This window comes from Pseudophryne corroboree, chromosome 6, assembly GCF_028390025.1.
Source record: "Pseudophryne corroboree isolate aPseCor3 chromosome 6, aPseCor3.hap2, whole genome shotgun sequence".
Lineage (NCBI taxonomy): Eukaryota > Metazoa > Chordata > Amphibia > Anura > Myobatrachidae > Pseudophryne > Pseudophryne corroboree.
The window spans coordinates 211,445,033-211,589,211 of record NC_086449.1 but is presented as its reverse complement, the minus strand read 5'-3'; positions in this window follow the sequence as shown (position 1 = coordinate 211,589,211).

Below are 144,179 nucleotides of genomic sequence, written 5' to 3'. Positions count from 1 at the left end.
CTTATCCGTTGTCTCTGCCTGAGACGCATTCAATGGAGGAATATATTAAAGAGAACCTAGCAAAGGGGTTCATTCGACCTTCTTCTTCTCCAGCCGGCGCAGGCTTCTTTTTTGTAAAAAAGAAAGATGGTGGTCTGCGGCCGTGCATCGACTACAGAGGTTTGAACGACATTACCATCAAGAACCGTTATCCTTTACCCCTGATTACTGAGCTCTTTGACAGAGTTAGCGGAGCTACCATCTTTACAAAGCTGGACTTGAGAGGTGCATACAATCTCATCCGGATACGTGAGGGTGACGAGTGGAAGACCGCCTTTAACACCCGTGACGGACATTACGAGTACCTCGTCATGCCCTTCGGATTGAGCAATGCTCCAGCTGTCTTCCAGCATTTTGTCAATGAGATCTTCAGAGACATTCTATACCGTCATGTCGTGGTCTATCTAGACGATATCCTCATTTTTGCCAACGATTTAGAGGAACATCGTTTTTGGGTTAAAGAGGTTCTGTCCCGTCTCCGTGTCAATCATCTCTATTGCAAATTAGAAAAATGCGTCTTTGAAGTCAAGTCCATTCCGTTTCTAGGGTACATTGTGTCCGGTTCCGGACTAGAGATGGATCCTGAGAAACTACAAGCAATCCAAAATTGGCCGGTACCCTTAACCCTCAAAGGGGTCCAGAGGTTCTTAGGGTTCGCCAACTATTACCGAAAGTTTATACGAGACTTTTCCACCATTGTGGCGCCTATTACTGCTTTCACTAAGAAGGGTGCTAACCCGTCCAAGTGGTCTGAAGAAGCCATGCAAGCATTTCATCTTTTAAAACAAAGGTTCATCTCTGCGCCTGTTCTGAAACAGCCTGACATCGACTCTCCTTTCATCTTAGAGGTGGATGCCTCCTCCGTTGGAGTAGGAGCGGTGTTATCTCAGAGGGCTAAAGATGGCCATTTACACCCTTGCAGTTTCTTCTCCCGGAAGTTCTCCCCAGCTGAGCGCAACTATGCCATTGGCGACCAGGAGTTGCTAGCCATCAAGCTCGCTTTAGAAGAGTGGAGGTATCTGTTGGAGGGAGCTTCTCATTCAATCACCATACTTACTGACCACAAGAACCTTTTATATCTGAAAGGCGCACAATGTCTCAACCCTCGTCAGGCCAGATGGGCACTTTTCTTTTCCAGGTTCGACTTTAAACTCCAGTTCTGTCCGGGCTCTCAGAATCGCAAGGCCGATGCCCTTTCCCGCTCATGGGAGCAAGAAAATGAGTCAGAGTCTTCAGACAAGCATCCTATTATAAATCCGTTGGCATTCTCCACGGTAGGGATGGACTCTACGCCCCCATCAGGGAAAAGTTTTGTGAAACCGATGCTAAGGAAGAAGCTCATGCATTGGGCCCATGCTTCCCGTTTTGCCGGACATACAGGTATCCAAAAAACCCTGGAGTTTATCTCTAGGTCCTATTGGTGGCCAACTCTGAAAAAGGACGTCTTGGAGTTTATTGCATCTTGCCCAAAGTGTGCTCAACATAAGGTATCCCGCCAGTCGCCTGCGGGGCAACTGGTTCCACTATCTGTTCCCCGTCGACCTTGGACCCATTTGTCGATGGATTTTATTACAGATTTACCCATGTGCAACAAGTTCAATACCATCTGGGTGGTAGTTGACCGGTTCACCAAGATGGCACACTTCATTCCTCTCACCGGTCTTCCGTCAGCTTCCAAGTTGGCTCAAGTATTCATACAAGAGATCTTCCGACTCCACGGTCTTCCTGAAGAAATTATCTCAGATCGAGGAGTTCAATTCACAGCCAAATTCTGGCGAAGTTTATGTCAAGTCCTCCAAGTCAAGCTAAAGTTTTCCACGGCTTACCATCCTCAGACCAATGGTCAAACCGAGAGGGTGAATCAGGACTTGGAGGCCTTCCTCCGCATCTATGTGTCCTCCTCTCAAGATGACTGGGTTCAATTACTTCCCTGGGCCGAGTTCTGTCATAACAACCAGTATCATTCTTCATCTGCTTCAACACCATTCTTCACTAACTTTGGATTCCACCCTAAAGTCCCTGAGTTCCAACCGCTTCCAGCAACTTCTGTTCCCGCAGTGGATATCACCTTGCATCAGTTTGCCAATATCTGGAAGAGCGTACGATCAGCTCTGCTCAAGGCATCGTTCAGGTACAAGAAGTTTGCGGATAAGAAGCGTCGAGCAGTTCCTGCTCTCAAGGTGGGTGATCGGGTATGGTTATCCACGAAGAATTTGAGGTTAAGAGTTCCCAGTATGAAGTTTGCACCTCGCTATATCGGTCCTTTCAAGATTGAACAAGTCATCAATCCTGTTGCTTACAGACTCCAGTTGCCTCCCTTCTTAAAAATACCCAGGACATTCCATGTTTCCCTGTTGAAACCGCTGATCTTGAATCGGTTTCATTCCTCACTTCCTCCAACTCCGAAAGTCCAAACTCAACGAGGCGTTGAGTATGAGGAGGCCAAGATCCTGGACTCACGTCACCGTTACGGTCAACTACAATATCTTATTGACTGGAAGGGTTATGGTCCTGAGGAACGTTCATGGACCAATGCTTCTGATGTCCATGCTCCTGCCTTGGTCCGGAGATTCCATTCCAAGTTTCCTCAAAAGCCAAAGAAGTGTCCTGGGGCCACTCCTAAAGGGGGGGGTGCTGTCACGATCCGGGTATCTGGACGCCATTTCTTACCCATCAGATGCCTCCTAAGGCTGGCTCAGCGCTCCAGGACCGGATCCCATCTGTTATCCTGATGTGTACATTTCTGTATCCTCTCCTGTCACTCTGGGACGCTGTCACAGTAAACGCCATATTACACCTGGCATGGCGTCTCCCGCGGCCTCCGCCGCCGTCCCTGCTCTTCTGCATGCAGAGTGTCTGAGTGGCGATTACGTCAGCCGCGGCCTCCGCTGTGTCCGCGTGGTTGGATGTGCATCTGTCAGCCTGGCGCCTCCTGTCTCCGGTGGCCGGCGCCGCCATTACTGTTTTCATTACCACATGGATTACAAACCAAACTTCCCTCCAAGTGTCTGCATGGGCGCAGCCATCTTGGATTCTGTCAGCTGATCATTTCCACCAATCTGTTCTCAGTATTGATAATCTGCATAATTGCCTAGCCAATCTCTTCCTTGCTGCAGGTATAAATACACTGTGCCTGAGCAAGGAAGGCGTCAGTGCTTTGGTTGTCAAACCTAGTTCCTGTTTGTCTCTCTCCTGTGATTGTCTTCCAGGTTCCAGCTCCTGTCTCAAGACTTCCACCATAGAAACCCGCACCAGCATTCCACCTGCGGTGTAGCCTGACTCTCCAATCCATTGTGGATTCATCTGTTTCCAGCTACAACATTACCTGCTTCCAGCTCAGCTTCCAGCAGAGTACAGCTTCTCTTAAAGGGCCGGTGTCCTTTCTACACTTTACCACTCTCCACCGGTATTATTATTTCTCCGCTCTCAAGTTCTACATTTCAGTTCATATTTCATCGCTCCCAAGTTCATTTATTATTTAACTGGTTCCAGCCAGTATCCACTCCGTGCTAACAACAGTCTGGTTCCAGCCAGTATCCACAGCAGCCGTTTTATCTTCAGCAACCCAGCTTTTCCTGGAACACCAGCTGGCACAATCCTGGGTTATCTCCATTGCTACAGTCGGGCCTGGTAAGGACTTTCCATCTAGAAGATTATAAGAACTATCTCACACTACCAGTGCCCTGTGGCTCCTGCCATCCTGTAGTACCCAGGAACTGTATTTATTCTTTGCTGACTTTTACGTTTTCTTTTACTGCTGCTGTGTTGCGGAGTTGTCATAATAAACATCATTGACTTTTATCCAAGTTGTCGTGGTCACGCCTTCGGGCAGTTATTATTCATGTTACTTACATGTCCAGGGGTCTGATACAACCTCCCAGGTTCCGGTACATCTCAGCCCCTACAACTGAGGCTGCCTCCCGTCAGCTCAGGCCCTCAGTTGTGACACTCCCCCTATGAGTGTTGCTGCATTTGCAATGCAAGTAAGACACACAATGTAAAGAATACTATAGTACGCTACACCTTTCAGAGCGGATCACCAGGCATCTTGTGCCATATGGCGTATCGATGCTAGGTGTATGAGAGCACATCCGCACTTTCAAAATAAGCCAACTGATATTAGCTTAACAAAGATAGACGTATCCAAGACATAATATACAAAATGATGGCCTACAAACCATGAAGCTGCCTGTAACACGTAAAGAAAACAGACATGGGTACTGTAGTGAAAATAATACAGACAGAAAACTACACTTAACTAATGAGGTTGGGGAAGGGAATGTTGGGGGGGGGGGGGGGGGGGGGTTGGAAGAATAACTTGACCTGAGGTCAAAACTAGAAAAAAAAAGTTGATGATCTTTTATCTATATATTTTATTATTCCTTTTTTTTTAAATACAGTAAATAGCCAATTTGTGTCCTGTAGTGGGGGGGAAACAAGGCAAAATCCTTTGAGACTCCCACTAGGGACAGTGCTGATGTTACCACTAAAAAATAAACATGTATTGTTTATACATAGGACTTCCATCTCCCAAGAACCATGACCTCAAGAAATTGAAAATCTGGCTGCCGGAGTTGCAGGACCAGTCTTAAAAGCATGAATACTGTACTTTGCCAAGGGCAGACCAAGGTACAGGATACAGTGTTCAAAAACGTAAAGAAATTTAAATTTTTTAAGAGGGGAGCTGTGAACATGTATTAACCACGCACCACAAAAAAGAAGGAAAATGAGCTACTGTATATAAAGATTTGTCAACTGAACCAGAATATCTGGAAATCAGAACAGGCCCTTACGTAAGTGATCAGTCTTTGAGCATTTAATACTGCACAACATAGCATCACATAACAAAACATGGGAACACAGCAAAGGACGGAAAGGACGTTTGGAATAAGCAACTAATTCACTGATGTGAAACACCCTGTGAAAGGCGATTGCAAATGTCAGACTAAACAACAAAATTTCAAACTTAGAAAACAGTAAAACAAATTAATTAGTAGCAATACTGAGGCATGACAACCAGAAAGAAGCACCTTCTGTTTTTTACTACAGCGACAGGAACTCTGGAAAAAGAGCTTGCAAAGAAAAGAGCAAACTGCACAGCAGGAAGAGATAGCCGACCCCATAGAGTGTTATGTGGACTACTCTTTATCTGGGTTATCAGGTGGGACCAGGTGATGCTCACGCAATACCCTTTGCCCAGCAGTCTTTTAGCCTCCTGCGATGCTAAGCTCCTATAGCAGCCGCCTTTCCAGGGTGAATTAGGTCCAACCCATACTCAGATGCCCCCATGTTTTATGTATGGACAAGATGATTATTGGAGGCTGGACAAGAGTAAATTCAGTACTGTGAGACATCACAGCAACTTTGATAACCCTGCCCATTACTCAGACAGGAATAATAAACAAATTGTATACAGGTGCAACAATTCACAGGGTGATAGTATAACAAACACTCAAAGAATTTGAAGAGCAACAATGCACAGAGTGGTACAATAATAAATGCTAATGATACATAAATGCAACAATCCACAGGATGATATCAGCAAATTAGCTAAATACAGTATAAATGCAATAATGCACAGGGTGGTATAATAATACAACACAGATGGTATGTAAACGCAACAATGCACAGGATGATATTATAATCAAATACAAGAGGTAACTCAAACTCTGAAAATAACCATTGCAAAATCCCAGGACTTAGCTTAAACTGTCTGATGTGGATTCTGAAGAAGCCCGGAATTTGGAACTGGAACAGAACCCCCTGAAGGGGAGCAGAGATCCAGAGACACTGAGACTGAGACCGGCTTCAGAGCAGGATTACAGTGATGGCAGGCTTGGCAACTGGAACAGACAGCACTACTGCACAGATTCTAGATTCCACCAAGGAACAGGGACCAGGTGCAAACAGGAACTTGAATTTATAACCAGCCTCAGGTGAGGGGCAGGCTGGGTAATAAAGGAAGCAAGCATCAATCAGGATGGCTGGACACCAGACACAAGGTAATGGCCTAATTATCTGACAGGCGAGACTGCACAGGCCACACATACAGGAGACAGGCTGCTGTTACACAGACTCACCAAAGGCGGCCCGCAACAGTACCCCAAACAAATACATAAGAAAACCTGGAATGCTAATAGAAATACAACTGCATTCGCAGCTTGTAACATAGAGGTAATGAGCTACCCCATACTCATTCAAACCTGCACATACACATCAATGAAGAAAGGTGCTAAAACATTAAAAAATAGACTGGAAACTGAGCAACCCTTGGGAATTCACTTATCTAAATAAAATCCATCATCTAACCTACAATCCATAAAGAATCCTGATGTACAGTATAGGACATACTGCACAGTAGGTGAAATGTAGATTCAGCATCACCTATAGCCATTATTGTACTAAATAAAAAGGAATGTACTATAGCCAGTGCAGAAACAAAAGATTAACAGCACACCTGACAAACGGCCTCTGGAATTGTATCTTTGACAGATTCACCAGATGGATAAGAATGCTCAATCTATAACTGTCAGGTGTCTTTTTGGGAAGCATACCACTCAGAGAAATGACAAGGTCAGACAAAGGCAACGCAAAAGCATCTCTGTCATGACTTTGTCCTTTACGATGGGCAAATCAATAGCCAAACAAAATTTCCAGGCACAGGCCAGGAGCAGAAACACCTCAGAAAAACGCAATGCAAAAATATATGCTCCTCCCGCAAAAGATACCAAGTCTAAACATTTGGACAAAGCATCTACTGTACATTAACAGGAGACTGTGGCTTACATGTTCCCAGCTCATCTAGGGGCTGGACTAACTGCAGAGAATATGGTTCTACTGGAACCCAGGGGGAAATACACAGCTGGGCAAAAAAGAACAGAGTGCCTCTAACTCACACATGCTGCTATTGAAAGCATAATGGTCCTAAGGCATATTAGCCATAAAAGAGTGCTGCGGAAAAAAGGCGGATGCCTGGAGCGGACAAGGAAAATGGGTTCCAACGATGAACATCCAGTTGGAGCAGCATCGAGCCAAATCTCTTACATCTTTACAGCCTAAAACCATGTTCTTCATCATACTGATGCCGCGAAGAACCCTTCAAAGATCTAAACAGGATCTGGACAGGGCATGCACTAGATGAATATATTGAATCATATTAAGTGACTCAGCAGATCACATTTCTAAATATACAGATGGAGCACTGCTCATCTATCCCTTTAATAGGATTAGCAGAGCCAGTGCTGTCGGACTTAATCCCCTGCTGCAATGACTTAATCTCCTGCTTTATTGTTCTTTCCGTATTGTATTGCAGCTGAGAACAATAGATGAGAGGTTTATGCTAATAAACCTTGGTGCAGCTAGGCACACGAGAGAAGGCTAGATGAGCGATGCTCCATCTGTAAGTATTATGAAAAACATAAAAACTATTCATCAATAGGTGTCCTCTACTATGCTGCATCTGGCCCTAGGAGCTTCCAATGCCTTTTTAGGCTTAGATGTAAAACCAAAGACATCTATGATTTGGCCCTTATGAATTATGTACCACACACAGTCCATGCAGCACATAGTCTGCACAACACTACTGTATTTGCATAATAATACATCTGTGGGCCTAGCCCCAACTTCTGCACTGCTATTACTGCTATAATAGTGATGGAGATCCTGACTAGTCCAACTTAAACACTAGCATCTGGCCCTCTTAGCATGTTTGCACCTATCGTTCCTAGAACTATCACTATAAATTGTGTGGAAACAGACACAGATAAAAGAAACTCCTCAAGACCAGAACTCACTTGCAGTATCACCAGCAGAGGAAGCAGTTGTAGCATCACATGACGGCCATTCAGAAGCACTATTTTATGAATGATATGGTCAAGAAGAGACAGGAACTGACAAAGATTGCTGCACTTACCCACAAAGTAAAAGCCTGAAAGGAGGCAGAATGAGGAGAACAGCAGGAGACAAAGGGCCTGATACAGAGTAGTACCCAATCCCAATAGATTGAATACTACTACTATGATGTTCGAAGACTGGCGCAGGTCTTCTAATGTGCGATATCTCACAGTTCCCCAAAGCTGCAACCTGATGAACAAGTTGGCCAGCGTTCCTGGAAATGGGGGAATGCTGCTCCATTTTCTGGAAGTGCTGAGGCCAGGGTCTGTGTCTTCCGAAGCCCGTGTTACTATCTAATTCTGCATCAGAGGAGCTGGCACGAGGACTAAGGGGGTGATTCAGACCTGATCGCACGCAGGAGGGTTTTGCAGTGCTGCGATCAGGTAGTTGCCGCCTACAGGGGGAGGGGGTAAACGCTGTGCAGGGGTGTGATCGCTTGTGCAGAGAGCTGCACAAACAAAAGTTTGTGCAGTCTCTACACATCTCAGGACTTACTCAGCCACTGCAATGATCCAGCCTGTATCTGACGTCAGGAACCCTCCCTCCAAACGGATGGGCACGCCTGCGTTTTTCCGGACACTCCCAAGAAATGGTCAGTTGACACCCACAAACAGCCTCTTCCTGTCAATCTACTTGCGATCGCCGGTGCAATCACTTTCTTCATAGATTCCGTCGCTGTCCGGCGATCCCCATTGCCGCTGGCCGACGTGCATATGCATTGTGGAGCATGCGCAGTTCAGACTCGATCGCACTGCTGCAAAAAATGCTAGCGTGCAATCGTGTCTGATGGACCCCCTAGGCCAGCAGTTAAGCCATGGAGATGTAGTTATGTGACCGGCGGTCAGGAGACCACCGGTCACACTACTGATGGCTACATCCCGCCTCCCTCACAATCCCGACAGTCAGCATGCCAACTAACAGGGACTATTCCCACCCGTGGGTGTCCACGACACCCATAGAGTGGGAATAGAACCTGTGGCGAGTGCAGCTCACCATCAAGCCTGCAAGTGGCTTTGTTGCACTCAGCCCCCTCCCGCTGGCCATCTCACATCCAGGATCCCGCCGCCGGTCACACATACCCAAGCCATGACTGTACTAACATTGCCCAGGGTTGCAGCCCCACAGCAACAATTCATCACCCATAGAAGGCCAGAGCTATTACAGGCTGTGGCATAGTATGCCTATCCACGCAGCCATGGCTTCCCAACCCTCTCTTAACTAAAGTTGTGAAAGAGAAGCAGCAACAGTATGAGGAGGGAGCTCGATCCTATTGAAGTAAGCACTATTGCAAGCCAGGCAATAGGAGCATGATGTCATAAACCCAGCTGCCAAAGAGACTGCTGGGACTGATGGCGGCGGCACATCAGCGGAGACCTTGCAAAGGACTGAGAGCCTGGAGCATTGGCTCTGCTAGTCATCAGAACTAAAAGGGGACCATAGGTGATGACCTGTGAGAGCCCTGAAGCCAGTTACATGAGCACGGGTGTGAGATGGCTCAGATGTGAACAAAGCATTGCTCAGGACTATTCTCACTGTTACAACTAGTATTGAAAATAACAGTGAGAGATCCTTACTATGCCTCTCCACCCTACCCGGGTACTGGAGTGCAGTGGGTACTCAATTTTTTCTCCACAGTGTTTTTTTTTTACCCCGACAGTACTTGCAGTACATTTGATGGCTGGTCCCTTCTTCTCCTCTGTGTGGGAGACCACTGAATTGTTGCAGCATTGCTTCTATCACAATTTGCCTTGTGATGGTATGTAGCCATTGTCTGTTAACCATTTGATGTTTTTACCACTGATGATATGCTAGTATGCAGTCACAGTGGACAACTGATGTTTGTGCATTCGCAAAGGAGCTCTGCTATGGACACAGAGTTTCTCCTTCCTGGTGTATGCAGCAAGAGTAGAGTGAGCAGTCATCAGAAAGGAGCTATTCTGGCTTTGAACGGCAAACTATTTTGGCTTTGAATGAAAAATCATCTCCACTTGATTGAAAACCGATGGTTGACAACCATCGGTTGCCGATGGCCATCCCTTTTTCTCCCCTCTATCTTCCCTATCACCTTTCACTTTGCCATTGCTTTTCACCTCTTTCCCTCCCACATCACCAGTGATTTTCAAAAATTTTCAATTCGCGGCACACCGAACATGATTTGAAAATTGCTAAGACACACCATCAGTACCGCACAGGGAAAAAAAACACATCGGGTAACTAGAATAAACATATATTGGCCCCAAAGGGTAAAAAACACACACACACACACACACACACACATTGGCCCCCACAGTGATTAAATTAATGCACTGACCCCCACAGTAATTCCACACAATGCCCCCCATAGTAATGCCACCACACATTGCCCCCCATAGTATTGCCACCACATATTGCCCCCCATAGTAATGCCACCACACATCGCTCCCCATAGTAATGCCACCACACATTGTCCACCATAGTAATGCCGCCATCCATAATGACATCACCCCCCATAGTAATGCCACACTAACCTGTGACTGTAAAAATCTTTCACTCTCAGTGGTGGGAGCAGTAAGGAGCGCTGACAATGATTGAAGGCAGCACAGATCAGCAGTGGCAGGTGGGCACTCCAGGTGGGAAGGCGACATGGTGTTTGCGCGACCTATGTCATGTCACATCTGCATAGGTCACGGGCTGGGCCGCAGAAGTGCCCAACGCTGACCAATCTTGTTAGTGAGTACTGCGGCAGCGGGCATCTCTGGCAGCTTTGCGGCACACTTGAGAACCGCGGCACAGCAGTTGGGAATCACTGTCATAGACTAAGGCGTTTATTCTAGCTCTCTCTGGTGATGGATGTGTACAGCAAAGGACTCATTTTTAACACACATAGAAACAGTATGTAGTGCACATGGGGTGCCGCTATTTACTTATATTAAAGTCTTTTGTTCACAGACAATAAAATGTTTAATGAAGTTGGTCTCAATTTAGCACAGTATTTCAGTTATAGCCTTATGTATCAAGTACACGTCAGCCCCAGCATATATTTGCCAACGTTGGCCCTAAAGGAATCTTCAGTGCCTTAATACCCTGTGTACAGATGGAGCCACGCTAATCGTGGCTCCATCTGTGCCTGAGCATCTCTGTGCACTCCAATAGCGGGGCTAGGTTCCGGACCGCCTAGTCCCGCTGGGAGTGCACGCCTGCGATGGAGCCGCACTAGATGAGTGCGGCTCCAACTGTACATGAGCAAATTTTAGAAACTAGTTACAAGCCCATCAAAATAACAGAATAACATAACAGTAATGTCAGCGCCGGTGGCTGTATGTGCCTGAATGAAGCAACACTTGAATTGCTCCATCGGGCGCCATCTAGTGGCCACTGGCGCACAAAACATTTGAATTTCCCCCATACAGATGAGGAGCAGCATAAGCCTTTTATTATATAGGATGATATTGCAAAGTAGAAAACAGTACGGCTTTTGTACATGACCACCAGCATTGTGTGAGCTGTATTGTGCTTAGAATATATATATCAATAACCTGAATAACCCAAATCATTTTAAAAAAGTGAAAAGTTTTGAACTATTTTACTGAGCTGGGCAAAAGCACTATGTTAGGTTGGCTACGCCAACTCCATTGAGGAGTACTATCCCTCCTACCAGTATTGGGAGGGTTGTGCCAGTTCTCTGTCTCACCCAGGGGAGCAGAGTATTGTGTAGTTATTGACCAACTTATTGGAGATGGACACTTCAAGTAGTAAAATAGGAATACATATGTAGGATGCCAGCTGTCAAAATAATGACAGCAGCTTCCCGGTGATTAAAATTCCGTCACTTACTAATTAAGGGCCTAATTCAGAACTGATCGCTGTGCTGCAAATTACACTGTCCTGTGATCAGATAGTCGCTGCCCAGGGGAAGTGAAAATTCGCCCCGTGCAAGTGTGCGATTGCATGTGTACGCTGTGCAAAAATTCCCCTCAGTCACCGGACAGCTGCAAAACCGTTCGCATCACACGCACCATCGAATGTTTTTCCCATTCTGTGTAGTGTGTGCAGTCTGTGCGTAACTCAATACTTACTCCTCCAGTGTGAAGAAATCGGGCTGATCGGGGCTGGAGCTGACATCACACACCCGTCCTGAAGATGCTTAGGAACTCCTGCGTTTTTCCAGAAACTTCCTAAAAACGTCCAGTTACCACCCACAAACTGCCTCTTTCTGTCAATGACCTTACGAACAGCGGTGCGATCAAAATTTTCACACCATCCTGTTGCTGTTTGGCAACGTCTGTGCACATTGCGGTGCATTGCATGTGCTGTAGTTCAATAATCACATGCTGTGCGAAAACGGGTCCTAAGTAAGCTAACCCTAATCCCTAACCTCCCTAATCCCAACCCACCTTTCCCGCAGCCTGACCCTAACCCTCTCCCCACCCCGCAGCCTAACCCTAAACCTTGCCGGGCATGCCTAACCATAACCCCCCCTACTTGCAGCCAAACCCTAACCCTCCCACCCCCACAGCCTAACCTTAACCCTACCAGGGATGCCTAATCCTAACACTTCCTACCGGCAGCCTAACCCTAAACCTCGCCGGTCATGCCTAACCCTAACCCCCCCTACCTGCAGCCAAACCCTAACCCTCCCACCCCCACAGCCTAACCTTAACCCTACCGGGGATGCCTAACCCTAACACTTCCTACCGGCAGCCTAACCCTAAACCTCACCGGTCATGCCTAACCCTAACCCCCCTCCCCCCCCCCCTACCTGCAGCCAAACCCTAACCCTCCCACCCCCACAACCTAACCTTAACCCTACCGGGGATGCCTAACCCTAACACTTCCTACCGGCAGCCTAACCCTAAACCTCGCCGGTCATGCCTAACCCCCCTACCTGCAGTCAAACCCTAACCCTCCCACCCCCACAGCCTAACCTTAACCCTACCGGGGATGTCTAACCCTAACACTTCCTACCCGCAGCGTAACCCTAAACCTCCCAACCCCGCAGCATAACCCTCCCTACCTGCGGCATAACCCTAACCTTCCCACCCCGCAACCTAACCCTCCCCAGGGGTGCCTAACCCTAACCCCCCCTACCCGCAGCCTAACCCTAACGCTCCTACCCCCACAGTCTAACCCTCCTCCCGCGGACTAAACCTAACACACACACACCCTCCCATCGGCTTACCTCTTCCGTCAGTCCTTGGTTTGGCGCCGGCATTTCAATCCATGTCGGGATCCCAGCGTCGGTGTTCTGAGCAGTGTCGGGATTTCGGCATCGGGAATCCCAATAAAATTGCCACACTCCCAGTGTACAATGCAATCTGAAAGGATATCAGCCTCTTCTTGTACCCCTCGATTTGATGGCCACTGACGTCAGTGAGAGCAATCCTTAAAATTACAGATTATACACGACACCATGTAATTAAGAATCACTCTGCGTTTATTGTTCATAACAATGGTATATAAGGCATCATTGTCTAGGGAGGGATTGGAATGTCCAGGGAGGGGTAGGCAAAAGTAAATATTTTATTGGTTTAACTTTACTGCATAGGAGGGATAAAACAGGCTACATGGGGGGGGGGATGTAGGATACAGCCTAGTACTTCATCTAGGGGTGGGGATTTCACACAGTTCCCAACAAACTATGGGTGGAACTATATTTATTTTATGCAATGCAAGCTAAATCCAAGGCAAAAGAAAAAGAAACAATATTTACACAATGCACAATGACAGAGGAGATTTAACCCTTCAATCCCCTCTTAGAATCATGATTGTTATATGACATGATTCTTAAGTGAGGCTCCTTTCTTGTTCCTCCAGTTCTTGAGATATTGGGCATAATCGTCGGGTCCCTTACTATCAGAGGAGGTGACAGGACTGGTGGTTATATCATAGTACATCAGGGCCTTATCAATGCCTTTGGAGGTAAGTTTCTTTCCACAGGGAATTACACAATAAACTATAATGCCTAAAAGAATTAAAGTTACAAGTATGAATATGCTTATTTGCACAAGAGCCTGTTTCCAATTTTCAAACCACCCAAAATATTGGCTCCATGGGTTATCAATACCTGAATTTTTTTTGAGTTCTATGGATAAGGTTTCTAACTTGTTTATGGCTAAAGTAACCTTACCATTGGGACCAGTGTTGTCAGGAATATATGTACAACAGCCTTCCACCTTACTAATGTAAACACATGTACCGCCTTTTTCTGCTAGAATCATGTCAAGGGCCATTCTATTTTGAAATGTCATTTGGGAAGTGGCTTCTAGCTGTTCAGCTATACCTTTAAGAGCATCTTTGGTATCATTAACAAATCTTTGTTGATTATAATATATATAATTAATCCAGGCTACGTTTTTATTTACAGTTACTATAGGGAACAATGATTCAAAACCCGCAGCCACCTCATCTCTAGCTTTGAACTCATTTGGAACACCTCTTGGGACCCCTATAGCATCAATGTATACGTGGGGGTCAAAGCTACCTCCTGGGAGTGCTCTTTTCTTTCGATTAGCAGGAGTATTAGAGGGAGGAGTGGGGTCATCGGTGATCATTAGGAGTGGCATTATGACTTTGGCCAGGGCACACTCACCATACCATGGTGTGTCTAATTTACTTCTAAGTTTCATATCCCCACATATGTAATAAATGTCGCCTAATGATCTAGTTTGGTTGACTAAAACAGTTGTTCTTTTATTTGCACAATACCCTGGTGGGAAGGTTTTTAAATTTCTACCTGTGGTAGTGTTAGATGTATAACAGGTATAGTTTCCAGGATATATGGTTATGGTGCTTCCTGGGTTGGGATTTTTTGACAATATGGGATATTCCCTTTTCCACATTTCGCACTGACTGTCATTTGTTTTGGTGTCATTAAAAAGGCTGAAAAAACAATTTTCCTGTTCTAGGGGTATATTAAGGGGCACTGTACCTAGGTGGGGCCTAGATTTGCCACAGACATAACAGTTACTTTTATTATGTTTGCTAGCACTATACTTCATCCATTCTAACCAGAAATTGATGTCAGAGAAACCAGTTTCAATAGCTAGGGTGTCTTTAAAGGTGGGATTGTTAACGGCCATCATATCCTTGAAGGTGGTTATATGAGGTTTCAAGAGGTTGGGGCGTGGTTTAGGGGGCTTGAGCTGGGCATACTTTTCATTGTTAAACATATCCTGTAACAAGAATGGTGTAAGGGATGGGTTTAAAAAAAAGGATTCACCTAGGACATAGGTGCCTGCATCAGTAGACTGGGGATGTTTTATGCTTAATATGAATTTACTATCACATCTGTTTTGTCTATGAAGGGTAAGACGGGTAAGCAGGGACTCACCATATTTGTCTTTTCTTGAGAGAGCCTCTTTGGGCTGGTATCCATAACTATGGCCAGAATTCCATCCCACTGATCCCCAATACGCACATTTATTTCCCCAATATTTACTAGTAACACAAATATAGGCTTCAGTGGGGGTATTACGTGTACCATACTGATCACACTGCCAGGCATAATGTTTGTTAAGACAGGGAGCAATGGTACAGAAATCTATTTTATAGGCGGCAACCTCAGTATTGGAGGAGTTATACCAAAATGTGTAGGTGCCGGATTTTTGTGTAATGTCTACTTCAGCTGTAGCTTGGCAAGTGAGGACCATTAGGATTATCAACATAGTCCCCAGGATAGAGGTAGGGGACAGGTTCCTCATCCTCCTCTGTTCTTCTGTCTTCGCTAGGTGGGAGGTCAGGGCTGTCTGCCCCTGTTTGTACCTCGCTGGAATCACTTGCTTCCCTCTCTAGGTCTGGTCTAGGAACCTTTTTCACTCGGGATGCATGGATCCAGGTGGGGCTTTCCTCTGTCAGGACTGCTGTTCTGGTTACTGCTACGACCTCTGTCTCTGGACCGTAGGTAAAGTCTCCTGGGCTCTTGTTCCTGGGGAGCACCTTCACCACGACTCTGTCTCCGACTTTAAAGGGGTGTGTAGGTTCCTGTGGATTCAAAGGGTTTTTACAAACAACCTCATGTTCAATTTCATTCAGTTTTATTATCAGGGACCTGACATACTCTTCTCTGATAAGTTCTAGATCTCCCTCCTGTATTACTAATGGTTTCTTAGCCCAAGGTGTAGGGAAGGGCCTACCCATTAATATTTCAAAGGGGGAGTAACCCAAAGTCTTTTGTGGTGTCATTCTAATTTCTGCCAAGATAATGGGAAGGACTTGCTTCCATTTGTGGAAGGTGCCTCCTGTGGCCTTCCTAAGCTTGTCTTTGAGGGTCCTATTTATGCGTTCTACGACCCCTGAACTCTGCGGGTGATACGGGATGTGGAACTTCCATTCCACCTGCAGGGCCTTTACCAAGGCCTGTGTAATTTTTGCTGTAAAGGCGGAGCCTTTATCACTATTGATTTGCAATGGGCACCCCCATCTGGGGATGATTTCCTGAGTTAGGATCCTAGCAACTGTCTTTGCATCCTCAGATTTAGTGGGGAATACCTCTGGCCATCGAGAGAACATGTCTACAATGACCAGGGCATACTCCTGTTTACCAGTACCTGGGATATGGGTGAAGTCAATTTGCAGGTGTGTAAAGGGTGTGGTGGGGTATTCAAGATGCTGATGTTTTGCCTTGTCAGGGTTGTTGGGGTTGTTTCGCAGGCAAGTGATGCATCTACTGACATACTGATCTACTAATGACTTGGCATCCGTGACATAGAAATCATTACGTAAGAGTGAGGTAGTTGTTGCCTTACTGTGGTGTCCTATGCCATGGTAGTGAGCAATAAACAAGGGTGCACTGGACTGGGGTATACAAGGTTTCCCCTCTTTGCAGATTAATCCTGTTTTAGGATTCTTCTGCAAAACTGGGTAAGTCCAGTCAGCTAGGTCGGCAGTGGAGGCTGAGGCCTGTAACTGGGTGATCAGGTAATGGTTGTCGAGAGCTGGGGGGGTCATGATGGACATGTGGGCCTGAGTGATGGGCTGTGAGGCTACATGTTTGGCAGCAGAGTCAGCAAGGGCATTTCCAAGGGAGACTGCATCCTTCCCCCCGGTGTGTGCCCTGCAATGGAGGATTGCAATGTCAGAGGGTAAGGTTATGGCATGCAGAAGGTCAGAGATGAGTTGGGCATGTGATATGCCTTTTCCATCAGCTCCAAGGAAACCACGGCGTTGCCAAATGACCCCATGGTCATGCACGACGCCGTACCCGTATTTGGAGTCAGTGTAGATGGTGACTGGTTTATTCCGGTAAAGGTGACAAGCCCTTGTGAGAGCAATGAGCTCTGCAGCCTGTGCTGACTGGTAAGGAATAGGCTGCGCTTCCAGAATAATGTCAGGGAGAGTGACAATAGCATAACCCGCTTGGTACGTGGTGTCATTGGGTCTGCTACAGGAACCATCTACAAAAATGACATCCGCGTCGGGGACAGGGACAGGGGACATGTCCAGTCTGGGGGATGTTTCTGACTCAATGGAGGCTGAGCAGTCATGGGGTTCAGGAGGGTGGTCTTCAGGACCTTTGAGCCCCAGTAGAGCGTTGAGAACGGGTGCAGGACCTGAAGAGTTGGTGGCATACTTAATGGTGAGTGAGGGGTTGTTTAAAAGGAGAACCTCATATCCACTAAGGCGCTGAGCTGACATGTGTTGTGTGTGTAACCCTTTTAAAATGGTTAGAACATCATGAGTGGTGTGAAGTATTGTTGTGTGGCCTAGGGTGAGTGTGGTGGCCATTTCAGTTACCATTGCACAGGCTGCAAGTGCCCTGAGGCAAGCAGGCATACCTTGCACAGTGACAGGCATTACTTTGGAAAAAAATGCCACTGGGCGCAACTTTCCTCCATGAAACTGTGTGAGCACCCCCGCCATGGTTTTACAATTGTCCCTTGCAAACAAATGAAAAGGTAGTACATAGTTGGGGAGGCCAAGTGCCGGACTTTTCATTAACATACACTTTAAGCTTTCATATGCAGTTAACATTTCTTGTGACCATTGTACAATATTAGGTTTGTCTTTCAGTGTGGCTTGTCTCAAAATGTTATCATAATAGGAACAATCAGATATCCACTGTCTGCAGTAATTTACCATACCCAGAAAAGACAGCAGTTCTCTCTGGGTAGTTGGGGTGACCAGGCCCAATACAGACTGAATGCGCTGTGGACTGACTTTCCTTTCCCCCTGAGTGAGCACAAAACCTAAGTAATCCACATGCTTCTTACACCATTGCATTTTTGTTTTGGACACCTTGTGTCCACATTCACAGAGCCAGTTTAACAGTGATATACCATCCTCCCGGCAGGCCTCCTCAGTTTGACTACAGAGCAGCAGATCATCTGCATACTGTAGCAGGACTGAACCATGGTGAGGTTGCCAGGGCCCCAATGTGGCCTGGAGTACAATGCTATAGACAACGGGTGCGTCAATATAGCCCTGGGGTAAACGACACCAGGTGAGTTGCTTGCCCTCAAAAGAAAATGCAAAAAGTAACTGTGTCTGTGCATCCACTGGAATGCTAAAAAATGCATTTTTTAAATCAATTACAGAAAAAATTGCAGCATCTGCAGGGATAGCTGAAATGAGTGAGTTAATGTCAGGTACAATGGGTGCTATGGGCACAATGAGTTGGTTAATTGCCCTGAGGTCTTGTACAAACCTTACACTACCATCTGACTTAGCAACAGGGTTGACTGGTGTGCAGTAAGGTGAGATTATGTGTCTGAGAATGCCTTGTTGGAGAAACTGTTGTATCATTGGTCTAAGACCTTCAACCTTCTCTTGTGACAAGGGGTATTGCTTTTGATAGACAGGTTGTGTGTCAGGTTTCAGGGTTGCTCTATATGGTGTGCAAGGAATGAGGCCAGTGTCATAGGGACCCTCCGACCATAGAGCAGGGTTCACTTTGTCAAAATCAGGTGTAATGTCTGTTGCCTCCCACACCGGTAGGTGTGGGGACTCGACCTCCAGGCCACTGCTAGTGGGTGAAGGGAGAATGGAGATTTCGAGTTTGCTAAGAAGATCCCTTCCCAGAAGATTAATTGGACATTCAGGTATTACAGTGAAATTGTGTTTACCCATATACGTGCCTCCCGTGGTTCTGACACTAAGGGCATCTGTCAGGTAAGCATCTGTGGGTATCCCATTGATTCCCATTGAAGGAGCAGTCTTTTCCAAATGACCATCGTACAGGTCGACACACAAAACACTAGTAGTTGCCCCGCTATCTACCAGGAAAGGGATTGCTCTCTTTCCTATAATCAAGGTTAGTAGCGGTGGGTCCTTCCAGTGTCTGGTGAGTTGGGCAAAGGCTGGGATACCCTCCTCCGGGCCCCGTCAGTGGGAGGGATCCTGCCAGTCAACCCGGAATCGGACATGATCCTGAAAGGGGTTGTTGTGTGACTGTCGGGGATGATCCCGGGAGGGAGCCGGAGCTTGGGGCTGTCGGTGGTTTTGTGGGGGACAAGGGCAATCCCTTGCCCAGTGATCGTCCCTTCCACAGTTGAAGCAGGAGGTTTGTTTCCTGCTGGCAGAGTCAGGGGGGTGGGGTGGCCTGGCTTGTGGGTTTTGATATCGGGCTGGATTGCGGGGTGGGCCAGTGGAGTGCTGCTGGCGTCTATCTCCCCGACCTCTCTGATTTTGGTAATTATGAGTTGGGGCATTCTGCAAGGGTTTTTTTAACATCAAAGCATCCTGCAGCTTCCTTTTCATATAAGTGCTTTTCAAATTCCTTAATATTATCAGAGGTCCAGGAAGAAACACCTTGCTTAACTGGGACCATAACAGATGGCAACAAGTTATTTACAAAGGTAGAAATTAGTAAATGGTCTGTATCTACAAGAGTAAGACCTGCATCTTCAGACCAACACTTTTTAAACCTCTTCCAAAACTCAGTGACAGTTTCAGTGGGCTTTTGTTTACATGCTACGGCAATAGGAAGAGAAGCCCGGGTTTTAAAAATCTCTTTCATATGGGTCTCAGTAGCAATAGTTAAGTCAGCGTTGCGGCGGGAGACGGTTTGTCTGTTAGGAGTAGGGGCACTAGGGGCGGGGGTGGTTACGTCTATGTGGAGGGTACTGTCAGGGGGGGCTATTCCTCCTGAGCCTCCTTCTCCTTCCCCTTCCCCTCCTCCCCCTCCCCTTTGCATCGGCATTCGTGACAAAGCAACTGAGCCTCCTTCTCCTTCCCCTTCCCCTCCTCCCCCTCCCCTTTGCATCGGAATTCGTGACAAAGCAACTGCAGCTAACAGATCTGTGTCTTTTAAGGAGGGGTATAGGGGACTGTAGGGCGGAGGAGAAGAGTTTTTTAGAAACTTGTTGCTTCTAAATTCCTCAGCTTTGTGTAGTCGGGAAGTTACAGATTTTATTCTACGCTGTTTCTGCTTGATATTTTTGTCATACCAATGAGGTGCTATCGTGAGCCATTGCTCTCCTCCAGCGCGCATATATGTCATGTCCCATTGTGGGTCATGATCATACCACGGCCAGGCTTCCTTGTCTCCCAGACAAAGCCCTTTGATCATGTCCATATAAAATGGATAATTAATACCATCACGGGGGAATGGGCTGGGGCTGCCAACTTTCTCTGTCCACCCCGCTAAGTTATCTACCCAAGGGTTAACTAAATAATAATCTGTGGTGGAGTTACGGGCAACATATTCCTTACATGTTTCTCCTGGTAAAGGTGGAGGATAAATGACTGTCTTACTCTGACCCCCTCCCATAGTAAAGAATACAATCTACACCAGCTTTCTACGCAATTTCTACAACAACTTATAACAACTGTCTATGCAATATCACAACAAAAATGCAGTTTAAAAAAAAACCTTCTATACAATTTCACAACAAAAAGACTTTCTATGCATGCATTAGCTAACACCAGTTAATTAGTCATTGACAATATCACAATATTATCTGTATAATGAGAACATGAAATCTTTTGACGGGTACGCTTACCTTCGTACAAGATGTCAGAAAAAATACAGCGTTTTAAACAGGAAGCAAGAAAAGTGTTTGAGTAAGATATCTGGCAGACGAAAACTTACCAGCCGTCTGGACCAAATATAAGAACTTATCACACTACAAACATACAAGAATATATAGGCGATCAAATCGGGGTATTTTCTACGTTACGTATAGACCCCAGGTCTATTTTTTTTAAGTATCCCAGATACTAACGTCTTTGGAGAATTGCGCTTTTCTCAGACGTATCTTTAAGTCCCAGACATTAAAGATTATATGGTATCCCTGATACCTGTTTTATGGCTTTACATAAAACTACGTAATATTAAGTCCCGGACTTAAATATTACCTTGTCACGTGTTCCCGGAACACGGAGCGAGTTCAAATTCAGTGTTTGAACGCAATCCCTTACGGAAAAGACAGACAATGAATTCTCTATCTTACCGATTCGGGGGCGATCAACTGAATCCCGGACTGAGCCCCCACTTGAAAGGATATCAGCCTCTTCTTGTACCCCTCGATTTGATGGCCACTGACGTCAGTGAGAGCAATCCTTAAAATTACAGATTATACACGACACCATGTAATTAAGAATCACTCTGCGTTTATTGTTCATAACAATGGTATATAAGGCATCATTGTCTAGGGAGGGATTGGAATGTCCAGGGAGGGGTAGGCAAAAGTAAATATTTTATTGGTTTAACTTTACTGCATAGGAGGGATAAAACAGGCTACATGGGGGGGGGGATGTAGGATACAGCCTAGTACTTCATCTAGGGGTGGGGATTTCACACAGTTCCCAACAAACTATGGGTGGAACTATATTTATTTTATGCAATGCAAGCTAAATCCAAGGCAAAAGAAAAAGAAACAATATTTACACAATGCACAATGACAGAGGAGATTTAACCCTTCACAATCCAAACTCAAATCTATATTGCAGTGCAAAAATAACACTGTCCAGCATTTCCGGACTACATGGAAAAGCAGCCAGTATTTTCCCTGCAAGCAAAAAAAACCCCTAACAAACTATATATACTGTATTTGCAGCTCTTGCATTGTAATATGGTTTGTTCCTTATACAGGTTGAGTATCCCTTATCCAAAATGCTTGGGACCAGAGGTATTTTGGATATCAGATTTTTCCGTATTTTGGAATAATTGCATACCATAATGAGATATCATGGTGATGGGACCTAAATCTAAGCACAGAATGCATTTATGTTACATATACACCTTATACACACAGCCTGAAGGTAATTTTAGCCAATATTTTTTATAACTTTGTGCATTAAACAAAGTGTGTCTACATTCACACAATTCATTTATGTGTCATATACACCTTATACACACAGCCTGAAGGTCATTTAATACAATATTTTTAATAACTTTGTGTATTAAACAAAGTTTGTGTACATTGAGCCATCAAAAAACAAAGATTTCACTATCTCACTCTCACTCAAAAAATTCCGTATTTCGGAATATTCCGTATTTCGGAATATTTGGATATGGGATACTCAACCTGTACAAAGTTACATTTCTTGTTTTGTGCTCTACTCAGAATCAACCCTGTACTATTTTTTGAAATGATATTTACTTGTACTTTAACATACTGTATATGAGTTAGAACTTCAGTACACTGCACAAAAGAGAAAGTATTCATCACTCACAATATTAATACCATATCAGACTGACCTGTACAATGGAGTGAAACTATGTTGTGGTTTGGTTTATTTATAGTACAAGCTATCTTACAAGGAAAGGATTAAAAGGGCAGGAAGCACATAGAGCATAAATACATACAAATAGGAAAATAAATTTGGCATGTTGCCTGGTGCAGACGTTCTAATGCCACTTTATGTACAGTACAGCTTTTAAAATTAAAACTAAAAGTAGACGGCGCTTGGCAACTGTTATTGTTGGAAATAATGGGTGTAGAGGCTTCAGAAAGTAGCGGAGCTTCTGTACACACCAGCGGATGCCTTACAACTACAGCCAAATTACTTAACTAGTGGAGTGTTTTTATGGAAGATAAAGCAGGTACAGCCGTACTCACTGTTATACACACTGGCACAAGGAGCGTAAATTGAGCAGAGCAGGGTGTCATACAGCTCACCAGCGTCTGTATCGCACATAAATGCTGGTCTCACTGGAACAAAGGGGTCTATTTACTAAGCCTTGGACGGAGATAAAGTGGACGGAGATAAAGTCCCAGCCAATCAACACCTAACTGCCATGTTACAGGCTGTGTTTGAAAAATGACAGTTAGGAGCTGATTGGCTGATACTTTATCTTCGTCTACTTTATCTCCGTCCAAGGCTTAGTAAATAGACCCCTAAGTGTCTTCAACTGTGGCACTCTAACACAGTCTCAAGATGGCATCCACACATGCTCAGTAGTAGACTTATGGTACTGGTAATGGAGCTTCCCTTGAGCCGTAGCACCATGAAGTCTGTGCAGTAGTGCAATCCACTTACAGCAGTTATGACCTCTTCTCAATAAGATTCCAGAGAGGAGGGACAAGTACAGCAGCACCATGTTGTGGGGGACTATGATGACGCAATTTCAGCAAATCACATTATCAACCCCTCTCCAGATTATTAAGGCAGTGGGATGAATCCAAGAAGGTCTCCTGCTCTCCTTGGAGTCAGGAAAGCTCCAAGAAATTACAGTAGAACAGGCAAGAATACAGTAGACACATGAATCTTCAAGTGGGTAACCATAGCAATAGCAGTCCACGCATGTGCTAACACAATCAGTATTATGGGAATAGAGTAGATGTTGCAGTATCTAACCTGGGGAGCCTTACCACAATTTGCAAACACTTCTAGTTACACCCAGGGTCGGACTAGCTCCCGGGGGAAACCCCCAGTGGGCCCCCCTCCTCCTCTATGGTTCAGGTTCCAGTGCACTTGATTTATACATTATACATATGTTACATTATTCTGCACAAGACCAGAGGCGTCACTTACCTCCTGGACCCCAATGTGCGGCGATGAAAAGGGGGTTGAGTTTCACTTGAAGGGGCGGAGCTTCACATGAGGGGCAGGACTTCACGAACCAGCACCCATTTTTGTCATTTGTCGGTCTGAAAAAGGGGAGGGGTTTTGTGGGAAGGGGCGGGGCTTTGCATCCGGACTGACACCCGTTTCTTAGTCACTGGTGGGGTTCGGGAGGTGCGCTCTTCCTCCCGGGGAGTGCTGTGCCTGCAGTGCTGGCTCCTACACAGTGACAGGAGCCGAGTGCTGCACTTAATGCAACAGTGCAGCACTCGGCTCCTGCCACTGAGCAGGAGCCGGCATTTTGGTGTCACCCCTCGCCCCCCCCGCACCCCCCTTTTGACGCCGTTGCACAGGACTATGATGCATTTTCTGCAATGCATTGCTGTTATTAGTGTGATACATTTTCATGCATGCACTAGCAGTGTTTACTATATACTGTATATATTTATCAAGAAGCCCAGACCATGCACACTCTAATGGTTAGCCAAACCTCTGTGGTAGTTGGACACACCCCCACTGGTGCCTGACCACACCCTCAGGGCCCCTAACAATGCATTCCCCCAGTGGGCACTTCATTGTTACACCCCTGTGAATCTGTACACACAAAGGGCATAGTGAAGAGGAGTGATGGAGGGTAATGTTTCTAGAATATTTACAAAACTTTGACCGTAGACATTGGTTTAAGCATGATGGATCAGAGAACATCATTATTACAATTCCATAGTTTGGTGTCAGCACACTGCACCTAGAGCCAGACTTCAATGCTCCAGATTAAGGGGGGATTCAATTGTCTACAAAAATGCTGTAATTTATCGCAGCTACTTTCGTATATATCGCACAAAAAATGCCACATAAATGTTTTTTCGTCAGTATGCATGCTCCCCTTTTTCGACTTATCCAATTGCAAATGTCTAAAAACAGGATTTGCGCAATAATTCTTCCTGGCAAAACCAAAGAAAAGTGCAAGTGAAAATGAGGGAATCTGCCTCCACCCCCAAAAAGCCAAAATAATATAGGATAAAGGTACAGAAGTGTATTAATGGTCATAATAAAAAGTATTTGGGGGTACTTAAATTAGGTTAAATGGCTGTTATGTGCATTTTTCTAAAAAAGGGAAAAAATGATAGAACGCAAGTGTTTTTCAGCATAATAAGTGCTCAAAATAAATTAGGGGTGCATAAAAATGGGTATACAGTATATTTGGGTTAGGGTTCTTATTATGAGAAGCCATCAAACAGTTTAAGGCTGTGAGAACACGGTTAAGTGCATTTATTGATATCAGGAATTGGTTGCTGTACTAGATAAAAGGAGAGGTTGGATGGAAGATGTACTTAATCTATAGCATTAATTATGTCTCAAACTTCTAGTCAGAAAGTCATTATCTTGGAGAAGAACTACTAGATGTGAGACAGAACGTCGGCATACTGCGTTTTTATTCTGATTTCTTGTGTGATCCATATACCATCCGAATAGAGGCTTATACGTGTGGCCCCCACTGCCTTATGTAGACAGGTGCTGAATAACTTAGAACTGGTCTGTGGCATGAGTCCGATGGAGGGCCTTCATTTGAGAATATACAAGAAGATCTACAGTACCACAAGAACAAGTTAATGTGATGTGGTAATTGGATGAAACACATGAAACTGTGTTAAAACTTTCCGTTAGTCAGCACCTGCAGCGGGACCAGATGTGCATAGGTTGTGTCCCAGTTTGTATAAAGAGATCCATCTGAGATTACATTTCCAAGCCAGTATGGGGATTATGAAGGCATGATAACTGTCATGGGTGGTCATTGTAGGGCAGAGGCCATGGGTCAAAACTCTTATATTGAGGACTCGCTAAGCATGAGGTAATGGAACAATTCACACTTATTCCCCTTATATTGTACTCCACAAGTACAAGCTCAGGGCCTTGTCACACCTGAAGACCTGCTGCACAGTGCAACAGAAACAGACATTACAGTATTGCAGATAGCAATAGAGTCTGATAGCAGACTCAAAGTGCAGTATATGCGGAAGAGCACAGCACAGTAGTCATAAACTATAGTGTAGAAAAAAGGATATTATTTGAGGTAATACTAGAGCCTTATAGCAGACATGCAGTACACCACACTTATCTGCCCTTGGTCCGCCTCCACGTAACCCTCCTCATCAAACATGTCGACACAGCCGTACCGACACACCGCACACACACAGGGAATGCTCAGACTGAGGACAGGACCCAACAAAGTCCTTTGGGGAGACAGAGAGAGAGTATGCCAGCACACACCACAGCGCTATATAACACAGGGATTTTCACTGATAATAAGTGATTTACCCAATAGCTGCTTATATATGTCTTATTTGCGCCTAAATGTATGTGCCCCCCCCCTCTCTTTTTAACCCGTCTTGTACCTGGATACTGCAGGGGAGAGCCTGGGGAGCTGCTTCCAGCTGAGCTGTGAAGAGAAAATGGCGCTGGTGTGCTGAGGAAGAAGGCCCCGCCCCCTCAGTGGCGGGCTTCTGTCCCACTTTCTGTGTAAAAAAATGGCGGGGGTTTTTACATATATACAGTGCCAGACTGTATATATGTATTTTTATGCCAAAGGCACTTCAATTGCAGCCCAGGGCGCCCCCCCCCCCCCCAGCGCCCTGCACCCTACAGTGACCGGAGTGTGTAAGTGTGCTGGGAGCAATGGCGCACAGCTGCGGTGCTGTGCGCTACCTTAATGAAGACAGGAGTCTTCAGCCGCCGATTTCGTCTCTTCAAGCTTCTGTTCTTCTGGCTCTGCAAGGGGGACGGCGGCGCGGCTCCGGGAACGGACGATCGAGGACAGGTGCCTGTGTTCGAACCCTCTGGAGCTAATGGTGTCCAGTAGCCTAAGAAGCACAAGCTAGCTGCAAGCAGGTAGGTTTGCTTATCTCTCCTTAGTCCCACGTAGCAGTGAGTCTGTTGCCAGCAGAAGCTCTCTGAAAATAAAAAACCTAATAAATACTTTCTTTACTAGTAAGCTCAGGAGAGCCCACTAGGAGCACCCAGCTCTGGCCGGGCACAGATTCTAACTGAGGTCTGGAGGAGGGGCATAGAGGGAGGAGCCAGTGCACACCAGATAGTACCTAATCTTTTCTTTAGAGTGCCCAGTCTCCTGCGGAGCCCGTCTATTCCCCATGGTCCTTACGGAGTTCCCAGCATCCACTACAGACTACGAGAAATAGAATTACCGGTGAGTAAATTCTTATTATTTGAGGTAATACTAGAGCCTTATAGCAGACATGCAGTATATGTGAAATAGTTATTAAGTAAAGTACAAAGTAATGTAAAAGTATTACCTGCACCTTCAGAGTCTATTGAGTTTGGTAAGCAGCTCTCTGTTGAAGGGTGTCAAGCCTCAGGGGGAATGGACAAGAAAAGAATATTATGGGAGCTCTCATCCCTAAATTAGTGTCCTGGAGAATGATTGAATGGTACAAATTGTGATGATACAAATGATTACAATGTAATAAGGTCCATGGTATAACAATATTAGAACAGTAACAGTGTGTATGTGCACAATACAAATAACAGTTGTGCATTGAGGTAGCTAACAAGCTGGATGTGATCGGAACGGCAATAGAGCAAACTCTACTATAACCCTAATGGTTGCCGCTGAATTCCAACCGGTTACCTGATTTGGTGGTCAATTTACTAAGCGTTACATTTCTTGTTTTTCTGCCCATTTTTCGAAGGTTTTGCAAATTGGAGATTTGCTAAAGACACATCCGATAGAAATCTGCAGAAAACCCCCAACTTTAGACATTAATGGGCAGCAATAGATTATCAGAACAACTATTGATTATTTAAGACAGACCATAATTGAAACATTGGATTTAATATGCGGTAGATTTAAAACCTTGCAGCAAAGTCCACTGCAGTGCAAACCCATCCAAATAATAAACCAGCCTCTGGCAGGCGAGTTGATGTGAAGCACTGCACACACCACTATGATCTGTGAAGGCATTGTTTACTTAATAAGCTTTAAAGGTTGTAAAAGTAAAAAACAATGTGTGGAGTCCCCCCTATTTTCCAATAACAAGCACTAGGCTTAACCAGATGAGGCAGCAGACATTATACCAGGGGCACACACAGCGTGGGGACCTCCTGCCATAATAGCAAACAGTCCTTGACTGGTTAGCCCAGGGCTGGAATCAGTGGGGCAGCAGGGACCAAACAAAAACGAGGTCTGCCTCCCTAAGGAAAAACCAGGCCTGGGCTGATTAAATAATATTGTTCATTACAGGTGGACTGCAGGTCCGATGAAGGCTGCCCTGGCATGATGGCACTCGTTGAATCACAAATGTCAGCATGCCCAGGCATCAAGTGTCACTAATGGCTGACAGAGTGCAGGGTTATCCACTCAGTAGTCAAGGCTTTGGGTGCAGCAGATAGAGACATTATTTGAGGTGGCAATAAAAACTAACAGTAGTTTCATTCCTACAAAGACAGTGTTATATAGACTACTATAGTATAAATCCAGAGTGAAAGACATCAGGTGAATATTAGCCATATCTTCCTTTCCCAGTAGAACAGGGTCCTACATCAATCAATGGTATGGCAAATGTACCAACTAGGGTTTGCCAAAATGATATTGACTATCTGATAATTAATATATGTCAGAAATATTTATGTGATTGCAATTGTGAAGATTGAGTGAAGGGGGTGATTGATTAATGTTCGCTAAAGAGGTCAGGGAGTAAATAAGGGCTTTAGGGTATAATAGTTTAGATGATTTTAGACTATTGTTCTATCAGGTTACTTTCTAGGTGATATTATGGAGTTAGACCAGTTATTTCTGAGTTTACCATATTATCGGGGAGGAGAACATTTAAAGAGTTTGAGTTTATAATTTTAATGGGTTCTAAGAATCAAGGTATTTAGTATGCCCAGTATCTGAGTAAGTAGTCTAAAATACAGGGCTACTAAAAAAGAAGTATTCACTTTCAACGTTTTATATAAACCAAAGTATTATTGACAAAGTTAAAATACTAACATGGATATGTTGTATATGTGTGTAAGTTTCTATGACTAAATTGTGAGCCTTTTGTCACACAACAGATATCAATACAATAATCCAATTTGCTTGAAACTTACCGGAGCATGTCCTCATCAACACTCGCAACAGCTGCTGTGATGTGTTGCTTCAGATTGTTTATACTTACAGGAAGTGGAGGAACAAGAAAAAAATGACAGCTAGAATGAAAGTTTTTACGACTACAGCTGTTCGTGACATCAGCATTGCGTGAGTGGGCGTTGAGTCATGTGAGCAAAATGGCTGCTACGCAGGTAGTGAAGACTTTTGGGTGCTAGAGTTAGCGAAAATAAACTTGTTCCTCTGATACTAAAAAACGAAAAGAAACTCTGCTACTGTTCTACAGCTGCATTTTAGAACACGATGTGGGAAACATCCACCTACAAGTCAGTCCGTCTACAACTGTAGCAACAAATGTATGAATACTGTTTTTTTTATGCAAAGAGAAAAGTTCTGGGAGGCCACCTTTATCAGAGGAACAAGTGGCTCGTGTCTGTGAGATGTACAAGTGCAGCCCTAAAAGGTGGACAACACGTGCAGGATTAGAATGACAGATTCCACAATAGACTGTATGGAAAATGTAACGGAAATGTTTACAAATATTTCCGTATAAGCTACAGCTACTGCAAAGTTTAAGTAATGACGACAAATTCTTACATCATTCTTTCTGTGTTTGGAACGAATTGGATTATCATATTGATATCTGCTGTATGACAAAAGTCTCACACATAGAACATTTGGAACTTAGGGGGTAATTCAGAGTTGATCGTAGCAGCAAATTTGTTAGCATGTGGGCAAAACCATGTGCACTGCAGGTTGGGCAGATATAACATTTGCATAGAAAGTTAGATTTGGGTGGGCTATATTGTTTCTGTGCAGTGTAAATACTGGCTGCTTTATTTTTACACTGCAATTTAGATTTCGGTTTGAACACACCCCACCCAAATTGAACTCTCTGCACATGTTATATCTGCCCCCCCCCCCCCCCCCCCCCTGCAGTGCACATGGTTTTGCCCATCTGCTAACAAATTTGCTGCTGCGATCATGTCTGAATTTGGCCCCTAGTCATAGAAACATACACACATATCCTACATATCCATGTAAGTATTTTACTAGTAGTGTAATACTCTGGTTTTTATAAGAAGGTGAAAGTGTCTATTTCTCTTATAGTAACCCTATACACTATTTATAAAAGTATCCATTCCTGTGTGAATTTTGTGAAAATGAAAGCAAAGCACCCTAAGGCAGTGGCGTAGCATCAGGCCCCGCAGACCCCACGGGGGCATGGGGATGCTGATGCTCTTGCCAATGTTTATAAAGAACACATGCAATTTAGCCATCCACATCTAATCTGCTAAAAATGTCCCTCCAAAAATGGTCGCCGCCTAGGAGGACACAGATGCTAGAGATCCTACTTGACCTCTAGAGTCTGTCAGGAAAGCATAACGGTATAGTGTTAACCTTAAATGTGAGAACGCTGGCACCACTGGCAGAAGATGCAGAAAGATGCATGAAACCCCTGACAACAGGCATGAAACTCCTGGCAACAGGCATGGAACCCAGAACATGAAACCTCTGTAAACGAGCATGAGACCCCTGACAACGAACATAAAAACACCTGGCAATGAGCATGGAACCCAGAGCATGAAACCCCTGGCAATGAACATGGAACCCAGAGCATGAAAGCCATAGCATGAGACCCATGACAACAAGCAGGTCATTTAAAAGTAATTAGAAGCTTTACTGTGGGGCATAATTTGTAAGGGGCATTATTGTGTGGGGGGCATAAAATAGTGTTAGAAGCATACACTACTGTGTGTGGCATAATCTGTAATGGACATTACAGTGTGTGACATAATGTGTAATGGGCATTACGATGTGTGGAATATTGTGTCATAGGCATTTTCATAGGCATTGCAGCGTGTGAGTGTGGAATAATTTGTAATGGGCATTAGGGTGTGTGGCATATTGTGTAATGGGCATCACGCCATGAAAGAAGATACTGCAGAACACATTGTGTCAGTGGCCCTGGAGTACTTCATAGGTAAGCCTATCTCAGGTTATAGCTACAGGTAGCAAGTCTAACCCTATAACCTATAACCCTGTCACTGGTCCATATGTGCCATATAACACCATAAGGAGATGGCATAATGTTTGTCTGAAAAATAGAGATAGGTTTTCGTTTTGGTTTTGGATCTGGATGATTTTTGAAAAAAACATAAAAACAGCTAAAATCACAGAATTTAGGAGTAATTTTGATCCTACGGCATTTATTAACCTCAATAACATTCATTTCCACTCATTTCCAGTCTATTATGAACACCTCACAATATTGTTTTTAGGCCAAAAGGTTGCACTGAGGTCGCTGGATGACTAAGCTAAGCGACACAAGTGGATGGCACAAACACCTGGCCCATCTAGGAGTGGCATTACAGTTGCAGACAGGATGGCACTTTTAAAAATTAGGCCCCAAATAGCACATAATGCAAAGGAAAAAAAAGAGGTGCAAGATGGGATTGTCCTTGGGCCCTCCCACCTTCCTTATGCTGTATAAACAGGGCATGCACACTTTAATAAACCAATCATTTCAGCGACAGGGTCTGCCACACGACTGTGGCTCAAATGATTGGTTTGTTTAAGCCCCCACAAAAAAAGAAGCAATTAATCCCCCCACAAAAAAAAGAAGCAATTAATCTCTCCTTGCACAAACTGGCTCTACAGAGGCAAGATGTCATCCTCATCCTTATCCTTCGATTCCTCACCTCTTTCAGCGTGTACATCCTCCTCCTCACAGAGTATTAATTCATCCCCACTGGAATCCACCATCACAAGTCCCTGTGTACTTTCTAGAGGCAAATGTCTTCCTGGAGGAATTTTGATGAACATCATCTTCTCAACATTTTGTGTAAGTAACCTCCTATGCTGATCACTGACAAGGTTACCGGCTGCACTAAACACTCTTTTGGAGTACACACTGGAGGATGGGGGGCAACTTATGTAAAATAAAGCCAGTTTGTGCAAGGGCATCCAAATTGCCTCTTTTTCCTGCCAGTATACATACGGACTGTCTTACATGCATACTTGGATGCTGGCACCCATATAATCCTCCACCATTCTTTCAATGGTGACAGCATCATATGCAGTGATAGGAGACATGTCAGTAATTGTTGGCAGCTCCTTCAGTGCCGACCAGATGTCAACACTTGCTCCTGACTGCCCTGCATCACCGCCAGCAGGTGGGCTAGGAAATTTTATCCTTTTCCTCGCAGCCCCAGTTGCAGGAGAAAATTAAGGAGGAGCTGTTGACGGGTCACGTTCCACTTACAGGAACTCTTTCAGAAACCGGTGATACACAGCGTAGCCTGACTAGGAATGAGCTGGCATTTGCGAGATGCTGCTACTGGTGCTGCTGCTGTTGTTGCTGTGGGAGGCAATACATCTACCCAGTGGGCTGTCACAGTCATGTAATCCTTAGTTTGCCCTGCTCCACTTGTCCACGTGTCCGTGGTTAAGTGGACAGTGGGTACAACCGCATTTTTCAGGACACTGAGGACACTTTTCTTAATGTCCTTGTACAGTCCGGGAATCGCTTTCCTAGTGAAGTGGAATCTAGACGGGATTTGGTACCGGGGACACAGTACATCCATCAACTGTCTAAATCCCATTACACTAATGGTGGATACTGGATGCACGTCTAACACCAGCATAGTTGTTATGGCCTCAGTAATCCACTTTGCAACATGGTGACTGCTGTAATATTTCATCTTCCTCGCAAAGGACTGTTGGACAGTCAATTGCTTAGTTGAAGTAGTACAAGTGGTCTTCCGACTTCCCCTCTGAGATGATGGTTGACTCCCAGCTGCAACAACAGCAGCGGCAGCAGCAGCAGTAGGCACAGCATTCAAGGATCCTCCGCAGAATCCCGGATAGGAGAAGACTCGTCAGTCATGCCAGTGACATGGCCTGCAGGACTACTTACGTTCCTGACTGAGGAGGAAATTGACATTGAGGGAGTTGTTGGTGTGGCTTGCATGAGCTTGGGTACAACCGGAAGAAGGGATTTAAGTGTCAGTGGACTGCTTACACTCTTATCCAAAGTTTCTGAACTTGACAAAGACTTCTGATGAATGCGCTGCAGTGACGTATAAGGATGGATGTTCCTAGGTGGTTAACGTCCTTACCCCTACTTATTACGGATTGACATAGGCAACACACGGCTTGACACCTGTTGTCCGGATTTGTGGAGAAATAATTCCACACCAAAGAGGTGGCTTTTTTGGTATTTTGCCAGGCATGACAGTGGGCTTTCTCATCCCACGAACAACAACTGTTTCCACTAGTGTCTTATTCAAACAAACCACATCACCATCAGAATCCTCATCGTCAACTTCCTCCTCAGCACCAGCTACACCCATATCTTCCTCATGCTGGTGTACGTCTACAGTGACATCCTCAATCTCAATATCAGCAACTGGACTGGTGTTGCTCTTCCCAGCACTTCAAGGGGCGTGCAAATGGTGGTAGGAGCCTCCTCTTTCCATACAGTCTTTGGATCAGGCCTAGACTTCGCAACAGCGACACATTTGGACTCTCCTTGGGGATTTGTGATATCTCTGAACGCACAGTTGTTTTTTACTGTGCTTTAACAAGCTTAATTTTTTTTATCTCATGAGAAGCTGAGCCACCAGTCATGAACATAGACCAAGGCCTTAGCCTTTCATTGCCACTTCATGTAGTGAATGGCATATTGCCAATTTGTCGTTTCTTGTCAGATAATCTTTTTTTCCAGGATTATTCATTTTTGCTTCTTGGATTTTACATGCCCTCTATGACATTGGGCATCGGCCTTAGCAGACTGTGTTGATGGAATTGCATTGTCAATGTCATGACTGGTGGAAGCAGCAGCTTGAGCACTAGTACTAGGAACTTGCAGTGGTTCCTGATCTTCCACTGTTTTTTCCTCCAAGTTGTTGTTCTCCATTTCACAGGACAGTACCCCTTTATTATTACAGCACACAGAACAGTGCCCCTTTATTTTCATAGCACCCCTGTATACTTACAGCATACAGGGCCAGTGTAATGTTATTTGAACAGCAGCACACCTATTTTTTACAGCATACAAGAGCAGTGTGCTTTTAATTTTTAACAACTGCACCCTTGAATGTTTGCAGCATACAGGGCCAGTGTAATGTTATTTTAACAGCAGCACCCCAATATTTTACAGCATACGGGGAACAGCTACACCCATGTACAGCTGCAGCACCCGTAACACATGAAACACCAGTGACAGCCAGGACAGCCAGTACAGCACCCCTAACACAGCACAGGTACACCACAGTGGGATCAGTCTGAAATACCTCCAATCAAAATCCCGACGTTCAAAATCCCAACACCAATTGACCGATGGTCAAAATCCTGACAAGGTCAAAATCCCGACATGGACAAAATACCGATATTTAAAATACCGACAAGGTCAAAATACCGACATGTAAAATGCCGACAGGTCAAAATACTGACATGCGTTTTTGTTGTTTTTTTGTGTGTATATCGACATAAGTCAACATGGATACCATATAAAGTGTACCGTGTCCCCTCGCATGGCTCGCTGCGCTCGCCATGCTTCGGGCACAGTGCCTCGCTGCGCTCGGCACACTATTATATTCCCCTCCATGTCCACTGGGATGGTAAAGTATGAACAAGTCGGTTTCAATGAAAAACATCATGAAAAACTCATGTCGGTATTTTGACCTTGTCGGTATTTTAAATGTCGGTATTTTGTCCATGTTGGTATTTTGTCCTTGTCGGGATTTTGACCATCGGTCAATTGGTGTCGGGATTTTGAACGTCGGGATTTTGATTGGAGGTAAACTGACTGCATCCCACCACAGTGACTGCAGCAGCATACATACAGAGCACACACTAACCCCACCTAACACCACCACCCACAGAGAGACAGAGGTCTGTCTCCCTCACTCTCCAAGTCCGGAGTGAAAATGGCGGTGACACGTGGCTGTTTATATGGAATCCAAGACCCACGAGAATCCGACAGCGGGATGATGATGTTTTACCTTATTCTAATTTCCGAGTCTGGTGGGAAGTCTCGAGCGGGACTCGGATCTGGGCTCGGAACGGGATGTTTAGCTCTCTGAGAACCGAACCCGCTCATCTCTAATATATATATATATATATTTATATGAAACGAAATAGAGGAGATGGCGCCAAGGGAGTTATATCAACGCCCTACCTAAAAACGGACCCTTACAGTACTCTCCGGATAAATTACGTCAGATAACAAATACTAACATAAAAATGTATTAAAACAACATATAAACCCGACACAAATGTTCATAAGTATACAGAGTTGATACATTTACATTTGTCGCACAATTTGAACAATCAGTTTGTAGTGATGAGGAAAAAGCGTAGATATATCACTACGATTTCCTCCTTCTCCTTATTGTAGATTCGGAGGTAACATCAGATAATAGATAGATAAATAACCCAACGCGTTTCGTCTTGTTCCAAGACTTCATCAGGGGTAAAATCTCTTCATTTCAGAACATATTGTCAGCACATAAAAGGTCATTCAAAGATGTATGAACAACGTTTCAATATTTCAATGGGACTTGATTGATACAGCGAGGACCATACCTCATATATCATCAGCTTGAGTCTGACATTCAGATATTCGAATATGGGGAAGATTCATATGTGTATAGAATCTAACTGGTTCGCAAGCATAAGGAACCTCGTCGGTCAGCAGCTTGAACCTGACACTCAGAGACTCAGGAGTGAAGGCAATTCAATTATACAGAGACTTGGCTGTCAGCACTGCACCACTGGAGGGTCTACCACGTGTTCTAAATTGGTTAGACATTATACCCATTTGAATTGCCTTCACTCCTGAGTCTCTGAGTGTCAGGTTCAAGCTGCTGACCGACGAGGTTCCTTATGCTTGCGAACCAGTTAGATTCTATACACATATGAATCTTCCCCATATTCGAATATCTGAATGTCAGACTCAAGCTGATGATATATGAGGTATGGTCCTCGCTGTATCAATCAAGTCCCATTGAAATATTGAAACGTTGTTCATACATCTTTGAATGACCTTTTATGTGCTGACAATATGTTCTGAAATGAAGAGATTTTACCCCTGATGAAGTCTTGGAACAAGACGAAACGCGTTGGGTTATTTATCTATCTATTATCTGATGTTACCTCCGAATCTACAATAAGGAGAAGGAGGAAATCGTAGTGATATATCTACGCTTTTTCCTCATCACTACAAACTGATTGTTCAAATTGTGCGACAAATGTAAATGTATCAACTCTGTATACTTATGAACATTTGTGTCGGGTTTATATGTTGTTTTAATACATTTTTATGTTAGTATTTGTTATCTGACGTAATTTATCCGGAGAGTACTGTAAGGGTCCGTTTTTAGGTAGGGCGTTGATATAACTCCCTTGGCGCCATCTCCTCTATTTCGTTTCATATTTTCACACATTTAGTTCCTCCTAACAGGGAACTTAGAGGATACAGGCAGCCATATAATTAATTAATTTTAGTGTTTTATTTGAAATAGCGCAGTGGGAGAGTAATTCTTGTCATATATATTTATATATTTATATATATATATATATATTAACCTTTACACAAGCACTTCTGATTCATTTGTGAATCTTACTGTGGAGGTTTCCATTGCCAACTTTTTTTTAGCTCCTGTTGTACTATTATGATGAATTTTTATGAATTAATTTTTGCAAGTTCCACCAAAGCTATTTGGATATAAAGCTTTTTAGCATATTCAGGTGCTTTCAAGGACACCTATATATGGGGGTAATTCCAGGTTGATCGCAGCAGGAAATTTTTTAGCAGTTGGGCAAAACCATGTGCACTGCAGGGGAGGCAGATATAACATATGCAGAAAGAGTTAGATTTGGGTGGGTTATTTTATTTCTGTGCAGGGTAAATACTGGCTGCTTTATTTTTACACTGCAAATTAGATTGCAGATTGAACACACCACACCCAAATCTAACTCTCTGCACATGTTATATCTGCCTCCCCTGCAGTGCACATGGTTTTGCCCAACTGCTAAAAAAATTCCTGCTGCGATCAATTTGGAATTACCACCTATGTACATTACCGAGTAACAGATGAGCTGCACCAAAGCTATTGGGATTAAAAACCTTAATTGTTTTTAAAAACATACATATTAAGGTTCTTGCATGACCATTGGTATATACAATTTAAACTTACATTTTGGTCCTGCCTGTATTATTGAATTACCACTGATGAAGTCAATAAGACGAAACGCATAGGATCTGTCAGCCACAAGTTATTAGTCCAGTTTGTGAAGAATCTCCCTTTTGAGCTCACACCTTGCTAAGGTGAGGGAGGATCTAACTTGCCATCATCATATACTGGACATTTCTCACTGTTACACAAATATTATCTTCGTACTACTTTTTTAATGTGTATGTTTAAAACCTGTGCAAATAAACCAATAATTGGTACTAATTGGCCTTGGGCCTCTTGATTGTGTGATTCCCTGGTGAGGGGATATCTGCTTTAGGACCCCGGGAAACATTATCTTTAAGAATTCTCCAATTTGCAGTCTATACCTTTTGGGTCCATCTTGGAAGAATATATGTTTTATTCTATGTGTATTTGAGATTTAACAACAGAGATCTCTCTTGTAGTGCTGCTCCTGTTCTGGTGCAAGATAAGGATATTGCTTTACCATTGTGATATATATATATATATATATATATATATATATATATATAGCCTTCCACAGCAGTCCCCATTAAAACCTATGGGTGCTGCAAGAACTAGACGGATGTGTGAACAGATGGAGAAATCACTGTTTTCTCTGCCCTTTTCAAATTTATAAATGAGTAAAAAACAAAATCGCTTTCTTTAGCTAAAATACTGTAGAAAAGACCTTTTTAGTTTGCTAAATAGACCCCAAAGCCCATAAAAGATGATCTGAAAAAGCAGAATGCTCATTTTGTTATTATGATAAAAAATGGTGTATCTGCAGATACTGGCACGCTGTTCCTTGCAGATGGTTGAAGTGATCATGGAGCACAGAAAGTTCTCAGTGATATCAGGATATGAGACTACTTCCAGCTGGAGAAAGCTTAGGGATCAATGGGCCTAATTTAGACCTGATCGCTAGGCTGCGTTTTCGTACAGCCTACGATCAGGTCTAAACTGCGAATGCGTATGCACGGCAATGCGTAGGGGTGTTGCACGGGTACAAAGCGGATCGCCGTTCAGCGATGGGTTTGTGTGAAGAATCCATTTGCACAGGCATTTGCAAGGAGATTGACAGGAAGAAGCCATTTGTGGGTGTCAACTGACCGTTTTCTGGGAGTTGTTGGAAAAACGCAGGCGTGCCATGCATTTTCAGGGAGAGTTCCTGATGTCAATTCCGGCCCCGGACAGGCTGAAGTGATCGCAGCAGCTGAGTAAGTCCTGGGCTACTCAGAGACTGCACAAAATCAGTTTGTACAGCTCTGCTACACATGCGTTCGCACACTTGCAAAGCGAAAATACACTCCCCTGTGGGCAGCGACTATGCGAACGCAGGACTGCAAAAAAACCTAGCGAGCGAACAGGTCTGAATTAGGCCCAATGGCCGGGGCTCTTATTGGGGGAGATGTACTAAGCCTGAAAAGTGATAAATATCACTGTGATAAAGCACCAGCCAATCGGCTCCTAACTGCCATGTCACAGGCTGTGTTTGAAAAATGACAGTTAGGAGCCGATTGGCTGGTACTTTATCACAGTGATATTTATCACTTTTCAAGCTTAGTACATCTGGCCCATTGTGTTTTTCATGTTCAGTTTTCTCTGGGCTTTATAATTGTCAAACTTTAAAAAAAAAAAAAGCAGATATAAAATGTAAACTATGAGCTGATAATACTAAAATGTTTCAGTAAATATGTAATGATAGACTTACCTTTCAGCATCGCAGGCTTACGTGGGACAGCCATGATTTGGCTCTGACAGCTTTGTCCTGTCAGGACATTAGGTACTGTATGTCCTATTTAATGCTGCTGCGCATAGCAGAAGCAGATGTGTGTGGCACTGAAAGAGGAGGAGGCAGGGGGTTCCAATAGGTCTAAAGCACTTGTCAGACACCTTTGTCACTCCTCGTGATTCATGGCCATGCCCCCTTCTCATGCGCATAGCCCTGATTCCCATCTTGAAAATTTGTGATGTATGTAATAAAGCTTTTAACATCAAAAAGTATAGCCTCCAGTTTAACCTAAAATAAACTCAAAGAAATATGAAAAAATGCTCATGTAGATATACTGTAAGTTAAGATGGGTTTAGGTTTTAATTGTTTGCCTGATCATATTGATAGCATTTACTTTATTAGTGGATTAGTTAAATTTATGGATACAGACACCAATCATGTTCTGACTGTGGCTACTACCTAGGCAAGCAGAAGTTGCCTACAACAGTCCATCCTCAGGCCCCCTTCTCCTGCTTATTGTCCAATATGGAGTGGTGTGGCCGCATCTTCTTATCATTGCCCAGTGTTACAACCCCATTCCACTACAAACATAGCAGCTTCACAGACAAGAGGATTCCTTCTATTGCGCCTCCATTTAGTGGGTGGCACTCAGTGTGGGAACACTGCAGTGACAATGAAAACATTGAGTCCTTTTCAGAGTTGGACACAAACAGTCTATAAAAATGTGTCTGGAAAAAAGTTGCATCAGTTTCCCTGTTGTCATTGTCACTGGAGCCTGGTCCAGCAATAAGACTGCCTTAGAAAATCAAAGCCATGCCAGAAGGATCATGCAGGAAAGTGGCAGCAGAACCTAGTGGATAGCAGTGGTTGGCCTAATCCTGGCACTGCAGAGGAAACGTGCCAAAAGAGTTTCATAAATTATTTGCCCTCTGCATTCCACGCAAAGCCAGTAAGAGGCAAGGGAAGACATTAGGATAAAGTGGAGGATGCCCAGGGCAGATAAAGAACAGGTAAAGACTTTGGCCTTTTTCCTCTATTAAGGGGGATCACTAGGCCATCGGGGCACCTCCCTTAGAGTTTTGGTGTGCAGCAAGAAATATAAATTTCTCTGACGTCCTAAGTGGATGCTGGGACTCCGTAAGGACCATGGGGAATAGCGGCTCCGCAGGAGACTGGGCACATCTAAAGAAAGCTTTAGGACTACCTGGTGTGCACTGGCTCCTCCCTCTATGACCCTCCTCCAGACCTCAGTTACAATCTTGTGCCCGGCTGAGCTGGATGCACACTAGGGGCTCTCCTGAGCTGTGTGCCAATATTGCAGGTGCTGTACAATGGAGCAGTGAGCTACAAATTGATCTGCCGTGTTTCACGGTAAGTCACTTCAGTCGGACACCCTCTCCTTTTTTATTGTTCTTTAACTTGTACTAGTAAGGTATCCATATGGAATCTCTTGTTGTCTGTAGTCCCCACCACAGGCCAGGACAAAACCAGGGCAAGAGGGAAAGGCTGCACTGTCCTCTGTCAGCTCATTGCTTCGAATTCTCCCACACTGGGAGTTTCACAAATTGTTCATCCTGATATTACGTGTTTCAGGTATGCAGCTCCTGGGCCTCATTTGGAGAATCACAAGAGGGTGAATCTTCTCCACAGGTCAGGACATCTGGATCTGATAGGTCACCTTACAGCCTATATAGTCATACTGCACTCCATGAGAGCTCGGAGGGGAGGTCCAAGTGGGGGCTGCAAATCTCATTCTCATGGCCATGCCCCTGTTGCTCAAAGCAGCCATGTGTTTTGTGGAATCAACACAGCCAGATGCACATAATGCACCCCAGTATAGTGCCAGATTCCAATAGTGGCAGATACATATACTGACCTCAATAGTGGCAGATACACATACTGCCCCCAATAGTGGCAGATACACATATTGTTCCCAATATGGGCACATACACATACTGCCCCAATAGTGCCAGATACACAAACTGCCCCCAATAGTGTCACTTGCACAAACTGTCCCTAATAGTGCCAGATACACAGTAGTGCTGCTCACCTCCACCGCTGCTGCGCTCTGCTGCTGCCACTGTGTCCGCGGGTAGGAGAGCGCAGCACGCGCTTCTCCTGCTTCTCAGTCTGGTCTCCCATCTTCGGCAGCAGCCATCTCAAATATGGTGCCTGTTCGTGAGCCAATCAAAGTTCATGGTCTGGCAGCCAATCAGGAGCCGATGCTGTTGGTCTGCAAGCTCTGACTGGATAATGGCCAACACCACATTAGAAATGGCCAGCCGCCCTTCAACACCTGGCGTTGTGCTGTTATTAATCTGGTACATTATCATGCATGCACTAGCAGTATTTACTAAATATATTCATCAAGGGGCCCGGACCATGTACTCTCTAAAGCTTTTGCCAAACCTCTGTGATGACTAGTAACACCTCCTCTGGAGACTGGCCACACTCCTAAACATGTGCCACTACCAGTGCATTCCCTCGGTGAGCCCTACATGCCCCACTCCACCACTGCACACCACTAGCATAAATGTGTATCAATATTCATTTGCATTCAGGTACAGTATATAGCCCCTGTAGTTTCGGGCAACCCAGTCTCTGGTATAGCTACAGGTTTTATGTACCATGTCACTTTATATGTAGGGTACCCTAGAGCATGCGGTATACTGTAATGTAAAGTGTAAGATGAGATAACTTTCATAGAACAGAATAACTCATCAAAAAGCAGTACTGGGCATAATGGTATAAAGTGTGTGGGAGCTGCATATTTTTTGCCATTAGGGATCTTGTGTCTGGTAACAGGTGTATGCCCTGCCCTTTGACTTTTGCAATATCTTATTGTACAGCAAGACTCTTCTGACTGCTTTTCACATGAATTAAAGTAAATGTTTCAAATGTATGAGCAGTATATCACCAAGGCTGTTAACACAAGAAAATGTTGGGCTGCTAAATCTTGCCATGCTGTCATTATTTGGAAGGAGTCTCTGTATATTAGCTGAACGACTGCAGGCATTTATAGTAAAAATCAGCTTGCCCCTGCTAGTGGTGTTACAGGTCACTCCTTGACATACCTGTAAGTGGTCTATTAGATTTAGTTCTTGTACCTTCCCCCTACCCCTTCTGTCCGGCTCCCTTTATCCTACCTGCTGAGCCAGGAATGCAAATTTGAAAACACGTATAAAGATAATGTGGAATTGAAAAAATGAAAGGTAAGAGATGGTACAGGATGTTTTGTTTATACGATCTTTAAATAATTCATTTTTATCTCTATTGAGCTCATCATCCCAGCATGTCAAAAATAAGCGTGTTCTTCATGGCCTGTTGTTTTGGGCCTAGGATTTCAGACCGAGAGGGAAATATTGCAGAGACCGAGGGAGATTCACGAAGAGACTGACCTTTAACTGTACTACCTATAACCAATCTCATCAAATTAAAGCACTGTATATTTTCCTTAATAATCTCTGATTACACTGGGGTATGAGTGAGCACGGATAGTCAGCGTTGCTATGCAGCGGGATGCCTGCTTAGCACCAGCAGTGCGTTTGGGGATAAGTGAGCAAAGAGCTTTAATTTCATAGGGTTAGAATCCTGCAGGCTTTGAGGTGAAGGTCATAGGCAGCCCCGCTCACACTGAATATGCAGGAATAAAGGAGTAAATTGCTTGCATCTGTTACAGGCAGAACAGACAATGATCTGATTGGTGAATCTGAGGGTTCTCCATCCTTTGGGGTGATAGAGAGGGGGTCCAACCATCAAAAACTCATAATTGCCTAATTCTAAATTAGTTTCAGGGTGCTGGGGAGGGAGTTAGAATACACAATGTATTAATCATCTATCCTGGAACATACTGCATGTCTAGGAATGCTTGCTAAATGAGGGAGAAAAAAGAAGCACTGAGAACAATAATGAATCCTAAAATAATACATTTTTCATAATAGAAAAAAAATTCAATGCACTCACTGAGTGATAACCTTTTAATTTGACAATGCATAACTATGTCAATTTATTAGGAAGGCAGCAATTTATTAGATTGAAAGGGTTATTTGCTTTGAGCCATTCAATAATAATGTTTAACACAGATCAGTGTACCAAGGGCTGCAGACTTCCAGTTCAGCTTGATACAGAATTTGGAGCTGGATAGGTTGGAAAGTTGATCGGACTGGAAAGTAAATGAAAGCATTGTTATGTTGTAGCTAACAAAGGCCCTCATTCTGAGTTGATCGCTAGCTGCTGTTGTATGCTGCATAGCGATCAGTGAAAAAAAGACTAATCTGCGCATGCGTATGCACCGCAATGCGCACGCACGTCGTACAGATACGAAGTCCTTTGTGGTTTTGCACTGGTTCAAGCGACGATTCCAATCGCACAGCCGAACGCAGGAAGATTGACAGGAAGTGGTAGTTTCTGGGTGGCAACTGACCGTTTTCTGGGAATGTTTGGAAAAACACAGGCGTGGACGGGCGTTTGCTGGGTGGGTATCTGACGTCATTACCGTGTCATTCGTTGCAGCAATCATCGCACAGAATAAGTAACTACAGGGCTGGTCTTGTTCTGCACAAAATGTGTTTGCTGCCGCGCGGCTGCACAGGCGTTCGCACTTCTGCAAAGCGAAAATACACTCCCCCATGGGCGGTGACTATGCGTTTGCACGGCTGCTAAAAGCAGCTAGTGAGCGATCAACTCGGAATGAGGGCCAATGAGTGAACATTTGGCTGTGTAATTTGGAACATTTTGCTAGAATAAGTTCACCTTATGTATTCAATATGGAATGCCTCCTACCCTTTTTGTTCCGTCAAAAAATTCAATTTTCACTCCACCACCTATTTTTTGGAATACTCACTCTCCGGAGTCCCGCGCCAACGGCAGTATTGGTGTTAAATCACAGTTAAAATTGTGCAGCGGACATTTTCACAGCATTCTGTGCATGCGCAGTAGAGAAATCACTGGGAAAATGGCCGCCGCTCCATTTTCCCGGAGATCTGGGCATGTGAAGTAGAGTCTGAGCCCTCAAGTGCTCAGGCTCTACAGCACTGCCGGCAGAAAGGAGGGGGCTCGAACGGAGGAGGCTGAACACGGGCCTCTTCCTCTCTTAATGCGCCCCTGCATCCAGTTATTGAAACTATTAATTTGTGAATTACAGTAGCAAATCTAATAAAGATGTACTTTATCCCTGCATTGCCGGGACTGTGAACGATGCTGTCTGTGTCTGGGCATATGCATATGTCTGTTTTCTGGGACTGCTTAGAACAATTTAACTCAAGGGGCAGGATGTACTAACCTTGTACATCCCACCACATATCGCATCCATACTAACATATGCCATTAGTATCACAAAGGACAGCTTTCCCGATAAGTACTGTCCTTTACAATCAGCGCTGGTCCCTGGAATTCCAGGTGTATGACCCAGGAATCCATCTGTGCATAAGCAGAAGGATGCGGCAGCCACAGGGGGTGCTGGGAGGGATTCAATCAGCTAAGAATGAGGAAAAAGGCCCATAGGCTTCTCTAAGGTGCGTTACCATGTGCATTGGAGCCCTGGAAGACAGGGCTCAATACATTTGGAAATGCAGTAAAAACCCAGAAAACTGATGTTTTTTTTACACATTTTTGCTTTAGTACATTCCACCCAAGTACAATGGGGGTGATTCAGAGTTGATCGCAGCAGTTGGGCAAAACGATGTGCACTGCAGGTGGGGCAGATATAACATGTGCAAAGGGGGTCATTCTGAGTTGATCGCAGCAGGAATTTTGTTAGCAGTTGGGCAAAACCATGTGCACTGCAGGGGGGGCAGATATAACATGTGCAGAGAGAGTTAGATTTGGGTGGGTTATTTTGTTTCTGTGCAGGGTAAATACTGGCTGCTTTATTTTTACACTGCAAATTAGATTGCAGATTGAACACACCACACCCAAATCTAACTCTCTCTGCACATGTTAAATCTGCCTCCCCTGCAGTGCACATGGGGGGTAATTCCAAGTTGATCGCAGCAGGAATTTTTTTAGCATTTGGGCAAAACCATGTGCACTGCAGGGGGGGGGGGGGGGCAGATATAACATGTGCAGAGAGAGTTAGATTTGGGTGGGTTATTTTGTTTCTGGGCAGGGTAAATACTGGCTGCTTTATTTTTACACTGCAATTTAGATTGCAGATTGAACACACCACACCCAAATCTAACTCTCTCTGCACATGTTATATCTGCCTCCCCTGAACTGCACATGGGCCCTCATTCCGAGTTGTTCGCTCGTTCTTTTTCATCGCATCGCAGTGAAAATCCGCTTAGTACGCATGCGCAAAGTTCGCACTGCGACTGCGCCAAGTAACTTTACTATGAAGAAAGTATTTTTACTCACGGCTTTTTTTTCGCTCCGGCGATCGTAATGTGATTGACAGGAAACGGGTGTTACTGGGCGGAAACACGGCGTTTCAGGGGCGTGTGGCTGAAAACGCTACCGTTTCCGGAAAAAACGCAGGAGTGGCCGGAGAAACGGTGGGAGTGTCTGGGCGAACGCTGGGTGTGTTTGTGACGTCAAACAGGAACGACAAGCACTGAACTGATCGCACAGGCAGAGTAAGTCTGGAGCTACTCTGAAACTGCTAAGTAGTTAGTAATCGCAATATTGCCAATACATCGGTCGCAATTTTAAGAAGCTAAGATTCACTCCCAGTAGGCGGCGGCTTAGCGTGTGTAACTCTGCTAAATTCGCCTTGCGACCGATCAACTCGGAATGAGGGCCATGGTTTTGCCCAACTGCTAAAAAATTTCCTGCTGCGATCAACTTGGAATTACCCCCATGGTTTTGCCCAACTGCTAACAAAATTCCTGCTGCGATCAACTTGGAATTGCCCCCAGAGATTGTTAGATTTGGGTGGGGTGTGTTCAAACTGACATCTCATTTGCAGTGTAAAAATAAAGCAGCCAATATTTACCCTGCACAGAAACAAAATAACCCACCCAAATCTAACTCTCTCGGCACATGTTATATCTGCCCCACCTGCAGTGCACATGGTTTTGCCCAACTGCTAACAAATTTGCTGCTGCAATCAACTCTGAATAACCCCCAATAGGGAGTCATTCCGAGTTGATCGCTAGCTGCCGTTGTTCGCAGTGCAGCGATCAGGCTAAAAATCGGAATTTCTGTGCATGCGTATGCACCACAATGCGCACGCGTGATGTACGGGTACAAAGTCCTTTGTGGTTTGCACAGGTTCTAGCGAAGCTTTTAGTCGCACGGCACATCGCAGGAAGATTGACAGGAAGGGGGAGTCAACTGAACGTTTTCTGGTAGTGTTTTGAAAAGCACAGGCGTGCCAGAGAAAACGCAGGCGTGGCTGGGCGAACGCTGGGCGGGTGTGTGACGTCAAAAGCCAACCCTCCAACATTAGAATCAACGCACACGAAGAGTAGGTCCAGGGCTGGTCTTGTTTTGCACAAAATGTTTTTGCAGGCGCTCTGCTGCACAGGCGTTCGCACTTCTGCAAAGTGAAAATACACTCCCCGGTGGGCGGCGACAATGCGTTTGCACGGCTGCTAAAAACTGCTAGCGAGTGATCAACTCAGAATGACCCCCATTGGCTTATCCTGCATCTCTCCCAACTTGTTTGTTGGACGTTTTGCATGACTTTGGATTACAAGGCTCCTATAGCTGCTGTAAATTGTTAGTGATTGGTTAGAATATAATTGTAGGAACTTGGGAGGTTTTCACCAGGGATATGCAGTCAGGGTAGACATGAGAGGCTGAAACTCTTCTGTCATCATTCTCTCTGTCAGACTCCAGAGTTTTGACTATAAAAATGATTAGAATAATGCAAAGAGATTTGTACTGTCATTTATAAATATCTTCTTTATATTATTCTAATAGTTTTTATAGGCAAAACTCACCAAATTTGCAGAGCTCTCAGGACTCAGCACATTGGACAGAGAAAAGAAAGCCTTGGAGGGAAGCAGTTGGTTAATGGGGAGCTGTCAGGATTCTGATGGATGGGATGCCGCTGTCGGTATGCTGACCGCCGGCATCCCGTCCATCAGTAAGTCATACTGAACCCCCTAGGAGTATCCTATATAATAATTGGCTAACTGTTCCTCACCTTCTGTTATGTGCGCCGGTGGTCACTAGAGGCCGCCACAAAAACCAAATAAAAATGAAAGTGATCATGCAGGGAGATGTTACAGCCAGTGACGCGCGGTGAGGTGAGGCAGAGCCTTTTCTGTCATACTAACGTTTGTGCCAGAGTTTTGACTGTATAAAGTATATGAAAATACAAAGAATGTGTTTGAAATATCTTTTTTGCATTATTCCAATCATTTTTATAGCCAAAACTCTGGAGTGAAAAGTCTATGGCAGGTGAGGCAGTGCCTCCCCTGCCTATCTTTTCCGCACTTCTCTGATCAAAACTCACCAAATTTCCTGGAGTTTATACTGCTGCACCAGTGTATAATGCCCAGATGTGCCCTTTGGCTCATATATTGCGTGTAAACATGGCTCTAGTGCTAGCCAGTCCCTCCTGAGCCATTTAGCTCACCGCACATCCCTGGTTACAGCCTGCTGATAATTAGAGATGTGCGGCGGGCACTTGGTTCTGGTTCCATCCTCGTGTTTTGGATCTGGATTGGTTTTGTCAAAATCACCCTTTCGTGTTTTTGTTTTGGATCTGGGTGATTTTTTGATAAAACCTAAAAACAGCTAAAATCACAGAATTTGGTATTAGTAACCTCAATAACATTAATTTCCACTCATTTCCAGTCTATTCTGAACACCTCACACCTCACAATATTGTTTTTAGGCCAAAAAGTTGCACCGAGGTGACTGACTAAGCTAAGTGACACAAGTGTGCGGCACAAACACCTGGCCCATCTAGGAATGGCACTGCACTAGCAGACAGGATGGCACTTAAAAAAAACTAGTCCCCAAACAGCACATCATGCAGAGAAGTAAAAGAGGTGCAATGAGGTAGCTGTATGACTAAGCTAAGCAACACAGGTGTGCGGCACAAACAACATGGGACGTGCTGGAATTTGCCCAGATGTAATACACGCACAATATTGGTGGCACAGGAGAAACCACACACAAACACGGCAAAGCCTATAAAATTAATTTGGATAATAATAACCCTTTTATTTGGAGCTATTATAATAATATGCAGCACAGGCGAGCGTACACCTACACCACACAGGGCAAACACTGTAAAAATGATTTGGATAATAATATAAGTAATGTATATAACCCTTTTATTTGGAGTAAATAATATACAGCACAGGACACCACTACTGGACATATGGCAGCACAAGACACCAACACTGGACTGGACTTATACGGCAGTACCCCTGGACTTTTACGGCAGTGTCAGACTTGATTGCACTTTAAAAAACTAGGCCCAAAAAGCACATAATGCAAAGAAGAAAAAGAGGTACAAGACAGAATTGTCCTTGGGCCCTCCCACCAACCCTTATATTGTGTAAACAGGACATGCACACTTTAACAAACCAATCATTTCAGTGACTGGGTCTGCCACACAACTGTGACTGAAATGACTGGTTGGTTTGGGCCCCCACCAAAAAAGAAGCAATCAATATCTCCGTGCACAAACTGGCTCTACAGAGGCAAGATGTCCACCTCATCCTCCAATTCCTCACCCCTTTCAGTGTGTACATTCTCCTCCTCACACAGTATTCATTTGTCTCCACTGGAATCCCCCATCACAGGTCCCTGTGTACTTTCTGGAGGCAATTGCTGGTAAAGGTCTTCCCGGAGGAATTTATAATTCACTTTGATGAACCTCATCTTCTCCACATTTTGTGGAAGTAACCTCCTATGCCGATCGCTGACAAGGCTACTGGCTGCACTAAACACTCTTTCGGAGTACACACTGGAGGGGGGGGCAACTTAGGTAAAATAGAGCCAGTTTGTGCAAGGGCATCCAAATTGCCTCTTTTTCCTGCCAGTATACATACGGACTGTCTGACATGCATACTTGGATGCTGTCACCTATAAAATCCTCCACCATTCTTTCAATGGTGACAGAATCATATGCAGTGACATTAGACATGTCAGTAATCGTTGGCAGGTCCTTCAGTCCGGACCAGATGTCAGCATTCGCTCCTGACTGCCCTGCATCACAGCCAGCGGGTGGGCTAGAAAATCTTATTCTTTTCCTCACAGCCCCAGTTGCGGGAGAAAATGAAGGAGGAGCTGTTGACGGGCCACGTTCCGCTTAAGTTGACAATTTTCTCACCAGCAGGTCTTTGAACCTCTGCAGACTTGTGAGAGATGTCTTTGTACATTCTCGGTATCGCCTGCCTAGTGAAGTGGAACCTAGATGGGATTTGTTACTGGGGACACACTACCTCAAACAATTCTCTAAGTCCCACTGAACTAATACAAATGGTGGAAGGAGCCACCTCTTCCCGTCCAGTGTTGGGAAGGTCAGGCATCGCAACCGCCGACACACTTGGACTCTCCTTGGGGATTTGTGATACCATCTTAGAATGCACAGTTCTTTGCTGTTATTTTGCCACCTTAACTCTTATCATTTTTCTAGCGGGAGGATGAGGCTTCCATCGTCATGTGAAGCTGAACCACTAGTCATGAACATAGGCCAGGGCCTTAGCCGTCCCTTGCCACTCCGTTTTTTAAATGGCATATTGGCAAGTTTATGTTTCTACTCAGACCATTTAAATTAATTTTTTTGGGTCTTTTTACTGAACATTGGCTTTTTGGATTTTACATGCCCTCTACTATCACATTGGGCACTGGCCTTTGCAGATGACGTTTATGGCATTTCATTGTCTATGTCATGACTAGTGGCAGCAGCTTCAGCACTAGGAGGAAGTGGTTCTTGATCTTTCGCTATTTTATCCTCCAAATTTTTGTTCTCCATTTTTTTCTGGAGTTATATAACAATATGCGGTACAGGAGAGCGTACCTCTACACCACACAGGGCAACCCCTGTGAAAAAATTTTGGATTCAATATTAATAACCCCTTTATTTGGAGTAAATAATATACAGCACAGGACAGCACCACTGAACTTATATGGCAGCACCACTGGACTGGATTTATACGGCAGTACTACTGGATTTATACAGCAGTACCACTGGACATATATGGCCACATCACTGGACTGGATTTATATGCCAGTACCACTGGAATTATACAGCAGGATCACTGGATTTATACGATAGTACCACTGGAATTATACGTCAGGATCACTGGAAATATACAGCAGGATCACTGGAATTATATGGCAGGATCACTGGATTTATACGCCAGTACCACTGGAATTATACGGCAGGATCACTGGAATTATACGGCAGGAACACTGAAATTATACAGCAGGATCACTGGATTTATACGTCAGTACCACTGGAATTATACGGCAGGATCACTGGAATTATACGGCAGGATCATTGGAATTATACGGCAGGATCACTGGATTTATACGCCAGTACCACTGGAATTATACAGCAGGATCACTGGAATTATACGGCAGGATCACTGTAATTATACAGCAGGATCACTGGATTCATATGCCAGTACCACTGGATTTATACGCCAGTACCACCGGAATTATATGGCAGGATCACTGGAATTATACGGCAGGATCACTGGAATTATACGTCAGGATCATTGGAATTATACGGCAGGATCACTGGATTTATACGCTAGTACAACTGGAATTATACAGCAGGATCACTGGAATTATATGGCAGGATTAGTGGATTATACGCCAGTACCATTGGAATTATACGGCAGGATCACTGGAATTATACGGCAGGATCACTGGAATTATACGGCAGGATCACTGGATTTATACGCCAGTACCACTGGAATTATACGGCAGGATCACTGGAATCATACGGAAGGATCATTGGAATTATACGGCAGGATCACTGGAATAATACACCAGTACCACTGGAATTTTACAGCAGTATCACTGGAATTATACGGCAGGATCACTGTAATTATACGGCAGAATCACTGGATTTATATGCCAGTACCACTGGATTTATACGCCAGTACCACTGGAATTATATGGCAGGATCACTGGAATTATACGTCAGGATCACTGGAAATATACAGCAGGATCACTGGAATTATATGGCAGGATCAGTGGATTTATATGCCAGTACCATTGGAATTATACGGCAGGATCACTGGATTTATACGCCAGTACCACTGGAATTATATGGCAGGATCACTGGAATTATACGGCAGGATCATTGGAATTATACGGCAGGATCACTGGATTTATACGCCAGTACCACTAAAATTATACAGCAGGATCACTGGAATTATACGGCAGGATCACTGGAATTATACAGCAGGATCACTGGATTTATATGCCAGTACCACTGGATTTATATGCCAGTACCTCTGGAATTATATGGCAGTATCACTGGAATTATACGGCAGGATCACTGGAATTATACGGCAGGATCACTGGATTCATACGCCAGTACCACTGGAATTATACGACACAGAGCTGTAACTAGACTTTTTGGTGCCCTGTGCCTGAGAGAGAATTGGCGCCCCCCACCCCCAATTTTTCCAATTGAGACATAAGGCGCATATGTGGGCAATGGGTTTGTATCCCAGGTATGTCAGCATCTTGAAATGCAATAAAGGAAAGAAATCTCAAGTTGAGTCCATGAATGTTGATGTTGTATAGGTATTAGCAACAGAAGGGGTCAGGGTGTGAGAGAGGGGTGGTCAGGAGATGCTGGGCTTCAAAAAGGGGGGAAGTTGCAAGTGAAAGTAATTAAAACAGATAATTGGCAAGTGCCACCAACAGCGCCCCCTACCATGCAGCGCTATGTGCGGTGCCCCCTCCGCACACACCTAGTTACGGCCCTGATACGACAGAATCACTGGAATTATAAGGCAGGATCACTGGAGTTATACGCCAGTACCACTGCAATTATACGGCAGGATCACTGGAATTATACACCAGTACCACTGGAATTATATGGCAGGATCACCGGATTTATACGCCAGTACCACTGGAATTATATGGCAGGATCACTGGAATTATACAGCAGTACCAGTGGACTTATACGGCAGTACCACTAGACATATATGGCAGTATAATTGGACTGGACTTACGCCAGTACCACTGGAATTACGCCAGTACCACTGGAATTATACAGCAGGATCACTGGATTTATACGCCAGTATCACTGGAATTATACAAAGGCTTTGACAAATGTTTTCAATACGTATGCGCAATAAAACTTGGAGTGCAGCTATAAAGAGAGCAGGTAGAGGTGTACCACACACTTCAAGAAATACAACAGATGTAAAGAAAATTTGCACACGTGGAAATAGCGCTCACCAAATACCATGACAAAACATATACATAATCAAATGATATGAATAAAATACAATCACCCTTAATTGGATAATAATCCTCATATGATGATAAATGATGGATAGAGATTCCAAGCTACCGGAAGTAGTATACTCGGCTTCCCTTCACCATACGACATGGACATCCTTGCGGTTCATATGCGTTCCACTGATCAGGAGACGCTGTGAGACGTTCTTCAAACCTCTAGTGCAGCAATTCTTTTTATGCAAAGTCCCATCGACCCTTACTGGTGATTACAGAGTCCTCATAAGGTCATATGTAATAACAGAGTCCCGGACTGGTATAAATTCATATACATAATACAAAGATGGATGAAGGATGATAAAGACCTGATTATCAAGCCGGCAGACAAGGGTGGAGGGGTGGTACTTATGAAGAGGGAGATATACATGGAGGAGGTGTATAAACAGCTTAATGATGGAGCTACCTATCAGAAACTCAAAGCGGATCCATCAGTACGCATTGCAAAGGCGCTTTTGGATCTTAGCACACAGGCATTGGATAGTAAGACTATCACAAAAAGTGAACATGAGTTTCTGAATATTAAGGACCCCGCTACCCCTACCATGTATGTTCTCCCGAAGGTTTATAAGGACCCCCTCCACCCACCTGGCCGACCTATAGTATCTGGCTGTAACAGTTTGACTAGTAATCTCTAAGCAATGATTGATTACTATTTACAGCCCTTGGTAACAACAACTAGGTCATTTGTGAAAGACACAGGAGATATCTTGAGGAACCTGACCGGTTATAAATGGGAGGCCGGTGACTTCTTATGTACAGCTGATGTATGTACACTGTATACAATTATAGATCTGGAGAAAGGTCTCACTGCGGTTTCCTATTTCTTCAACCTGAGTAGCTACAGTGAACTTACTAAGGTTTTCATCATGGATAGTATTAGGTTTATTTTACTCAATAATTACTTTTTCTTTGATGGAGCCTTTTATTTACAGCGGATTGGCACCGCCATGGGCACCAGGTTCACCCCCATTTATGCCAATTTATTTATGGCATACTCCGGATATGGCACGGGGGTGTCCTGGCGGCGGGCCTGGTGTCCTGGCGGCGCTATATCGATGATGTGCTCTTTGTATGGCGTGGTGACGAGGAGTCACTACGATCATTCTGTGATGGACTTAATCTGAATGATATGGACATCAAATTTACATTTACTCAAAGTCAGAATGAAGTGTCCTTCCTGGACTTGAGTATTTATATCCTTAATGGAGAAGTTCATTCAAAACTTTTAGGAAGAAAACAGATTCCAGCAGTTTCATTGATAGAACAAGCCAACATCATGCAAACTGGCTGGATGGGATACCATTCAGCCAGTTTACAAGAGTCAAAAGAAACTGTTCGGATGCAGTCATCTGTGATCAGCAATTAGATGAACTTACAGATCGACTATTGCAAAAGGGTTATACAACAAATATTCTTGAATCAGCAAGGAAAAGGGTGGATAAGGTAGATACAGTAGGTCCCAACTGCTGGCAATCAAAGAGAAATCCACTAGTCCTGATGAAAGATTTAAATGGGCCTTTGTCAGCCAGTACAGCAGGTCTTTCAAAGGAATAGAAAAAATGTTCATTAATAACTGGAACATTTTAAAACAGGATGCAGTACTAGGGGATGTGTTGCCAGATAGACCTACCTTTATCTACAGGAGGTCTCAATGTCTTAAAAACCAACTTGTAAGGAGTAGTTTTGACATGGAATTGAGACAGAGTATAAGAACCAAAGGTTTTCATCGCTGCGGCGATTGCCTAATGTGCAAGACCGTTAAGGCCCCAGTGAGGAAATTCACTGAATATACTGTGAATGGCCACACTTATCCCATTCGGGATTTTATCACGTGCCATACTAAGAATGTTATATATGTGCTCGAATGCATATGTGGCCTTGCCTACATTGGCAAAACAGGAAGGAGTGCCAAGGTGAGGTGGGCCGAGCACATATATAATATTCGTAAGGGCCTAGAATCTCATAATGTCTCCTCACATTTTAAAAGGACACATAATTCCAACACGTGTGCATTAAGGAATTTTTGGGGCATCCAAACAGTCCAACAGAAGTGGAGAACTAGGGATTTAGAAAAGAGATTCTCTCAAGCGGAGATGAAGTCTATACACCATTTGGGCACCCTTACTCCAAGGGGACTCAACGGTGAATTCGAATTGAAATGTTTTTTGACCTTATTCATTCACCTACTCTTGCACTTTTTTCTTGCACTGTCTTGCACTTTATATCTGTACACATATATTGCTGGTAATTGCTGCTATTTTCTCTTTTTTCTTTTTATGTATTATGTATATGAATTTATACCAGTCCGAGACACTGGAATTATACGACAGGATCACTGGAATTATACGGCAGGATCAGTGGATTTTAATACCAGTACCACTGGAGCTATACGCAGGATCACTGGAATTATACGCCAGTACCACTGGAATTATAAGGCAGGATCACTGGACTTATACGCCAGTACCACTGGAATTATACGGCAGGATCACTGGACTTATACGCTAGTACCACTGGAATTATACAGCAGGATCACTGGAATTATACAGCAGGATCACTGGAATTATACGGCAGTATCACTGGATTTATACACTAGTACCACTGGAATTATACGGCAGGATCACTGGAATTATACGGCAGTATCACTGGATTTATACGCTAGTACCACTGGAATTATACAGCAGGATCACTGGAATTATACGGCAGGATCACTGGAATTATACGGCAGTATCACTGGATTTATACACTAGTACCACTGGAATTATACGGCAGGATCACTGGAATTATACGGCAGTACTACTCAGGGCTGCCACCAGAAATTGTGGGGCCCGGGACTGACAAAATAGGAACACCCCCTCCCCCCCCCCCCCCGAAAAAAAGGAAAATAAAAATAAATATATATTCCAAAAAATATATATTTCTATGCAGACACGAAGCCAACCCCTCAAGTCTGTGTTTTTAAGGTAGGAATATTTATTTATTTATTTTCATTGAAATTTTTTAGTTCGCCATCAGACACCTTAAGATCTCACCTCATTTTTCTTTATATATATATATATATATATATATATATATACATACATACACACACATAGATATGCCCCCAGTGCCAGATACACAGGGCCGGATTAACAATGGGGCGGATGGAGCTGCAGCTCCAGGCCCCCCATTGAAAACAGGCCCACAGGATCCCCTGCAATGTAGTCAGTGTCACCAGCCCAGCTCACTCCACTCCCAGCCACCTGATAACATCACCTCCCCTAAATATTCCTGCCCCTTGCCGGCCGACAGAAGCCCCTCCTACATCAGACTCAGGGCCAGCCAAAGCACCGACCCTGGACCCGACCGAAGCAGCAACTCCCGGAGCTGGCAGATTAGCTCCGGCTCTCGAACTGTCCGAAGCCCCTCCTCCAGGACCCGCCTGAAGCCCCTCCTCCTGGATTCATCCTTAGCTCCGCCTCCCAGATGGACCTAAGCTCCACCTCCCAGACCTATCAGATTCTCCGCTTCTGTCGGAGCTTATGAAGCTACTCTTTAAGCAGCTTGAGTGGCCAGTGGGGACTACGGGTAAAATGAAACACAGGTGACTCACAATGCAGCAGTTCCCACAATGTCACAGCTCTTCCTGTGCACATGCTGCACCCTCTGACCCCATTTCTGCTCCTCCTCCTGTCCCCTGATGCTCTTTTCCCCCTATGTTTCTGCCTCTTTACACCTGTGCCAGTGCTTCTTTTACAATCTATTCCTCTGCTCCCTCTCCAAATGCATCTCTGCCTCCCTCCCCACCTGTATCTCTGCCACCCTCTCCACCTGTGACTGCCCCCTTCACCACCTGTACTTTACCCCCTTCTCCAACCAGCATCTCTACCCCCTCCCCACCTGTGTCTGAACCCTTCTCCACCTGCACTTTACTCCCCTTCTCCAGTCTGCATCTCTACCCCCTCCCCACTTGTGTCTGACCCCTTCACTACCTGCACTTTACTCCCTTCTCCAATCTGCATCTCTACCCCCTCCCCACCTGTGTCTGACCCCTTCTCCAATCTGCATCTCTACCCCCTCCCCACCTGTGTCTGACCCCTTCTCCAATCTGCATCTCTACCCCCTCCCCACCTGTGTCTGACCCCTTCACTACCTGCACTTTACCCCCCTTCTCCAATCTGCATCTCTACCCCCTCGCCACCTGTGCCTGACCCCTTCACCACCTGCACTTTACCCCTTCTCCAATCTGCATTTCTACCCCCTCCCCACCAGTGTCTGACCCCTTTGCTCCTGCACGTTACCCCCCCTTCTCCAATCTGCATCTCTACTCCCTCCACACGTGTGTATGACCCCTTCACCACCTGCACTTTACCCCCCCTTCTCCAATCTGTATCTCTACCTCCTCCCCACCTGTGTCTGACCCCTTTGCCACCTGCACTTTACCCCCCCATCTCCAATCTGCATCTCTACCCCTTCCCCATCTGTCTGCCCCATTCGCCACCTGCTCTTTACTCCCCCCTTCTCCAATCTGCATCTCTACTCCCTCCCCATCTGTGTCTGCCCCCTTCACCACCTGCGCTCCCCCCTCCAACCTGTATCTCTACCCCCTCCCCACCTGTGTCTGCCCCCCTCGCCACCTGCGCTTTACTCCCCCCTTCTCCAATCTGCATCTCTACCCCCTCCCCACCTGTGTCTGCCCCCTTCGCCACCTGCGCTTTACTCCCCCTTTCTCCAATCTGCATCTCTACCCCTTCCCCACCTGTGTCTGCCCCCTTTGCCACCTGCGCTTTACTCCCCCCTTCTCCAATCTGCATCTCTACTCCCTCCCCACCTGTGTCTGCCCCCTTCACCACCTATGCTTCTCCCCCTCCAACCTGTATCTCTACCCCTTCCCCACCTGTGTCTCTGCCTCCTTCACTAACTGTGTTTCCGCCCCTCTTTCCACTTGTGACTTCCTATTTGTGCCTTTGCCTCATTCCTAACTTGTGTCATTGCCCCCTTCACACCTGTGCCTCTGCTTCCCTCTCTATTTGTATCAATGCCTCCCTCCCTGTTTATCTGCCCTCTTCCTACCTGTGTTCCTTCTCCCTTCACCACCTGTGTCTCTGCCCCCCTCTCCACCTGCATCTCTGCTTTCTTCTCCACCTGTGTCTCTGCCTTCTCTTCATCTGCACTTTCACCTCCCTCTCCAAATGCATCTCTGCCTCCCTCCCCACCTGTATCTCTACCTTCCTCTCCACCTGTGCCACTGCCTTCCCTCCATCTACGCATCCGCCTCCCTCTTCAAATGTATCTCTGCCTCCCTCCCAACCTGTGGCTCTACTCGCTTCACCACCTGTGCTTCCACCCCTCTCGCCACCTGCGCCTCTCACCAACTGTGAAGAAAAGAGGTTACTTCGGCAGCAGTGCCTGATGGAGCAAGCGTAGCAGTTTCATCATGGAGAAATCAGAATGCCTGACATGAGTCATGCAGGGGAGCCATGAACAGGATGAGAAGATCAGGTCAGTAGTCTGTGTTAGGGCTGGGCCATAAGTAGCGCTGTGCAAGCAGTGCCTAGCACACAGCGCATATGCATTGTGCGCACAGAGCAGCTGACTACACTCGCATGGCCATGCCACTAGAATTGTCTGTCCACCAGCCGCTTGCTAGCTGCAGCGCCCGGCACGTAGGTAGCCGCAGTGCTGCAGTTTCCCATCCATCGTCAAGCTCCGCCTCTCCCGGCTTCCCTTTCCATATCCACAGTGTCTTCTGGGAGAGATGGCATCTCTCCCAGCCCGCCCCCAGCCCACCTACAGTGCCCTGCACCGCAAAAATAACCACATGGTTTGGGCGGGAGGGAGAGGAGGAAACTGAGGCTGATCCACAGCTACTGGCAGGCACTGAGTCACTGAACAGCAGGCTGCAGCAGATGGAGTCGAGTTTTTCTTTCAGAGGTCCAGCAGTCCAGCAGCAAGGTAGGTTGGTGAGCCCTGCCCCCAGCAGCAACAGGTGCAGTTTAGTGCACGCATCCGACAGTGGGGGTCATTCCGAGTTGTTCGCTCATTGCCGATTTTTGCTATGCTGCAATTTGTTGCAAATTGCGCATGCGCAAGGCATGCAGGACGCATGCGCTTAGTTGTTTAACTAAAAATTAATAGATTTGCTGTGGATCCTGCGGCGCTTTTCAGTCGCACTGCTGATCGGTAAATGATTGACAGGAAAGGGGCGTTTCTGGGTGGTAACTGAGTGTTTTCCGGGAGTGTGCTAAAAAACGCAGGCGTGTCAGGGAAAAATGCAGGAGTGTCTGGAGAAATGGGGGAGTGGCTGGCCGAACGCAGGGCGTGTTTGTGACGTCAAACCAGGAACTAAATGGACTGAGCTGATCGCAATCTGTGAGTAGGTCTGGAGCTATTCAGAAACTGCAAAGAATTATTTAGTAGCAATTCTGCTAATCTTTCGTTCGCTATTCTGCTAAGCTAAGATACACTCCCAGAGGGTGGCGGCCTAGCGTATGCAATGCTGCTAAAAGCAGCTAGCGAGCGAACAACTCGGAATGACCCCCAGTGACTGGCCCCACCCTGCCTTCAGTCACAGAGATAGGGGGGAAGGGGATGATGATGATAAGTAGGAATGGGGGCTTTACTGTGGAGTAAGGGGATTTAGCGGCTCTACTTGGCATAATATATATAAGGGGCTCTACCTGACATAACGTGTATAGGCGGCTCTGCTGTGGAGTAATGCGTAAGGGGCTCTACCATGGCATAATGTGTATTTGGGGCTCTCTCTGTGGTGTAACGTTATAAGGGACTCTACTGTGCGGTGTAACGTGTATAAAGGGCTCTATTTTGTAGTGTAATGTCAATAACGAATACTACTGTGTGGCATAATGTGACTAACGGACACTACTGTGCGGTGTAATGTGAATAAGCCAGTCACCCCTGGACTGATGCGCTGTGGTGAGTAGGTAGACATCCAAAGTAGTCCCTTCCATCCCCAAGACCAAGTCTGCACTCTTCCTGTTTCTATACCCCGTTGTCCCCATTTATCTTCTACTCCTCCCATCCCCACCCTCAGGCCAACCCTTCCTTTCCCTCTATCCTGTCTGTACTGCCTATTTCTAAACTTCTCCCACCTCTGGAGACCAGGGCAAAGACGTGTTGTACAATCTGAAGGTATACCCTGAGAATTGTGGTAACTGGATTTGCAGGGACAGAACTTTTTCACAAGATCTGTCCCTGTATGCGATAATTGATATATCCTTCAATTATTGCAGTCGAATTTATCACATCCTATCCTCATCTGCCCCGTAGTGCGGAGATGTAGTGTAGTACAGTAGTTATATAGTGAAGATGTAGTGTAGGGAGGAAGTGCAGTGATGTACTATGCCACCACACCCCCCTGACCATGCAGGAAGATATTCTCTGTGGCGCTAATCACACCCACTTCACAACACACAATAGGCCCATTATTAATTTCAGCTCCAGGCCCATGTGGACCTTAATCTGGCACTGCAGATACATATATGCCCCCAGTGCCAGATACAGAAATGTCCCACAGTACCTGACAGATATGCCCCCAGTGCCAGATACAGAAATGCCCCCACTGTGCCTGCCAGATATGCCCCCAGTGCCAGATACAGAAATGCCCCCACTGTGCCTGCCAGATATGCCCCCAGTGCCAGATATGCCCCTAGTGCCAGATATGCCCCCAGTGCCAGATATATCCCACTCCCCAGTGCCAGATATGCCCCCAGACCCCAGTGCCAGGTACACATGTCCTCACAGCTCTGGGCCCCCTTCTCACAAAACACACAGTCACAGACAGCAACATACATACTTACCTACAAATCCGTCCTCTCTGCTCTTTTTCAGTCTCTCCCACGCTATCTGCTGCTGCCGGCCTCCTCCTGTCCCTAGCTCCATGGCTCCTCTTCACCCGACGCAGCGTGACGTCATGACATCACGCTGCATCGCATTAGAATAAAAGAAACTTTATTAAGCTGAACAGCAAGCAGCAGCTTGCTGTGATCGGCGGCGGGCGGTGGGATACAAGGGGGCAAAAGCTGCGCCGCGGTCAGTGTCACCGGCGGCAGTCGCCGCCGGGAATAGCCACGGCTGGCTGTGTGTGCAGCCCGGGCCCTCCACTCTGTCAGAGTGGCCGGGCCCGGGACAACTGTACACAGGGCACCCCCTTGATGGTGGCCCTGGTACTACTGGACATATAGGGCAGTATCACTGGACTGGATTTGTATGCCAGTACCACTGCAATTATACGGCAGGATCACTGGATTTATACACCAGTACCACTGAAATTATATGGCAGGATCACTGGACTTATACGGCAGTACCAGTGGATTTATACGGCAGTACCACTAGACATATATATGGCAGTATAACTGGACTGGACTTATACGATAGTACCACTGGAATTATACAGCAGGATCACTGGATTTATACGCCAGTATCACTGGAATTATATGACAAGATAACTGGAATTATACGGCAGGATCAGTGGATTTGTACACCAGTACCACTGGAATTATACGGCAGGAAAACTGGATTTATACGCCAGTACCACTGGAATTATTCGGCAGGAACACTGGAATTATATGGCAGGATCACTGGAATTATATGACAGGCTCACTGGATTTATACGCCAGTACCACTGGAATTATACGGCACGATCACTGGAATTATACTGCAGGATCACTGGAATTATATGGAAGGATCACTGGATTTATACGCCAGTACCACTGGAATTATACGGCAGTACCACTGGACATATACGGCAGTATCACTGGACTGGACTTATACGCCAGTACCACTGGAATTATGCGGCAGGATCACTGGAAGTATACGGCAGTATCAAAGGACATATACGGCAGTATAACTGGACATATACGGCAGTACCACTGGACATATACAGCAGCACAGTGACACCACCACTGGACTGATGCAGGGCAACACAGCACCACTGCAATGGACTGGACTTATACAGCAGCACTTGACATATGGCAGCAGAGGACACCACCACTGTGACTGGACTGATGCAGCACAAGACACTACCACTGTACTGATGCAGGACAGCACAGCACCACTGCAATGGACTGGATTTATACAGCAGCACTGGACATACAGTATGGCAGCAGAGGACACCACCACTGTGACTGGACTGATGCAGCACAATACACCACCACTGAACTGATTCAGCACAACACAGCAGCACTGGACTGGACTTATACAGCAGCACTGGACATATGGCAGCAGAGGATACAACCACTGTGACTGGACTGATGCAGCACAAGACACTAACACTGAACTGATGCAGGACACTGAGGACGGAGACACGTCCTCTCTCTACACTCTCCAATACTGGAGTGAAAATGGCAGCAATATGCGGCTTCTTATATGGAATCCAAACCCCGCGAGAATCTGACAGCGGGACGATGATGTTTTGCCTCGTTCTGGTTTCCGAGTCATTCAGGAAAACCAGAGCATGACTCGGATCCGGGCTCGGGTGGTGACGTTCGGTCGGGTTCGGATCTCAGAGAACCGAACCCGCTCATCTCTACTGATAATTACGTAAAAACACTGATCTGACTGTTACACACTTGCTGAATATGGAGAGAGGGTGCTGGGATGAGAGAGAGAGAGAGAGAGAGAGAGAGAGAGAGTGGGGGGTAGGGGTAAGTTTTTGGTGTGGCAGTTGCCATTTATAAAAACCCATCATATTCAAAATTGACTGGATTTTCTTTTACTTTAGTTTGATTTCCACTTACAGTTACATTAATTTAACGCTGCTCCTCACCTCTGTGGTGCCGCCGGCAGCCACTAGAGGGACAAGGGCACACACACACACACACACACCCCCTACGTACACTGCACCCCCCACCATATACTGCCCCTATATACACACTGCACCCTCATACCCCTCCATATAGTGCCCTCTATATCATACTCAAAACCATGACTCCAGGAGTGATAGAAAGTTCTGCTCCTGGATTCTCCTCTTAATTTATGATTGCCAGCACCTGTTTTGAACAGGTTAATGGAGAAGAGAGGTGATTCACCACTGGTAATGGCAATCATAAATTAACAGGAAAGTCCAGGAGCAGAACATTCTGTCCCTCCTGGAGAGGATCATGGTGGGAGGTGTGCTACATACAGGGCACCTCCCTTCTCCATATACTGCTTCCGCCATATACTGCATACTCTGCACCTACTCCATATACTATGCTGCAACCCCAGATTATTTGCCATCCCGGGACTCAGACACAAGTAGCAGCAGTAACCACGAAACATATGTAGAAACCACCAGACTGTCGCACAGCACTCGGAGTGGAGGCATAGGGGACACGTGTGGCCACTTACAGTGCATCCAGAAAGTATTCATAGCGCTTCACTTTTTCCACATTTTGTTATGGTACTGTTATGAACCACAGGTAGTGGTTCATTCCTAATCTATGTTTATAGTTGTCTTGCAGGCCAGGATTTCCCATTGCTCTGGTTTGAGAAGACTCTTGTTTGCTGCCGGTGGTGAGTCTGTGTGATTGCAGCTTGTTCCCATGTGTTCAGCCTCACCTGTCTGTTGATTGCACCTCTCAGTTGTGCAGCAGGGCAGCTGCACGACATAATTAATTAAGACTCTCTGTTATATTCTGGCTCAGTGCAATTCACAGACGCTGGTGATATTTCCAGAGTTCTTGAGTTCTGAGCTAGTCCCTGCCAGTTCCTGAGCTCCTGTCTAGCAGTGTCTGTCTAGCTGCTTCGAGTGTTGGTTCCAGTGTCGGTTCCTGTGTCGGTTCCAGTGTCGGTTCCAGTGTCTGATCCCGTGTCCTGCCGTGAAGCGTTCCTGTCCAGAAGTCCTGTGGCTTTGTCTGTGCCTGGTCGAGTATCTGGCTTCTTGGTGTCCACCGGTCTGTCGTTTGGGATTCTGCCTGTCCTCCGGTTCTGAGAGTCTGTGTCGGCTACATTGTGGGTTCCTGTCCGTTTGCCAGTATTTGTACCGATTCCGTGAGTAGCGGCTTTGCAGCGTCCGTCGGCCTAGGCCGCAGTGTTCTTTGGTTATATTTTGTTACTAGTGTTTTGCAGAGGGTTCTGCTTATGCTGTCACCGCCGGTACACAACAGTATTGTGTCGGCGAGTGGACAGCATTTCCTTTGTTGTTCTTTTCCTTTGGCGGCGTGCCACACATATATTTAGTTTTAGGGTTGTTAGTAGCCCCTAGCCTTCTGTTTGCTTTAGTTAGAGGTCCCCTTGTTATTATCCTGTCTCGGTTCACGCCTTGTCTCACTCTAAGACCTGGGGGCATCGGAGTTGGGCAGACCTAATCCGCCCTTCAAACGCGGCTGCCGTGGGCCCAAGAAACCATAGTCACTCAGGCGTGAACTGACCACACGAGTGAAACAATGGAGGTAGGGTGCTAGGAGCTATTTCCACACCACACCTTATTTCAGCATCACGTTCTGGTGCTCTGGACTCACTACGCAACATCTCCCTTGTTCCCTTGAGCGCCAGGAACCTAACAGTTACAGCCTTATTCCAAAATTGAATAAATAAAATTTTCCTTTAAAATTCTACACACAATACCCCATAATGACAACGTGAAAAAAGTTTTTTTTTGAGATTTTTACAGATTTATTAAAAACAAAAAAAAACTAAGAAACCACATGTACATAAGTATTCACAGCCTTTACTCAATACTTTGTTGATGCACCTTTAGTAGCAATTACAGCCTGAAGTCTTTTTGAATAGGATGCCACAAGCTTGGCACACCTATCTTTGGGCAGTTTTGCCCATTCCTCTTTGCAGCACCTCTCAAGCTCCATCAGGGTGGATGGGAAGAGTTGGTGCACAGCCATTTTCAGATCTTTCCAGAGATGTTCTATTGGATTCAAGTTCTGGAGTTTGGCTGGGCCACTCAATGACATTCACAGAGTTGTCCTGAAGCCACTCCTTTGATATCTTGGCTGTGTGCTTAGGGTCGTTGAAACAAGTTTTCATCCAGGATGTCTCTGTACATTGCTGCATTCATCTTTTCCTCTATCCTGACTAGTCTCCCAGTTCCTGACGCTGAAAAACATCCCCATAGCATGATGCTGCCACCACCATGCTTTACTGTAGTGATAGTGTTGGCCTGGTGATGAGCGGTTCCTGGTTCCCTCCAAACATGACGCCTGTCATTCACGCCAAAGAGTTCAATCTTTGTCTCATCAGACCAGAGAATTTTGATTCTCATGGTCTGAGAGTCCTTCAGGTGAATTTTGGCAAACTCCAGGCGGGTTGCCATGTGCTTTTACTATAGAGTGGCTTCTATCTGGCCACTCTACCATACAGGCCCGATTGGTGGATTGCTGCAGAGATGGTTGTCTTTCTGGAAGGTTCTCCTCTCTCCACAGAGGAATGTTGTAGCTCTGACAGAGTGACCATTCGGTTCTTGGTCACCTCCCTGACTAGGGCCCTTCTCCCCCGATCGCTCAGTTTAGGAGGCCGGCCAGCTTTAGGAAAAGTACTAGTGGTTCTGAACTTCTTCCATTTACAGATGATGGAGGCCACTGTGCTCATTGGGACCGTCAAAGCAGCAGATCATTTTCTGTACCCTTCCCCAGATTGGTGCCTCGACACATTCCTGTCTCGGAGGTCTACAAACAATTCCTTTGACTTCATGCTTGGTTTGTGCTCAGACATGCACTGTCCAGTGTGGGACCTTATATAGACAGGTGTGTGCCTTTCCAAATCATGTCCAATCAACTGAATTTACCACAGGTGGATGCCGATTAAGCTGTAGGAACATCTCAAGGACGATCAGTGAAAACAGGATGCACCTGTGCTCAATTTTGAGTTTCATGGCAAAGGCTGTGAATACTTATATACATGTGATTTCTTAGTTTTTTTTTATAAATTAGCAAAATTCACCAAAAAGTTTTTTTCACGTTGTCATTATGGGGTATTGTGTGTAGAATTTTTTTGGGAAAAAATTAATTTATTCCATTTTGGAATAAGGCTGTAACATAACAAAATGTGGAAAAAGTGAATCGCTGTGAATACTTTCCGGATGCACTGTACCGGTGGTTGGGGAGAAGGTGTACCAGTCTGGCAGGAAGGGGTGAGACTCTCTGTGGGGAGAGCAGTGCGGTGACTGGGAGGAAGAGGGGTCATCGCTGGGGCTGCAGATGATGCAGGTGAGGAGGCAGATAATCAGGTCAAATACCTTATATACAGTATACTGTGCGCCGGTGGAGGGGCTGGGTCCTGTGCTTGCCCCTTCCACACCCCGCACATGCCATGCACAGACCCCTCCGGTCAGCTGCTGGTGGCTACTGGTGTCCTCTACCCCCAGACTGGGCAAGAGCTGTGCAGGGACTGGTGAGTTTACACGTGCAAGCAGGGCCAGATTAAGCCTTCAGCGGGCCTGGGGTACTCAAGATAGGTGGGCCCTCTTATCAGAACTACCCCCCTGGTTATGTTCATTGTATGTGTGCCTGCTCCTCCTGCTACAGCAATTCCCTGTACCCACATCCAGAGCCAGATTTAGACCATCAGTGTAGGTTCCCCCTTCCTCAACTGCATGCAGTTTCACATACACACACACACACACACACACACACACACACACACACTGCCCCCATAGCTGCACACATACATACTGCCCCCATAGCTGCACACACACATGCACACACACTGCCTTACTGACATGGACACCTCTTTCTGACACGTCACAGACACATCTTACTGATACAAACACTGACACACACACACTTAATGACCCAGACACCACTTCTGACACAAACACACTTACTGACTGACACCCTTACTGACACAGACAACACTTACACCTTACTTACACACCACTTCTTGGCATATGCATACTGAGAGCCACCCCTTAGTGATACAGATACAAGTTACTGATACAAACATTTACTGACACTCCTTACTGACACAAACACTTACTGAAACACACACTTATTGATACAGATTCCACGTACTGACAGATATCCCTTACTGACACTATTTACTGGCACATTATCATACATATTTACAGATACGCCTTACTGACAGAGGAAACTTACTAACACAGATACCCCTTACTGACACACACAACACACTTATTTACACAGATACGACTGACTGACTGACTGACTGACCGTCTGACGTAGACACCATTTGTTGACTGATACCCCTTACTGACACACAAACCTACTGACACGCACACACTAACACAAACACACTTAAACCCCTTTCAGACTGACAAAAATTTACCGGGTTATTGCACATGAATGCGCATCAACCTGGGAAATTGCTCAGTGTGAAAGGGTACAGGAACAATATCCCGGGACGAGGGTTGAATTCGAGATCGTCCCGGGATGCAGTGTAGTGTGAATGGGCCCTACCCGGTATTGTTAAAAGGCCTCTCATTGGAGCTTCCCTGGGCTCAGAAAAGATGATGTCATTATCCAGAGACCAGGGAAGCGTCCAGGAAGCGGAGGAGACAGTCATGGCGACCTGGACAGATCAGGAGGTGAAAGAGCTGCTCAGCATAAGGGGGAGGAGGAGATTAAAAAACAGATCACAGGCACAGTGAAGGATGCAGTCATTTATAAAAATATTGCAAAGCTGCTTGAAGCAAGAGGCAATGGGGGTCAATCTGAGTTGATCGCTCGCTAGCAGTTTTTAGCAGCTGTGCAAACGCATAGTCGCCTCCCACGCGGGAGTGTATTTTCGCTTTGCAGGAGTGCGAACGCCTGTGCAGCAGAGCGCCTGCAAACACATTTTGTGCAAAAGAAGACCAGCCCTGTAGTTACTTATCCTGTGCAATGATTGCTGCGACGAGTGACACGGTAATTACGTCAGATACCCGCCCGGCAAACGCCCGGCCACGCCTGCGTTTTTCCAAACACTCCCAGAAAACGGTCAGTTGACACCCAGAAACGCCCTCATCCTGTCAATCTCCTTGCGATCGGCTGTGCATTTGGAATCATCGCTAGAACCAGTGCAAAACCACAAAGGACTTTGTACCCGTACGGCACGCAACCGCATTGCGGTGCATATGCATGCGCAGATTAGCCATTCTTTTCACTGATCGCTACGCAGTGGACAACGGCAGCTAGCGAACTCGGAATGACCCTCATTATACGTACACAACAGCAAGTTGTAAATAAAATGAAGACTCTAAAGAAGCAGTTCTTGAAGGTTCATGACAACAACCGGGTGTCGGGATTCCGGCGGCGGTATACTGAGCGCCGGGATCCCAATAGGCGGCATACTGAATGCCACCCGTGAGGACGATACTGGCAGTCAAGATCCTGAACATCTGACCACGGGAGTTGAGTATGCAGTCAGGGAAGGGGGGTTCGGGTAGGGAGGGGGGAAGCTTAGGGTTAGGCTGTGGGGTTATCCACCACCCAGGGGGACTTAGAGTTATGTACTTTCGTATGTACTTGGTGACAGGGTAGGGGGTGTACCATAATGACCAATTATGTTCAGGATTGCCACGCTCAGAATGCCTGCATTGAGAACCACGGGATATAGTTTTCACTGCTTTATATATAGATCAATGTAACTTATTAGTTGAGTTGAGTTAAGCCAGTGTGTAGGTGGGTTAATGCCACAAACACATGTTTGCTTACGCTGCTATTTTTATGTACGCTCATTTTTTTTATCTTATCTTCACAGTTTTCAACTTTCCGCCTAGAAAGAAGAAACTGTACAAAGCGGAGCAAGTAGCTAAAGCCATGACAAATGTCCTTGTTGAACAAGTCAGAGAGATGGACACTGCTATGTCCGCACAGGAGGATGCAAGGCTCGACAGGTTTATAGAGACCGGGGGCCAAATACAAGACACATTTATTACCCAAGTCATGACAATGCAGGAAGAGAGAGCAGCATGAGCGTCATAGGGAATTGCAACAAATAAACATGGCGTTCTTTGAACTTTGATAAATAAACACATCTACAAAACTAAAATACAGTTAAACTTTAAAAATTATACTGTAAAACACACATGCAACTCATATCACCCCAAAAAGACCCCACCAATATTTGTGGTCCACAACAGCCTGTAATATGATTGAGTGCCATCCTTTCCTGTTAAAATAGTCTGCATGGTTGTCACGTGGGGCAATAATGGGGATGTGTGTCCCATCAATAGCTCCTGCACACTGTGGATAGCCTCGCTTCACAAATCCTTTTATGGTATCTTGTAAGCGCTGTCCTTGTGGTAAAGAAATGAAGCGCTTGTATAAGGTAGACACCATTGCCTGAGTCACCTGGAGGACTATAACACAGACTGTGGAGATCCCAACATGAACAAGCACGAGATTGTGCGGTACTCTCCCAGGGTAGCATACCACCACAATGCAATGGCTAGCCTCCTGCGTGCCCCGATGGGTCTCCTACGCCTGGTGGTCTGCATGTCAAGTGCTGGGGTAAGTAAGTCCAGGATGTAATCAAAGGTTGCACAAAACATACGGAAGTTAGCCATCCACTCTTCATCCTGGTAAGCTTCCACGGTCCTCATAAAGGCTACTCCGTGTCGGCGATCTCTGGACCACAATGATCGATTGGTCCCCGTGTTCAGTCTCAGGATGGTACTAATTCTGGATGATATGAGGCATCTCTTCCTGCACAAATACTGGCGGCGACTAGCAGCCCTCTCCACCATAAATTGCGCCCCCCTCCTCCTCCTCATAAAATATATGTACAGTATACTGCACAGTGTGACAAGCTGCATCATGCTCTCACTGGCTGCATTAAACATATGTAAAGCAGAAAGAATCACGAGCTCCGGCATACACACTGGTACTCCGTTGGCCATGATTGCAGCAAAGCTGTGAGGAGGCCCCACCCCTCCCTTTGCTTTCCTATTGTGACCTCATTTATGTGAGCCAGGCCAGAAAAATGTCCATTTCTAATGACATACATATGCATTTGCAGGGATTTCCCGGGATCAGTGTGAATGGGGCTATCCCGGGTCGATCCCAGGTCTAAGTGCAGTCTGAAAGGGGTCAGTCCTGGGATGCATCCCGGAACACATTCCCGGGTGTGACCCGGCTCTGTCAGTCTGAAAGGGGTATTACTGACACAAATACACACACTGACACAAACACTTGACTGACATACACACTTCATGGCATAAATTCACACAGAAGATGACATAGCCTTCATTATATGTCCCCCCCAGCCCACTGCTGCACAGTGCACACTGAAACACATGCTACTGGTATCACTGTGTGGGATTGGCACTCGCCTTTTCAAACTCCAGATTACCTTACTTGTTTGACCTTTGCCACTTTTTATCAGCTGCAGTCAGAGGTCGGTTTATTCTCTGCTTCAATCCGCTTGGTCCGTCTCTCTTCAGATAGATACTGGGAGGAGGTGTGGTCTGCTACTAACTGATACTGCTGTACACTGTGCAGTAGCTGTGTAACCCTTCGTGCTGCCACCAGTGTCGGACTGGGGCATGTAGGGCCCACCGGGGGAATGCAGTGGTAGGGGCCAATGATAGGGCTGTGGTCAGTCTGCAGAGGGGTGTGGCCTGCCACCTCATTGGTTTGACTAACCATTAGAGAGTGCAACGTCTTGGCCCCTTTATAAATATATACAGTAAATTCAGATGCTGCATGCATGACAATGTACCAGATTAATAACAGATTAATAACAGCAATGCACTCGAGAAAATACACCATAGTCCAGTATAAGGTAACATGTGTATAATGTATAATTCAAGTGCACAGTCTGGAGCCTGATTCTTAGAGCAGGAGGTGGGCCCTCAGGCTGTGGGGCCCACCGGTGGTTTCCCCTGTACCCCTGTGGGCTAGTCCAAGCCTGGCTGCCACTCAGCGATGCAGCGTGACTGCAGTGTGCAGACAGCAGGGGGCAGCTGTGTCAGAGGTAGAACAGCTCTAGCCGGGGGGGCCCCTAAGATTAGAGGGCCCGGGGTATGACCCCCTGTGACCTTCCCCCCTTAATCCAGCTCTGCGTGCAAGTACTGGTGTATATAGTGCAATATCATTATAGACTGCCCATTACAGATCTACAACATTTATATTTAGAAAAGTCTAACACATAGCAGAGCCCCAGCTCCCAGCAGCAGGACTTCCAGAAACCCGGCAGCCCCTGTGTGAGTTGCGACCTTCCCACCCTATAATCCGGCCCTGGTGTCCGTCATTTTGACGGGTTTTTAACTAGTTAGGGGTATATTTACTAAAGTGCATTTTTATAGTAGTGGAGATGTTGCGCATAGCAACCAATCTACTGTACTTATCATTTATCTAGCACCTTCTAGAAGATAATAACGAGAATCTTATTGGTTGCTATGAGCAACATCTCCACTTCTATAAACCTGCACATTAGTAAATATACCACTACTGTCAAGTTATTGACCCTATATTATACTGTAAGACTCTTTAGCTGTATATACAGTATTCAGCCTGTCAATTGGGAAGGATGCTGTTATCAACAAAAACCTGTGTGACTACTGTATTATCTAATGTATAATGTGGATCTCTGCATGCTGGTCTGTATGGTATCTGTCAACAATTATATGTCTATTAAGCAACAGTCAATGTATTTATGTGCAAATAGAGCTCCTCAACAAGGATATTGACAGCGCTTTATCAATATCCCATCCAATCTGAACTAACACAACACGAAATTAAATACTTGGCTGCTTTGTCTCTTGCCGAACTCCCTCAGGAACAGGTTTAATTCACAGTAAGTAAAGCACCTTCCTCTCAGTTAACGCCAGTCTGGAATGAACGATTTGCGAACAGTATTAATTGGTTTTACTCATGCTTTATTACCAGGCTGAGGATGTGACGGCAACTGACTGTATTTCTATTTTAATCAAATTGCAATTAATATCAATGAATAGTCTTCAAAGGATTGTCAGGTTTGTTTTACAGCTATTTCATTTGCAGTAATGCAGAACATCCACTATTAAACAACTAGTTACCACACCGACAGAATGACGGAACAACATAACATTAATCTCAGCGCAGGCGACCGTGTGGGCGCTATCTAGTGGCCGCCGGTGCGCATCACATGTCAATTCACCCCCCCGTAGAGGTGAGGAGCAGCGTTAGCTTTTCATTATGTACTGTAGGATATTTCCACTTAATATATAAGTATTTAGTTGTCATAGTGCAGTGTTCACTTATCGGGCAGGGCTGTACTGGTCTCCCGTGGCTGAGATGTGGGCACCAACCGCAGTAATGTGCTCTAGGCTGGTTATCTTCCTCTGGCTGCTGGCTTATTCTTGCTTCTTCTGATGCCTGTTACATAGGGACACACACCATTCTGTTTAAAATTTAAAGGGAAAAGTACCCTAAAAGTGTGACATCACACTGGCACCAAATTTGAACTCCTCCCTATAAAAAAAGTCTCTGAACACTATTAAGTGCCAGAGTATTAGGCTCCAAACCTAGTTCTAGCATTTGTTCCTTGTGAACTCCCTGCGTAAGTTATTAGTGATTTCCTGGTGCTGACCTTTGGTTATTTTAATGACCTGATTCTGTTTAACCCCTGGGACTTAAATAGTTGGTCTTTGGAGCACTATGTGTAAAGTTTATATGTAGGTGCAAAGCTGAAAAGGAAAGGGTTAGTCAATTAAAATGTTTAGGCTCTTTTCAGAGGCTTTTATTTGATAGTGGGTCCTGTGGTGCCTTTGTGGGGGTCCACGGATCTTGTTTGAATGCCTTTGCTTTTGTGGGTGGGAGGTGGTGTCACTCTGTCCCTGCCCTACCTTCCTTCCACCTGGTGCTGGTCACTGCTCCATCTTGCAGTAATCTTCCCCGGCCAGCGCTGATTGTGTGGCTGGAAGTTGCGGTAGCTTCACTTCCGGTATTATGCACTTCTGGTCCCGGCATCCAATGAGTTTCATGACGTATACACTTTGTCAAGGATGGTTGGTGGATGTCTTAGGAATGCCACCTGTCAGAATTGAGTTGGAGTAAGTTCTGGTAAAACCTCCTCGATTCCGCAGACAGAATGGCACTGGGAAACCAAGGAGTTTTTACCAGAACGAACATACTGTATGTTTAAAAATCAGGTACCAACCACAGCAGTTAGACCACTGAAAGCATCAACACATACTTACTCTTCCCTGGATTGGCCAGGGGGCTCCTGAAAATCAGGTGGTGGTCCGGGTCCCCTGGAAGGACAGGCAAGTCTCCCAGAGGCCGGCCTCACTCCCTGCAGCTTCCACCCATCCCCCACCTCAGTGGTCGGTCTGGGGAGTCCGATGGCACGTTTTGCACTGAATTGTGGCACTGCTGTTAATCTGGGCATTGAATAGGGGTGGGGCCACGATGATTCAGTCATGCTTCTATGCCTCTGTGCCGCCCATCCCTGATGAGACCACACACCCTATTTTACCGACCTGGCTACCCGCTCCTGCATGAGGCAGCCAGAAAGTTGGTTAACATGCAGCAACAGCATAATGGTATAGTCGCTTAGATACAAATTTGCACAGCACAAGTCTCACATACCATACATAAACTGGGACAATCCACATCACATCACGCTAGGCCACGCACCAACATCAATTGCCTCTTGTTTAAAGGACTAGGTACTGATGTAATCAGAAAATAGGATTTTAGTACCTGCCGGTAATTCCTTTTCTCCTAGTCCGTAGAGGATGCTGGGGACTCCAAAATGACCATGGGGTATAGACAGGATCCGCAGGAGCTTGGGCACACTGAAAAGACTTTGACTAGGTGTGAACTGGCTCCTCCGTCTATGCCCCTCCTCCAGACCTCAGTTATAGGAACTGTGCGCAGAAGAGACGGACATTTTGAGGAAAGGATTTTTGTTTAAACTAAGGGCGAGAAACCTACCAGCCCACACCACAAACATACTGTACAACCAAAGTAACAGTAAACCAGATAACAGTATGAATTAACAACAGCAACAAGCTGAAAACAACAAATACACAACCCGTGTGTAAACGAATTTAACCAGCAAGAATACACTGCAAGTAACAGTCCGCACTGGGATGGGCGCCCAGCATCCTCTACGGACTAGGAGAAAAGGATTTACCGGTAGGTACTAAAATCCTATTTTCTCTTACGTCCTAGAGGATGCTGAGGACTCCAAAAGGACCATGGGGTCTATACCAAAGCTCCAGAACAGGCGGGAGAGTGCGGACGACTCTGCAGCACCGATTGAGCAAACATGAGGTCCTCCTCAGCCAGGGTATCAAACTTGTAAAACTTAGCAAAGGTGTTTGAACCCGACCATGTAGCTGCTCGGCAAAGCTGAAGTGCCGAGACCCCTCGGGCAGCCGCCCAAGATGAGCCCACTTTCCTGGTAGAATGGGCCTTTACTGACTTCGGCACCGGTAGCCCAGCCGAAGAATGAGCTTGCTGAATCGTACTACAAATCCAGCGTGCAATAGTCTGCTTAGAAGCAGGATGACCAATCTTGTTGGAAGCATACAGGACAAACAGCGCCTCTGTTTTCCTGGCAACAGCCGTTCTGGCGACGTAAATTTTCAAAGCTCTCACAACATCAAGAGACTTTGGAACTGCCACAGCATCCGTAGCCACAGGTACCACAATAGGTTGGTTAATGTGAAACGAAGAAACCACCTTCGGCAGAAATTGTTGATGAGTCCTCAGTTCCGCTCTATCTGAATGGAAGATCAAGTACGGACTCTTGTGAGATAAGGCCGCCAACTCTGACACTCGCCTGGCAGACGCCAACAGCATGACTACCTTCCAAGTGAGAAACTTCAACTCAACCTTACGCAAAGGTTCAAACCAGGAAGACATAAGAAACTGCAAGACCACTTCAAGATCCCATGGCGCCGCAGGGGGCACAAACGGAGGATGAATATGCATCACTCCCTTCACAAAAGTCTGAACCTCTGGAAGGACAGCCAATTCCTTTTGATAGAAAATAGATAAAGCCGAAATCTGCACTTTTATGGAACCCAATTTCAGGCCTGCATCGACGCCTGCCTGCAAAAAATGGAGAAACCGACCCAAGTGAAATTCCTCCGTAGGAGCAGTTGCAGTTTTGGTCTCACATCACGAAACATACTTTCTCCAAATACGGTGACAATGTTTCGCCGTAACCTCCTTCCTAGCCTTAAGGAGAGTGGGAATGACCTCCCCGGGAATACCTTTTCGAGCTAAGATTTGGCGCTCAACTTCCATGCCGTCAAACGCAGCCGCGGTAAGTCTGGAAACACGCATGGTCCCTGCAATAACAGGTCCTCTCTTAGAGGAAGCGGCCAAGGATCTTCCACAAGTAATTCCTGGAGATCTGGATACAGGCCCTTCTTGGCCAATCTGGAACGTCGAGAATCGCCTGAACCCTTGCTTGTCGAATGATTCCCAGCACCTTTGGAATGAGAGGGAGTGGAGGGAACACATACACCGACTGAAACACCCACGGAGTCACCAGGGCATCCACTGCACTGGCTTGGGGGTCCCTTGACCTGGAACAATACCGCGGAAGCTTCTTGTTGAGGCGAGACGCCATCATGTCGATCAGCAGAATTCCCCAATGCTTCGTCACATCTGCAAATACCTCTTGGTGAAGAACCCACTCTCCCGGATAGAGATCGTGCCTGCTGAGGAAGTATGCTTCCCAGTTGTCCACTCCCGGAAGGAAGACTGCTGACAGAGCGCTCACGTGTTGTTCCGCCCAGCGAAGGATTCTTGTGGCCTCCGCCATAGCCGCCCTGCTCCTTGTTCCGCCTTGACGGTTATATGCTCCGCCGCTGTTATGTTGTCCGACTGGATCAGGACAGGTCGACCCTGAAGAAGGCTTTTTGCTTGTAGCAGGCCGTTGTAAATGGCTCTTAACTCGAGAACATTTATGTGGAGACAAGATTCCTGGAGCGACCATTTCCCCTGGAAATTTCTTCCTTGGGTGACTGCGCCCCAGCCTCGGAGACTTGCATCTGTTGTCAGTAGGACCCAGTCCTGGATTCCGAACCGGTGCCCTCATAGGAGGTGAGAACTTTGTAGCCACCACAGGAGAGAAATCCTGGCCCTGGAAGATAGACTTATCTTCCGGTGCATGTGCAGGTGAGACCCGGACCATTTGCTCAGCAGATCCCACTGAAACACCCGGGCATGAAACCTGCCAAACGGAATGGCTTCGTACGCCGCAACCATTTTCCCCAGAACCTGAGTACATTGATGAATCGACACACTTGTCGGCCTCGGAAGCTCCCTGACCATCGTCTGTAGTTCCAGAGCTTTGTCTTCCTTAAGAAACACTCTCCGTAACTCCGTGTCTAGAATCATGCCCAGAAAGGGCAGCCGAGTGGTCGGAATCAACTGAGACTTTGGCAAATTTAGCACCCAACCGTGTTGTCGCAGACCCGACAGAGACAAATTCACATTTCGCAACAATCGTTCCTTGGACCTCGCCTTTATCAGGAGATCGTCCAAGTACGGGATAATTGTAACTCCTTGCTTGCGAAGGAGAACCATCATTTCTGCCATGACTTTGGTGAAAATCCTCGGGGCCGTGGAAAGCCCAAACGGCAACATCTGAAATTGGTAATGAGAATCCTGTATCGCAAACCTGAGGAAAGCTTGATGCGGAGGATATATCGGGACGTGTAAGTAGGCATCCTTTATGTCGACTGACGCCATAAATTCCCCCCCTTCTAGGCTGGAAATCACAGCTCGAAGAGATTCCATCTTGAACTTGAAAACTTTCAAGTATGGATTGAGGGATTTTAGGTTCAGAATCGGTCTGACCGAACAGTCCGGTTTCAGTACAACAAAGAGGCTGGAGTAGAACCCCTCCCCCCGTTGGGACGGTGGAATGGGAACAATGACCCTCTGTTGACACAACTTTTGTATTGCTGCCTTCACCACCTCCCTGTCCGGAAGAGACACTGGTAAGGCCGAAATGAAAAACCAGTGAGGGGGCATCTCCTGAAACTCCAGCCTGTATCCCTGAGATACTATATCTAGGACCCAAGGATCTAGGCCTGATTGAACCCAGACCTGACTGAAGATCCGCAGACGGCCCCCCACCAGTCCGGACTGCCCCAGGGAAGCCCCAGCGTCATGCGGTGGACTTGGTAGAGGCGGGGGAGGACTTTTGGTCCTGGACACCTGATACTACAGGCGACTTTCTTCCCCTTCCTCTACCCTTTGAAGCGAGGAAGGATGAACCCTTTCCACGCTTGTATTTATTTGGACGAAAGGACTGCATCTGCTGATGGGGTGCCTTTTTCTGTTGTGTGGGAACATAAGGAAGAAAAGATGACTTATCCGCCGTCGCGGTAGACACCAGGTCAACCAAGCCGTCACCAAACAAGACACTACCTTTGAATGGGAGAGCTTCCATAGCTTTCTTGGAGTCGGCATCAGCATTCCATTGATGGATCCACAGCGCCCTCCTGGCCGAGATCGCCATGGCATTGGCTCTTGATCCCAAGAGACCAGCATCCCTCGCCGCATCCTTCAGGTAATCTGCAGCGTCCTTGATATAACCAAGAGTCAAAAGAACATTATCTTTATCAAGGGTATCCATATCAGCAGCTAAATTCTCAGCCCATTTAGCAATAGCACTACTCACCCATACCGATGCCACAGCAGGTCTGAGCAATGCACCCGTATTAGCGAAAATGGACTTGGAGATGTCTCCAGCTTGCGATCCGCCGGATCCTTGAGAGCTTCCATGTCAGGGGACGGAAGCGCCACTTCTTAGTCAAACGGGATAGAGCCTTGTCAACATTCGGAGACGACTCCCATTTTTCCCTGTCATCAGAGGGGAAAAGATACGCCATGAAAATTCTCTTGGGAATCTGCCACCTCTTGTCCGGCGACTCCCAAGCCTTTTCACAAAGAGTATTCATTTCATGAGAGGGGGGAAACTTCACCTCAGGCTTTTTCCCTTTAAACAAACAAATCCTTGTTTCCTGCACCGCAGGTTAGTTAGAGATATGTTAAACATCTTTAATAGCCACAATCATGTACTGAATACTCTTAACTATCCTTGGGTGTAAAGTAGCCTCAGTGAAGTCAACATCGGAATCAGAATCCGTGTCGGTATCCGTATCTACCAACTGGGTAAACGACAGCTTTTGCGACCCTGACGGGGCCTGCACCTGAGACAAAGCATCCTCCATGGATTTCCTCCACATCTGTGTCTGAGACTCTGATTTATCTAATCTTTTAGACAATAAGGCCACATTTGTATTAAGTGTACTTAACATTGTAAGCAAATCAGGTGTCGGCTGTGCCGACAGAGCCAACTCCAGACCTGCATCTGCGCCCCCAGCAACCTCCTCCGGGGGAGTAACACTCAGCTTCAGACATGCCGACACGTAGTACCGACACACACACACTGCCTCAGCTAGGGGACAGACCCACAAGGAAGCCTGGATAGAGAAAACACAGAGGGAGTATGCCAGCTCACACCCCAGCGCCCATATATCCCACCAAATGATATATGTGTAAAGCGCTGCTGTGAAATACAATAAATATGCACCAAATACCTGTGCCCCCCCCCCCCCGATTTGCTCCCTGTTACTTGAAGTGGAGCTTGGAGGTCCCGGGCCAGCGTCTCAAGCAGCGGCTGTGGATGAGAGAAAATGGCTCTGGTGAGCTGTGCTGCTAAGCCCCGCCCCTTCCCTGCGCGCTTCAGCCCGCTAAAATTCAAACTTGAAAATACTGGCGGGGTACGGAAAACGGTGCACGGGCACCGAAAATGCCTTCTGCCAGCCCTGCAAGACCCAGTAACATGCTGCCCAGGGCGCTCCCCCCCAGCGCCCTGCACCCTGTGAGTGCCGTTGGTGATGTGTGTGGGAGCACGGAGCGCTGCGCTGTACCTCGTTACTGAAGTCTTCTGCCGTCACTGAAGTTTTCGGATCTTCACATACTCACCCGGCTTCTTTCTTCTGGCTTCTGTGAGGGGGGTGACGGTGCGGCTCCGGGAACAAGCAGCTAGGTGAACCAAGTGATCGAACACTCTGGAGCTAATGGTGTCCAGTAGCCTAAGAAGCAGAGCCCTTAACTAAGTAGAAGTAGGTCTGACTTCTCTCACCTCAGTCCCTCGATGCAGGGAGCCTGTAGCCAGCAGGTCTCCCTGAAAATAAAAAACCTAACAAAAGTCTATTCTAGAGAAACTCAGGAGAGCTACCCTAGTGAGTGTCCAGTCAGTCCTGGGCACAAAGTCTAACTGAGGTCTGGAGGAGGGACATAGAGGGAGGAGCCAGTTCACACCCAGTCAAAGTCTTTTCAGTGTGCCCAAGCTCCTGCGGTTCCCGTCTATACCCCATGGTCCTTTTGGAGTCCCCGGCAGCCTCTAGGACGTAAGAGAAATGGATTTTTTTGTTCTATTAAGGACTTGTTAGGTGGACCAGTGCCTCCACTGCCCTGAGTAATTAATGCTTGCAAAGTGTGTGGCACTCCCGGCTATACAATGAGCACACCAACAAGTAATACACCAACATGTAATGGATATCAACGTTTCATTTATAAACTTGTCATCAGGATATACAAACAAGCGCTTACCTTATATCCCTCACCACTGTGCAAGAAGCGCCCGCTTGGCAGCTCCCGCCATACGGTCGTGATGATGTCACCGTGTATAACGCAATGCAAATCCAAGTGTGTCCCATCACCATGGAAATGTTTATAGCAATTACACAGACACTAGAAATAAAGGAAACTGTATAAGGTAGCAAGTGAGGGGTTTGCCAGGGATAATTGTTTAAGCCCTGTGGTAACCAGCCCACACAGTTAGATATAAGGTACAAGGCTATCCATATCTTACATGAATGTTTGATATCTTTGTGTGTCCAAGAATAATTTTCTGCACTATGGAGCACCCCATCCATTTATAGCACTAGTGAAGTGCTATCATCGCACTTCACTAACGTCTGCATCACTACCAGTACACCAGGTGAAACATTCTCTTTTGTCACTAAGCATCTTTGTGCCTGTCGCTTTAAGCAAACATCAATATGGAGGCTGCACAACGTGGTGAGGAGGAAATGTTCAACCCACTATTAATTCCACTACAGGAGTATTTCAGCTACTCAGAAACTGACACAGAAACTATTCTGCATAAAGAACTATTTGATAGAGCTGAAGCATTAAACTCTGGAGTGGTTTACAGAGACTTACTATGACTTAAAAAGAAGGAAATCGACTTCAATTATCATGCCATTACGCTTAGTGTATTTCCGTTCAAAGAAGATACAGTACCTAGAGGATTTTGGGTTCGCAATTGCCCGACCATAGGCAGATTTAATCCAGCTTTCTGCCGCAAATGGATATCGATATTAAATAAATGCTCTGCAGATCTAATGTTATTAGTTATCGAGCAAGCAATAATGTTATTAGTTATCGAGCAAGCAAATAAAGGTAGAAATCACAAAAGAAAAGATCACTAAGTTTGAAAATATTCATCTGCCGACACTGACTCTTGACACAGATAATGAGTGGCTATCTTAACTGGAAAATCAATCGGCTATATATAAAAGAGATCTCATTAAATTCAAAAAAGAAAAATTTGATAAGGTGGAAAAGGATTATGAAACTCATCAGATTTACAGATGGTTATCTGGTAATACAACAGAGGAAAAGAAATAAACATTCTTTCGATGTCTACGCTATCCGAAAACTGGACTGGATACAGAAACATCAGCTGAAGGTACTGTAGCAGTACCAACAGCGACCAGGAAAGCACCACCTGTCACCGCAAAGATTTGGCCCCTTTAGGGGTCCTAACTCATACACGAGGATCACGCAAAGATGATACACCAGGCGAGGGGGGCAGTTCAGGATGAGCCACACGTGGAAGAAAGCCACCAGTTCAAAACAAGCAGAAATAATCTTTAACTTATCCTGCCATGAATTAACGGAAAGTGAACAAAAAGTCCTATCTAAGGGACTATCATTTATACACACAACACAGTTTGATGAATTAAAGTGGCAGGTGGAACATAATCAACTGCACCGGAAACTTAGATTGAAGGAATTCTTTAATAATAACAAATTAGAGTACAGTTCACACATTCTAGAAAAATTACAACAATTTAAGAAGCCTTCATTATTTGATCCTTTATTCAATAACGCCAGCATAAAAACTTATATGAGAATTGTGGATCAAGAGACTCAACATCTTTCACAAGAAAAGAGAAACTGGAAAAGGAATTTGACAGCGCCAGAAAATGTGGCACTACAAAATTTGGCAAAAAACTATCAATTTATAATCTGCCCGCAGAAAAAGGCAGGGGCATTGTCTTGCAAGACATTACAGATTACCGGCAGGAAATTTATCGACAATTGGATGAACCTGGAGTATACTGTACAGCAAATTTAGAGGTAACCCGACTGTGATGTTCACTAAGGAATTGAAATAGATATTATTGATGGCAAGAGATGCCTCTCTTATTTCGGAGGAAACATTTGAGATCTTGATACCAGAATTTCCCCTGGTACTGGTGTTGTATACGGTCCCAAAGATACATAAGTGGCTCAATCCCCCACCAGGAAGGTCCATTATATCAGCAAGAGGGTCCCTGTTTCAACCTATGGCTACCCTCATGGACTCTATTCTACAACCTTTCGTTTAAGAACATCCCCATTTTTAATGGACACTGCAATGTTACTTAATGACCTGAAAACCATAGGGTTGCTACCTAATGATGTATGGCTGGTGAAAGCAGACGTCACCAGCTTATACACAATCATTCCACATCAGGGAGGCCTTGCAGCAGTGAGTAGACTCTTACTAAGTAAAAGCAAGTTTGATACAGCACATGTTGAAATTCTGCTTAATATGTTGAATTTGATTTTAACAAAAAAAATTCTTTTTGATAATGCTTTTTTTCTACAAAACAAAGGATGTGCTATGGGCTCATCTGTGGCTCCAACTTATGCCAACATATATATGTTTGATGTAGAATAAAGTATATTTTTTTCAGACCATGCCGTTTCTTCTGCTATACAAGCAGTTCATTGATGATTTATTCATCATTTGGAAAGACCCTCAAGAAGTATTACAAGAAGTGTTTGATAAACATAACCTTTCAGGTAGCCCTGTCAAGTTCATTTATAAAATGGATCAAGTGTCATTGGATTTCCTGGATGTCAAGATTTCAATTAGGGAACATGCAATTACAACATCAGTATTTACTAAACCTACTGACAGAAATACCTTTGTACATGGATCAAGTTGTCATCCCAGAGGAGTCAAATTGGGACTTCCGTACTCACAAATTATTAGAATACGGAGAATTAACAGTAATCCTGACATGGCGTCAACACAAATAGACGATCTAATAGATAGGTTTGTTCAAAGGGGCTATAACATCAACCATCTTTTGAACACTAAAGCTAAAGTGATGCAAATGGAATGTGAATCATTATTACAGAAGACGGAAAGAAAGGCACGCAAACCAAAGTTACCGTGGAAAATACAATTTAATGTGGCCTCAGATGACATCAACAAAATCACCGAATATAACTGGCATCTCATTCAGACAGATAAATCTCTTAGCCCGCAGGATACCGAGCTGATGCCGTGTTACACGAGAGGAAGGAATATCAGGGACATTCTTGTTAAAACTGATATAGCATGTAAGCCTTCACAACAGAGTACAAATTTTTACATAAAAAAGCGGGATGTTTCAAATGTGCATGTACTACTTGCAAACATTTAATAATGGGAGATGCATTTTGTCATCCACATCTGGGCACTAAATTTAAAATACGATACCATCTTACCTGTGAATTCACGTATGTATCAAATCATCTGCCCTTATGACCTTACATACATAGGCAAGACCGTTAGGAAATTCAAAGAGAGGATGACATCACATCGCTCTGCTATAAGAGCAGCCCTTGCCAGCGGATCTAGTGACCAACCAGTGGCCCGCCACTTCTTGGAAGCCAGGCATCCTCTACCAAGCCTAAGATATAGGATAATCAACCACATACTGCTCCAGAAAAGGGGAGGAAACAGAGAACAGGCCCTTCTGAGATGTGAAGCAAGATGGATAAAAAAACTTGATGTCATAACACCAAAGGGCCTCAATGAAATGCTCCCTCTAGCACGCTTCTTCTAGTTAGCATTCAATATTATATGATCTTATTCTGGCCAAAAATAAATGCATTATTATACCTAGCTAGCACGTTGATCTTTGATAATCCAACATTAACCAAATATTCTTAGTACAGTACATTAGAAATAGATAGAGCTAGGTTTACAGTAACATCGATACATCATCCGTTACTATAATACATGGCCCATTATAGTTTGCACACTCTACCCTTATAGTTAATTTTATTTTAAGGAGCATAACCCCTATGTAGCTCACGGATTTTTCAAATAAGTCCAGTATATATGCAGTATGGCTCATAGCAGCACCTGTATATTAAATGTCATCATTTAACATTACCTATTAGAATCTGCATACTCTACTTTCATATATTTAACTCTATTTTAAGGAATATAACCTCTCTGTAGTTTATATATTTTTCAAAACATGTTCAACGTAACATGGATTTTATAGACATGTGCATCAGTTATGTCCCCTTCACCCAGATGTTGCTGCAATTTTGCTTGATATTAACAGTGTTGTAACTGTATTTCATTCTTGTGATTCTCCTTATCATGCAATGCCAGGTACATTTTCGGGTTTCCATGGTGATGGTACAAACTGTGATGTGCTATACACAATGACGTCATCAGCTAGCGGATGGGAAACGCAGGGTGGGCGTGTCTCTTTGCACAGCATTGGGGATAAAAGGTAAGTCATTTTTACATTCTTGTTTGTATCCTGACGACAATTTAGAAGTAAATTGAAATATGGACAGACTGAGGTGTCTCTATTAACTTTTCATTAAGCCTGGAGTGCCGCACCGTACCAGCTATATACAGTGGGGCAAAAAAGTATTTGGACAGCCACTGATTGTGCAAGTTGACCCACTTAAAAAGATGAGAGAGGTCTGTAATTTCCATCATAGGTACACTTCAACTGTAAGAGACATAATCTGAAAAAAAAACTAGGAAATCACATTGTATGATTTTTTTTTTTTTAAGATAGTAATTTTTATTGAGAATGATCAATAATCAAAGCAATATTGTACATACACAGGTACAGGTCAAAATATTGAACTAGCAGATGAGAATTTGTCCACATAGCGTTATCGAATTATAACATAAAGACATTGTCGATTAATGTTAGAATGAAATATACAGTTCTATGAAAATATAGGCTATCAGAGGATACCAACATTCAGCCTGTGGAAATTGAAACGTGTGTGTGATCATTCCCTTTTTTTTTTTTTTTTTTTTTTTTTCAAATATAGTATATAAACTATACCAAAAACGAGAAAAAACTTGGTAGAAATAAAAATAAAAAGGATAAGGAAAGTAAAAGAAAGAGAAAAAGTGTAAGAGCAAAAGGGGAAAGTTGAGAAAGTCACAGATAAGGAAACAGGGGGTTGGCTGTAAGTCTAAGCAAAGATAATATCAGAGGGAGTAGTAGAGGTATTAGCAGTATGAGCATTAGCAGAGTCCGGGGATGAGTAAAGAACGCGTGAGGTACCACGGGGACCAAACGTTGTGGAATTGGGCCACTGTGTTATTCCTTAAACTAGTAATATATTCCATATTGGCTATATAATTAATCTTAGTCACCAATAATGCCTTGGAGGGTGGTTTGTGATCCTTCCAGCATTTAGCAATCAGACATTTAGCCGCCATGCAGAATTGCTTAACAAGCCTATCTTGGGATTTGGGTAGTGACGGTATGGGGGCTTGAAGTAAAGCAATTTCAGGAGAGAGATCAATGTTATGCCCGCAAGATTGAGCTATGAGCGCTCCAACTGTATTCCAGAAGGGGCGAATAGAGGGACAGGTCCACCATATGTGGAAAAAGGTGCCCTCCTCTCCACAAAGTCTCCAGCATAAATTTAGGGTCGCAGGGAAAATGGAATGAAGTCTGGAGGGGATAGACTTTGTAACATGTCTCCCTAAGTGCCACACTAATGGAGGCTTTAGCAGTGCGCAATCTAATTTCTTCCCATTGTTCGTCTTCTAATGGATGGGAAAGATCTGATTCCCAGGCTAATTCATGGGGTTCACGGGGAGGAGGATCTGGAGCCAAAACAGAGTTATAAATTGTGGAGATATTCCCATTTTTGCCAATTGAAAGCAGACACATATGTTTGAAGGCGGTGGGCGATCTCAAAAGAGTAGTTTTAAGTTGTGATTTAAGGAAGCTAAGAATTTGAATATAATGGTAATGACACGAGGATGGAATACCAAGGCGTTCTTGAAAATCTCCAAAAGAGGCCGGTGCAGAGTGACCTTTAACATGGATAAATCTCGTGACACCTTGGGATTGCCATGGGGCTGCCATGTGTCGGTCACTGCCTGGAGGGAAGGCGGGGTGACCCCAGATAGGTGACAGAGGTGAGGGGTATGAAGAAAGATTATAAGTGATGTGGAGTTTGTCCCACAATCCGAGGGTGAATTTAACCGTGGGGACTGAATAGGCCGAGGCTGGTCTGCAGGACCCGGGTAGCCACAGTAGGGAGTCCAGGGGGATACCCTGAAATATAGAGTTCTCAATATCAACCCATTTTCTGATCCCTCGGGGGGAATGCCAGGACACTATGTGGTTAAGTTGACAGGCGTTAAAATAAGCCTGAAAATTAGGATATCCCAAACCGCCTGAGGTTGCACTCTTGGTCAATATGGTTCGTCTTAAACGAGGTTTACGATGAGCCCAAATGAATTTGTGACACATTGTTTGCAGGGAAGCCAATGTTACTCGGGACACCATTGTCGGGACAGTTTGGAACAGATGAAGGATACGAGGGAGGAAATTCATTTTTAGGGCGTTAATCCGTCCAATCCATGAGATGTACAACCGATCCCATTTATCTAAGTCATGCTTAAGCGTTTTAATTATAGGAACATAGTTAGCCTGATAGAGGCTAGTATAGGATTTAGTGATATATATGCCAAGGTATTTAATGGCCGAGGGCCTCCAAAGAAAAGGGAAAGATGAGGTCAAGGTCAAGCTAGTATGAGAAGAAACATTAAACGCGAGGGCCTCTGATTTGGTATGATTGATTTTATAACCAGAGAGGGAACCGTACAAAAGTAGTTCTTTCTGTAGGTTAGGAAGAGAAATCAAAGGGTTAGAAAGAGTCACGAGCACGTCATCTGCAAACAGAGATATTTTATACGAGCCCTGCCCCACAGTAATACCCTCGATGTCAGCATTGAGTCTAATACGGGCTGCAAGAGGTTCAATACATAAAGCGAAAAGTAGGGGTGAGAGAGGGCATCCCTGGCGAGTTCCGTTCTTTAAACTAAAGCGGGGTGAGCTTAATCCATTAGTCAGGACTGTGGATGAGGGGTTAGAATAGAGGGCCGCTACTGCAGTGATGAAATGACCATGAAGACCAAATGTGGATAATGTAGAAAACAAAAAGGGCCAGGAGATGCGATCAAACGCCTTCTCGGCGTCAAGCGCCAGAGCAATCGCTAAAGTTTTCGTTGAGTTAATATGGTGAATTAAGTTAACAATATGTCTGGTGTTATCTGAGGCCTGGCGGCCGGGAATAAATCCCACTTGATCAGGGTCTATTAATGACGTCAACACAGTATTCAGACGAGACGCCAATATCTTGGCAAAAAGCTTGAGATTGGTGTTTATTAAAGAGATGGGTCTATAATTTGAGCAATATGAGGGGTCCTTACCGGGTTTCGGGATAACTATAATACGAGAGGTCGTGGAATCAGTGTGAAAAGGGGTGCCCTGCATTATCTTATTAAATAAAGAGACCATATGAGGGATAAGCTGAGGAGCGAAAGTTTTGTAATACACCATCGGGTAGCCGTCTGGGCCAGGGGCCTTAGAAGGTTTTTGGGTTTTCAATGCCGCTTCAATCTCCTCAGCAGAATTATCAGCATTGAGAGCAGAGTTAGCTGCATCATCTAACCGAGGAAGGGCGCATGAATCTAGATATTGTTGAACCTGATTGGCGAGCGCCGAGGGGTCGGTCGGGGGGTCAAGATTATAGAGTGCTCTATAATAATCAGAGAAAATACCATTAATTTTCTTAGGGTCATAAGTAGCGCTACCCGAGGGTTCCCTAATAGTATGAATGGCTTGATTAGCTTTCTTGGCGCGTAGGCGATTAGCCAACAAAGTATGAGCCTTGTTGCTTTTGTCGTAAAACGATTGATTAGCCCAGCGAAGTGAGCGCTCAATGTTCTCCGCCAAAAGAGATTGTAGATCATCACGGGCCTTAGAAAGGTCGGTTAGTATTTTCTTAGAATGTGTGCGTTTGTGTTCCCTATCTAGTTGTGCAATGGTGTCGGTTAATAAAGCAATTTGAGTTTCCTGATTTCTCCTACGGCGGGACGCAAATTGGATTATGGATCCTCTAATCACCGCCTTATGGGCCTCCCATATTGTGGCTAAACTGCAGTCGCCCTCCACATTGACATCGAAATATTCCTGAATCCCAGTTTTAATTAGGTCCTGAAATTTAGGAATCTTCAATAGGGTTTCGTTAAGTCTCCATGTCGGTCTGCCGTCAGGGATATCAAATATATCAAAAGTCGCTACCAAAGCCGCGTGGTCAGTCCAAGTAAGTGGGACTATCGAGGAAGCACGTGCTGTCTGGGAGAGAGGTGCACCACTCAGGAACATGTCAATGCGAGAATACACATCATGCGGGTTGGAATAAAAAGTGTAGTCCCTAGTGGTCGGATTAAGAAAGCGCCAGACATCAAACAGACCAGCCTCGGCCATGCCTCTGTGTAGTACATAAGAGTGTGGGGTTCGTCCACTGCGCAAGGGGCCGGACCTATCCATGTATGTGAGAGCCATGTTGAAATCTCCACCAACAAGTGTCTTACCCCGTCTAAATGAGTAGAGGTCTTGGAAGAACTTGCGAAAATTTTTGGATTGGGCCGTATTTGGAGAGTACAGATTAGCCAATGTAACCTCCTCGTGTCCAATTTTACCTCTCACCATTACATAACGGCCTTCAGTGTCGCATTTACAGTCTAGGAACTGGAAAGGAACGGATCCTCTGATTAAAATAGCAACCCCATTTCTTTTCGCTGCATTATTGGAGTACCAGGCCATGGGAAATCGTTTAGACATCAGTGAGGGATGGGAGGCCGATTTCAAATGTGTCTCCTGTAGAAAAATCACGTCACCTTTCAAAGTTTTGAGAGACCTGTGGAGGTGAGAGCGTTTCTGGGGGGTATTCAACCCCTTAACATTGATGGACAGACATGTTAGCGGCATGGCTAAAGAGAGAGAAGGGGGCAATCCACAGGAAACCGATGGGGCCCCGAACTCTGCTAAAATAAGTGAGAGAGAGAAAAAAAAAAGAGAGAAAGAAAAAAATAATAATAATAATAATAGAAATGTATAATCCTATACACAAACAACAATATAAGATATATAGATCTATCTATCTATAGATGCAGGTATATCAACGTACACACGAACTATAACAAGAACCTAGAAGAGGAGGAGAGAAAGAAAAGACAAAAAAGTAGACGTAGTATCCAAAAGGCAGGATACCCGACTACTAAGATTGAGCTCTAAAAAAAAGAAAGAGCTCACTGGTGGGATACAAATGCAATGAAATAGAGGAGGGTATTAACCCAATATTCTTGGGTATATCTCTAATCCCTAGAGACTGGGGGAGGAAGTGTCAAGCCAAGGCACTGACACCCCCCACCCAAAACTAATCGTAAATAGAGCGAATGGGCCGTTCAGCACCATAGAAGAACCCATAGCAGAGGCAGGACAGTCCAATACACAGAAAACAAAATGAAATGAAAGATAATCAGAGATTAGACATAAGACAGTATCAAAGTAGTAATAATATCAGATCAATGGCAGTGTCGCTGAGCTGACCGGTAACTAGAGACAGGTCCCTGGGTATCGGGGCAGGGATCAAAGTTAAGTAAAGGAGCAGTCATACCTGAAACAGCATCTAAAATGGAGGCAGCACAACAATTGAGTAAGAATAAGAAAAAGATTAGTTAAACTATACGTTATCAAAACTCAAATGTAAACATAAATTGAAACAGAAGGGTCTTCACTTCTGGGAAGTAGAAGTAGGGGACAGTTGTAGTTTGCGAAGCAGTTTGTCTCCGTCCTCAGGGGAGCGGACGATATGAACTTTGCCATCAATCTCCACAAAGAGACGAAAAGGAAAACCCCAACGATACTTGTAACCGTTGTCGCGCAGTGTAGAGGTAACAGAACGTAGGTCACGCCGTTTAGCAATAGTCACTGGTGACAAATCCTGGTAAATCTGGATCCGTGATTCTTCGAATAGAGTTGAAGTCGAATTCCTGCATGCCATGGTAATGCTGTTCTTAATCTTGAATGACAAAAACCGAAGGATAACATCACGGGGAGGATCATAGTCCCTTGGTTTAGGCCTCAGGGCGCGGTGGGCTCTCTCTATCAGGATGGCAGATTCCGAGAGCGACGGGACTAAATACAGAAACAGTCGTTTGAGGTATGGTTCCAGTTCGGAGGCCGAAATGGATTCAGGGACATTGCGAATGCGTGAATTATTCCGCCTCTCGCGATTTTCGCTATCCTCAACTTTATCCTTAAGGAATTCCAATTCACCAGATAGATAACTCATGTCCTCACCCACTTGTTTGTGGAATTCCCGTTGGTTTTCCACCCGTGATTCCAGTGAGCTGGTTCGAGAGTCCAAGGCCGCCAAGTCGGACTTCAGCTCACCGATCGCTGATTGGAGAGAGGTGGTGAAGGAATTTTTAAGGTCCAATATCATACTCTGAAGAGATTGAATATCCTCTTTGGTTGAGGGTGAATCTTTCGGATCCATGTTAGGGGAGGACAAGAGCGAAGACGGAGACGAATTTTCAGCCGGTTTTTCCCTGCACCGTCCACCGCTGTCAGCGATCAGCAGGATCAGAGGCCAGCCCGTGCCCCCACTGACTACAGTAAGGCCTCTCCGGCAAGCACAGGCCACTAACGGGCCGCTCGTACGAGCGCGGCGTCTGCGCCTCACACTCCGCCACAACCAATATGGCCGCCGCCACCGGTTCCCCGCGGCTCGGCCCGGCAAAGCCAGCACCCCACGGCTCCAGGCGCTCCCACCGCCGCCTCGTCCGCTCAGCAAAGGCTCCCAGGCAGGATGCCTGCAGTGGGGCAGGTCGACAAGCGATGTGCGGCGCCTGGCGGTCGTCGGAGCGCGGATGGAGGGCTCCCAAATTTAGGCCCCGGCTTCAACGTGGGGGTAAGGCTGCAACCTGCAGGCACAGGATGAGCCTATGCCCCGGCTCCGCAGCGCACTCCCAGTACTCACAGAGCAGCAAGGGCCGCTGTAGGGTGTTTTGGGGAACAGGTAGATGGGGTAGGTAGGAATAAAGGGGTCCAAGAGGGCTTTTTTCAGCAGGAGCTCCCCTGGGACACTTCCTTTCAGTTCAGGCCACAAGCCACACCCTCCTCACATTGTATGATTTTTAAACAATTTATTTGTATATTCTTGCGGAAAATAAAATATTTGGACAATCAAAAAGTTTAACTCAATACTTTGTAATATGACCTGGGTTGGCAATTACAGAGGTCAAACGTTTCCAGTAGTTCTTGACCAGGTTTGCACACACTGTAGCAGGTATTTTGGCCCACTCTTCCATGCAGATCTTCTCTAGATCTGTCATGTTTTGGGGCTGTCGCCGGGCAACACGGACTTTCAACTCCCTCCACAGATTTTCTATTGGGTTGAGGTCTGGAGACTGGCTAGGCCACTCCAGGACATTGAAATGCTTCTTAGTTGCCCGGGCGGTGTGTTTGGGGCATTGTCATGCTGGAAGACCCAGCCACGTTCCATCTTCAATGCTCTAACTAAAGGAAGGAGGTTTTTGCCCAAAATCTCACGATACATGGCCCCATTCATCCTCTCCATAATATGGATCAGTCGTCCTGTCCCCTTTGCAGAAAAGCAGCCCCAAAGCATGATGTTTCCACCCCATGCTTCACAGTGGGTATGGTGTTCTTGGGGTTCCATTCATCATTCTTCTCCCTCCAAACACGGTGAGTGGAGTTTATACCAAAAAGTTTGATTTTGCTCTCATCTGACCACATTACATTCTCCCAATCCTCCTCTGCATCATCCAGATGGTCAATGGCAAACTTTAGATGGGCCTGGACATGTGCTGGCTCAAGCAGGGGGACCTTTCAGGCACTGCTGGATTTCAATCCATGATGACGTAGTGTGTTACTAATGGTAACCTTTGTGACTGTGGTCCCAGCTCTCTTGAGGTCATTAACCAGGTCCCCCCATGTAGTTCTGGGCTGATTCCTCACTGTTCTTAAGATCATTGATACCCCATGAGGTGAGATCTTGCATGGAGCCCCAGGTCGAGGGAGATTGTCAGTGATCTTGTATTTCTTCCATTTTTTAATAATTGCGCCAACAGTTGATCTCTTCTCACCAAGCTGCTTGCCTATTGTTGAGTAGCTCATCCCAGCCTTGTGCAGCTCTACAATTTTGTCCCTGGTGTCCTTAGACAGCTCTCTGATCTTGGCCATGGTGGAGAGGTAGCAGTCTGACTATTTGAGGGTGTGGACCGGTATCTTTTATACAGATAACCTGTTCAAACAGGAGCCATTAATACAGGTAACGAGTGGAGGATAGAAGAGCTTCTTAAAGAAGTAACAGGTCTGTGAGAGACAGAAATCTTGCTGCTTGGTAGGTGTCCAAATGTTTATTTTCCACAAGAATATACAAATAAATAGTTTAAAAATCATACAATGTGATTTCCTTTTTTAGGAGAATGCAGGGATAGGTGCGCCAAATAAACAATAATTACTAATACAAAAGAGATGTTGTTGTAATAATACTCGGACCAGTGACTTTATATTGTCAAATTGTATCTTTTATTTAAACTGAAGTTATGTCTGCATCTGCTGCAAACACTAAGAACTTATGCAGTTCTAAGGATGGTTGTGGTTTAAAAATTGGGAAGGGGACGGGGCGGTGGGGGATGTGAGGGGGGGGGGGGGGGAAGAGATTGGATCTGTGTGTCTGGAGGTATAGTAACGAGTCCATTAATATGAAGGAATGGAGACACTCAGGTCGGTGGCGTCCCACCTCTGTAGTGTCTATAGTTCTGTTAGAATGTCCAGAGCCTCTGATGGGTGTCTGTAATATGTCCAAAATAGAAAGAGTTCAAAAAACAAATAGGGGTACCCCCGGAGGGCCGGTATGGCAAGGGATCCTAGTGGTTGCTATTAGTCAGGTAGTGAGGGCACCGGACATACCGTCCACCCCTGTGCTCTGACAATACGCGGTGTCGCTCTTTTGAGCGCACCGTGGTTGTCTGTGCGATTGGGGAAGCGGTCACCGTCTTGGAGAGGGAGGAAGACAACTGCTTCTAGCCCTAATGGGCTGTCTGCCGTGTCTTCTCCTCTCCTACAGAGTCCCTTACCTTGTCCTCGTAGCTCCGTCTTGTTTCCTCTTGCCGGCGGCCTGCTCCGTTCTTCCTCAGCGACGCTGTCCTCCTCTCGCTTCCGGGTTGTTCTGGTCACGTGTTATGGTCACGTGACCGCGACGTTCCCTCAGTGAAGCGGCTGTTCTTCCTCGTCCGTCTTCGTTTTTCTCTCCCTTGAGGCTCTGACTATGTTGCTCCTTCCTGTAAGGACTGGGAGCCGACCCCAGAACAGTGTGACTGTGGGAAGGTGGGAAGGCAGTACAGTGCAGGATTTCCTTTTTTGTCCCCCCAGATTCTGTCTCTTACAGTTTAAGTGTACCTATGATGGAAATTACAGACCTCTCTCATCTTTTTAAGTGGGTCAACTTGCACAATTAGTGGCTGTCCAAATACTTTTCCCCCCACTATAGATATATATATATATATGCACTATCTCTATATACTGTATCACACCAGTAATCACTACCACAGCGATCATTCTCATTAAAAAGAAATAAACAGCTACCGAGCCCTCCGGCTTGCAGACATTTGAGAAAAGTCGTTATATTATATATATATTCCCCTTTTAAATATATATATATATATATATATACATACATACATACAGACACGGTGCATCCGGAAAGTAGTCACAGCGCTTCACTTTTTCCACATTTTAATATGTTACAGCCTTATTCCAAACTGGAATAAATTCATTGTTTCCCTCAAGATTCTACACACAATACCCCATAATGACATCGTGAAAAAAGTTTTTTTGAGATTTTTGCAAATTTATTAAAAATATAAAACTAAGAAATCACAATGTACATAAGTATTCACAGCCTTTGCTCAATACTTTGTTGATGCACCTTTAGCAGCAATTACAGCCTCAAGTCTTCTTGAATATGATGCCACAAGCTTGGCACACCTATCTTTGGGCAGTTTTGCCCATTACTCTTTGCAGCACCTCTCAAGCTCCATCAGTTTGGATGGGAAGCTTCGGTGCACTTTGATTTTCAGATATCTCCGGAGATGTTCAATCGGATTTAAGCCTGGGCTCTAGCTGGGCCACTCAAGGACATTCACAGAGTTGTCCTGAAGCCACTCCATTGATATCTTGAATGTGTGCTTAGAGTAGTTGTCCTGCTGAAAGATGAACCGTCACCCCAGTCTGAGGTCAAGAGCGCTCTGGAGCAGGTTGTCATTCAGGATGTCTCTGTACATTGCTGCATTCATCTTTCCATTTATCCTGACTAGTCTCCCAGTTCCTGATGCTGAAAAACATCCACACAGCATGATGCTTCCTCCAAACATGATACCTGGCATTCACACCAAGAAGTTCAATCTTTGTCTCATCAGACCAGATAATTTTGTTTCTCATGGTCTGAGAGTCCTTCAGGTGCATTTTGACAAACTCCAGGTGGGCTGCCATGTGCCTTTTACTAAGGAGTGGCTTCCGTCTGGCCATTCTACCATACAGGCCTAATTGGTGGATTGCTGCAGAGATGGTTGTCCTTCTGGAAGGTTCTCCTCTTTCCACAGAGGAATGCTGTAGCTCTGACAGAGTGACCATCGAGTTTTTGGTCACCTCCCTGACTAGGGCCCTCCTCCCCTGATCACTCAGTTTAGACGGCTGGCCAGCTCTAGGAAGAGTCCTGGTGGTTACGAACTTCTTCTATTTATGGATGATGGAGGCCACTGTGCTCATTGGGACCATCAAAGCATCAGATATTTTTCTGTACCCTTCCCCAGATTTGTGCCTCGAGATAATCCTGTCTCGGAGGTCTACAGACAATTCCTTTGACTTCATGCTTGGTTTGTGCTCAGACATGCACTGTCAAGTGTGGGACCTTATATAGACAGGTGTGTGCCTTTCCAAATCATGTCCAATCAACTGAATTTACAATAGGTGGACTCCAGTTAAGTTGTAGGAACATCTCAAGGACGATCAATTTTGAGCTTCATGGCAAAGGCTGTGAATACTTATGTACATGTGATTTCTTAGTTTTTTATTTTTAATAAATTTACAAAATTCACAAAACAACTTTTTTCACATTGTCATTATGGGGTATTGTGTGTAGAATTTTGAGGGGAAAAATTAATTTTATTCCATTTTGGAATAAGGCTGTAACATAACAAATGTGGAAAAAGTGAAGCGCTGTGAATATTTTCTGGATGCACTGTATATATAAATATTAATACTATGGCATATTATATAGAATAAATACATCACTGAAATCGAATGACTTATTAAATACCATGATGCCTGTCGAATGATATTGTCCTTGATCAATTTAGTCTGGGTGTAACAAGCTGCAACACATTTGCGCTAAAAATACCAGATTATTAATATGTATGTTTTAGCTGTACTACATATCACATACTGTAATATGTATTTGAAATCTGTTATGCTATTGTTCATGAACATGAGTAGATTTCATTGTGAGAACTTCATAGGAGATCCTGCTACGGCTTAAAAAATCTTTAATCAAACATATTGTGCAGCTAAGAATCAAACTTAACTCCACACCAGTGACAATATGTATAATGCGGATGGAAACATAATTTAACACTTTTAAAGGCATCCTATATGTTGGTGTTCTCACACAGCCATCTTTTACATCTCTTTCATCCATCCCCATGTAACCTACGATTATAAAAGTACAACACCATTCTATATGTCACATAGTGGAGTATTTGAAGTAAGTCATTAGACAATATCGCTATTGTATTGTATGCTTAAAAATGGGAGAATTTGCACTTTAGTCAATGGCAGAGAATAGAATTCTTTCCGCTACACAAGAACAATCTATGAAAATACCTCAATGATACTGTATGACATTATTTTTCATGTTAAAATGGGTAAAACGTTTGCAAGATTTCAAATATTTCCAACATAATATCAGTTGAGTCTTTTTTTTAATCACTTATGCCAGGGTTTCCCAAACTGTGTGCGACTGCACCCTGGTGTGCTGCAACACACTTACAGGAGATCACAGGATTTGGGCTGGCAAATTATTAGTCTGTGCTGCGCGCTGCTTTAGTTACAGATATAGCATGCGGACATTTGCACTCAGTAGGTTGTAGTGTGCACTATTATAAAACTTTTGCCTTTCTCTTTTCAAGAACGATAGCTAAAAGCAAAGGAAGCATTTAAGGAAAAAATTCTTAGCATGATATTATGCACCCCTGATATCATGATAGTTTATATGTGCCTTGAAAATGACCCTTGGGATTTGCTGCCAGTCTGTGTATGCTGGAACAATGTTTAGAGGCACCTGGCTATCTGCACCCACATACCTGCAAATACAATTGGTGTTGCTGATGTCATAATCAGCAATGCCAATTGTAGGTGGTGGTGCAGTGAACCAGGTTCCTCTAAACACTGTCCTGAGCCAGACTGACAGTGGATCCCAGAGCCGGTCCAACTGCACAGAGCTCCATACTTTACCTTTATAGAGATGAAGAAAATGGCTTTAAGAAATTAGAGGAAAAAGATCATCCAGATGAAATTGGTTTATCTTATCTAGGCTAGTCAGACTTCTTCACTGATATGTGATCGCACGGCACTCACTCTGTGTCTTCAGATCCACTATGAAAAAGTCAAAGGGGAGGTGGTAATTACCCAGGCAAGGACAGTTCTACAGAGGAAGGTACCTACCCGTGTTCCATCTCCCTGCAGGCCCCTTCTTCTCTTCATGATGCGTGTCCCCAGTAGACTTTGGCACTGTGCCACAGTCTACTGTGCAAGCACTGATCGCTGGAAAATGGCACCTGTGACATTTTCTAAGTAATTTTTGTGGTGTTGACAAATCGGTAAGGGTTATGAATGTGTGCAGGTTGTGCAGTGTGGGCCCCCCTGGAACCAGGGCCCATGTGTACTGCACACCTTGCACCCATTAATGATATACCATGGTCCCAGGACACCTGTAGTCTCCTCTGATATATAGGCAGTTCTTGGTCATGGCAAGCAGGTGACCAGTAAGCTACAATCTAATGATGTGCTTGAGCACAGGTGTATGATTATACCACTTAAAAATGCTGCAATGCAAACGGAGAAAAAAAAAAGGCAGAATGTGAAGAATTAGGACTGGCTTTAAACAAATGTATTCTTACCAGTTACTATGGTCTGGTTATCACCTATATTATGTTCTGGCTATCACCTACAGTATATTATATCCAAATGTGAGGATACTAGGTTTATGTGTACTGTTACTGCCTTGACAAAAGTGTTTATAGCTGGCATCAGGGGCGGATTGGACATAGGGCTCACCAGGAAGATTCCTGTTACACCAACGTGTATGTGGGGCCTACAGTTTTGTGTGTTATACCTCTTGTGCTGCCCATATCGGTACACTTCTACAAAAGGGGAGGGCTGAACACAGGGGCATAGCCAGAACTTTGTGGGCACCATATCAACATATTGAAGGGGCCAATGTCCCAATGCTTCTAGAGAGACTCCTGTCCACAGCAGTTGTGCCTTAGCTCATTTTCTGTACCATAGTGCCCTAGTTCAGGTTATGTCACATTGTAGGGCTGCCAGTACACATTATGCAACAAAGTACCCACAATACACATTATAACTTACAGTGTCCCTAGTTCATATTATGTCACACTATAGTGCCCCCAGTTCATATTATGCCACATTATAGTGTCTTCACTTCAAATTTGGCACATTAGAATGCCCCAGTTCATATTACGTAACATTATAATATCCTGCAGTTTATTTTATACCACATTACAATGAGCAGGTCCAGGGTATACCAAGATATATTGCAGACACCAAGGCAAAAGTTTGTAAGGGCACCTATGTATCACACAATGGTGAAACATGAATATAACGCATGTAAATTTGACAGGGAAGATGGGCCCTTTCAGCTCTGAGCACAATAGCAGCTGCACTCCCTGCACCTATGGTAGCTAGGCCCTTGTAAATAACACGTGACTATGACTGGGAAGATAGCCCCTCTCAGCTCTGGGCACCTATGGTAGCTATCAGTGGCGTAACTACAGCCCCCGCAGCCGCTGCGGAGGCTTGGAGGTGCAGGGCTGCGGAGGCGCTTCTATTGGACACTGACAAGCCTGACAGATCAGTGACTCAATGGGGGGAATTCAAATGTTTGAAAACTCGGTTGGGTGTCTGTTTTTTCCTGTCTATTAGATAGGAAAAAACAGACACCCAACTGACTTTTCAAACAATTGAATACCTCCCAGTGACTGATGCTTAATAAGCCTATAGCAGTCATCAGATCGAGTGGCCGCCCAATTATAATGAGCTGAGGGTGTAACTCCGGTGTGTGTGTGTGTATGGAGGGTAGGTACACCAGCGTAGAGACCATGAGAAGCTGAGCTGCTGCTGTGGCGGCGCTCCCACGACTCCCGCCACCCAGGCTTGGGACAAAATTACCGTGGCTGCACTCGGCGCCAGCTACACACAGACAATCTCAGTCTGTGAGTTATACACGGTTGCGGAGCTCCCAAACCGTTTGTGTCTGTGACATGTGACTTAGTCACACACACAAAGAGAGCGACAGTGAGAAGTCAGTCTCTCTCTGTCTCCAGTGAGGTGCTTGCGGTGTGTGTGGAGAGAGGCTGAGCAGCTGCAGCGGCCCATGGACCAATCTACCGTGCCTGACACAGTAATATACAATAAGTTACTATATGATCAGCTTTAGATGATAACTGTGGTGTGGGGCGAGGAATCTGGGCATATAATATTATAGATGTACATAGACTTGTCAAAAAAGTGCATGAAGGCCGGCTGACGCAGTAATAAGTATAACAGTAAGTTACTAGGTGTATCATACTCCTATTAACTTACTATTATATTTATTATTGCTTCAGCTGGCCTTAACACAATTTTTGGACAAGTCTATGTACAATTATATGCCCAGATTCCTCGCCCCCGCACCACATAGCACTTATCACCTAAAGCTGGCCGGACACCATGTAATAAGGATGACACTCTTGGCAACAAGCATGGAACCCACAGCATGAAACCCCTGGCAACGAGCAGGTAATTTAAAAGTAATTAGAAGCCTTACTGTGGCATAATGTGTAATGGGCATTGTGGTGTGTGGCATAATGTATCACGAGCATTGTGATGTGTGGCATAATGTGTCATGGGTATTGCGGAGTGTGGCATATTGTATAATAGGCATTACAGTGTCTGTTGCATAACGTGTCACGGGCATTAAGGTGTATGGCATAATGTGTTAGTGGCATTGCAGTGTGTGGCATAGTGTCTAATGGGCCTTACGGTGTGTGGCATAATGTGTAATGGGAATTACGGTGTGGCGTAATGTGTAAGGGGCAATACGGTGTTTGGCATAATGTATTACAGGCATTATGGTGTATGGCACAATGCGTAATGTGTAATGGGCATTATGGTGTGTGGTATAATGTGTCACAGGCATTATGGTGCGTGATATATTGTGTAATGGGCATTACTGTGTGTGGCATAATGTGAATTGGGCAGAAATAAAAGTAGGAAAAATTACAAATAATGTAAGGGGCAGGAAGCAGGATTTTTTTTCCTGCGGTGCCAATGTCTGGGCGTGCAGGTTGCAAAACTGTGGTATAAGGTAATCTTTTCCTGCAATGTCATGTCCTTGCCGTGAGGGCACGCCCCATGCCATGAGGCCACACCTCCCTTTTGGAGTTCGCACCTCCAGTGCTCGCAGATTCTTTCCGTTTATAATGGTAATGGGGGGAGAGGGGGGCGCCAGAAACTTTATTTGGCTTGGGGGAGCAAAATTTCTAGTTATGCCACTGGTAGCTATGCCCTTATATATAACACATGTCATGGAGCCCAAAGTTCAGGGCTTACTACCTATCTGTTAGAAAACCACCACAGTTTTAGATATTATATTTTGTTTTATTTGTTTGATTTTTTTTTACCCAAAAATGTAATAAAATTATGGCTACACTCTTAAATGTATTAATCAAATGATGATGTACAGATGTGTCCTCAAATATCGCGGCTGTGTACCATGTAACGGGCACCATGCAACTCGTGCCCGCTCCTTGCACTATAAATCCTGTTATAAGTTGCGTTATAAATGTAACGTCACGTTATAATTGTAATGTGCAATACTACTTTCTGTCCACCAGATGTCGCTTTTCCTAAACTGCACAGTGCATGCCTCAAATAGTCAACGGATCCTTCCTAGCTCCGCCGGCTGACATGTGTTGTGACAATAAAAAAACATTCACTTCCCTTTATAAAAATAAAAAAACTATTCTACAAAATACAATGCCACACTGCTTCCACCTTGTTCACACTATTCATTTTGTCATTACATTGTGTACTAAGTTCTGGATTTTATTAGCATAAACAGCTTTGTTATCTCAGAAAGCATTCCAGGTCAAATTGACAGAAACATGTAATCCACTGTACCACTTGGTTCCTATATCATTAATATGAATTACAGATGGTCTCCATTGCTGTGCCGCCATGCTTGACGGATTCAATCCGACTTTTTTTTAAGTCGGATTGACATTGTCGAAAAAGGGGCTAAAAACTGTCGGATTTGGCCCCATTTATTTTGTCATTACACAGTGTACTAAGTTTTGGATTTTATTAGCATAAACAGCTTTACTATCTCAGAAATCATTCCAGGTGACCTGTGTGTGGAGTACGGTTTCTTCCAGGGCCTGTGTACTACAGTATACAGTGTAATGTGAATGGCGGCACAACAATGGAGACCATCTGGAAGTCATATTAATGAGATAGGAACCTAGTGGTACAGTGGATTACATGTTTCTATAATTTGATAGCAACAAAACCTGGAATGCTTTCTGAGATAATAAAGCTGTGTATGGTAATAAAATCCCGAACTTAGTACACAATGTAATGACAAAATAAATACTGTGAACAGGGCGGCAGCGTGGCATTGTATTTTGTAGAAGGGGATTTTTTTTATAAAGGTAAGAACGTGATTGGCCAACCTCTCACAGATCACTCTCTACTGCCACAGCATTGTATTCAGCACTGTAGTCTTAACATGGAGCATTCGCCTCCCAGCAGATAAACTGTATATTACATGGCGCGGGAAATAACCAACACCATAATGTTGTTTACAACTCGCAACTCAGGAGCCTAAATCATACGCTATGAGCAACAATGTTTGAGGACACATCTGTATACAGACATTAGCAAAACTGTAAAGAAATTGTGGGGCAACAATGTTCAATTCTTTCTGCTGTGTTTCCTGGTTGTGGTAGAACTGGTAAACACTTAAGGCCAAAGTCTGCACAGCAAACGGCAAAATGTGTATGAACAGTATATGTGTCAGTGAGGACAGGGCTGCATGTAACAGGGACAATTGTATTATTATAGGATGAGGTGAATTGATGCAAGCACAAACCACAGAGTTACAGGGATAGTGGAAGAGTTACAAGGAAAGTGTGTTACAGGGATAGTGTGTTACAGAGATAGTGTGTTACAGGGACATTAGAAGAGTTACAGGGACATTAGAAGAGTTACAGGGATAGTGTGTTACAGGGATAGTGGAAGAGTTACAGGGATAGTGTGTTACAGGGATAGTGTGTTACAGAGATAGTGGAAGAGTTACAGGGATAGTGTGTTACAGAGATAGTGTGTTACAGGGACATTAGAAGAGTTACAGGGATAGTGGAAGAGTTAGAGGGATAGTGTGTTACAGGGATAGTGTGTTACAGAGATAGTGTGTTACAGGGACATTAGAAGAGTTACAGGGACATTAGAAGAGTTACAGGGATAGTGTGTTACAGGGATAGTGGAAGAGTTACAGGGATAGTGTGTTACAGGGATAGTATGTTACAGAGATAGTGGAAGAGTTACAGGGATAGTGTGTTACAGAGATAGTGTGTTACAGGGACATTAGAAGAGTTACAGGGATAGTGGAAGAGTTAGAGGGATAGTGTGTTACAGGGATAGTGTGTTACAGAGATAGTGGAAGAGTTACAGGGATAGTGTGTTACAGGGATAGTGTGTTACAGAGATAGTGTGTTACAGGGACATTAGAAGAGTTACAGGGATAGTGGAAGAGTTACAGGGATAGTGTGTTACAGGGATAGTGTGTTACAGGGACATTAGAAGAGTTACAGGGATAGTGGAAGAGTTACAGGGATAGTGTGTTACAGGGATAGTGTGTTACAGGGATAGTGTGTTACAGAGATAGTGTGTTACAGGGATAGTGGAAGAGTTACAGGGATAGTGTGTTACAGGGATAGTGTGTTACAGAGATAGTAGAAGAGTTACAGGGATAGTGTGTAACAGGGATAGTGTGTTACAGAGATAGTGTGTTACAGGAACATTAGAAGAGTTACAGGGATAGTGGAAGAGTTACAGGGATAGTATGTTACAGGGATAGTGTGTTACAGGGACATTAGAAGAGTTACAGGGATAGTGGAAGAGTTACAGGGATAGTGTGTTACAGAGATAGTGTGTTATAGGGACATTAGAAGAGTTACAGGGATAGTGGAAGAGTTACAGGGATAGTGTGTTACAGGGATAGTGTATTACAGGTGATAAAGCCTACAGATTTACCCTATATTAAACACTATAAAAGGTTAAGAGACACAGTACGCAATTGGCGCACGAGGTACCGTAAGGGTACGCCTTTAGCGTAGCGGGTGCTGTATCGGGAGCGAGCCGCTCGAGCGACACAAACGCTCGCGAGAATACGCTGTTGGTATCAAGCACACCATAGGCTGCCGATTACCGTAATGATACGCTACCAGCGTAGCGGACGCTCGAGACCACGAGGAGATCACAAGCGGCGCTGACGCTCACAGAATTAAACCTTAATAACTATACCTTAAAGAATGTACTTATACTGTAAACCTTTATGCAGTGATAATGTGTAGATGCAACGCAATGTAACCTGGTTAGTTTAAAAGCTGTATGAGCGACTGAGACGCTCAGAGAACCCTTATAAATATAATAAACACTCAAATACCGGTCTAAGGTTCTAACACCTTTAAGAGAGAGAATGAACGTTCAATTGCAAAAGAATATACAGTACAGTTTATACACTACCAGGCTAACATAAATATCTAACAGAATTACTACACGTTAAAATACAATAGCAACACTATTACATTTAAAGGGGAAGGAGAGAGAGAATGGCTTACAACAAATAGGAGGTAAAATGGCTGCAGAGAACTTACGCACAAGGGGAAACAATCGCATGCGCCTTCCTGGATATCCAGCTCCTGATTATCAGTGATGAGAACCGTTGAGAAGAGTAGAATGGAGCTGGCCCAGGTCGGCTTGTCTTTATATACACTTACACACAGTACAGTACAATGGTCCCTATATTCTTATTGTTCATTGGACACAGGAATCCGTCTCTGCATTATAACAAAAGGTCATAGGTTGGTTCATACAGGTGGGCTGTGACTATTTCAAACTGCTCAAGTGGGAGGGAAACTCAGGTTTCCCGCCGCATGGGTAATAAACTGCAAATATAGTAAATGTCCATAAACTTCTTATAGTCATAACTATACACACGAGCGATTAATCCGTTTCTAACCAACACCGGAATATTGCTAATTATATACCCTTCCGATGGATACTAAACACCACTGTGTAACCCCTGTCTGACCCTTCGTATCAAACAAAGAGGGATCTCTTTGTCTCTGAACATGCTACATTAACTAAACTTTCAGATTCTATCAACAGGACCATAATCTACAAAATACATTATATGACTATAATATGTAACGATTGAGTCGCCCGCTAGACGCACACAAACTCTACCGTAAATGCGCATACCGTGCGCCTGCGAGTGCACGCGACTGCGAGTATACGCGCGCACGGGAGAGCTCATGCCCGTTCAGCGGGCACACGCATGAGGTGCATATATGGCAATGTGCAGCGTGATATTTTTCTGACTTTGACAGTCCACCCTTTGGCAGTCACCAATAACTGCCACTTCCTAAAACAGTTCAAAAAAGAGAAAAATATATGTCATGTATAATACATTTGTATGATTGGTTAAGGGAGAAGAGAAGAAGGTGGGAAAAAGGTATGACCTAGTGAGATAGTAGAAGCATGTATGTATGAGTCCATGTTTGAGGGGTCATGTATCATCGTGCCGTACGTGTTTTAGATCAAGCTTCGAGGTATTACGAAGTATACATTTGAATTCCTTCTTATCCCGTGGTACGGGTCTGTGGATGGGCTGTCAAACTTTACCGAGCTCTTTTCGGCTTTTGGTTGCAACAAAATGGGGGAGCACATTTTAGTTGATGATACATGAATGGGGGGATATGTGAGTGCTGATATCTGTGCCTATATTCCCTATCGACTATGTGTGTCATTACCTGAAGGTTGTAGAGATGAAGATAAGGAGCAATTATGGTAAATGCAGTCATAAACTATGTGAGTTTAATATACATTTGTTGATTGAAGTCTTGTCTGGTGTCTTGTCTTGATGTTCATGTTGACTGTAGTCTCCTGATGCTTTTGCTATAATTGCTTGAGCAAAAAGCTTTCTCAATGTCCATAGACTTACAAAAGTGTTGGGCTATCGTAAAATTTTAAAATCGCTAGGGATATTGGGGGTCTATGGCATTGTCCATTAATGGTCTGTGTAAAAGGTTGTCAAATTCTTCTTCCAAGCGGATGTCTTTGTACCTTGGAGGAAAACAAAGGAGAAACGGGTGAAAGAAACGGACCGTGGAATCACATTTTCATCACAACATTGTCTCAATGGTTGGGTCGTAAATCAAATCAGTCGTTGTTATTACAGTATCTTCACTTCTTAAACTCATCACTCGGGCGCTACGTTTACACTTTGTTAAAACCCGAACGCATCTAAATATCAGACCGACCAATATGATGACACCCAGAATACACAAAAGAAATTTGCCTACATCCATGATAATACCTTGGGCCCATTCTCCTAAACCAGAGAACCAATTTCGTGGGTTCAACCATGACACCCAACTGGTCAGCTCATTACCCACAGCGGCAAGGGTGAGATTGTGTTTCCTTCGGAACTCCCATTTTAATTGCAAAATGTCATCCATCTTTTGGTCTATGACCTCGGCTGGGTCCTCAGTGCTGTTTGTAATATACGTGCAGCACTTTATTCCATACTGAGTCGCTAGGGTAACACAATACCCGCCTGTCACAGCCGTGAGATAATTGAGAATCATCCTATGCTGAACCAGTTCTGTTTTGTAGGCTTGTAACTCTCTCCCAGTATACCTGAATGTGTCATCATACATTTCAGTGATATTGTCTAATAAATTTGCAAGCGCAGATATATATTTATAATTTATCACTCCTCTGGCGGTACGAGTGATATCTAATGCGATTAGGAATTGAATCCCGGTGGATTCATGGATCAGGTCAGAAGCCGGATGCTCTGTTCTTTCTATCAGGTGCCGTTTAACGATGTGCTCGTAATGAGTGTGAGTATAAGGAGCTGGGGCACTGCGGTGAATATCTTTCATTTTGGTATGTGATACAGTCATTACCTCAGGCAATACTTTTCCAATATAACACAATCCCTCTGAGTTTGGGGCAAGCCACTTATACGCCTTTCTCCCGCATATGAAATATGCATCATCGGGGAGAACATATGGGACTGAATATGTTAGAACCATGTTACACATCTTCCATGTGAACCCTCCTAACCCTAATTCTCCCATCTGTCTAGTACACGTATCCGGTTGTATGATATGTACACAGTATCCTGGTGATATTTCTCCAACTCTTATGGTCCTACTTCCTAGGGTATACCTATATCGGAAATATTTTCCACTATCGGCTATGTGGCGTATAAGCTCTGTATCTGTAGGCATTCTATCGGCTCTATATGAAAAGGTCATGGTTTTGTTATTCCATGACACTTCCCAATTTCCCGGCTTTCGGGTATTGGAAATGTTAAAACACACTAAGGACCTATCCACATGGTATTGGTGGAGCTTCAAAGTAGGAGGACTAGAGATGTTAAACCTCTTGTCCACCGGCCTCCCACCACTTAACTCAAGTACCTCCCCTATCGTTAAAGGAAATGGTACTAGTCCTGACTTGCTGTGACCTTGAGGTACTTGAGAGCATACCCAGCAGTCTGTTTGGTTTAACACCTTACCCACTAATGAGTGATAGTCACCCAATGGATGCCGGTCCATGTTAATGTTAAAACTGGACTGACATTTCTTGATGCACCCATCCTCAACTAAGTTATCACAATGCCTACAGATGCAATTTTCTTCAGCTAACAATCCTTCACAGTTCCTTCTATGGTCAATGCTACCAGATCGTTTTCTGATACTCGCCTTTGCTTGGTGATTATGTTGTTCTTGGAAATCTACGCCTCCATCTCTGTCATCAGAACCCATTCCAGAACCTCTCCCGACCTCCATGGTACTCTCGCCGGAACAGACTGCTCTGGTCAACATCATGGTCAACAGGAAAATCCGGATCACAGTCTCTTGGGGCAAGTCCATCTTATAGGAGGAAATGGAGAAAAATGAGAAGGGGGAAAGAAATAATTGAGGGAGATGGGATGGGAGGTGGAGAAAAACAATAAAAGGGAACAGGGGATCGACAACTGCCTCCGATCTTATTATTTCTCAATGCTCAGGTGCCGTCTCAATCTTCCTGAAACAGACACTCCAGTGATACAACTTCCTCTACCGTCTGTTCTTTATCACGAGACCTCTCTGGATCAGCAACCTTCTTACAATGGGACGAATGGACCCAAGTCTCTCTCTCGGCAGCCTTCAATGCTGTCGTGCTAATCAATAAGACTTGGTATGGTCCTTCCCATCTGTCAATGAGGCAACCTGAGCGTAGAAAATTCCGTATCATTACATAATCCCCAGGTTCAATGTCATGACAATTACTATCTGGCAGATCAGGAATCACCAACTTCAAGTTATCATTCTGATTCCTTAGCTGTTTACTCATCTTAACCAAGTACTTTACAGTCACTTCATTGTTACACTTCAAATCATCCTGAGGGTTAATCATAACATGCGGTTGTCGACCAAACAGAATTTCAAAGGGGGACAGATTAAGAGGGGACCTGGGAGTGGTTCTGATGCTGTATAGTACAATGGGCAAAGCTTCTGGCCATGTCAATCCTGTTTCTGCCATAACTTTGCTCAATTTATTTTTAATAGTGCTGTTCACTCTTTCTACCTTCGCACTCGCCTGGGGGCGGTACGGAGTGTGCAGCTTACTATTAATTCCCATCAACTTACACATTCCTTGAAAGACATCACCTGTAAAATGGGTACCCCTATCACTTTCAATTATTCTGGGGATACCGTATCTACACACAAATTCCTGCACAATTTTCTTAGCAGTAAACATAGCGGTATTTGTGGCCGCAGGAAATGCTTCGACCCAATTTGAAAACACATCTATACAAACTAGTACATACTTCAAATTTCGACAAGGGGGTAATTGTATGAAATCAATCTGTATTACTTGAAAAGGGCCGTCTGTTGGTGGGATATGAGATGGTTCTGTTGGTATTGCTTTCCCGATATTCTTCCTCAAGCAGGTGAGGCATGTCATTGCTCTCTTACCTGCATGGGAAGAAAATCCTGGGGCGCACCAGTAAGCTCTTACTAGCTTACACATCCCTTCTTTGCCCAGATGAGTCAGCCCGTGTGCTGCTTCCGCTAGACTTGGAAGGTATGCTCTTGGTGCCACTGGTTTACCCTGTCCATCTGTCCAGAGTCCTGAGGACTCCTGGCCATATCCTTTTAACCTCCAGACTGCCTTTTCCTGTGGGGAACACAAATTTTGCATTTCACACAATTTCTGTGTGTTAACAGTATTAAATACCATCAGTTGTGTGATGTCTGTCTGTCTGGGGGTACCAGCTGCTAACTTAGCAGTTTCGTCTGCTCGGCTGTTACCAAGTGATATTGGGTCTTGGCTATATGTATGTGCTTTACACTTGATAACAGCCACTCTGTCGGGTTCCTGTATCGCTGTTAGAAGCCTTTTGATGTGAGCTGCATGCGCTACCGGTGTACCAGCTGCCGTCATGAAATTTCTGAGGCGCCATAGGGCTCCGAAATCATGGACTACCCCGAAGGCGTACCTAGAATCTGTGTAGATATTGGCTGACTTTCCCTTAGCCAATTCACATGCTCTGGTTAGGGCAACCAGTTCAGCAACCTGAGCTGAGTGAGGTGGGCCTAGCGGTTCTGCTTCTATGGTGCCTTGGTCATCTACGACTGCGTATCCAGTACACAAGTCTCCCGAGTCCGTCTGTCTGTGACAACTACCGTCAGTGTAGAAAGTAAAATCTACATCTTCCAGTGGGTTGTCACTGATGTCAGGCCTTGTTGTGAAATTTTGGGTCAAATATTCCATACAATCATGCATGTCTTTTCCTGTGCTAAATCCTCCTTCACCATTACTCTCATCCTCCACCCTTTGTGCCTGTCCAGGCACACCTGGGAGATACGTTGCAGGATTTAATGCGCTGCATCTCTTTATGGTGATGTTTACGGGGGCCATCAATGCCAATTCCCATCTTGTAAACCGCGCTGATGAGACGTGTCTGGTTTGTGCAGAATTTAGCAAGGCTGACACTGCATGTGGCGTGTGGATTGTGAGGTTGTGTCCTAGCACTACATCTTCGCTTTTTGTTACTAGCAATGCTATCGCAGCAACACTTCGCAAGCATGTGGGGAGGGATCGCGCTACCGTGTCTAGCTGAGCGCTGTAGTATGCTACCGGCCTGCTGGCATCACCGTGCTTTTGGGTTAGGACGCCTGCCGCGCAACCAGCACTTTCTGTTCTGTACAGCTCAAAGGGTTTCCCATAGTCAGGCATACCTAATGCCGGTGCCTGCGTTAGGCACTGTTTAAGTCTCTCAAATGCCATCTCGGATTCGTCTGTATGCGAGATCCGATCAGGTTTGTTTGATGAGACCATCTCCTGCAAAGGTAGGGCTAGTATGGAAAAACCTGGGATCCAGTTACGGCAATACCCACACATTCCTAAAAACGTGTTGATCTGTTGCTGGGTTTGTGGCAGAGTCATGTCTCGAATTGCTTGAATTCTATCAGCGGTCAGGTGTCTCAGTCCTTGTGTCAGACAGTGTCCCAAATATTTTACCTTAGTCTGGCATAATTGCAACTTATCTTTTGAAACCTTGTGTCCGGTTTCTGAGAGATGAATCAGGAGTTGTTTCGTATCTCTCAGGGACGATTCGAGTAAATCAGAACACAGAAGTCTACATACTGTATTAATATTGATCCACTCTCAGGTTGAAAAGACTGTAAACAATCATGTAAGGCTTGTGAGAAAATACTTGGACTGTCAATGAAACCTTGTGGTAAGCGAGTCCAGGTGTATTGAACTCCTCTGTATGTGAACGCAAACAAATATTGGCTGTCAGGGTGCAGAGGTACCGAGAAGAAGGCGGAGCAGAGGTCAATTACAGTGAAAAATTTCGCAGTGGGAGGGATTTGCATAAGGATGACAGCTGGATTTGGCACTACGGGGAACTGACTCTCAACTATTTTGTTAATCCCCCTTAGATCCTGCACTAGCCTGTAACCCCTCCCCCCACTCTTTTTAACAGGGAAGATGGGACTATTGGCAGTGCTGGATGTTCTTACCAGAATGCCCTGTTGTAGCAAGCGCTCTATTACGGGGTACACTCCTAAATCCACCTCTGGCTTCAGAGGGTATTGTGGGATTTTTGGAGCTATCCTACCATCTTTTACTTGCACAACTACTGGAGCTACGTTTGCCATTAATCCAGTGTCTTGTCCATCTTTAGTCCAAAGTGACTCTGGTATTTGGGATGTCATTTCTTCTACCTGGGATATACTCCTATTTATCATAACAGTATGTGACATTAATTTGGATGGGGAGTCTAGCATATCTTGCACTTCCTGAGCTTGGTTCTCAGGTATGTCTAGGAACACACCTTCAGGAGTGCAATATATGACGCACCCCATTTTACACAATAAATCTCTTCCCAGGAGATTAGTCGGTGCCGATGCAGCCAGCAAAAAGGAATGCTTGGTATGCAACGGCCCTATTGTAATCTCTGCTGGTTTGCTAACCGGGTAGTGCTGTACTACTCCCGTTACTCCCATGGCTGGAATTGTCTTACCAGTGGTTCTCATGCCCACTGTCGAATTTATCACTGATTTGGCCGCCCCCATATCTACAAGGAAATTTAATGGTTTACCAGCTACATCAATTGTGACCTCGGGTTCACTTCCAAGACTCGCAATTAATTTCACTGGCTGCAGATTACAGGTATGGCCACACCCCTATTGGGTATGGTGACCTCCCTGAATCGCACTGGCAGCAATTACTTGTGGTGGGGGTAGATGGGAACTATCAGAGATTTGCCAGTCTCTTCTTGGGGGATACCTTTTTGTTTCCCCTGCATGTGGCTCATAGCTCTGCTTCTGCGGTACTTGATCCCAATGTCTCGTATCAGGTCGTTGTCTAGGGGGTTGATATGAATTTTGTATTTGTCTTGTTTTACAATCACGTGCCATGTGTCCCTCTCTGTGGCAACAATAACATTTTATACCTCTTGACTTACCCACAGGGGTCACAGTTCTGGGCTGAGGTGGCCTGGTAGTAAGGGCATGTATGCTCACAGCCATTAACTTATCACTCTGTGACTCCCTGTGTCTGATGATATTCCGATCATGCCCAGCAGCAGCCTCTCCCAATGCATCCACCGACATACCTCTCCAATCAGGCCTAGTGGTTTGTATTCTATTCCTTAAAACCTCTTTTAACCCATCCATTAATACAGAGACAGCTACTTCCCTGTGGTGTACATTAGTTTTAATGTCATCTATACCAGTGTACCTAGCCATATCCTGCAGAGCCCGGTGAAAATACTCTGGTGTGGATTCACCTTCTTTTTGTTTTATTGTAAAGATTTTATTCCACTTTACTACTGCAGGAAAATATACTCCTAACTGTAAGTTGATTCTCTTTACATTATCCTGATTATACTCGTCTGTTAGTGGTACTTCCTCATCTAACTTGCAATCAGCGATAAGCTTTAATGAATCAACATTGGGGGGTAAACATGCCCTCAAAACTGTCCTCCAGTCTTTGTTATTTGGCTCTGCAGAATTTCCTAGCTCTCTAATATACTTTTGACATGCAACTAAATCTTTCCTAGGATCAGGGAATTCAGACATCATTGATCTTAATTCTGCTCGGGAAAAGGGACAGTGCATGGCGATGTTCCTGACAGGAGTTGCTCCTGAGGCTTCAGTTTTCCCATTTGGCACTGCTATTACCCTAACGGGATTAAGTCCAATAACATCATTCTGAGTAGATTCTACAACATGTGGTGAAATGGTTTCAGCATAGTGTATGGTGCCGTACTTACCAGTCGATACGACCTCACCTGTCCCTCCGCTAGGGGCCTTTGCTACTAATCTTACGGGTTGGGTCGTGCCCACTGCTGTTTCTGATATGGTGGCTGCTAGGGAGAGTGCTGATATTGTTGTGGGCTCATCCTCTTGGTCACAATCCTGGGGAAAGTTCAAAACAGGGTACAACTTGCACGGATTAGTGTTAGCATTAATTACTTTAGTTACATTATCTTTAACTTCTATACATTTATCATAACCTTGTGTGCCATTCTCTGCAACCAATTTCTCTCCAGGTATGTATGGTGGTGGGGGTGCAGTGGTTATCAGTTTCCTGATAGGGTTAGATCCAGTGGCTTGCGCCAACCCCCTTTGTATTTCACCTTCCTGTTGCCACAATGTTAAATAGTCATAATGTCTAATACGCCTTTTTGAAGATTTAATCAGGCAAACTCTTCTCCTTAAATTCTGTAATACTTCTGGGTTAAAACTACCTACCCGGGGAAACTTCTCCCCGTCATGCACAGTCATCCTTTCCCATTCATTGCACAACATCTCTGTGTGATGACCATATTTCTCACACATGATATACCTTGCCGACCCGATTGGTCGGTTTACCAAATCAACCTGAACCTCGGTTGATCGCCCCTTACCTGAACAACTGGCCCCCATCTTTGCAGGTGCTGCTTTCACTACCTCTGACTTCAAATCAGGGTCTTCGGCAACCCTTACAAAAACCAAGATGTCCGGGGTAAGGCTGCGGTGGGGGTTTTGCCTCGAGGTCCGCCCACTTAACTCCCGCCCACGCTGGCCAATACGGCGACCAAAGTTCCCAGAGGTTCCGTACCCAACCTAGGGCACCTATGAACGTCTACTTGCTCGGGCGTGTGGAAGTATGCTATCCTCCCCAGCAAGTATCAGTCGTTGGAATGTCCCTGAGTGATCAGGCTACTTCCCTTAAAATAAAAAAATTACACAAATTACGTTAACAATGTGCAAGTAGCATTCTTATGAATATTCAAGACACGCTAATGCACACAATCACATGCGGTACAATCGTATCTGCACACAAGCAACTAATCTTATGTGCGGAACGATCAGTGGAATCGAAAATTTCGGCTGCGAATTCCTTCAGCAATGAGCTTTATTGGCCTATATGGGTCTCGCACCAACCCTCTTCGGTTGTGCTCTCTACTTCTAGTCTGCTATACCTGAACCTCCTGGTCCTTGACCTCCTGGTCTGTTATGTACAGCAGGCTCTACTGCTCATTAATATGTCGAGACTAATAAGGGACGCCTCCCAAGCCACCCCACGCTATCACTCTCGCTGGGGTACCTCTTCCTACTGGCCTATGGTTCCCACGTTTGTAAAAAAGAGAAATCTTATATATACACACTCTTACATTCGAACACTCTTATTTCTGTACAGAATTCCTTTCATTCAGTAATAGTCTAACCCAGAAGAATTGCAACAGAGAAGGTTTTTTTTTTCTTTTAACTTTAACTTTTGGATTTGAGATAGATTTGCGTTATTATCGCGTTGCTTCCTTATCGCCTACTAAAACAATACTATCGTGCGGTTTGTATTATGTGGGCGTATTCGGACGCTCCGTTGCGTAATATACGCTCCGTGCGTCGACCCTTGCGTCGTGTACGCCCCGCCCTTGTAAGGACACGTGTACACAGACCAAGTACGTCCACAGTAACACAACTACACGTTTATCAATGTAAATGATCTTTAAGTGTAATCATTTACTGGACACCACCCAAATCTCCCTTGTATTTCTAGGCGAGACTGTGTGCGTGCCTTTTACAATTATTCCCTTAAATATTACTTTTTATCTTTTAACTATTAATAACAACAAATCTCTCAGCACGTTATCACTGGTATGTGGCAATCAGGAGAATGATATACGGACAAATAATACTAAACAAGAAATACAGGTGTGTATGCTTATGCGTACGTAGACAAAACAGAAACTAAACAGTTTTAAAAGACAATAACGTACTGTTCTTACCTTCCGGTTCCGGATTCCCTCAGCACTCCTTACTAAGCGAAGCAGACGCTTATCTGGTCAGCACTGCGAGGGATACCACCTTCCCGCCCTTTGCTGACCGATAATGTCTGCTAAAGTTACCTAGTGCAGATATGTGAAGAGCGGCCGAGCCCCCAATTGATAAAGCCTACAGATTTACCCTATATTAAACACTATAAAAGGTTAAGTGACACAGTACGCAATTGGCGCACGAGGTACCGTAAGGGTACGCCCTTAGCGTAGCGGACGTTGTATCGGGAGCGAGCCGCTCGAGCGACACAAACGCTCGCGAGAATACGCTGTTGGTATCAAGCACACCATAGGCTGCCGATTACCGTAATGATACGCTACCAGCGTAGCGGACGCTCGAGACCACGAGGAGATCACAAGCGGCGCTGATGCTCACAGAATTAAACCTTAATAACTATACCTTAAAGAATGTACTTATACTGTAAACCTTTATGCAGTGATAATGTGTAGATGCAACGCAATGTAACCTGGTTAGTTTAAAAGCTGTATGAGCGACTGAGACGCTCAGAGAACCCTTATAAATATAATAAACACTCAAATACCGGTCTAAGGTTCTAACACCTTTAAGAGAGAGAATGAACGTTCAATTGCAAAAGAATATACAGTACAGTTTATACACTACCAGGCTAACATAAATATCTAACAGAATTACTACACGTTAAAATACAATAGCAACACTATTACATTTAAAGGGGAAGGAGAGAGAGAATGGCTTACAACAAATAGGAGGTAAAATGGCTGCAGAGAACTTACGCACAAGGGGAAACAATCGCATGCGCCTTCCTGGATATCCAGCTCCCGATTATCAGTGATGAGAACCGTTGAGAAGAGTAGAATGGAGCTGGCCCAGGTCGGCTTGTCTTTATATACACTTACACACAGTACAGTACAATGGTCCCTATATTCTTATTGTTCATTGGACACAGGAATCCGTCTCCGCATTATAACAAAAGGTCATAGGTTGGTTCATACAGGTGGGCTGTGACTATTTCAAACTGCTCAAGTGGGAGGGAAACTCAGGTTTCCTGCCGCATGGGTAATAAACTGCAAATATAGTAAATGTCCATAAACTTCTTATAGTCATAACTATACGCACGAGCGATTAATCCGTTTCTAACCAACACCGGAATATTGCTAATTATATACCCTTCCGATGGATACTAAACACCACTGTGTAACCCCTGTCTGACCCTTCGTATCAAACAAAGAGGGATCTCTTTGTCTCTGAACATGCTACATTAACTAAACTTTCAGATTCTATCAACAGGACCATAATTTACAAAATACATTATATGACTATAATATGTAACGATTGAGTCGCCCGCTAGACGCACACAAACTCTACCGTAAATGCGCATACCGTGCGCCTGCGAGTGCACACGACTGCGAGTATACGCACGCACGGGAGAGCTCATGCCCGTGCAGCGGGCACACGCATGAGGTGCATATATGGCAATGTGCAGCGTGATATTTTTGACACAGGGATAGTGTGTTACAGGGATAGTGGAAGAGTTACAGGAATAGTGGACGAGTTACAGGGATAGTGTGTTACAGGGATAGTGTGTTACAGGGATAGTGGAAGAGTTACAGGGATAGTGGACGAGTTACAGGGATAGTGGAAGAGTTACAGGGATACTGTGTTACAGGGATAGTGTGTTACAGGGATAGTGGAAGAGTTACAGGGATAGTGTGTTACAGGGATAGTGGAAGAGTTACAGGGATAGTGGAAGAGTTACAGGGATAGTGTGTTACAGGGATAGTGGAAGAGTTACAGGGATACTGGAAGAGTTACAGGGATAGTGTGTTACAGGGACATTAGAAGAGTTAAAGGATAAGTGGAAGAGTTACAGAGATAATGTGTTACAGGGACATTAGAAGAGTTGGTATCCGGTCTTTAGGTTGACTACACTTAGGTTGACAGTCATTAGGTCGACCACTATTGTTCAACATGGTCACTAGGTCGACATGTTCTAGGTCGACCTGGAAAAGGGTTGACATGAGTTTAAAAAAAAAACTTTTTTTTTTAACTTTTTCATACTTTACGATCCACGTGGACTACAATTGGGAATAGCAACCTGTGCCGAGCGCTACAGTAGTGGAGCGAGGTACCTTGCACTTGCCTCACCATGCGAGGGGACACGGTGCACTAATCGGGGTTCCCAGTCACTTTACGACAAAAACTACACCAATTTTTTTTATAAAGCTCATGTCTGCCTTTTTCCATGTCGACCTTGTTCATGTCAACCTAATGACTGTGTCGACCTATTTCAGTTGTTGACCTAGTCACTGTCGACCAATAGTGGTCGACCTAATTTCTGTTGACCTAAGTGTGGTTGACCCTATGATCCACACCCAGAAGAGTTACAGGGATAGTTTAAGAGTTACAGGGATAGTGTTTTACAGGGACATTAGAAGAGTTACGGGGATAGTGGTAGACTTAACAGGAAGAGTGGAAGCATAATAGTGACATTAGAAGAGTTACAGGGATAGTGGAAGAGTTACAGGGACAGTAGTAATGTTACAGTGGCAGAGGAAGAGTTACAGGGTCAGCGGAAGGTGTATTCTTCCCTCAGACAGAGTAAAGATGTCAGGATTCTATCTGATGTAAGTGTGGCGTTAAGTGCACTTCTGTATGAAGTAAAGTTCAAATGCCCAACTTGTTTCTGTTGCCAATGTCCCTCATTCTCTCTATCACTTTTTACTATGCTGCAAACAATAACAAAAATACTGTATGCTTTATAATTATCATTAATTTATCACGTTGACTGTAGTAGTCTAATTTACATGTGTATTATAAAGTGAGAACTATTAACACAAATGTAAATTAATGGCCATTTAAAATAATAAAACATAAAATAAAAGTGATACTGCCCCTCTGACAGGCTGAGGAGCACAATGGGCCTAAACTGTGAGAAACGAATACAACAGTCACCAATTAGAAGCACCTGTGTACTCTGAAACAGCACAGTGAGCTAGACTTGAACCTTATCATAAATGTCTTTAGAGTTTCAGCCGCCTACTGGGGTTTTAGCTGTGCTACACGTGATCTAACCAATGTTTTAATTACACGACTGGTTCATATATCTCCAAATAGGGTAGAGAGACCCTTTTTAATCCCATCCAAAACCTGCACGGAAGGCAACTGTAGTGTGGTGATGGCGGTACATGCAGCCTGTGACATAGCTTCTATTGCTATCTGTGTGCACGGACAATAGCAGATGCTGGAATGATGTGCTTTGCATTATTTCGGCTGTGTGCTTGTTTATACAAGACACCTCCAATAGATTTATGGGATTGCGCTAATAAAGCCAAATAGCAGCAAACCAAAGTTATGCCATCAGCTTTAAGGAGCAATCTGTGATACTTGACATTTTTTTTCAAATTCATGTTGCCTTTTAATAAGACTTAATTCCTTTCCCTGGTGCTTTTTTCCTGTTATTGAAAGATATAGCTAATGAGAAGCCTTCTCTTACTTGTGTATGTCTCCTGCTGTTTTCTTCTTGCATGATGGCATCTCAGAACATTATATTTCTTTATACTTTTATTTTATATTTTTCATAAAAGAACTGAAATTTTAATGTAGACTACTGTAGCTACAACAGGTGATTTTTTTTTTTTTTTTGGGGTGGGAAATAGTTAATAGTAGTCGAGCAGGAGAATAGGTCTCAATAAAAAAAGAAACCTCGGATTCTCTTGATCTTTCTGTATTGTCTTGTTTCCTCGTCAAATTGTCTTTTTTTCCCTGTTTTCATGACCATTATTCCTTCTCTCCTTTGTCTTCTACTCAATAACACCCTTGAACTTATCTCTTATTTTTTCCTCCCCCCCCCCCACCCCATCTTCTCTTGCATGTTCCTTTCTTCTATTTGTCGTCTTTCTTTTTGCTGCCCACATCTGTAACCTTCCTTGCCACACCATTATTTTTACAATACGTAATACAGTGGACTAATGGTTATGGATACAGTGCAGTAACCCAGTGCATTGTGGGACAGAAACCATATTTTTATGACCCATGTGACATTTATCCATAGCGTTCTATTGCAAAGTCTATGCTGCTATATGTTCACATTTTTAGCTTGTGATGTATATTTTATGCAAGTTTTACAATCAGGTGACATTTTTCTACACGGCTTTATTTTTTCACACATGCATATATATATATATATGTATATATATATATATATATATATATATATATATATATGCTTCTCTCATGATACAGTATATTTCTAGATTCTTAAGCAGAGGAGCCGGAGAGCGAAATTGTTTTTCTGCGTTTATAAAAGCACATCAGGAACTTGTATTATTAATGCCGTTATTGGTATTCAAGGTAATTAGACATTTTGACCTAATTTGCATCAGTTGCAGCTCATTATATTGTTTAACTGTAATTAGTAGCAGTGGAGTAATGGGCAGCTCTTTCAGAAATGTGTCTGGTGTATTCTTTCTGTATTTGCCTCATGTCTGAGGTGACATCGAAGGAAGAAATGTTAGAAAAAATGGTGCAGAGGCATCTGACCCGTGATCTTATTCTAAGAGCAAAATGGATGAACAAATTACTTTTTAGATATAATAATGAATTTTATCATTACCCAAATGTAGTGCTGATATTACTTCCATCTGGGTGTATATTTACCTGTATGCAGTATAAGGTTACCCTTTTTTACCTAAACATCTGATAAGCAAAGGATGTGTTATATTTTCATATTGATAATATAATTGTAATGTAAATTATGTTATTTCTGTTGACAATTAGTTAATTATATACAGATGTCTTTTCACACAAGTGATTTTAGATAAATGAATATGATTTATTTAACCATTGTAAGATAACAAGACATAAAAATTCAAGAACTACAAAGATAGAACAAAATTGCTTTAGCAAATTTCTATAAGAAAAAGTATAGTAAACATTATTGTACAATATAAAATGTAAAGGGCCCTCTGCAGTTTCCCTATTTGCGGTGTAATGTTATTCTGCGTGGCATTATCATGTTTTAATAGAAGATATTATGTTTTCCCATTTTAGACATTTATGATCATGAAAAACTAAGTACAAAAGAAACTGGAGACACGGGACAGAAAGCGTTAAATTTAAACTTAAGACACAAAAATGTTTTGCGAAAAACTATATTAGTGGAAGAACTGGAAACTACAAGTGAGAATTCTACAACAAAATAATTACATATTCCGCTTATATATGTCATATATTTATTAAGTACTTAAGATACTTACTTTGAGAAATTGTGTCCTTGCGGCTAGATGCATAGTGGGCAGTATGCTTATGAGGCAATATTACTCTACATTGTGTATAGTGCAGTAGCAACAATCTATTAATTGGAAATAAATGTAAAGTCTATGATGTCCTCAAGTATAAGAAATAAAGCCAGGAGAATGAAATTGCAATTCCATTTGAGGATTTTTTTTTTAGAGAGAAACTGAATGAACCTACAAAACTTGGAGCTATTCTCAATTTGACAGTACCTGAGCGCCATCTAATGTCTGCTCTTGGAACTTGCATCAGTTGCTTAACTTCATACAGTGTAAAATAGTAATTAGAACAGTATATGTGTTATTAGAAGACTGGAGGTTTCAGTACAGAAGATTACAAAATGACTTTACATTATTATCTTTACATTGCAAGAAAATATTAACGTCAAACATTATATGCAGCAAAGTTAATTAAGATGGATCCTTAGGAAAGGCCATAGGGTCATATAGCTTTTACTGGTGGTGACTTGTAGCATGAGTTCGCTTTCCTTTATAGTATAGTGGGGATCACATGATAACATTTTGTGAGACATCTTCCTATCAATGTAACCTGCTATTATTCCTGCACAATGTATCACTCTGCTTCAAACATAAAAGTATGTCCTACCTAATTGTAATGATCCGGAATAGTATAGATGGTATTATAGGGCCGATAATTTACAATTAGATGACAATATTATGCAGAGATAACAAACAAATTCATATCCAGATAAATATGTGGATATGAAATGAAACAAATAAATGAGAGGATAGCTCTTATAATTGTGCCACAAACATCAAGGGCAAACCTGACAATGTTAACATAAACCAAAGCTCAATGACTAAATAGTACTAAATCTGAATATTCCATATCTATTCAATTACAGATTTATAATAATATTCTATAAATAATATCCAATACACTACATATCTGTGAGAGTGTGTGTGTGTGTGTGTGTGTGTGTGTGTGTGTGTGTGTGTGTGTGTGTGTGTGTACGTATATATCATCATTCAGTCACTTGTCCTGTCACATCTTCCTTTGGATAGAGTTTCGCTCGCCATATACCAGTAATCCTCTTTCCCAGCATCCCCTGGGATGTAATACACCCCACTGACATCAGTCACCATGTTCAAAACAAGATTTGTTTTTCAGTGAAACATTTCCAGTTCTCATTAGTCTCATTCCTCTGACCTTGAGCCTTTACTGTATGTACTTTATCCAGCATCCACTGAGTTTCACTGACCTTGTTGAGGTTATATAGAAAAAGTGATCAAAAATGTCAGGAAGCTACTGGGTTAAGAATCCAGCCACAGAATGACATCAATTAGTAACCTCATTCCGCTCTGGCCAGGACGTCAGGGTGCGTTGTCAAGTGACAGCCTCTCCAATAAAAACTCAGTTAACGCGTTTGACAAGTTTTCTTCTAAACAATTAAGAAAACCAAGTGGTACGGACGGAGCTGACAGAACAGTTTTGCTACTTCAAAACAGACACACCAGAGTAGAGACTTGGCTTTCTGCATTCTTGCCCCTTATCGCTGAACATGCAACCTGACTAATCGACTTATACTTAACGTATAATTACTTCTAAATCTGCTCTAAATGAAAACATCATCTCTAAGACATTTGCCTTAAAACAGCTGTAAAACCACCAATAGTTAATCACTTGATAGGCAAAGAAATGATTGTGGGAAGCTTATAGGAAATGTGCATCTTTGGTGAAGACATAGCCTACATTTACCCTTCCTGGGTTTGAAGGCAGGCGAATAAATCTCAGCAAATAGAATAAAAAGCATTAGGCAATGACATATTTTATTAAAGGTCGATAGACTTGACCTCTAATGCCTGCCTGTTGATTCAAACTGTATATTTGCTGTATTACTTTGGTGAGGTAAGGATATGTTAGATTATGTGGTAGCTACAAAGAGTGCAACCTATGTAATAATAACCATCACAATAGACAACAAGAACCTTCTTGTACAAAATGGGTCATGGGTTCTATATTAGGATTAATGGGATCTATAAGGAAGTGGGCTTGTGTGCACCAGACAAGAAATGAATGCTACAGTCTTTGCTGCAATTTGGGGGAACCTTAGACATTACAATAAATTTCCACAAGTTACACCCCTAAATCACATTGGTATACTGTATATTACAAAATAATAATACAACATAATTGATGTTAAACAAATACTCTGTGCATATACAGTACATTTGAAAAAAATCACAAAAAGGATGTTAAATATGTTTACTTTTGCAAATTTGAGGATAGTAACACCTGATTTAACGTAAAAGTTTAATCTTTTATGACATATGAGTTATATTTTATGTACTCATCTTTTCAACATCATATTCACACATTTTGGAGTGAAATCTGAAGGAAGCGTTATGAGTTATTTCCAGTTTTAAAATCATTTTTGTAACTTTGGCTAGCAGTTTTAAAATTATTTTTTAAATATTTGTAAATATGGAGTTAAGCAAAAAGAGACACAATTAACACAATTGTCTAAGACAGTCTACCTTCATGGATTTGGCTTATAGCGTTAAAAATTTTTTAAATTAATCTTCACTTGTTTTGAAGACAAAGATAATTTTGGCCATGAAAATATATTTTTGTTAAAAAAAGAAAATTGGCGCACAGTTAATGACAGTCAGTATTGGACAGACTAGTGCAAGATTCTTTGAAATACATTAAAGATGGACAGCACCATTTCTTATAAACAAGATGAAATGCTGACACTGGTCTAAACAAATTATAAAAATGGACCAACGTTAAGTGGCCATACTTTGAATGATGTAAACAAAGTATGACTTAGCACTACTGCTATATACAGTAAGTCTGCTTTTTCTACTATCATCTATAGGAAGTGAGATGAAGAATTCCACATATAAATGTATGTGATCTTCAATACTACAAGCTCTAATAGAGGTCTGCAATTATCACATAATAATACTGCTGCCAGACTTGTAATTAGCACGATTGTAAAAAGATTATAATGTAATAACAAAACACTAGAGGTTTAAATAACAGATCTTGCACAAGACAATTATTTGGACGAATTTGCAGTGCAATGTCCTTTTAAAGATTTTGTTTATGAGAATAAAGATTTTTTTCTGGTTATATTTTAATGACCACCGTATCGCAGCTCACAGCACAGAGACATGCCAAAGGCAGATCATGCATGGAATATGCATCTGGCTCAACAGAAAGATTCTCAACCTCTCACCAAGTAGACCTGCAGATTTACACAGGCTTTCTACATTGGTTTCCAGGTTACTTGGCAGAAGACTGAAGTACGCAGAGGGATTATTAGTGAAAATTATATGGATCCTATTGCAGAATAGTTTAAAACCCGAGATGGGCATATTGGGAATGATATTTAAAGTTACTGTAGTAATAATAATAATAATAATAATAATAATTTTATTTATATAGCGCTCTTTCTCCAATAGGACTCAAGGCGCTTAACTGATACATAGCATAATATAGTACAGAAAATAATAAAGTACAGAAAAACTTTTCATATAATACAGAAGCATGTAGATACTAAAGGGACATTATGGAAATGCTTGAGTAAAAAGGAAAGTCCTGAGTCTACTTTTGAAGGATTCTATAGTTGGGGCCTCTCGCACTGTGCGGGAAAGTGAGTTCCATAGAGTCGGAGCCGCATGACTAAAAGCTCAACCCGCAGATGAATGATGGAAGATTCTAGGTACTGCTAAAAGTCCTTCATCTACAGATCGCAGTAATCGAGTGGGGCAGTATGGGGTCAGAAACTGCTTCAGGTACCTTGGGCCCTGGTCATGTAGTGCTTTGAAACTCAGTAAGCCAATCTTGAAGATGATTCGCCATCTTACAGGCAGCCAGTGAAGGAAGTAGAGTATGGATGTTATGTGGCTAGAACATGGCTGGTCGGTTAACAGCCTGGCAGCTGTGTTTTGCACCAGCTGTAAGCGGTGCAATTCTTTTGCTGGGAGACCAAGGTAGAGGGCATTACAGTAGTCTAATCGAGATGATACAAATGCATGTATGACTTTTGGCAGATCATCTGAGGGAATTAAGTGCTTGATTCTGGCTATGTTCCTCAGGTGAAAAATGAGGATTTGATTGTGGCTGATATCTGATGTTTAAGTGTCAAGCCACCATCCAGGACAACGCCAAGATTCCGCACATGATCAGTGGTTTGTAATTCTGAATCCCTGAGTGTAAGTCCATTTGGTTGGCTATGCTGCAGTCTAGTCCTTTGATGTTGCAGTCCTATCATAAGGACCTCTATTTTATCCGGGGTTCAGTCGCAGCCAACTGGCGCTCATCCACTCCTGTAGTTCAGCTAGACAGCCATTTAGGGTTGTTATTGGGTTATCAGTGATGGAGCAAAAGACAAGTACAGTTGTGTATCATCTGCATATCAGTGGTAGACCAGCCCATGGTGCCTGATTATTTCACCCAGCGGGAGCATGTATACTGCAAAAAGCATTGGGTGTAGTATAGAACTTTGTGGGACACCGCATGGCAATGGCACTGATGGTAATGAGTATACTCCAGACGATACTCTCTGTGACCTGCATGTGAGAAATGTACATCTCCCATGTTCCTCATGAACAGGCATACACTAGATAGGGTGGAGATTATAACCCAACATTTAGCCCACCAACTATATACATATTTTCCATGGTAGTGAAAGGATTTAGCAGTGCCATACAGTGATATTTACACCAAAGTCTACTCCACCTGTAGACACACAAAGCCCACCCCATTTATAAAGGCAAAGATGGAGAAGACCATCTGTCGCCATCAAAATAAAAAAATAAAATAAAAAAATAAGCCTTTTTTAATAACATTTGTGGTGTCTGGAGAAGAGGACCATGAATACAATCACCTACTTTTAATATTTAGACGCCTGGAAGTTTGAGCTGGCAAGCACGAGGGTTAAGTATGAATTATAGCAGCTGGTGACAAAGGAATGTGAACTTAGCCTTAGGGTGATCAGAATGTTCATGAAACAATATCCAGCTTCAACAAAATATTTTTTCATAAAAGAAAAGTTTTGAGGAGCTCGTAGAATGCGAGGAGATTAGTGGACACGGCAACTTGACTTTAATGAAAAGGTGCTGATCCCAACACAGTAACTATCACTGTTAAGAAATGATGTTTTCTTTCATTCTAATCCTCCTCTATATTAGGGAAGGGTGATGACTGGATGTGTGCTGACTGCATTATATTCTCTTATTAGCTGTGTGACAGAATGACCTCAGAAAGCCAGGGTGCACACGTTTAAACATTTGGCTTAAATGTGTTAATGAGGCTGAGCTTATGGAACTCAGCAATATAAAATAAACTGTATTTCTACTCAGAATAATAGTTACAGCATGGGTACAATGAGCACTGCATCAGAGACCAGGAAGAAATGCACGCAATATATGATTCTTTGGGTGGAATTCAATTGTTTTGGGCACCACAACAATTCATGAGTACCCGATGTAGCAATTTTATTGTTTTGGGTGACCATTAATTATCTCACTTTTCATGCCCAAAGACACTGCATTTGGGCCCTCATTCCGAGTTGTTCGCTCGCTAGCTGCTTTTAGCAGCATTGCAAACGCTAGGCCGCCGCCCTCTGGGAGTGTATCTTAGCTTAGCAGAATAGCGAACAAAAAATTAGCAGAATTGCTACTAAATAATTCTTTGCAGTTTCTGAGTAGCTCCAGACCTACTCCTAGATTGCGATCAGCTCAGTCCGTTTAGTTCCTGGTTTGACGTCACAAACACGCCCTGCGTTCGGCCAGCCACTCCCCCTTTTCTCCAGACACTCCCGTGTTTTTCCCTGACACGCCTGCGTTTTTTAGCACACTCCTGGAAAATGCTTAGTTACCACCCAGAAACGCCCCTTTCCTGTCAATCATTTACCGATCAACAGTGCGACTGAAAAGCGTCGCACGAACACCAGCAAATCTACTAAGTTTCGTGTTAAATAACTTAGCGCATGCGCTCTGCGTACCATGCGCATGCGCATTTAGCAACAAATCGCAGCATAGCGAAAATCGCCAACGAGCGAACAACTCGGAATGACCACCTTGGTCCTGGTTAGAGCACCGAAACCATGGACTTTCCACACAGCTCAGGAGGCAAGAAGCAGAAATTGTGCCTGATTGGTGCAACAATAGAATTACTCTATCGGGTGCCCATTAATTAGTGTGACGACCAAAACAACTGAATAAATACGTTTTGTCTGTAAATCTATACACACATATTTGTAATTTCTGCCTACTTGTATGACTTCAACACAGTGCATTCAGCCACAACTGGTCTTCATGAAATTAAATAAATCAGGCATTCATGTACCCCCACTTCAATGATAAACTGTAAGAGAGGCATAACGTGTAACAGGATGCCAGGAGTGAACAGGCCCAGAGTGACTACAGCTCTACCAGCTTTCATATAACATTGCCCATTATATGAGGTTTATCACATAAAAAACACATCAGGTTGACTATACAGTCAATAGCTGAGCTTGGGATAGCCACTGGATGTGTTGGGTGGGCTATTTATGCTCCCCGATTTTCTGGAAATGCTTTTCCATTCAATTATGGGATTGCGACAGTTGCTCCCATCACATACTGTATTTCTTTCTGATAGTTGATGATGTCCATTCTGGCTATGGACACAAAGAAGGAATGCCCGCAAAAGAACTCCTCTGCACATGCATGAACTTCTGGAGTACACTAACTTTTGCGTATTATCTGCTCCTCGGTCTGACTACTGCCTGTGCCCTCTACCTCTGCTTATTATCTACTCCCTGGTCTGACTACTGCATGGTGAGCCTTACCTCTGCTTATTATCTACACCCCAGTCTGACTACTGTCTGTGTGCCCTACTTCTGCTTATTATATACACCCCGGTCTGACTACTGCCTGTGCCCCCTACCTTTGCTTATTATCTACACCCTGGACTGACTACTGCCTGTGCCCCCAACATCTGCTTATTATCTACTCCCTAGTCTGACTACTGCATGGTGAGCCTTACCTCTAAGTATTATCTACACCGCAGTCTGACTACTGCCTTTGCTTCCTATCTCGCTTAATATGTACTAATCTGGTCTGACTACTGCCTGTGCCCCGTACTTCTTATCATAATCTACACCATGGTCTGACTATTACCTGTGCTCCCTACCTCTGTTTATTATCTACACCCCGGTTTGACTACTGCCTGTGCATTACCCATGGAAACCCTTTAGTGCAACATTGTATTGGCGTATTTATGTGTACAGTTTGGCCCACACTGAATATCCTGTACCCATAGACTATAAATACCTGTCTGTCAGTGCTGCAGAAATCACTGGGAAAATGGTGTGGGTGCCATTTTTCCAGAGATCATTGCAATCGCAGTAGACTCTCACACAGTGTCAGGGCTTGTGCCAGTGAGAGAGGTGGGGCCCACACAGAGACTGAACATGGGCTTCTTCCTCTCTTAATCCACCCAGGGCCAGCTGGCCCATTAGGCAAAGTAGGTATGCGCGTACGGTGCCAGGCCTGCAAGGGCGTCATCTCCCACTGCCTGCCGGATCCTAAGCGGCACTGCTGAATCCTGGTTTCTTGTCCCGACTGACCACATGAAGGTGTCGCTTCAGGGACACCTGCAGAGCAGAGGTACTTTTCATATGTGCAGGGTGGGGGGTGAGAGGAGGCTGCTGCTGCTGCAGCATATGACAGGGAAGGAAGCCTGGGCTATTGTGCTTCACCTGTTAACATTATTTTGGGTAACGGGAGACTGGGAGGGAAAGTAAATGTGTCCCTATCACTCCTCTTCCCTGCCTGCCCCCAGAGACTTTATTGTAACTTCACATTACTCTGCTGTATCACATAGCCATGGAATTAATTCTAAGGTTAATGATTGCCTCTTCCCTGTAGCCATGTACAGGGAACAGTCTTCTGGAGACTATGATGAAAGGTACACACACACCAACATGCATGACTGTAACCTTGTTCGTGCACAATCTCTCATCAGAGTTGCTCTCCAAACATGCCCATGCAAGCAGAGTCCAACAGAGCAGGTAAGGGACAGTAGCTACACTGGTTACCTAGTGCAGTCCCCATCTGCCTCCAAGGTGAGGGCACTGTCACCTTGCTGGGAATGCGCAGTGTTACGAGGGACATAATGCATAGTACCACTTGAACTGTTGTGCTACTGCTGCTGGAGCCCGGGGGCTTCTTTACCTGCATATGTTGCCTGCACTGCGCCCGGGACTTGCAGACACTGTTACCCCTTCGCTGCCAGGCTTCATTTATCTAGATGCACTGGGACAGAGCACCCTGACACTATCTCCCTTTCACCACTGCCTCACCAGTCACCCACTATCTCCATGTCACCCCTGACTCCTCAGTCTGCCACCATTTCTATGTCACCCCAGCCTCCCCAGTTACCCTCTATCTCCCTGTCACTCCTGCCTCTCCAGTCACCCACTAAATCCCTGTCACCACTGTCTTCACAGTTGCCCACTAGTTCCCTTTCACCCCAGTCACCCACTATATACCTGTTACCCACACCCCTTTTTTGCATTTTTCACACCCTTTACACAAAATTTATTTTAGTATCACCTGAATGTATTAAAGGGCTTTTGGAGCAGTTTTCATGAAAAACTGCTCGAAACCCATTAATTCTCATATTTTTTTAGTAACCAGATCGCATGTCCCATGCTTATAATGGGAACTGTGATATGGCCAAACTTTCAAAAAAAATAGTGCTCCGGTGCAGAGCTCCCTGCTGCTGTGCAGTAAAGTGATGCTGCAAAGTGGCAGCTCATTTTACAGCACTGTAGGTCACAGCAGCAGGGAGCCTGATGACCGGCAGCCCTCATAATATAGTTTCTATGGTTGAAAAAAGACAATTTGTCCATCAAGTTCAACCTGTTAGTACTCTCCTACACTGTAATATTTTTAAGACTAATTTAACTGTGGGAAATGTTTAGCCGTTATGTCAATTCCTTTTTTTATATATACTATATTGCATGATTTACCCACCATAACCTTGTATATTCTTATCCATTAGGAATTTATCTAGCCCATTCTGAAAAGCAACGACCTAGTCCGCCATTACTACTTTCTCAGGCAGAGAATTCCAAATACGTATTGTCCTTACTGTGAAGAAACCTTTCTGGCTCTGTGTGCAAATTCTCCTCTCCTCTAACCTAAGCGGGTATCCACGTGTCCTTTGTGATGATCTTACCAAGCACAAATCACCCGCTAGCTCTGTGTATTGACCCCTTATATATTTGTAAATGTTAATCATGTCCCCTCTTAATCTCCTTTTTTCCAGTATAAACATGCCAAAACTAGCAAGCCTTTCCTCGTGTTCTAGCATCTCCAGCCCCTTAATCAATTTGGTTGCCCCCATCTCTGAACCTTTTCTAGTTCCAGGATATCCTTTTTGTAGTATGGTGCCCATAATTGTGCACAGTATTCGAGATGTGGCTTCACTAGGGATTTATATAATGGGAGAATAACACTCTCATCCCTTGCTTCAATTCCCCACTTTATGCATGCTAATACCTTGTTTACCTTTTTTGCTGTATTACTACTTTGGGTACTACTGCTAAGTTTGTTATCTATATGAACACCTAAATCTTTTTCCAGTACAGAATACCCTAGTTTTTCCCCATTTAGTATTTACTGTAGGTAGTATTTTTGTTCTTGCTACCAAAGTGCATTACCTTACATTTGTCTATATTGAACCTCATTCTCCATTTTGCTGGCCATGTTTCCAATTTAGATAAGTCGTTCTGAAGAGACTCAGCATCCCCCTCCAAATCTATAACCTTACCCAGTTTGGTATCATCTACAAAAATTGACACTGCGCTCTCTAGACCTTCTTCTAGATCATCCAGGAGCTCCAATCACAATTTGGTGTTGGTGAGTATGATCAAGGTGGGGGGGGGGGGGGGGTCGCGACAGGGAGGGAAGTGCTGATGGTGGTAGTAGTGATGGATAACTTCGGGTGGCGGTGCATGCTCAGCACATAATCGGGGTACTTTTCATGAAAAATGCCCTGGTTGTGCTGCAGAGGGGCATCAAAAGGGACAGAGCTTTCTCACAAGCTCTGTCCCTGCATGCAATAATTGATAAATCTGTCTGATGTAATAAATTATCGCATTGCGGATTGGGATGATTTTATCACAACACATCTGCATCCTCAGATGCGGATGGTGATAAATTAGCCCCTTAGAATCATTCGTACAGTAGTGCATCCTGGATCAATATTAAATCTAAACATTTAATAGAGTGTTATTTTTCCAACCCTGCTTTTCGCTGACTAATGCCCATATTTTGCATTTAGCACATATCAATTACTTTTTATTGATAAGAAATAAGCATTTTTTTTTTTACCTTATTCCTTTAATGGGTACAGCAAATCCATGTTCAAGATTACATCTGAGAGTGGTTAAAGAATACCAAAGTAATGTGTGATATGATTATGTCCACACCCTGTACCAAAGGTCCAATATGCAAGATGGAAGAATTGGATACATATTATAAAAGATTTATTTAAGAAGAGATAGCATAAACTTTTCTTTTTAAATACTTTATTTGGTATGCAGTCACAGTGACACCAGAAGATCGATATTCATTATGCCAATGTGAACAAAATGTTGGCATCATTAATGTCATAAACTGGAAAATGTCAGCATTAACAGACTGTTGACATCTGAAATATCGACATTCTCAAAATGTCTAATTTTGCATCATGCTTAGGGTGAGTGTTAGCATTAGGGTTATCATTAAAATGGTTTGGGATAGAATTACACCATGTCCTGTCAACCAAATGAATTTCAACATTCTGACCATTGATATAACACTCCCCTTTATTTGGCTTATGTACTTGACTATATTTTCTGTTTCATTTTGAGTTTTAATACAGTAATAATTCTAAAATTTATACAAATATAGGTTTTGTTCTGTAAATACAAGGGGTGGTTCAGTAAGTAAGGAAACAAGACCTCTTATGTGTGTAATATTCTCTATTTCATTCTAAATTCCTGCCAAGTAAGAGCAGGTAGACCACTGCTTCCCCTCATGGCAATTAGAATGTGCCTCATATAAGTCATACTGTCCCAACATCAGCTGTAAAATGGCGGGAATGGCAGAAATATGGTCATACATTGAGGTGCATAGTGTGATCAGATTTCTGCGTCCAAAGGGTACATCAGCAGCTGAAAGTCATCACCAACTTGCTGAGGTGTACTGAGATGTCATGTCACAGACGCAGGTTTGAGTTTGGTGCACTGTCTGTTCTGGACATGCTTGGCCGGCCAGATCGCTGCTCTTCTTTAGCGTCTGTCCTGCCATTATCAAAGGCAATGCACCAAATCCAGAACCAAACCTTCATTCTGATGATGATGATGATGATGATGATAGCATCCCCAGAAGAATTAAGGATATGATAAAGAATTTCACTTCCCATATTCGGGAATGGGGGAAGTGTGATTGACTATCATACATTGTACAGAAATATCCAACGTTTTCTGTTTGCTGTTTCTATATTAAGGAAACTAAACTGAACACTCAATGTGCAAGGTATGTTGCAAAAAAACATACGTGCGCTGGTGCACTTTTTTCCCCCTTAGCATGTACAGATTCAATTTGCTTATAGAGTAGTTCTTTACCTGACACAAACAGGTGTCCAAATCAGCATAGTTCCAAACTGTTCAGTGTCTCATTTAGACTTTGTAGGGCATGTATGCATGTAATAGGGTTCAAGTTTGCTGGAGGTGCAGGATACTGTCCAATCTTGGACATTTTTTTTAAAGCGCTAATCATTTACAAAATATGAGTTTGCCTTGTAAATGATTGCCACTTTAAAAAAACATCCAAGATCCGGCATCCCGCACCTCTGGCAAATTGGCACCCTATTATTTATGCCCTTGTATGTTTGCTTTTTTCCAACTATAACCTGCAGAATAAAATATGCAGTATACCTGTAACAAATAGCACCATCGTTCCAACATAGCAATTATGATCAATATTATTTAACTATGCCCCCATTTAATGACCTCACTAAATAGTGAAGTTGAAAAAAAATGTTTAAGGGGAAGAAAAGAAATCAGCTTCCTGTAAATTTAGAATTTGATATATCTATAAATAATAAATTTAAGACATGCTTTCCTTCCTCTGGGTCTAATTTAGAAGCTTTATCAAAATGATTTAACATACTTCTCTCACAAGAAGCCATACATCAAATCCTTTATTTATTGTACTTTTTCAGAAGAGTGTTTTTAATGCATATTTTGAATTTCAGCCAAACAATTTATAGTGAAAAAGTATTGTGGGGGGAGGGGGTTCTAACTTGAGAATTGTATTTAATAATTTTTTACATATAGTTCAAGAACAATCTGTCACAACAAGTATTATTTAATTCTAAAATAAATTCCCACTTAGTCAGGAAGCAATTTAAAGAAACTTTAGAAAGCCTCACCAAGGGAGTCCCACACTCTACTTACATTGATTGATATCTTCTGTTTTTATATATCCAGATATGAAGCAGAACACGTAATTCAAATTTTGTCATCTAGTTTTAGGTAACTTTGCTACTGTATGAGAGCCCCCACACAGAGCAATAATGGCATTCAGCCTGAGATCTGTGTAGTGTAACAGAATCAATGACCAGTTGTTCACAAACCTGAGATCCGGTCTTAGGCCAAGTGGCTGGAGCATGTCTATTATTGTTATACCATCTCTAAAGACGACATTCAGAGTTTCATTCTCCATTGTGCTGGATATTGATCAATTAAAATGATCATTATCTGGTATTGTGGTTGTATTGATGTCACAACCAGGCCAATTATGGCTGCATTATGTCAGACACACAGGTCGGACAACAGAATTGTTGTTCAATTGGCTGCATAAATGTTTGGCCAATTTGGACAAAATATGTTCATTCTGCCCTTGGCCAATTCAGAGTCACTCCTGATTTAATTGTAGCCTGTTAGTGAGATTCAGTCGAGAAGATCTTTGTCAGGGACTGTGATCATTGTTAGAACACAGATGCTGCAGAATTTATGGGCACCTTTCATCTTTTATTCATGTGTTCAATGGCCCTCATTCCGAGTTGTTCGCTCGTTCTTTTTCATCGCATCGCAGTGAAAATCCGCTTAGTACGCATGCGCAAAGTTCGCACTGCGACTGCGCCAAGTAACTTTACTATGAAGAAAGTATTTTTACTCACGGCTTTTTCTTCGCTCCGGCGATCGTAATGTGATTGACAGGAAATGGGTGTTACTGGGCGGAAACACGGCGTTTCAGGGGCGTGTGGCTGAAAACGCTACCGTTTCCGGAAAAAACGCAGGAGTGGCCGGGGAAACGGTGGGAGTGCCTGGGCGAACGCTGGGTGTGTTTGTGACGTCAACCAGGAACGACAAGCACTGAACTGATCGCACAGGCAGAGTAAGTCTGGAGCTACTCTGAAACTGCTAAGTAGTTAGTAATCGCAATATTGCGAATACATCGGTCGCAATTTTAAGAAGCTAAGATTCACTCCCAGTAGGCGGCGGCTTAGCGTGAGCAACTCTGCTAAATTCGCCTTGCGACCGACCAACTCGGAATGAGGGCCAATGTTTTTGTGCAGAAAGTATGCAATTTTGAGAAATGATGGAAAAGATGATAACACCTATGTTAGAGGGCAACATGTGGACCTGTTGCTGTGGTGGTGACCAAAGACTGTCAAGGCATGCTGGAACTTGTAGTTCTACCTAGGCTGAAGCGTCAACAGTTGCTAAAGCAGGTATTGAGTATAGGTTCTTAATGAATCACTTATGACCCAAAAATGTAGTACCATGGTGTTCAGTATGCTTGCCTACAGTATTTCAGCTGAAATCTGTTCTGTTAATATCACTTTTATCTAATTAATAAATATTTTGTTACATTGCAATAAAAATGGTAGGCTTAATTTGTACACAACCATCACAACATAGAAAATAAACTGAGTACATAATAACTTTAAAACTGAACCACACAGTGGTCCTTGAAAGTTTGTACACCCTTTGGTATTTTCTATATTTCTGCTGAAATTTGGCCTAAAACTACCCCAGATTTTCGCACAAGTCCTTAAAGTAGATAAAGGGAACCGAATCAAACAAATAACACAAAAAAATTAGACGTGCTTATTTTGTATTTTTTTTTTTTTGAGGAAAATGATCCAATATCACATATTTGACCGTGGCAAAAGTATGTGAACCTTTGCTTTCAGTATTTGGTATGAACCCCTTGCACAGCAATAACTGCTTGTAAACATTTCTGGTAACATTGTTGATTAGTCCTGAACATCAACTTGGAGGAATTTTACCCCATTCCTCTGTACAAAACAGCATCAACTCTGTTACATTGGTGGGTTTCCTCCCATGAACTGCTCGCTTCAGGTCCTTCCACAACATTTCAATTAGATTAAGGTTAGTACTTTGACTTTTGCATTCCAAAACTTGAAATTTAATCTTCTTGAACCATTCTTTGGTCAAATTACTTGTGTGCTTTGGGTCGTTGTCTTGCTGCATGACCCAAGATCTCTGGAAATGCAGCTCATGGACAGATGTCCTGACATTTTATTTAGAATCTTCTGGTATAATACAGAATTATTGTCCCATCAATGATGGCAAGTCATCCTGGGCCAGATGCAGCAAAACAGGCCCAAACCATGATACCACCACCACAGTGTTTCACAGATGGTATGCAGTGTTCTTCTTTCCCCAAACATAATGCTTCTCATTTAATCCAAAAAGCTCTATTTTGGACTCATCTGTCCACAAAGCATTGTTCCAATGCCTTCATGTTCATGTGAAATACTTAAAAACTGCAGAAACTAAACTTCAGAAACTCTCATCAATACAAATTAGCCGTAATGTAATTGTTAATCTATATATATGTATGTATATATATATATATACAGACCGGATTGAGGCGGCACTCAGAGACTTAGTATATTGGTGAAGCAGGCATCCAAGCTCGGATGCTGTTTTTATTAGTGTTACGTTTCGGGGACGTATCCCCTTCCTCAGACGAAAATACAGTGCATCAAACAAGTATATATACACAGTGTATAATTAGTGCAACTTACCCCCCTTACGGCAGCGTGCATCGCGGTCCACCGGGCTTCCCCGCTCGGCACATCCGGTTTCTGCGTCACCACAGCACAGGAAGTGACGTGCGTAGGCCGGCCGGTTGCCACGACGACGCGCCGCAGGCTGTAATATAACAGAATGTAAACAACTGTGAAACATCTACATGTTAAGTACGAATAATGCATTTTTGGACAAACATAGTGATAAAAAATCAGATAAAACATGGCATACATGCAAAAGCGCTTAATACAAGCTCGAGTATGCCTCACACATAAATAGTTTAACAAAGTGATAAAAAACATACATTATACTCCTATAGTGCCTGCACTGTATAATAGGAGCCTGTGACCTGTACTGTGAGTATTATTTAGAATTTAAATTTTAAATATTGAATATTAGCAATTAGCTGTTACAAAGACTTACGCATGATTGCTGTTCAAGCTACCCTAGTATTTCACATCTTGCTAGAAGATCATAAGTCACCAACTGTGGATGAATATTCTGTATATGTCTACTGTTTGACCATTTTGGTCTATCTTCTTTTACACAGTGGGTATTGGCTAGCCCTCCTCAGCGGGCACTTATAGAAAGTTAATAAGTCCCAAGGATTCATTAAGGCCCCTTGGTGACATACAATCTAATTTGAAAATCCATTTGGATTCCAATTGGAGCAATTTTTTGCCCCTATCACCTCCTCTTAAAGAGGCTGGGACATGGTCTATTGCCTTGTACCTAAGGCTAGCTAGATTATGTCGCTGAAGGGCGAAATGGCGGGCGACAGGCTGGTCACTCATGCCTGTTGTTAGTGCTGCCCGTATAGTGGACCTATGTTGTGTCAGTCTCACTTTTAACTGGCATTCTGTTTTTCCGACATAGTATAGCCCGCAAGGGCATACTATGACGTAAATAACGAACCTTGTGGTGCATGTGAGTGGCCACCTGATTTTAAACCGCTTGCCAGTTTGTGGGTGCGGTATGGTATCGCCAGTAAGCATGTAAGAGCAAGTAGTGCACCCTAGGCATTTGAAACACCCGTTTTTTCTACTTAAAAAAATTACTCTGTGCCCTGGGTTGACAAAAGCCAGTTACATCGGTCTTCACCACCATGTCTTTGAGGTTTCTGCTACGAGAATAGCAGGGCATTAGCCTGTGATTTTGAAAACATTTCAAATCTGGATCTGAAATGACCATTTGCCATAGGTCCTTTGCACGTCTTGCAGTCGCAGGACTGCTGGTGTTGTATTCATTGACCCAAGGTGTCACTGCTCTAGTTGTATCAATGTGTTTCTTCTTTACTTTCTGTGCTACGTTAGCTTTAGCTTTCTCACATGCCTTGTATAATTCAGCTTTAGCATAGCCTCGGTCGCAAAAGTTGGTAATCATTTCTCCTAGTTGTAAATCTCTCATGCCCACATCAGAATTATTTCTACAGACCCTAATGAATTGTGAGTATGGCAAACTGCGTATGATGGACTTAGGATGAAAGCTGTCAGCATGAAGAATTGTGTTCCTGTCAGTGGGTTTTTTGTATAATGAGGTAGTTATCTTGCCATCCTTTAATTGTATAAGCACATCTAGGTAACACACCTCACTTTTGCTGGCCGTGAGGGTGAGTTTAATGGGGCTACTGGACTGGTTTTGTTTATCAATGATCTCAATTAATGACGCTGGGTCCTTATTCCAGATGATCAGGAGATCATCTATGTACCTGTAATATAAAGACATGGCTCCTGACGTTTCAATGTTTTCAAAAAACAGACACCTTTCAACCTCCCACATGTAACAATTGGCGAAAGATGGGGCTACCGGTGAGCCCATCGAGCAGCCAGTCAATTGTATGAAGAAATGCCCATTGAACAAGAAGAAATTATGCTCCAATGTAAATGCCAACAATTCCATAAAAAAGCCAATGTCAGGACCTTCATATAGCTTGCTGCCAGTGATCAGACGTGCCACAGCCGCCAGTCCCGCTTGATGCGGAATACAGGTATACAAGCTGGCGACATCCAGAGTGACCAACGTCGCATCACTGGGAACCTGTTCTAACACCGCCAGTTTATCTAGCAACATCCCAGAATCTTTAAGATATGTAAAAATATCCTGTACACACGGTTGCAGATAATAATCTAAATATATAGCAACAGGTTCACACAAAGACCCCCGGGCAGAGATAATTGGTCTCCCCGGGGGCCTCTGTGCGTCCTTATGTATCTTCGGTAAAGTGTACAGCAACGGCACCACTGGCCATTTGGTGGTTAGTTTGTCACATACTGTTTGCGAGATAAATCCTTCACTTGCAGCATGCTTCAGTATGGTGTCCAATTTCTGTTTAAATGTTGGAGTAGGATCGTGATCCAAGGCTCTATAGGTGGTAGTGTCGCTTAATAATCTTTCACACTCCTCTATATAAGCTATAGTGTCTTGGATCACTATAGACCCACCCTTGTCAGCTGCCCTTATAATTATGTCCCGCTTATTTTGTAGTTCTCTCAAGGCAAGGGATTCTTCTCTGGACAGATTGTGCCTGGTCAAACTCACCGGTGTATTGATTGAATTTTCCATCAAACGGTGAAAGGTTTTCAAGGTAGCATTTGTCGATTGTGGATCAAACTTTGATCATGTTCCCAGTTTTGCCAGTCTGGGAGGTAAAGACAAAGTGGATATGGAATCCATTTGTTTGGAGAAGTGTTCTTTAATTTTTAATGACCGTGAAAGCTTGAAGGTGTCGACCTTCCATTTAAATTTGTCGGGATGGTTCGTAGGAATAAAGGATAAACCTTTATTCAGCAATTGTTGTTCCGGGATACTAAGCGCATGTGAGGACAGGTTGAAGATTAAGTTCTCCTGTTTTTGGGTGGTCTTCCCACTGTTCTGCCGCCGCGTTTGACCTCCACGTCTCGTGTACCTCGGCCCCGAGCAGTGGGACCTGCCCGGGTGTCCACCCCTAAAGGGGTTCCATGTCTGCTTCCCGTTCTGTTGTCACTAGGATCCTCGTTTTCGCTTGCAGAAGTACTTGAAAAATGTACACGTTGTGGACGTCTGTGCGTGTATGCGCCTCTACCTCTCCTGTTGGCTGGAACAGTCTGATTTAACCACATATATACACGGTATACTTTCTTATGCTTTTCTCTTTTATACTTCAGTAAATCATTTTTATAGGCATCAACTTGTACCTGAAGTTTAGCAAGCCAGTCGGTGGAAGAATCTGCCTTGATTTTATTCAGATGTTCACCTTCAAACTGCTTGATGTTATCAGTGGTGAGTTTTAATTCTCTTGTAGCTTCCTCAATTACAAGGAGAATCAAGTCCATCGAACATTTATTTAAGATGGATATCCACCGCTTGCAGAAAGTTGTGTTGTAACGGCCGATGGTCGGGGTATTGTGGACCCGGAACCCCCTGGGAATCTGTTTAGCCCGATAGTAGTCAGATAGAGTTCTACTATGGTGAAGGAAGTCTAATTCCCTTTTCTTTAATTTAAATAACTCGCGGTAAATATCCGCACATGAGTCAACCGGGTCATCAGACAGGGTAATATCCTTATGCAGTATTTTCTCTGCGTCGACATCAGAGAAGCTCAAAGTCTCATAGTTATCACACTCAATTAAAAATGCAGTGTAATCACCTTCTCCATCCATGGTAGCCATCATGGTTTATAATAGAGTAAAAAAGTCTTGGTTACTCACACAGGTCCGAATGGCCACAAATCATCCAGTGCAAACGTGCATAAAGTGCTGTAGTGCTGTGTGTCGTGAAAAGATCTGCAGGAGGAAATAAGTGCTCCAATGCTGGGTGCCCTGAGCTGGCACGACGACCTTATCCACCGCAGCGGTGCGTGGTGCCCAATATCCAAACGCTCGGCTCCGGCACTCCAGAATACCATAACCTGCTAAGGTGCCTTCCCTGTGGGACCAGCCCACTAAGCATACAGACCGGATTGAGGCGGCACTCAGAGACTTAGTATATTGGTGAAGCAGGCATCCAAGCTCGGATGCTGTTTTTATTAGTGTTACGTTTCGGGGACGTATCCCCTTCCTCAGACGAAAATACAGTGCATCAAACAAGTATATATACACAGTGTATAATTAGTGCAACTTACCCCCCTTACGGCAGCGTGCATCGCGGTCCACCGGGCTTCCCCGCTCGGCACATCCGGTTTCTGCGTCACCACAGCACAGGAAGTGACGTGCGTGGGCCGGCCGGTTGCCACGACGACGCGCCGCAGGCTGTAATATAACAGAATGTAAACAACTGTGAAACATCTACATGTTAAGTACGAATAATGCATTTTTGGACAAACATAGTGATAAAAAATCAGATAAAACATGGCATACATGCAAAAGCGCTTAATACAAGCTCGAGTATGCCTCACACATAAATAGTTTAACAAAGTGATAAAAAACATACATTATACTCCTATAGTGCCTGCACTGTATAATAGGAGCCTGTGACCTGTACTGTGAGTATTATTTAGAATTTAAATTTTAAATATTGAATATTAGCAATTAGCTGCTACAAAGACTTACGCATGATTGCTGTTCAAGCTACCCTAGTACCCTAGCCGTAATGTAATTGTTAATCTATATATATGTATATATATATATATACATGGATGTATGTGTGTATGTATGTATGTATGTATGTATGTATGTATGTATGTATGTTCCAGCATAATTCTGAAATGCCTGGAGCAATTTACACAACAGAAGTAGCCTGGCGCTAATTAAGTGGTCTGAAACGACCCTATATCCTGGTATATCACCAAACTTTGTATACTTTAAGCAGCAGTGAGATAATGACTTGGGGTTACAAGTCAACTAAGATCACCTGGAAACACCTGGTGCATACAATGAGAACACTAGAACAACTTTCCCCCTGCGCTATAAAATCAAATACACGGTATGGCAGGAATTCAAATTATTCCAATTTGGATAATTAAACAATATATTTTAATAAAAGGATTATAGTTGACCGGTCACAATACAATAAAAATTACATATTTCAAAATTAATATAAAAAACCTCTTTAGCATTTTAGCACTTTATTACTTTTAGGAGGTGGATCCAAAATAATTGTGTACACACTTACATTTTTTTTTTATAAAAAAACAAGGTATACAGTATAACCAAAAAATTAATAGTCCATAATCTCCATGTAGAACTGTGATAACATCAAAAGAATGGTATTCCCCAGCACGGGTTATTTATATATATATATATATATATATATATATATTTGGGAGTACCTCTAATTGACCCTCCATTTTTTAAAGATAAGCACTATTCTTTTATCATATCAGATTTTGATACTCGGTATTTGTATGTTTTGTATTTTTTTATATATATATTTTTACTTCATTTTATGTCCTCCAGCTCTCTTTTTTATGTCATTTTTTACTTTTATTCTACAACTTTTTTGATATTTTAAATCCCATTATAAATAAATGTAATTTTACTTTTTAATCTGAACGTATCCAGCCACTTCTTATAGAAAATATTTTTAGACTTATTTTGACACCGTTGGTCGCTGGCACCCCCATCCCCATTTCTCTCTCTCTATATATATATATATATATATATACTGTAGGTGTTCACACAGTTCCTTGGTATTTAAGTCCTGTAATCGTAGTGATCAACACAATGTATATAATGATCCTCTCCAAATCGGAGCCTTACAGTATGTGTAGCCTCTGCAAGGCAATTGAAGTTAGAGAGGAAGAGTTTCAAGACTTGACTGTGGAATACTGAAGTGTCTTGAGTGAGGTGTAGCAGGATGTAATGTTTAGCAGACTGTGGACTCTACCTTAAGACTAGAATGTGCAGCACCATACTGTACTTTAACACTGATGATAAACAGCAGATGAGTAGTTACACAGCTATGAGCCAGGGCTTGAATACAGGACCAGAATGTATCACAATCACTGTTGCAGGTAATGAATATCCACAGATGTGAGGGAATACTGAGTACTTTATTGAAGCAGTGGTGTGATAATGTATAGCAGAGGGATCACAGTAACAATCCAAGGTACAACATAAGCAGAGTGTAAATGGTTATCCAATATGAGATTTTCAGCAAAGTAATGAAATAGATGAACCAGAATACAGAGTTATAATCCACAGCACTAGATTGCAGGACTTGCAGAATTAATTCGAAATGCATGCAGGCATAGAAGTCCATGGTAATATGTAAACACAAGTAATTAATACTTCGAGAATCCACAAAGCACAGTGAAATTCCGCAAATACTTTGCTAAGGTAGTCCTGGAAACACAGACTGGCAAGCACAGGAGTTGCTGGATGTCATGAACTGGAAGACCAGGCTCTCAGCATGAACAGGATCTTGGACTAAAGACACCAGGCAATTCAGATAGTTCTGGCAGGAAAATAATAATAATATAACTGGTGTGGGAAAGCCAAGCTGACTGGTTAATAATAACCACGCTGACCAATGAAAAAGCCATCCTGGGAGTGTGAACTCTAATTACAAAACCTGTGCACCTGCAGAGCTGCATGTACACAGAGAGCCTAAGGAACAGAAAACACAGGAAAGATACTGATGTATTGTTAATGTCACCTGACACCAGGTGCATACTGAATAGTTAGTCAGCTGACCCCAGGTGCATCCTAAACAGAGGAAATACATGCACCGACAGAATCATAACAGTACCCCCCCTTCAGGGTGGACATCGGACACCCAAACAGGAGTAAAGGGAACAAAAAAAGTCTTAGAAATAAATCACTTGGAAAAAAACAAATTCACGATTCCTGACGATGCTTCTTCTTACTGTACAGTTTAGGTTTTACCACTGAAAGCATAAAGACATTGGGGGTCATTCTGAGTTGATCGCTCGCTAGCAGTTTTTAGCAGCCGTGCAAACGCTATGCCGACGCCCACTGGGAGTGTATTTTAGCTTAGCAGAAGTGTGAACGGTTGTATCGCAGAGCGGCTACAAACATTTTTTGTGTAGTTTCAGAGTAGCTCAAAACCTACTCAGCGCTTGCGATCACTTCAGACTATTCAGTTCCGGATTTGACATCACAAACCCGCCCAGCCACGCCTGTGTTTTCCTGGCACGCCTGCGTTTTTTCGCACACTCCCTGAAAACAGTCAGTTGCCACCAAGAAATGTCCACTTCATGTCAATCACTCTGTGGCAAGCAGTGCGTCTGAAATGCATCGCTAGACCCTGTGTAAAAGTACGCTGTGCTTGTACGTCACGCGTGCGCATTGCGCCACATACGCATGCACAGAACAGACGTTTTTAGCCTGATCGCTGCGCTGCCAACAAATGCAGCTAGCGATCAACTCGGAATGACCCCATTGTCATAACTTACAGGTGCCTCCAGTAACAGAGCTGCTTCAGCTGCTGAGTCATAATCCGAATTGGAGTCAATTTCACAAGGCAAACTCGCAGCTTTCTTAGCAGGAGATGAAAATTTGACAGACTGAGAAGATGATGGGTTCCAATGACAAGAATTTTCAGAAGACCAGTTGTATGGAGATGAAAATGACATACAGCCAGTAGTTAAGTACTTGGTTTGTTGTTTTGGAGAAGATTTAGAAAGGCTGCAGTTTTTGTGAGATGGAGAGTTATTAGTGCGCTGTTTCCTCAAAGGTGATCCAACTTTAGTAATAGGTGGTTCTTTGGCAGACAAGGCAGGACTCCCAGAGCACTCAGAAAAATGTATTTCAGGACCACTAAATCTTTTAATAACAGCAGTACTGATGGCTTCCAAGTCTTGAAGAACAGGATTGTTAGAAGAGATGAGTGGTGTAAGCCATTCCAGAGCCTCCCCCTTGAAGGCCATGCACAAAAATAGAATTTTTTCAGCATCAGAGGAAAGGCATTGAAACAATTCCTGAGCTTGAAGCAATAGATCTCAAAATTGCTCCAACCTCTCATTAAAGGTAATAGGGTCTAGATCTTGGTCAGGATCAACAAATTGATAGTCTTTAGGTGGACCAATAGATTGGACTTTCTTTTCAGGCTTGACAGAAGGAAGACCTTTCTTAGGACCGACAGGACATGAAGCCCCTACTTGGGACTAACAAAATTTAAGGTTCTTCCCTGGAACCTGTAGGGCAGGAATTTTCTCCTTAGGATCAGCAAGACATGAAGACTCATAATCAGGAACAGTTAGATTAATTTTATGGACCAGAACAGGCAGACTTTGACTGGAAATGGATACAACAGAATCTGAATCTTCAGATGACTTTGAACAGGCTGATTTTGGGGTGAATCTATCCTGTACTGCTTTAATCAAGGCAGGAATATCAGTGAGTAATGGATCTTTGGACTTGATGAAGGGCGTGGCCCAGTCCAAAGATTCCCCTCTGAAGGATCTGAGGAAATAATTAACTGCATTGGCAGGAGTGATGCTGATTGATGAATCTGATTCGAAGCAAGGGCACGGAAATGAGCAAGATCTCCTTCAAAGACAATATTCCCTGGAGTATTAAAGTGGAGCTGTTTCTTGGAACTGGAACTAACAGATGCAACAGGATAATGTTTGGAGTAATTTTGGATAACGTCTGGGAAAGATGTGTTGAAACTGGAAATCACTAGAACTTGAATCAGACACCCTTTCTAGGGCTGCAGGATCAGATGCCCCTCCAGGGGTTTCAGAACTGGACATGGAAACTGGAACCCCTCCTTGGGCAACAGGCTTTGATGTCCCTTTTGGTGACAGGTCATCAACTACCCCTTCTGGAATCTGGACATTGGCTTCCCCTCCTGGGGAAGAGCCATCGACAAAGGCAGACATCAGCACGACTCCAGGCAAGACAGGCATTGGCACAACTTCAAGCAAGGCAGACACCTCTCAGACCTCTGGCAAGGAAGACACCTCTCAGACCTCTGGCAAAGCAGACACCTCTCGGACCTCTGGCAAAGCAGACACCTCTCGGACTTCTGGCAAGGCAGACACCTCTCGGACCTCAGGCAAGGCAGGCTTGGATTATTGGGAGACCCTGAAAAAGACAAGATAACATATGGACTGACCAAAGGCACGGCAGTCCTCACTTGCCCGATGGTAGGGGTAACAATGTCCTCATGCCATGAGGCAGGGGCGGAGAGGTCCTCATGCCGTGGGGCAAGGGCAGACAGGTCCACATGCCGTGAGGCAAGGGCAGAAAGGTCCTCATGCCATGAGGCAAGAGCAGACAGATCCTCATGCTGTGAGGCAAAGGCAGACAGGTCCTCACACCCGGAGGCCAGGGCAGACAGGTCCTCAGGCCCGGAGGCCAGGGCAGACAGGTCCTCAGGCCAAGAGGCCAGGGCAGATAGGTCCTCAGGCCCAGAGGCCAGGGCAGACAGGTCCTCACGCCCAGAGGTCAGGGCAGACAGGTCCTCAGGCCCAGAGGCCAAGGCAGACCGGTCCTCAGGCCTGGAGGACAGGACAGACAGAACCAAAGGCCCGAAGGCCATGGCAGACAAGTCCCTTCCTGGGGCTTTGGCACATGAGTCCCCTTCTGTGGTACAGCCACTCAAGACCTCTCCTAGGACACAGTCACTCGAGACCCTTCCTAGGGCACAGCCACTTGAGCCCCCTCCTAGGGCCCAGTCATTCTAAACCTCTCCTGGGGCACAGCCACTCGAGACCCATCCTGGAGCACAGCCCTATGAGACCCCTCCTCAGGCACAGCCACTCAAGACCCCTCCTGGGGTACAGGCGGTGAATACCTCACTGTTGATGAGAGACTTAACCATCTCCTGCTGGTTCTCAAATTTAGTTTAGTGCCCCTCGTCACAGGACTCCAATCATAAATACGAGTTTTCTTTTGGGCAACCTTATTGGGAGTAATAGAGTCTGGAAGAACATAGAGTGATTTATTAGCTTGGACCCTGGAATGCTGAAGTTTATCACCGTTTCTGGACTTGCATAACGAACAGTCTTTATTCAGGTGTTCAGCACTCCCACAATAGAGACAGAGACCATTCTCCATACGCCGCTGGCATTCGGCTTCAGAGAGCCTGGGTCGCAGGTAATACCGAAATCTCCCTTCACTCCAATCTGACTTCAGTAGTGGGAGAGCAAGAGTCAGTACTCACCTTGGTCTCTGAAACTTGAGAGTAAGCTTTAAATATGTCCAGAACCCCCCCCCCCCAAATTTCTGGTATCAATTGGGTTATACCAGTTAAAAAAAAATTGGAACTGTTCAATTTTCAAGAACAATATACTCCGTCGCTCAGGATTCACTCCACTGTGGGACTGAGAGGACCTGGAACAGTTGCAAGAAGGTGTACCAACAAATTTGTCCTCACCCAGCAGCTAATTATGGCAAGGATTTACAGCATTCAGGACACTTTGAGAGGTTGGAATAATCTGCTGCTTCAGCACATCCACACGCAGTGGCGCACCCAGGGGGGGTTTCCGAGTACCCAGAAACCCCCCTCCACTAAAAAAAAAAAAAATTTTTTTTTTTTTTTTTTTTTTTACTTTTAGCTGCATGAGTATTATTAATGACTGTCTAGCGTCCTCTGCAGCCTGCTGTCTTCCTGGTGGCACTTGCAAGTACAATAAAAGTTTACTTTATTTTAATTATAGTACATATATATCCATGTGCCTACATATATACACATGTATATACATACATACATACATATAAACACACACACACACACACACACACACATATGATATATATATATATATATATATATATATATATATACATGTGTATATATATGTGTACTGTATGTGTGTGTGTGTATATATATATATATATATATATATATGTATGCATGTTTAATATGCTATGTATATGTGTATATGGGTTCACTACGATCTCCCGGCGGCCGGCCTCCCGGCGACCAGCATACCGGCGCCGGGAGGCCGGCCGCCGGCTTACCAACAGTGTGGCGAGCGCAAATGAGCCCCTTGCGGGCTCGCTGCGCTCGCCACGCTACGCGCTCCACACTATTCTATTCTCCCTCCAGGGGGGTCGTGGACCCCCACGAGGTAGAATAAGTGTCGGTATGCCGGCGGTCAGGCTCCCGGTGCCGGTATGCTGGTCGTATATGTGTGTATATATATATATATATATATATGTGTGTGTGTGTGTGTAGATATATGTATACTGTATATTTATGTGTGTGTATATATATATATACACACACACACACACACACACACTAGTTTTACGGACCCAGCATATACTGGGTCACCTCAGTCCCCACCCCCGTGATTGGCTCCGCCCAGTTCTGGAAACCCCCCCATGCAAATCCTGCGTTTGCCACTGACACGAGAAGATATTCCTAAAAAGGCCTGTAACAGCAGTGTCTGTATACTCTCAAAGTTCTGTAGCTTGATCAGAAGACCGGGAACTGGATCTGCGAATTGAGTCTGACCGGCTGAGATCTGGACTGGACCTGGCAAGACAGGGTCTATTCTGAGCATACTACTCCAGTAGTGTTGGGCTAGTTATAATGTTACAATTCACCTGCCTAAATGTTTGGCAGGTGAATTACGAGAAGAGGATAAATGCTGGGAGGTGCAGGCAGATGCAGAGTGGCACAGAAATGGTTAACCAGACTTGACTGTGGAATACTGAAGTGTCTTGAGTGAGGTGTAGCAGAATGTAATGTTTAGCAGACTGTGGGGTGATTCCGAGTTGTTCGCTCGCTAGCTGCTTTTAGCAGCATTGCACACGCTAAGCCACCGCCCTCTGGGAGTGTATCTTAGCTTAGCAAAATTGCGAACGAAAGATTAGCAGAATTGCGAATAGAAATTTCTTAGCAGTTTCTGAGTACACT